The following is a 143385-nucleotide window of genomic DNA, read 5'->3' as shown; positions in this document are numbered from 1 at the left end:
CTATCTTAACAAATCTTTTTTGTGCATCCTCCAAATCAATTCCAAATTCTTTATTCTTAATGTTACTTAGGAGGAAGATCTCTGGATTCTTTGGTATATTGTTTTCTGTTATTTTATTTAATATCTGATTTAGATCTTCCCAAAATTTTTTTACTTTCTCACATGTCCAGATTGCATGAATTGTTGTTCCCATTTCTTTTTTACATCGAAAACATCTATCAGATACTGTTGGGTCCCATTTATTTAACTTTTGAGGTGTAATGTATAGCCTGTGTATCCAGTTATATTGTATCATACGTAACCTCGTATTTATTGTATTTCTCATCGTTCCGGAGCATAACTTCTCCCATTTTTCCTTTTTTATCTTTATATTTAAATCTTGTTCCCATTTTTGTTTAGTTTTACCATTTGTTTCCTCATTCTCCTTTTCTTGCAGTTTAATATACATATTTGTTATAAATCTTTTGATTAACATTGTATCTGTAATCACATATTCAAGGTAACTTCCCTCTGGCAAACTCAAACTGCTTCCTAATTTATCCTTCAAGTAGGATCTCAATTGGTAATATGCCAGCGCTGTATCTTGAGTATATTATACTTATCTTTCATTTGTTCAAAGGATAAGAATCTATTTCCTGAAAAACAATTTTCTATTCTTTTAATCCCTTTTTTTCCCATTCTCTAAAGGAAAGGTTATCTATTGTAAAAGGGAGTAACTTGTTTTGTGTCAATATTAGTTTTGGTAATTGATAATTTGTTTTATTTCTTTCTACATGAATCTTCTTCCAAATATTGAGTAGATGATGTAATACTGGAGAACTCCTACGTTGTACCAATTTTTCATCCCATTTATATAATATGTGTTCAGGTATCTTTTCCCCTATTTTATCTAATTCTAATCTCGTCCAATCTGGCTTTTCCCTTGTTTGATAAAAATCTGATAGGTATCTTAATTGTGCGGCTCTATAATAATTTTTCAAGTTTGGCAGTTGTAAGCCTCCTTGTTTATACCATTCTGTTAATTTATCTAGTGCTATCCTCGGCTTCCCCCCTCTCCATAAAAATTTCCTTATTATTTTCTTTAACTCCTTGAAGAATTTCTCTGTCAGTTGTATTGGCAATGCCTGAAATAAGTATAATATCCTTGGAAAAATGTTCATTTTAATACAGTTTATCCTTCCCATTGGTGTTATTGGTAAATCTTTCCAATGCTCTAAATCGTCCTGTAATTTTTTCATTAGTGGATAATAATTGAGTTTATATAGTTGGGCGAGATTTTTGTTTATTTGTACACCTAGGTATCTTATTGCTTGCATTTGCCATCTAAATGGTGATTCCTTCTTAAATTTTGAGAAATCCGCATTATTCATAGGCATTGCTTCACTTTTATTTACGTTTATCTTGTAACCCGACACTTCTCCATATTCCTTCAATTTCTTATATAATTCTTTTATTGATAGTTCTGGTTCTGTTAAGTACACTATAACATCATCCGCAAATAAACTGATTTTATATTCCTTGTCTTTTATTTTTATTCCTTTTATATTATTATCTGTTCTTATAAATTCTGCTAGTGTTTCTATAGCTAACGCAAACAATAAAGGTGATAGTGGGCATCCCTGTCGTGTTGACCTGCTTAAGTTAAATTGTTTTGATACATGTCCATTTACTGTCACTTTCGCTAATGGTCCCTTATATAACGCTTTAATCCAATTAATATACTTCTCCGGTAAACTGAATTTTTGCAATACTTTGAACAAATAATTCTATTCTACTCTGTCAAAGGCCTTCACCAACTGCTACTGTTGGTGCTTTATTCCCTTCTACTGCATGAATTAAGTTAATAAATTTACAAATATTGTCTGTTGTGCGTCTTTTTTTGATTAATCCAGTTTGGTCTAGATTTTCGGTACATACTCTGCTAATCTGTTTGCTAATAATTTAGCTATTATCTTATAATCTGTGTTAAGTAAAGATATTGGTCCATATGACGCTGGTGTGAGTGGATCTTTCCCTTGCTTTAGTATTACTGTAATTATTGCTGTTTTACATGAATCTGGTAAGCTTTGCGTTTTATCAATCTGGTTGATTACTTCCAGGAGGGGCGGAATTAATAAGTCTTTAAATGTTTTATAGAATTCTATTGGGAATCCATCCTCTCCTGGTGTCTTATTATTTGGTAATTTTTTTATTATCTCTTGTATTTCTACTATTCCAAATGGCTCTGTTAATTTATTTTGTTCCTCTATTTGTAGTTTTGGTAGTTCAATTTTAGTTAGAAATTCATCTATTTTCCCTTCTTTCCCTTCGTTTTCAGTTCGGTATAATTGTTCATAGAATTCTCTAAAGTTTTCCTTAATTTCTTTTGGATTATATGTAATTTGTTTGTCTTTTTTCCTTGATGCCAATACCATTTTCTTAGCTTGTTCTGTCTTAAGCTGCCATGCTAGGATTTTGTGCGTTTTTTCACCCAGTTCATAATATTTCTGTTTTGTCTTCATTATATTTTTCTCCACCTTATATGTTTGTAGTGTTTCATATTTTATTTTTTTATCTGCCAATTTTCTTCTTTTAGTTGTATCTTCCTTCATTGCTAATTCTTTTTCTATATTTACTATTTCCCTTTCCAACTGCTCTGTTTCCTGATTATAGTCCTTCTTCATCTTGGTTACATAACTTATTATTTGCCATCTAATGAACGCTTTCATTGCATCCCATAGTATAAACTTATCTCCACTGATTCCGTATTTATTTCAAAATACATTTTAATTTGTCTTTCAATTAATTCTCTAAAATCCTGCCTTTTAAGTAGCATGGAGTTTAATCAACATCTATACATTCTTGGAGGGATGTCCTCTAACTCTATTGTCAATATCAAGGGTGAATGGTCCGATAATATTCTAGCTTTATATTCTGTTTTTCTTACTCTATCTTGCATACGAGCTGATAACAAAAATAGGTCTATTCTTGAGTATGTTTTATGTCTACCCGAGTAATATGAATATTCCTTTTCATTTGGGTGTTGTTTCCTCCATATATCCAAAAGTTGCATTTCTTCCATCGATTTAATTATAAATTTGGTTACTTTGTTCTTTCTGTTAATTTTTTTCCCGGTTTTGTCCATATTTGAATCCAAATTCAGGTTGAAATCCCCTCCTATTAATATGTTCCCTTGCATATCTGCTATCTTCAAAAAATATCTTGCATAAACTTTTGATCTTCTTCGTTAGGTGAATATACATTGAGTAGATTCCAAAACTCCGAATATATCTGACATTCTATCATTACATATCTCCCTGCTGGATCTATTATTTCCTCTTCTATTTTAATTGGCACATTTTTACTAATTAATATAGCTACTCCTCTTGCTTTTGAATTATACGACGCTGCTGTTACATGTCCTACCCAATCTCTCTTTAATTTCTTCTGCTCCAATTCAGTTAAATGTGTTTCTTGCACAAATGCTATATCAATATTTTCTTTTTTCAGTAAATTTAGCAGTTTCTTCCTTTTAATTTGGTTATGTATTCCGTTAATATTTAATGTCATATAGTTCAACGTAGCCATTTCATACTTTGTTTATCTTCCCTTTCCGTTTCCTCATCATCACCTTTCCTTCTTATCCATTTCTGCTTTCTTGTTTTGAATACTTTATAAGACAACATTTCTAAAACATCTGCACCTTATTCTCCTATTTAAAACTTCTTTAACCCCATTCTCTCCTCCCCCTCCTGAGTTGCCCTTTATCCCTTGTCGGGCAACCACATCTCCCCTCTCCATTTGGATTTGCGAATTCACTCGCAAACGTCAACTGATTTTGTAGTGACCCTAACTCCTCCCCACCCAGCCCCCCCGGAAAAGATTTCAATTTTCATATGTAACAAAGATACATAATTCCCTCCTTATTCCCTCTATTCCCTTTCCCTCCCTTATTAATTCTTGTCTATACTCTATATATTTTCCTCTAAATACGGATACATTCATGTATACACACTATATATATACACACATACACCCCTTTACACACATACATATATTTCGTGGTCATTTTTACTCTCATTATATATTTGTAATGCTTGTTTTGTAGTTGTTCTGCAAATTTCCTTGCTTCCTCTGGATCCGTGAATAGTCTGTTTTGTTGCCCTGGAATAACTATTTTAAGTACCGCTGGGTACTTTAACATAAATTTATATCCTTTTTTCCATAAGATCGTTTTTGCTGTATTGAACTCCTTCCTCTTCTTCAGGAGTTCAAAACTTATGTCTGGATAGAAAAAAAATGTTTGACCTTTATACTCCAGTGGCTCTTTGTCTTCTCTTACTTTCTTCATTGCTTTCTCCAATATATTTCCTCTTGTTGTATATCTTAAGAATTTTATTAAAATGGATCTTGGTTTTTGCTGCGGTTGTGGTTTCGGGGCTAAAGTTCCATGTGCCCTCTCTATTTCTATTTCTTCCTGTAATTCTGGTCTTCCTAGGACCCTGGGGATCCAATCTTTTATAAATTCTCTCATATTCTTGCCTTCTTCATCTTCCTTAAGGCCCACTATCTTTATATTATTTCTTCTATTATAGTTTTCTGTTATACCTATCTTCTGAGCTAACAGCTCATGTGCCTCTTTAACTTTTTTATTAGATTCTTCTAATTTCTCTTTTAATTCCTCTACTTCCATTTCTACAATTATTTCTCGTTCTTCCATATTTTCCACTCTTTTTGCCAATTCTGATATGGTCACTTCCATTTTATTCATTCTTTCTTCTGCATTCTTAATTCTTCTTTTTATCTCATTAAATTCTTGTAATTGCCATTTTTTCACTGATTCCATATATTCTTTAAAAAAAGATACATCCATTGTGTTGCTTTTCTCTTCTTCTTCCACTTCTTTCTGTTCTTCTTCTTCTTCTTCCTCTGGATTGACCATCTGTTGTTTCCTTGTTTTCTTTTTACCCTCTTCTTTCTTGTTGTCGTTATTGTCTGTGTTCTGCACCTGCTGCTGTGCTGCAGGTGTCTCTCTCAGCTGTGGAAATCGACTCCGCAGCTGTTTCCCCCTCCCGTCAGTGTTGTTTTTTTCATGCACGGTTGTGCACTTTTACTCGGCTCTGTGAGCCATTTTTGTAGTCCCGAGCCCGGGACTTCCACTGACCTGAGGGAGCGGGCTTCTCTCTCCGCGACGGGCCTTCTCGGACAGGTAAGGCCTTCACCTTCTTCTTCCGACATTCTTTCTTCCTCTTTTCTTCCCGTTGTTTTCGACTTTTCTCTCTTCGCTGCCATTTTCTTCTCACCTTTATTTTTACTTTATTATAAATTTTAATCTTGTACCTTTGTGCTTTGTGTGTTTTTTTTAAACTTTTCGGGAGAGGGCTGGAATTCCCTGAGCGGCCACTACTCCATCATGTGACTCCTCCTCCCTATGTAGATGTTCTTGAGGTTCTTCACCCTCCACAACTGAGCCCTCAGTGAGGAATAGGTCGTGGTCCCCTTGTGAGAGATGAGTAAAACTAATATGAAAATATGTGTAATGAATAAAGCCAGTATGAATAGGATAAGGGTAGAGAATAGAATGTAGGAAGTAAAGTTAGTCTGAATAAGATAAGAGTCTTCTAGCTTTAGAGAGAGTAGTAAGTTCCACATATGTAATTAGTATAGCAAGTTCTGCATATAGTTAGTAAGCCCTGAGGGTTGGGAAGGTGTGAATAAGGACAAAGGCAGGTGAATAAGGACAATGACATGATGGGATACCGACAGGATACCCCCTGGTCCTCCAAGTTCACAGAAACAGCACCTAGGCAGACAGGATTGCCTAATGCCAAACTTATCCAGGAGGCAGAAGAATGTTAGGGGGGGGAGGGTACCTCTACACTGAAATGAACTGTATAAAAGTTGGGTGAGCCCCAGTATGTGTGTGTATTCCCAGGGTAAGGGGAAGCACCCAACTTCGAATTGTTGTATAATAAATGTTCTTTGTTCTCAATTTTTGTCTCGAGCAAATTCTGTGAAGGTACATCTGTTTCTCACAAATGGGGTCTCCTCCGGGATCGCACTCCCCCCATTGACAGAGTGCCCGACGACGAAGGTAAGTGCACCCTGGCTGATTCAGCTGGACTCACGGACGGCGGGTGACTGGTCAGTGGATGAAGCGAGTGATATCCGAGAAGAAGCATTGAGAACAAACAACAGGAGGACGTTAAGGAAACGCGCTAGGAATAACTATTGGATCCCAGTAAGAGGAATTTTACTTAACTGTTAGTATGGGAGGTGTGAGTAGCAAGGGAAATAGTCCTAAGGAAGTTCAGGACGATCAGATAACTAAGCAAAGACCGTTAGGATTAATGCTATCTGATTGGGGTGTGGGGAGAACCCGCAGGAAAGACAAACAGACCATGGTCAGGTATTGCTGTCTGGAATGGGTTAAAAACCCGATAAAAGGGGATTCAATATATTGGCCAAAGTTCGGATCCGATGAGGACTGGATGTGTCAGGCATTGAACATCTGACTTTATCAAAATCAAAGAGATAATATTGAGAGCAGAGAATATGCAGCCTGCTGGCTCAGTGGATCGGTTGATCAACTGGTTTTAAATGAAAAGGAATGTAAGGACAAGAAGGATGAGGAACCTTTTGTCCCTGAAACACAAGGATGGGATGTGTTACATTCCCTTCCTCCACCTTATGCTCCTCCTATGCCGGCTCCTATCTTTCCCCTTGTCTTGGGTAAACTTATACCTCTCATTTTGTTCATTTAGATTGGTCACAGTGTTTGAGCTACCGAAAGAAAATAGACACACACACCAAGAGCAGTTCAGTTTATACAAATGTTTATTACTAATTCAAAAGCTGATTTCACACTACAATATGCAAGCCCTTCCCAACTATACTTATCAACGCTTGGACTGGTCCCAACTGCCGAAGCGAGGCAACGACTGCACACTTGTAGTAGGTTGTCAGGGCGCTGGTAGCAGCTTCTCCACCTCCCCCGACCGGGACGTTGCTCGGACTCTGGCTGTTCTTCCTTCTTGACAAGGGGTGTTCCCACCCCTCGGAGAGTCTAAACTTCAGCAGCAGGACCACAGGCTTATATACCCCAAAAACAATTAATCATGCGCCTACTCCTTCTAATATTTGTCAGTCAAAATCAAAACTGAACATTACATTCTACAATTTAGAAGATTAATTATTCTGGAACCAGGATGTTATAACTTCCTGGTTTATCTCGTAGATACAAAGACTTATTAAAACTTCTCGAGCAAGACAGGTTGTGACCAATTCGTCAATTTCAGAGTGTTGCATTTGACAACTGCTTTCCCTGGGCCTCACAGTGGAATTCCATTTCAAAGTGTATCTTCAGATAAGTCCCCATGGCTGAGTTTAATTACATCTGCTAGTTCTGAAAGTAAGGTGACCTGCGTGTGGACCCAGTGTCGTCAGTTCCACATAAGCAAAAAGCATCTGGGTACATGGTTTTAATCCTCCATTACATTCCACCCCTTGGTCACAATCTGTCATTTGCGAGGCCTAACCAGTATTTGAGTACAGAGGGAGCGAAAGAAGAGAAATCAAAACAACAATTACAAAGATAAGCAATGATGCGAGCAACCAACGGAGGATAGTGTGGCCCACTCCCCCAAATGTAGCAGTTAGCCATGAGAAAGGATTCCAACCAAGGCTCAAATTATCCTTGTTGGCCACAATACCCAGATACTGGAGCTCACGAACAGATTTTGAAACATGCTGAACAATAACATATTTATATAAGCTGCACTTGAGGCTGGTGACCGAGGACTTCCTTGGTGTAATGCATCGGACCGTGTTTCCCACGGGGAACTCCCTTGGAACGTCCTCGACATTACAAATCCAATTGCTGGCATCAAAGCAGCTGTTAAGCCAGATCACCAGGAGTGTAAAATGGAGAACCTGGAACAAAGAAGCCTGACACATGTCACTCACGATACCATAAGCGTTCAGTGTTTAAACAGACTAAATCATCCTGTCCCTCAATAGCTACCCACCGAGTGTTACCCTGGGCAGGTGTCACTATTTCCCCTTTTACAGGAGGGCCACTACCTGGTGGTGCCACCCATACCTTTTCTCCAACATTCTCTAGTTCGGGGATGGGGGGCAATGACTGTTATTCCTCTGGAATAGGCTGTAATTCAGGAGCGTGAAGAAGTCGGTGGAAAGGTGTACCTTCTTTTAAAGGGCGATGATTCAAATTGTCGACTGCCTGCTGCAGCACATGGCACCATCCCTTCTGGGTCCCCAGTGATGTTAACAAACGAATTTGTTCCTTCAGTAAGCCGTTCATTTGTTCAACTAACCCGGCAGCCTGCGGGTAATAAGGAATATGGTGGACCCATAAAATACCGTTGTCATTTGCCCAATCACAGATTGCTTTCCCGGAGAAGTGCGAGCCATTATCAGAGTGAATCTCCTCTGGAACATCATAACGATAAATCAAATGGTTTAGTCCTTGGATAGTGCTAGCTTGGTCGGCCGTCTTGGTGGGAAAAGTAAAAACCAGGCCCGAAAAGGTGTCAACCATTACTAGGACGTAATATTTACCCATACAGTCTAGCATGGGGCCTATGTAATCAATTTGCCAGACCGCAGCTGAGTGAGCACCCCGTTTTATTTGGCCATGCGGACCAGGTGGAACGGTATGGAACTTCACAAGCCGACATTCTGGGCATGTACGTACGTTCATGCGGACATCATCCTGATGGACGGATAAAGCATGTGTACGGGACCACATAGCTGATCCCTTCTCCCCCAAATGACCACTCTGTTCATGTGCCCATTGAGCCAGGGGGACGGTATCAGCACAGCTGATAGTGGCAAGCTGATCTGCTACTGCATTATGTTGAGCCATGTTAGTCGCCATATTGGTATGAGCATCAACGTGATAAACGGTTATCTCACGATGGTGGGAAGCATCCCACAACAGCTGCCACAACTCTTTGCCCCATACTGGGCGGTCATGTATCATCCAGTTGTTCTTTTGCAAATCAGGCATCCATACCACAAGTCCATTAGCCAAAGCCCAGGAATCAGTAAACAGGCGAAGAGGGTGATCATGGGGATCTAGTGGTAAAGTGACTGCCTTCAACTCATCATACTGACTGGAGCCACCATCCCCCTCCTCCGATAACTGAGTTCCTGACCTGGGATGGTAAGCCACCTGTTCGTGTACGTGGCCCACCCCTTCAGGCCCTCTGGTCGCATGACTCTGAATATACCACTTCCATTTAACAATAGAAGACTGCTGAGCCCGCCCGATCTTTAGATTAGCATCATTAGCCAGGACCCAATTCATTATAGGAAGTGCAGGTCGCAATTGAACATCTGCATCACCTGTCATTCTTTCAGTCTCTAGCAGGGCCCAGTAACAGGCTAGGAACTGTTGTTCAAAACAGAATAACGAGTGGCAGCCTCGGGCATGGTACGTGACCAGAATCCCAGCGGGACTCGGCGACCCTCTTGTTTCTGCCAGAGGCTCCAGGAGGCCACATCATCAATATAATGGTGAATTGAGAGGGAAGGCGATACTGGAAGGTGGGTGAAGGTATACTGGCGCCCCTTCCAGGTAAAGGCGAACTGATCCTGTGAGTCCTCAGCTATAAGAATACTGAAGAAGGCGTTAGCGAGATCAATGACAGCATACCATGTTCCTGAGTTCCCAGTAGCAATGTTTTCAATAAGGGTGACAATGTCCGGAACTGCTGAAGCAAGTGGTGGGGCATGTTTGTTCAAAAATCGATAATCAACTGTCATTCTCCAGGAGCCGTCCGGCTTCTGGACTGGCCAAACAGGGCTATTAAAGGGCGACGTTGCGGGCCTCACTACCCCTTCTTCTTGCAGAGCATCGATGGTGGCAGTAATCTCTTCCTGCCCCCCAGGGAGACGATATTGTGGAATGCACACTGGTTTCATGGGGGCTGGCACCATCACAGGATCCCACTTAGCCTGACCCACTACTAGTTTTTTTGTAATAGTTCGAATTCCAAATTCAAATCCCCCTTGGCTAATATTAAGGGCCATACCGGCCAACATATTAATACCCAGGATACACTCGTCAGTAGCAGCCACCAGGGCATGTAACCAGACAGGGGAAGGGCTATCACCCACCATGGCACAGACTTTTATTTCCTTTGCCAGGGTGACCGCTCCTCCCAACCCCTCTATTCGAAAGGCCGGTCCAGTCCAGAGGTCGGGATTACCAGGAATCACCGAGTGCTCTGCACCGGTGTCGACCAAAGCCAAGTATTGGCGATCATTACCCCCACCCCAGTGGATTGTTAACGGTATGTAGGGCTGCGGATCCCCGTGTGTGCGCCGTGTCTCGATGGGGTAGACACGGGAATCCTGCCCACACCTTCAGGCTTCAGAAGGGTTCGGGGGCTTCCAGGACCACATGCTATTGTTATCTTTAAGAGCCTGTTTAACCCATTGTTTTACCTCATCATGAATAACTGAAGCAGGAGAAGCCAGCTCGATAGAAGCAGCAGTGGGAGCAGAAAGCACAGCTGGGCCAGGAGGACTCAGCAGCTGGGGATGATGTTCCCCTGCTTTTTGCCTAAATCGATCTCCAATGGCAGCCAGCTCTTTTACAGAGAAATCACGGATCATTGACTCCTTCCGACCCCTGTTCCCACTTTGGCTCACAGGGTCCTCCACCCAGTCTAGGGGAGGAGGTGGAGGCCATCCAACAGAGGGAGTAGGCCATAGAGCATAATCAGGGGTTTGGGTATTTTCCCCTGGGTCCACATGGGAAACCGGGGTATCTATCCCTTCCATCTCTACCCTTACATCATCCCCCCTTCTGTCTGTTTGGGAAATCTGCTGCCTTATAGGGCGGGCGTGAACAGCAGATGGAGAGGGTAGTATGTTAGACACATGCTGAGGAGTATCTGCATTATTACCATTGTCATTCCAGATATTCCCATCCCAATCCTCAATTACATCAGGATCGTCACCATTCCTTATCATGGCATGATTACGATATGGATTGGGTTCTACTTCATGCCTTTCCTTATCTGCACAGAGCTGCTGCCGGAGTTTAATATTACGGCAAATCATTTGGACATGCTTATCTTCCCATTCTTTGGCTCTGTCCTGACTGGTGCGAACAATCTCGCTCATCATGGAACAGCATTGTCGCAGGACTTCTAGCTCCTCCTCTAATTGCTTTCTTTTGCACTGAGATTCTACTTCTCTTTGAATTAATTCTGCTTCACGCTGAACGGAGTGGCGTAATGCTGTGGCCAGCAACCAAAAACCATTCGTTAGCGTTCCCTTTTTATCAGGAAATTTACTTTCTCGAAGGAGAGTGGCAACCCGCTCTCCCAGAGGTGCACTTGATGAGTCTAACTTCTCATCCCAACTAATGGGTGGTCCCAACAAAGACAGGGTATTGGCCAACATGCCAAACCCATCGTCTTTGGAAGTCCATCCAGGAATCAAGAACTGCTCAGGGCTCACCTGTTTCTTTCGGCGAAACATCTTGAGACCAATCCTGCTCGCAGCGCCAATTGTCTTGGGTAAACTTATACCTCTCATTTTGTTCATTTAGATTGGTCACAGTGTTTGAGCTACCGAAAGAAAATAGACACACACACCGAGAGCAGTTCAGTTTATACAAATGTTTATTACTAATTCAAAAGCTGATTTCACACTACAATATGCAAGCCCTTCCCAACTATACTTATCAACGCTTGGACTGGTCCCAACTGCCGAAGCGAGGCAACGACTGCACACTTGTAGTAGGTTGTCAGGGCGCTGGTAGCAGCTTCTCCACCTCCCCCGACCGGGACGTTGCTCGGACTCTGGCTGTTCTTCCTTCTTGACAAGGGGTGTTCCCACCCCTCGGAGAGTCTAAACTTCAGCAGCAGGACCACAGGCTTATATACCCCAAAAACAATTAATCATGCGCCTACTCCTTCTAATATTTGTCAGTCAAAATCAAAACTGAACATTACATTCTACAATTTAGAAGATTAATTATTCTGGAACCAGGATGTTATAACTTCCTGGTTTATCTCGTAGATACAAAGACTTATTAAAACTTCTCGAGCAAGACAGGTTGTGACCAATTCGTCAATTTCAGAGTGTTGCATTTGACAACTGCTTTCCCTGGGCCTCACAGTGGAATTCCATTTCAAAGTGTATCTTCAGATAAGTCCCCATGGCTGATTTAATTACATCTGCTAGTTCTGAAAGTAAGGTGACCTGCGTGTGGACCCAGTGTTGTCAGTTCCACATAAGCAAAAAGCATCTGGGTACATGGTTTTAATCCTCCATTACACCCCTCTCTCCTATGCTCTACCCTTCTTCAACTTCCCCTCCTCCCCCACAAAGAAGAAAGTAGGGGTGGTACCCTAACCCTTTCACAAAGTACTAGATTACCACCTCAATTGACAAGAGAGGGAGGAGACTTTGATTCAAAACAGTATGAGACCCTCTGGGAGGGAAGGGCAGAACCCTTTGATTCATTTCCCGGAGAGCAGGAACCTAGACATTATAAAGGAGAGGATAAGCCAGAAATTAACTGGATGAGACCTTTACGGGAAGTTCCCATGGGAGGGGGGTCTCGGTTTCATAAATGTGCCCCTGACTAGTACGGTGCGTAACTTTATGAGAGAAATGACCTCCCTGATAGAGGATCCTCAGGGATGTGCCGAACAATTAGATCAATTTTTGGGACCAAATATATATACATGGGATGAGTTAACATCGATCTTTAGGGCTCTGTTCACTTTGGATGAACGTGGAATTATTCGCCAGGCAGGAATTAAAGTCTTGGATAGGGAACACCAAGGGGGACCAGAGGCGATACCTGGGGAACTTAAATTCCCCCTGGCAAAACCAAATTGGGATAAGAATACTAATGATGGTCGCACATTAATGGGTTAATCTGATAAAAGGAATCAAGGAATCTGTTCCAACGGGACAGAATTTTAAGAAAGCATTTGAGGTTCCCCAAGGACCCGAGGAAACCCCCTCTGCATTTCTGAATAGATTGCTAACGGCCATACAGCAATATGAGGGTCTGGATATAGAATCCCCAGCGGGTGAACAATTAGTATTAACGGGCTTCGTTACAAATTCAGCCCCAGACATTAGAAGGAAATTGGAGAAGACTGAGAATTGGCACGAACAGGGAATAACACAGCTTCGCACAAAGGGCATACGTCCAGAGGTCTGAGGATAAACAAAAAGGAAAGTAAAATTTTGATGCAGGCAGTCAAGGAAGTCGTGGAGGGACAGCAAGGAAAGGGTAGGGGCTGTGTGCCAGCTCCTGGACATTGGGAGGAGCGCCGGGAGTGGTAGAGTAGAGACCAGAGCAGGGGCAAGGGTAGAGGGGAATTCCGGGGATGACGACCATTCCCGGGACCTCGTGGTAATCCCGGTAGGAATTGGGAAACAGGAGCATTAGTTTGCTACCATTGTAAAAAGGAGAGACATTTTAAGAGAGAATACCCAATGCGAGCCAGGGAGACGTGATCTTACGCACTGATGGAAGCAGATTATGAATAGGGGGGGGGTCACGGTTCTCAGTTAATACACACCGTGGGGCTGCACGGAGAACCATTGGTAAATTTAAGCATAAGACCCCACAGTGACAAGATGACCTTTTTAGTAGATTCTGGGGCAGCCCGGTCTAGTATTTTACAACCACCCGAGGGTGTTAAGATAGAGGGGACAGCTAGAGTTTGTTTGTTAGGACGAGATTTACAGGACCAATTGGCTATCGGCACCAGACCACAGGAATCAGGTATCGTGGTTCAATTGTATGTATTAACCGAGGAGGATCGGGAACTAATAAATCCTGGAGTATGGGCAAAAAGAAGCAATAGAGGAGTGTTAGATATTCCTCCCCTGCAAGTTACTTTAAAAGATCCTGAGCAAGTAATTAGACGAAAACAGTATCCAATTCCGATGGCTGGCCGAAAGGGGCTGCAGCCGGTAATTGACCAGTTGGTGAAAGATGGTATACTCGAACCTTGTATGTCACCTTCTAATACCCCTACCCCTGAGGCTAACGACCAGTACCTATCCAAATATTTAAAGGGACTTTCTGACTCTCTATACGAATTAAAACAGAAGGGTTTATTAGCTCAAAACCCACCCCTGGAGCATCCTATTCATTTTATTAAATCAGGTGATTGGGTATATGTAAAAGCATGGCAAGATCACCAACTAAAACCTGTCTGGGACGGCCCCTATTGTGTACTTTTGATTACAGACACTGCAGTGCGAACGAAAGAAAAGGGGTGGACTCACATAGAACGAATTAAACAAGCTGCTGATCCACAGACTAAAGACATTGATAATCTACCCCCCACCTGGTGTGCAGTCCTTCATCCTTCTGATCTGAAAGTTACACTACGCCGGGAAAAAGTGCTGTAATGTTGTTTTTACCATTTGCTGTTTTGTTTACTTGTTGGTTCCCAATTTTTGGGAAATCACCAAATTGCTCACAATGTATTAAGTCCTCCTGGAATAGGGGCAGCAGAGGTGACAATTGTTTACCTTTAGAATGCAGACGGGGCACAGGTATAGAGTATAGTCATAGTGGGGTACCTTATTTAGTATGGGTTAATATAGGATCCCAACATGGACCAGGGGAACAGAACGGCCCTTGGGGAGTAGACTTGGTTTGTATTCCGGCCTCTACAGATATTAAAAAGAGGAGTTTTAAAGAGATAGCACAAAGAAGATGGTGGGACAATGACAGACAGAATGTTAGTCAGGATTGTACATGTAGCAGAGATAGAGTGAATACATATGCTAATGTTCACAGGCAGGCTGCAACTCACAGGTTCAGTGATACTTATGCTAATGTTCGCAGACAAGCTGCAACTCACAGGTTAAGTGACAAGAAACACCCCTCCCCAACTTGGTCTCCTGTAAATCATCCTTTGGGGCACACAGACATTTGGAACGTTAAGAACCACCACTGTAAGGGGAGTTCCAGTTGTAAACGACGTAAGCTGCTCCAGAACACCACAGCTGCTTGGCATTTAAATCATTTAATCAGACTCCAGCCTTGGAGATCATCACCGAACAGACAGTGATGGCCCTGAATTTATGGGCTGAAGAAAGACGACAGATACGAGCCACAGTTCACCAAAACCGCCTGGCTCTCGATTACTCATTGGCTGCTGAAGGCAGCGTTTGTGAAAGACTGGTTAATGACAATGCTCACAACGGTCAGGCGGTTAAAGACACTTCTTCAGGAGTTCGAAAATCTTCCCATGCCCAGGTTCAGACTTGGCAATGGACTAGACTTTTTATTGGTAACTGGAGTCTGATACCCACAGCCCTTATAGCATCTGGACTCGTTATTCTGGCCATTGTGGTGCTCCCCTGCCTAAAGACTTGTGTGCAGTATTTAATTCAACGGACCCCTCGTCAGATCACTATAACCCAAAGGATGTATGTTTCCCAAACTCTGTCTGATGATGCTGAGACTGCAGTTCGTTTACTGACTCGCTGGGAAAAAGACCAAGTTACATTCCAGTTGATAATTCACGAAACTTAGCTAAAAGAAAAGTGAGGATTGTGATAGATGAGTAAAACTAATATGAAAATATGTGTAATGAATAAAGCTAGTATGAATAGGATAAGGGTAGATAATAGAATGTAGGAAGTAAAGTTAGTCTGAATAAGGGTCTTCTAGCCTTAGAGAGAGTCAGCAAGTTCCGCATATGTAATTAGTAAGGTAAGCCTTAGACAGAATTAGCAAGTTCTGCATAGTTAGTAAGCCCTGAGGGTTGGGAAGGTGTGAATAAGGACAAAGGCAGGTGAATAAGACAATGACATGATGGGACACAGACAGGATACCCCCTGGTCCTCCAAGTTCACAGAAACAGCACGTAGGCAGACAGGATTGCCTAATGCCAAACTTATCCAGGAGGCAGAGAATTTTGGGGGGGGGGGGGAGGGTACCTCTACACTGAAATGAACTGTATAAAAGTTGGGTGAGCCCCAGTATGTGTGTGTATTCCCAGGGTAAGGGGAAGCACCCAACTTTGCATTGTTGTATAATAAATGTTCTTTGCTCTCAATTTTTGTCTCGAGCAATTTCTGTGAAGGTACTTCTGTTTCTCACACCCTTGTACTCCCTGATTTGGTGTTCAGGCTGATATACAATAGCTGAAGATTTACTGTAATGAAGACAAAATGAGCCATGTTACATACTTTGGTGTCCTCTGCAGAGAGGAAGATTGTAACTTTCACCTGATAGGTGGAAATGTAGGCTTGGTGCGTGGCGGCATTGGGGCAGAGTACACTCATCCACGGCTGGTCGGTTGATCCTGTGATGGGACCACATTGTTGGGTAGCGATGCTGGACTGTCCCACCCGGCGAGAATGGGTCTGAGTTTGAAGTGAAATCCAGAATTTCAGAGCTGTCAGAACCGGGATCATGAGAAATTCACAAAATTCGGTGTTTTTGCGGCAGCCTCACAGGGCAAACATCCATATTATAACCATCTCATGACATTACTATAAAAATAACAGGACTCGGAAAGTCAGGCTGTGTCCAGAGTCCGCGGATTGTTCAGGAATCTGATGGCAGAGGGGAAGAAGCTGTCCTTGTGCTTGTCTTCAGCCTCCTGGACCTTTTCCCCAATGGTAGCAGAGTGAAGAGGGCGGTGGGAGTCTGAGGATAGAGGCTCTTTTTTTGACATCCCACCTTGTGTCAATGTCCTCGATGGAGTAAAGTCTGTGGTCACATAAAGAAACGTGTTCTTTTATAACAACTAGTCTTTATTAGCTACAGGACTCATGACTTCGTCAAGGCATCCATTTTCAATCTAGCAGCAACAACTTGTCTCCGATTCCCTCTAGTGGTTGGGAGGATCACCAGCACTCTGTCACCACATCCCTTTTCCTTAAGATGTTCAATTTAGCAACGTGACACACTAGAATGGTATTCATTTCAATGTAACATTCAACATCAATACCAGCAGCACAAACTTTTAATGGGTGCAGTTCCTTTTTCTTTCAGAGATTTAGCCCGTCTCAATGTGTTGGGTCTGCTGGTCCACTCCTGTCCAGCACAACTGGTATTTCCTCTGTCGCTGTGCAGGCTGGGTCTTTTGGCATCTGTCTGTACCTGCCGTGTCTCTGGCATTTTCAGCAGGCTCTTGCGATTCCTCCTCAGTATTTGACCCTCCTCTGTTCTGAGAGTGTAGGATTTACATTATCCAGAACAGTGGCCTTCTTGTCCCAAGTGTTGGAATCTCTGAGTCTCATTGTGTCATGTCTTGTCCCAGCGTCATCAGTAAATATCCAATGAGGCTGAGGGTTTCTTAGTCCCACAAAGGAGGGGGGTTCTGAAAAGCACTGGACTTTTGGCTGCCTTCTCAAAAGGGCCTCCTGAGCAAGCGGTGCACCGTCTTTTCAATCAGCTGGTCACATGGTCTCTGCTGCAGAGCTTTCCCCCCTCACCCATGCTGATGTATCAAGGTTCAGTACCTGGTGTCTTTGAAGCCTCAGGACAACTGTTGCTACTGATCTCAAATTGTGCCATCGGCTGGACAATGTTACCACCCCCTTGTTGACCTCCATTGGCCGCACATCGTTGGGCATCTCCCCCATCCCCGGGCTTCAGCTTAATGGGTTAACTGCCACTGCTTCTGTTCATCCGGCCTGCCATCAAGTCCAGTGGCTTGCAGATCCAGCATGAGCTGTTGTTGAACGGCTTCCCCCCACCCCATGGGCGATGTTCCCGGTCCAATTCACAGCAGTGGGAGCCTTCACACTCTCGGGAATGAGGTCTGAGCTGGGCAGGCGCCACCTCACCTTGACCGACTCCATCACTGAGGTAAGTCTCAGCAGCTTGACCACTTTTGCTCTCTGCTAAATTAAAGCCCAAGAACTCTTGCACGGACAAAAAAATAGCCACAGCATGATAATTCCAGTCCTTCCCATGCTCAACACAATAGGTCCTCATCCTGGGTTTGAGAGTCGAATGGAACCTCTGCGAGCCCCCTTGAGGCTCTGGAGGACATTCAGATGACGTGATCTGGTTAGCTTCCACTCGACAAGCTGTAACAATCCTGACATGGAATTGCTCCCCTGATCAGATTGGACCTATTTATGCAAAGCAAAGTGGGTTACTTTGCCTTAATTTCCTCATTAGAGAGAGTACATGGATGGGAGGAGTATAGAGTGATTATGGTCCAGGTGCAGGTCAGTGGGACTGGGCAGGTAGTAGTTTGTTTCAACAAGATAGGCTGAAGGGCCTGTTTTATGTTCTATAATTCCAATGACAGCTTTGATTGGTAGGCTGTGAAGTCTGGACTTGTAGACCGAAAGCCTGGAGTGGTAAGTGATGCACCATCAACGACTCAGAAAACTGAAGTTGAGCAAAATTAGTAGGCTTTTATTAGTAATAGAATGAAGGTCCACCCCTTCAGGTCAACTGTCCCAAACTGAGGAAGGGGGACTGAAGGACAGCCACCTTCACTCAGGAGCCTGTTGGAGGAGCCATAGGTACAGCCGGCCAATGGGTGTGCCCAGACAGATTAATATATATGTATAGTGGTTTACCGCAGTAGGCCTAAAGCCTAGATGGACAGCTCAAAAAACCTGGATTGGTAGAACGCAAGGCCCAGATTGGAAGGTCGAGAAGTTTGCACTGGTAGACCCTGTTTCATTAGGCCGTGAGGCCTTGACTGGTAGGTCAAGAAGCTTGGATTAGTAGGCAAAAAGCCTGAACTGGTAGGCTGTGAACCTGGTAGGTTCTGGACTGGTAGGTCTAAAGCAGTGGTTTTCAAATGTTTTCTTTCCACTCACATACCACCTTAAGAAATCCCTTACTAATCGAAGAGCACCTTTGGGATAGGGGTTACTTAAGATGGCATGTGAGTGGAAAGAAAACGTTTGAAAACCACTGGTCGAAAGCTTGGATTGTAGAAGGCCTAAAGCCTGAGTTGATACTCTGAGAAGCCTGTTTTGGTAGGCTCCAAAGCCGGTTGGGTCACACACTGGCCTCCATGCTTGATGTGGCTGCCCTTTGGCTGCTCCTTCCACTGTTGGGCCCCTCCTCGGCAAAGGCCATGCGCAGCGAGGTGGTGAGCGAGCGGCGCAACACCTGGCGGAAGTCACGGCCGGCAAACACATAGAGCAGTGGGTTGAGGGCACTGTTGAGTGAGGCCAGCGCCACTGTGGCGTGGTCCCAGGCAACAGAGGGAGGCTGGGCAGCAAAGGCCTGTGCCAGGCCACAGACATAGTAGGGCAGCCAGCAGACCACGAAGGCGCCCACCACAATGGCGGCCAGTCGCAGGGGTCGGCCGAAACGGCGCCCCCACAGCCGGAGGCCCACCAGGAGGTAACAGGTGGCCATCACCAGCATGGGCAGGCCAAAGGTGAAGACGGCCCGGCTCACCTCCACCACCGCCTTCGTGCTGTGTCCGAAGAGCGTGCCGGAGTAGTCAATGGAGCAGTAGGTGACCCCGTAGGCGGTAGAGACCATCTTGCGGGTCAGGAGGCTGGGGAGGCACATCAGGCAGGCCAGGAGCCAAGCCAGGCTGCAGGTCCCATGTGCCAGGCACGGCGTCCGGTGATGGAGGGACCAGATTGGGGCAGTGATGGCAGTGCAGCGGTCGGCGCTGACCAGCGCCAGCAGGAAGACGCTGGAAGACATGTTGAGCACGATGGCGCATGGCAGCAGCTTGCAGAGGGCCAGGCTCTGAGGCCAGGCCCCGTGAAGAGCGAGGTTGGCAGCCTGGAAGGGCAGGGTGAGGCAGTAGGCCAAGTCGGCGGCTGCCAGGTGCAGGAATAGCACGGCGCTTGGGCTGGGACGCGGCATCCGGCATGTCACCCACACCACGGCCGCATTGCCTGGCATGCCCACAGCCATCGTCAGGGCATAGACTGCTAGTATCAGCACTGAAGAGGCATCCAGGGGGCTGTGGGAGGGCGACTGGGTCTCCGGGATTTCATTGTAGTCAGAGATGTTCCAGAAATAGCTGAAGTTGGCCAATTCCTCGAAGTCGCCAGAGAAGATCATGGTGAATCTGGTGGGGAAAAGATGGAGGGGGGTAGAGAGAGAGGGGGAGAGGAGGGGAGGAGAGAGGGGAAAGAGGGGGAGAATGGGAGATGGAGAGAGGGGGAGAGAGAGGGGGAGAGAGAGAGGGGGAGAGAAGGGGAGGGAGGAGGGGGAGATAAAGGAGAGATGGGGAGAGAGGAGAGGAGAGAGGAAAGGGGGAGAGGGGTAGGGGAGAAGAGGGGAGAAAGGAGGAGGAAAGGGGAAAGGGGAGAGTGTAGAGAGGAGAGGGGGAGAGAGGGGGAATTAGGGGAGAGCGAGGGGTAAGAGGCAGGAGAGGGGGGAGTGGATGATGAGATAAGAGAGAATAAGGAAGATGCAAGAGAAGAGAAACCCCTCACACTCTGATCATTGAACTTTTGTCCACCTGCCCCTTGGTTCCCAGGATGAAACCCCTGCACCCACCCCGGCCAATGACCCTGCCGAGGTCTTTGGGGGTTGGGGGAGATCTTCTCCCTTCCATTGTAGGGCAGAGAGTTCACCTCATTTCCAACCCCACTCCTTCATTTGGAGACGGGGTTGGTGGGGCTGAGAGAGTTGGTGAAGACTCTTCAAACCCATAGGGGCTGAAGTGAGAGCAAGCCCCCTTCTCCACCATATATGGCCTTTATAAATCAAAGTATCGAGTCCAGAGTTGGGATGTGATGGTAAAGTTGTACAAGACGTTGGAGAGGCCAAATTTGGAGAATTGTGGCACCAAAGGGCAAAGCAAGAAAGATTGTACATTGAGGAGTGTTGTAAACCAGGGGTATCTGGGGGAGTGTTGTGGGGCAGAGGGGTCTGGGGGAGTGTTGTGGGGCAAAGGGATCTGGGGGAGTGTTGTGGAGCAGAGGGGTCTGGGGGAGTGTTGTAGAGCAGAGGGTCGTGGGGCAGGTGGGACCAGGGTGGGTGGGACAGATCCACAGATGGGATGGGTTTAGTGGGTCGTGGGGTAGGTGGGACCAGGGTGAGTGGGACGGATCCACGGATGGGACGGGTTTAGAGGGATGTGGGGCAGGCGGGTTGCGGATAGGATGGGTCCAGGGGGCTGTAAATCTACGACAGTGAACGGATGTTGTTTGTCCCAGCGAAGACAGGATGAACTCCTTCTACATCCCACTCCACGGCTGCTGTTCGACTTGCTGCCCCTCCCCTCCCCCTACCCATTTCCCATCCCAGCACTGTTTCGCTTATCCCAAGATCTGGTGCTCACCATGCCAGGAATCTGCCACTGGTTGGCTGGGGTCCCTTCCCGTCGATCCTGCCCAAGGAGGTCGGGGCCGGTGGGTGGGAGATCTCTAGCGGATCCGCCACAGAGAGACGGAGCCCTGATAAAGTGTTGGTTTGTGTTTAAAGTCACGGGTTTCTTATTTTACATGTCCTGCCACCTCTGGTCACGGACCTCAGAGTCTCTCAGATTTCCAAATGTGATGGGGTCAAGTCACAAACGGGAAACCACTAAACCACTTCCGTGAAGAATAATTGTCTCCCTCTGCACCATTCCGTCACACTCTCCCTGGCGGGGTGGGACACAGAGTGAAGCTCCCTCCACACCAACCTGTCACACTCTCCCCGGGGATCGGACACAGAATGAAGCTCCCTCATCACTGTCCCATTACACACTCCCCGGGGGGATGGGACACAGAGTGAAGCTCCCTCTGCAACATCCCATCACACACTCCCCGGAGATCGGACACAGAATGAAGCTCCCTCCACACTGTCCCGTTACACACTTCCCGGGGCATGGGACACAGAGTGAAGCTCCCTCTGCCCCGTCCCATCACACGCTCCCCGGGGATCAGACACAGAGTGAAGCTCCCTCCGCCCCGTCCCCGGGGATCGGACGCAGAGTGAAGATCCCTCCGCATCATCCCGCCATACACTCCCTGGTGCTGGTTGGACACTGTGATCGAAGCCCCCTTCTCTCCTCCCCCCTCTCACCCCCCTGAGGATCGGTGTGGCTGGAGCTGGGAGATCGGGCCTCCTGTTATTGAGCACCCGAAGGGATCCCCTCGCTGGAGGGTGGGTTGAGATTGTGTACCTCCCCCCACACACAACTGAGAGGTGTGAGAACACCCCTTCTTCCTTGTGGTCAGATTTGTGGTTTTATGAAGAAAGCAACCAGATTTGGTGAATGGTGGAGACAAGAGGAGTGGAATGATCCAGCCCAGACCAGGCCCTTCGGGCCCCCCCCCCATGTTATGCTGACCCACCATCACGTTTTGGAAAAAGGACACTCCTATTCCTTTATTTCCCCACAGGTTTAAATATGTTAAAAACAATTCACCTGTAATTAGTCCACATTCCGGACTTTACTCAAGGTTCATCTGGACATTATGATTCGACCCTGTCGAAAATCACAGCCCCAGCCCGGGGCACCGTAACGTTTTGGGGGCATTCAGCTTCATGCGGTGTTAGCGAGGGACTCGGGGAGGGACGTTTAACAGCCCTGCTGGTGCGGGGAGAAGAGGGCTAGGCTCGTTTCGAACCTGCTGGTCACCTTTGGGGTCCACAGTGATTTGCAGCAGCCTCAAGGGACAAACATCCATATTATAACCATCTTATGACGATAGATAAAAACAACAGGGCTCGGAAAGTCAGGCCGTGTCCAGGGTTCACGGATTGTTCGGGAATCTGACGATGGAGGGGAAGAAGCCATCCTTGTGCTCGTCTTCAGGCTCCTGGACCTTTTCCCTGATGGGAGCAAAGTGAAGAGGGGGGTCCTTGAAGAGAGCGACTGCTTTTTTAAGACCCCGCCTCATGTCGACGTCCTCGATGGAGTGGAGTCTGATGCCCGTGATGTCGCAGGACGAGCAAACAATCCTCTGGAGTTTATTCTCGCCCTGAGAGATGGCGCCTCCATCCCAACTGGCCCGAAAGCTCCCCACCGTCCCCGCTTGTAGATGTTTTGCGGGGGTCTCAGGCTCCTCTGGCCTTCTCCACAATGGCACTGACGTGGCGGCTGCTCAGAGATGTCGACCACTTGGGGATTTGAGGCTCTTGACCTCCCCCCACCACCACTTCCACTGCTAAGCCCTCAATGAGGCTGAAAAGCAAGAATCAAAACATTCAGGGACGTCGCCCAGACCCAAGGATTCCCAAAACCAACTGTTTGGAACATTGTTAAATGTCAGAGTGTCAACCCCATTTTAAAGCACTTGGTTAAAATATTGGGTGAGACCTGTAGAGACTCTGGGTTTGTCACCGAGGGCACCTTTAAGGCAGAATGACTTTGAACTTTAGCAAGCCCCACGGCTCCCCCCCACCGACCTTGCCCGCCCCACGGCCCCCTCTCCCTCAGCCTTCGTTCAATGGAATAAAGTGAACAGGAGGTGACTGATGCAATCAATGTGGTGGCCAGGCCCGGCACCCTCTCCCCACCCCCCATCCTGATGGTGACACACCCCACCCCTGCTCTGTGATCCGCGGCCTCCAGCAGCAGCCGGTGGGTGTGGAGAGATCACGGCTGCGACGGGCCTCCAACTGGGACAAGGAGCCCAGGCCGGTATCGAGGCACTACAGCGCAGAAATCAGGCCATTTGGCCCCTCTAGCCTGCGATGACCATCATCTCCCTCGTCCTACTGACCTGCTCCCATTCCGTAACCCTCACAGCCTCTCCCATCCAATTTATTCTTAAAGCACGCGATTGAGCCAGTGTTAACCATGTCAGCTCATTCTGTGTTCCAACCGCTCTCTGAGTGGAGAAGATCCCCCCTCATGTTACCTCTCAACTTTTGCCCCTTAGCCCATGACCTCATTTCAATCTCTCCTCCCCTCAAGGGAAAGGCCTCTCCACATCAACTCTGTCTGTCTCCCTCATCATCTGAAATACCCCTCCATGGGGTCTATTTTCAGAAGGAGGGACCCACATGTCTTTTCTCTTTCCCTGGGGCCCAGTTTCGCAGGTCGCTGGGACCCATGCATCCTTTCTAGCGCCACTCTCGCCCCCAGCACACCTTCGCCCAGCACCTCGGGGATTCACCTTTGAAACAAGTGTATACAGTTCTATTTCTTGATCCCCTCTTTCAACCCCACTACTTTAATATTGTTCCTTCTGGTCTAGTTTTTGAGGGCATCAAGCTTCCCCCATACCCGGTCCCTTTCCTGCATCGGGGTATCTCTAAAGTCTTTGGTTGCTCCCTCTCTTTCCCCGCCCTCTGACCCCCTTCCCCTTCATCCTGAAAGGACTCCCTGCATTTTCTCCAGTTGCTCGCCAGCTCTGTTTTCCATTGAACAAGAAAGCCCATCATCCATAACTTTCATCACATCGCGCAGGGAGGTTTCAGAGCCCGCCTGTGTGCTTTGCCTTGTTGGGGCTTTTCTCCTGAGCCCTGAGGCTCCCTACTTTGGCTCCATTACTGCCGGGGGCCTCAGCACCATTCCTCACCTCCTCACTCTCCTTCTCTGCCGACACTCCACTGGAATTTGCCTCTGCAGACGACCCCGGAGCTGCCTGGATTGACCCCACCCATTGCTCCACTCGACCTATGGCAGGAGCCACTGCCAGACCTGGTCTCCGTGCCAGGTTCTGACACTGCCTGGCTCCTCTTGATCTGGGGCTGGACCTGCCGCCGAAACCTCAGTCAGCTGCAACGCTTCCCTTTGGTCAGGCCCCTCCCTGCCCTGACCTCCTCATACGCCAGTCCTCATCTGGCTCCGCGGTATTCTGCTCCCCCCGGGTCGCACCTGTCGGGACCATCACTTAGATCTCCCACGCTACAGCGACGCGTGCACCAATGCCCCTGCTGCGGGAGGGTTGGGGTCCAAACCTCTCTCTCCATCCACCGCTGGGTTTGGGACTTCCTGACGACCTGGTGTGACGTCCTCTCTTGGGACTGGGTCCTCCTGCTGGGCAGACTTCAAATAGTCGTTCCTTCAGCGGGCCTCATCGTGGCCCTGCCATTTTCCTCGCCACAACCCTCCTCCACTCTGGCCTTGGATTCAAAGCTGCTGCTTCACCATTTTTTTGACACAGACTTGCCTTTCTTCGGCATTTTTAGATTTTTGACATGTGGATTCTTTTGAAGTTTTTCTTCCATTCGTTTTCTCTCTATCTTGGGAGCTCTGGGACCTGCCTCTGATTCTCTCCTTCTCACCCCATCCTCCAGCAAGAGAGTCCCTTCAGGAGCCCGATAACAGCAGGCCCCATCTCCCAGATCCAGCCACTCTGATCCTGGGGTGGGGGAAGGAGTGGAGGGAGCTTTGCTCTATGTCTGACTCCTGGGCAGTGTGTGACAGGATGGTGTGGAGGGAGCTTCACCCTGTGTCCCACCCACGGGGAGTGTGTGATGGGATGGTGCAGAGAGAGCTTCGCCCTGTGCCCCATCCCCAGGGAGTATGTGACGGGATGGTGCGGAGGGAGATGATTATTCTTCATAGAAGTGGTTTTGTGGTTTCCCATCTGTATCTTGACCAATCACATTTGGAAAGCTGAGAGACTCAGAGAACCATGACCAGATATGGCATGACTTGTAAACGAGGAAGCTCGTGACCTTAAATGTGAACCAGCGCTCTTTTCGTGCCCCGTCTCTCTGCAGCGGCTCCACTAGAGATCTCCCACCCACCGGCCCTGGCCTCCTCGGGTAGGATCGTTGGGTATGGACCCCAGCTAACCAGCAGCAAGGTGAGCACTAGGTCTCAGGATAGGCAGAAAGGTGGTGGGATGGGGAATGGGTAGGGGGAGAGGAGGGTTCGCCGAGTCGAATGGCGGCCATGGAGAGGGATGCAGAACGAGTTTGTTGTGTCCTCGCTAGGAGAAAAAACGTACGTTTGTTGTCGTAGACTCACAGGTCTCTAAACCCGTCCCATCTGCAGATCCGTCCCACCCACCCTGGTCCCACCTGCCCCATGTCGCTCTAAACCTGTTCCATCCGTGGACCCGTACCACCCACAGTGCTTCCACCTGGACTGATCCCTCTTCCCCACAACACTCTCCCAGGCCCCTCCATTCCACAACACTCGCCCAGATCCATCTGCCCCACAACACTCCCCCAGATCCCTCTGCCTCACACTCTCCCAGATCCCTCTGCCCCACAACCCTCCCCCAGACCCCTCTGCTCCATGACACTCCCCCAGATCCCCAACATTCACCTGCGTTAAAGCTCCCAAAATGCCACCCCTCTCATTTGCATAAAACATTCCAGCATGGTCCAGGCCCTTCAGCCCATGATGTTGTGCTGACCCATATAAACCTACTCCACAATCTCCCCTTCCCTCTCTCACACCTGTAACCCTCCATGAGCTTGTCTCAGAGTCTCTTAAATGCCCCCAATGTTCTAGCCTCCCCCACTGTCCCCCCCGGCAAGACATTCCAGGCCCCCACAACCCTCTGTGTAAAATATCTTCCCCCTAAACGTCCCTCCCTTTTCGTACAGTCGCCCTCTGGGGTTTTCCAGTCCTGCCCTGGGAAACAGGCACTGGCCATCCACCCGATCTACGCCTCTCAGAATTTGGCCTCAATCAAGTCTCCTCTCATCCTCATATGCTCCAGAGAAAAGTCCCAACTCTGCTAACTTTGTCTCGTGAGACACGATCTCCAATCCAGGCAATGTCCTGGTGAATCTCCTCTGCCCCCGCTCCACAGCTTCCACATCCTTCCTGTCATGAGACAACCAGAACTGAAAACAATCCTTCAAGTGTGGTCTCCGCAGAGATTTGATTCGTCACCAATCTACAGGAAGGATATATGTCAGACTGAGAGAGTGCAGAGAAGATTTACTAGGATGTTGCCGGAACTTCAGGAACTGAGTTACAGGTTAAACAGGTGAGGACTTTATTGCCTGGAGCATAGAAGAATGAGGGGAGATTTGATCAAGGTGCTTAAAATTATGAGGGGTCCAGACAGAGTAAATGTAGGTCAGCTTTTTTCCCCACTGAAGGCAGGTGAGAGGATGGGGAAAGGTTTCAGGGGAAACCTCTTCACACAGAGAGTGGTGGGCAGGTGGAACGAGTTGAAGAGGGGAACCTGGGTTTAACGTTGAGGAAGAATTTGGCCAGGTACACGGATAGGAGAGGGGGATGGAGGGATGGGAATGGGTGCAGGCCAGTGGGAGAAAATGGTTTGGCACAGTCTAGAAGGGCCTGATTGCGGTGCTGTGTAATACTCTCAGGGAGGTGGGGTCCTCAAGAGGTTGGTCTGCTGGTGCAATGGGCCATTAAAAAGGCAAACGTTTGGCTGAAGAGTGTTCTAACAGGGTAAGGAGATGTTAATCAGGGTCTACGGGACACTGGCCAGACCTCAGATGGAGTAACTGTGTGCAATTTTGGGCCCATGATCTGAGAAGGGATGGACTGATGTTGGGGAGAGTTCAGAGGAGATTCACCAGGACATTGCTTGGATTGGAGAACTTGCCTCATGAGGCAGGGTGAGCAGAGCTGGGGATGTAGAAGAATGGGAGGAGACCTGATTGAGGTTGACAAGATTCTGAGAGGCATCGATTGGGTGGACAGCCAGCGCCTGTTTCCCAGGGCAGGACCTGTAAACCCCAGGGGAAACAATTGGTAAAGGCCAGAATTTGAGATTTGAGATTTGAGTTTAGCTCAGGGTGGAGTGGCAAGACAGACTTGATGGACTGAATGGCCTGCCTCTGTGATCGTGTGATTGGCTTTTCCCCACTGAAGGTGGGGGCCATGGGTTAAGGGTGAAGCTTCTTCAGACAGTGCGGGGAGTGCGGAACGAGCCTAAAGTGGTGGTGGGGAGTTTTGGATGGGACGGGTACGGGCTGTGTGTGGGTCATTGGGACTTGGGCAGAAAAAAGATGTTGCCATAGACAAGAAGGGATGAAGGGCCTATTTTCTGTGCTGTCGTGTTTACTACTCTCCTGCCCTGGGGAGATAGGCGCTGGCCGTCTACCTGATCTACGCTTCTCAGAATTTCGATCGAGTCTCCTCTTGTCCTTCCACGTCCCAGCTCTGTGACCTGCTCTCTAATCCCAGGCACTGTCCTGGGGAACCTCCCCTCTGTCGCCTCCATGCCCTCCTTGTGATGGGGCGACCAGAAATGACGTCTGTCCCACGATTTCTCTGCCTAGATTCTGCCAATCTCTGCTCCCCTTCCCCACACCCACCCTCACCGTCTCCAGCACCGGACACGGTGAAGTCGTCTGCAAACTGGGCTGACGTCAACGACAAGCAGGAGCGAGCACTTCTCCCCATCCTGCAATGCCCCACTTGTTGCTGTCTCCAGTCCAAAGGAATTTGCCCCCCCCCAGATGTAATGAACACAGGATTCCCCCTTGCCCCTCATCCATCACCCCACCAGCCTCTGCATCATAGAACCTAGAATTAGTACTAAACCCACCCCCCCAACTTCAATTTTGTGTCTGTCTGAGTGTCCCTTAAATGCCCCCAGTCACGGCCTCCACCACCATCCCCAGTGAGGCATTCCAGGCCCTCGCAACTCTCAGGGTAAAAAAAAAAGCTTCCCTTTCTTCACTTTGTACAGACATCCTCTGGCCCTGCCCTAGGAAACAGGCGCTGGCCGTCCACCCGATCGACACCTCTCAGAATCTTGTCGATCCAGGCTCTTCTCGTCCTTCTGCGCTCCAGAGAGAAAAGTCCCGGCTCTGCTCACCTGGCTCATTCGTTTCCCAGTCCTTGGTGAATCCTCTCTACACCAGCCACGTCCTTCCAGCGAGAATAAGCCTGGTCGATCTAGCTTTTCTTTCAATGTAAGTCCTGCCATCCCTGGTATCAATCGAGTGAACCTTCTCGGCCCACCCTCTATGGCCAGGATGCCTTTCCTCAGGTCAGGAGAGCAAAACTGTACACAATACTCCAGGTGTGGTCCCACCAGGGCCCTGTACAGTGCAGTCTATCTGCTCTGCTCCTATACTCGAATCCTCGCGCTGTAAATTCCCACTTTCAGCACCATCGCCCCCTCCCCCTCCACATCATGCCCGACCTCCTGTGTGCTTGGGATGTGGCCCTCTCACCTAACCTGGAGCCATCGACGGATTAGAGCCACCTCACTGTGGTGAGGAGGTGGGTAGCGTAGAGAGGGGTGGAGGAGATTCACCAGATCGCGGAGCAGGAGAGAACCCGGAGCGACAGAGGTCGGGGGGGGGGGGTGGTGAACAGTACAACGGGAGGTGCTGATCATGTGGTCGGCTATTCCCCCAGTTCACAATGAGGCAGCAAAGTTTTAAGGTTCGGGGGGGGGGGGTTTAAGGGGAATGGCTTTACGCAGAGAGCAGCAGGAGTGTAGAGTGAGCTGAAGCGGGGTTGTGGGAGGAGGAAGGGGGATACGGGCACTGGTCGTCCACTCGATCAACTCTTATGCTCCAAAGAGAAACGTCGGGGGTCTGAGCACCTTGCTCCTGCCTGGCTCCACACCTGCCTCCGACAGCTCATCTCCCAGAAAAGGTCATTTCCTTCACATCAAACTGACATGTTTGACTTTAAGCCCCACCCTCTGGATGCCTTGCAGCCCCCTTTGACGAGTTGCGTTATTCCTGCATGGATCCCACGTGGGATACGCCATCCATGGACACGTTCTTTCCTCCTCCCCCCCATTTACGACATGCCCCATCATCCTGTGGAACACTTCCGGATCTGGGGAGATTCCAGCGGGCCAGTGCATCGGCCAACTGGAGTATTAAATGCACGACCTTTGGTGCTGGCTTCATGCCAGAAGCCCCGGGCTCTGTCAGCGCAGAGGATGCATCTAATTTTAGTGGAAAAGTGGGGTGCACTCATTAAATGGTCAGGGACTGAGGAGAGTGGAGGGGCAGAGAGACCTGGGGACAGAGACATCGTTCCCCAAAGGAAGTGTCAGAGGTGGACAGGGTTGTAAAGACAGCTTTTGGCATCTTAGCCTTTACAAATCAGGGCATTGAGTCCAGGGGTCGGGATGTTGTGGTGAAGTTGTTTAAGACATTGGTGAGGCCAAATTGGGAGAATTATGTGCAGTTCTGGTCACCGAATGACAGGAAGGATCTCAATAAGATAGAAAGAGTCCAGAGGAGATCTGCTCGGATATTGCCTGGACTTCAGGGAAAGATTAAACAGGTTCTGACTTTATTCCCTGGAGTGTAGAAGAATGAGGGGAGATTTGATCGAGGTTTACGAGGGGTGTAGACAGAGTGGATACATAGAGGCTTTTCCCACTTAGATCAGTGGGGGTATCAATATGAGAGGATACAGTTTTAGGGTGGTCCCCACTTGTAGAGAGTTTTCGGTGACATGCCGAATCTCCCCAGGCACCTTGCGAAGTCATGCCTTCTTTGTGATGACATCGATGGGGAAGCTCCAGGACAGATCCTTGGAGACATTGACCCCCCACCCCCCAGGAATTTGAAGTTCTCGACCCTCTCCATAACTGAGCCCCTCAATGGGGACCAGGTCATGTTCCCCTGATGTTGAGCACAAGGTCATTCGCCGAGCCAATTGATCTCCCTGCCGCGCGCCTCCTCGTCGCTGTCTGGGATTCTGCCGACGACTGTGGTGACATCGGCAAACTACATGGATTGTGCCCATGGCCGTGGGTGCATAATGGGTCAAGCAGTGGCCTGAGCACATGTCCTCAGGGTGCTCCTGTGTGGACGGTCAGTCAGGAATAGGCACATTCGATGAACTTCAGATGTTTGAGAGATGAAAAATTATAACATAACATATTTACTCTTAAATGCATATTTTCCAAAAAAAATTATGGAAATATTTTTAGATTTGAGATTTATTGTCAGGGCGAATACATGAGATCACATACAACCCCGAGATTCTTCTTCCCTGAGGACACAGCAGAATTACCGCTATTTAGCAGTGCAAAAAAACCATCCAGTGAAAACAAATAACGCAGAGAGAGAGAAATCACTAAAGTGCCCAAGAGTCTTTAAATAAGCCCCTGATTGAGTTTGTCATTGAGGAGTCTGATGGTGAGGGGGAGCAGCTGTTCCTGAACCTGGGAGTGTGAAAATTGGGGACCCCTCGACCTCTTTCCTGACAGCAGCAGCGGGAACTGAGCGTGTGCTGGGTGGTGGGGGTCCCTGCTGCTCTCTGACGGCAGGGTTTCCCGTAGACCAGTGGTTCTCCACCTTTCTTTTCCCACTTACATCCCACTGTAAGTAATCCCTCTACCATCGGTGCTCTGTGATCAGTAAGGGATTGCTTATGGTGGGATGTGAGCGGGAAGGGAAGGTTGAGAATCACTGTTCTCGACCCAATTGTGACAAATAATTTGCTTGAGAAAAATTGTCATTGGCCCATTTCCTTTGGAGTTCTGAAACCGTGCACATGAGGGATGATTTAAAAAGTGCTTTTCAAACTTTTTCTTTCCACCTACATCCCACCTTAATCAATCCCTCACTAATCACAGAGGACCAATGGCATTGGGATTACTTAAAAGTGGGATGTGAGTGGAAAGAAAAAGGTTGAGAACCACTCTTGACAGTGGGGGAAGGTTTTGCCTGTGATGTCCGTGACCTTTTGCAGGGCATTATGCTTGGCAGGGAGTTATTGGTGCCCCCCCCCCCCACCCCACCTCCATACCTGGCTGATCAGTAGGTTCCGCCGTGTTTCTGTAGAAATTCGCCGGGGTTTCCGGTATCGAACTGAACCTCTGCAAACTCCTGAGGAAGTCGAGGCGCAGACGAGCTTTCTTCATCGGTGTGTTGGGCCCAGCAAAGATTGTCTGAGGAACTTAAATATGCTGCCCCTCTGATTCCCCAAGGATCATTGGATCATTCACCTCTGTTTTCCCTTCCTGACGTCAACCATCAGCTCCTTGGTTTTGGTGACGTTGAGGGCAAGGTTGTTGCTGGGGCCCCACATTTTCAATCTCCCTACCGTCTACAGACTCATCCCCTCCCTTTATACAACCCACGACTGTGGGATCGACGACAAATTCATGGATGGTGTTATCATCGAACCGAGCTATGTATTTCTTATATGCAATTAAGGTACATAGCAAATATTTTCAAAATCCTGACTGATTTTCTGTGGAAATCTCTGCCCATGGAAGCAGAAAGATATGACCTCATTAAATATCTTCAAGATACTGTAAGATATGTTATGGTGAGGTTGTATAAGACACTGGTGAGGCCAAATTTGGAGAATTGTGTGCAGTTTTGGTCACCAAACTACAGGAAGGAGATCAATAAGAAAAAAGAGGGCAGAAAAGATTTACTGGGATGTTGCCTGGACTTCAGGAACTGAGTTACAGGGACAGGTTAGGACTTTATTCCCTGGAGCGTAGGAGAATGAGGGGAGATTTCATAGAGGTTTACAAGATTATGAGGGATGTAGACACAGTGGATGTGAGGAAGCTTTTCCCACAGATCGGAGGAGATCAATACGAGAGGACATGACTTTAGGGTAAAATGGGAAAGGTTTGGGGGCGGATCTTCACTCAGAGAGCAATGGGAGTGTGGTGAACACAAGCTCGATCATGTGTTTTAAGGATAAATTAGATCGATACGGATGGGAGAGGCCTGGAGGGTGATGGAGTGGGACTAGCGGAATGTTGTTTTGGCACAGACAAGAGGGGCCAAGTGGCCTGCTTCCTGCACTGTAGTGTTCCATCCTAGGGGAAAACCAAGGAGACGATTGTGGAATTCAGGATGGAGTTGGGGGATCATGACCCAGTCCTCATTGAGGGCTCAGTCATGGAGAGGGTCAATAACTTCAAATTCCTGGGTCGACATCGCTGATAACTCCCAATTCTGAATTAAGGGTTCTGGGGGAAAGGTGGAGCTGGGTCCAAGGCCAGATCAACGGTGATCTCACTGAATTTGGGAGCTGGCTCAATTACTCCTCCTGTTTCTGAGGTGTTGGCCGCTGCCACTGGTCTCTGTAATGCCCGCAGATGAGTGCTCAAAGAGGGAGGCGAGCCAGGCAAGGCTGCCTCCAGTGGCAGGGTGAGGCCCTGGGGTGGGGGGGAGCCCCTGCAGTACTGTCCCTCCTTCCCATCCTGCCCTGCTCTCCACTGGAGGGAGCAGAGGCTGGGGTATGGCAACACCCTATCTGGGGCTGTCCCGTGGCCACTGACAGGACCTCTAGCTTGACGCCCAGATGAGGTCTTCATTGGGAACCCCCTCTGGCCTGTGCTCCCCTGTGTCCCCGTCATAGAACATGACATCCCAGTACAGGCTCTTCAATCCTTGATGTTGTGCCGTCCCATATATTCCTTAAAAAAAGTACTAAACCCTCCCTGTCCCATAACCCTCAATTTTCCTTCATCCCTGTGTTTTTCTAAACATCTTTTAAATATTCCAGCCTCCACCAGCCACCCCCCCCCCCCCACCGGGCGAGGTATTCCAGGCCCCCACAACTCTGTAAAAAAAACTCCCCCCCTTCACCTTGTACAGATGTCCTCTGGTCCTGCCTTGGGAAACAGGCACTGGCCGTCCACACGATCAACACTTCTCAGAATCTTGTCAACCTTGATTGAGTCTCCTCTCATCCTTCTCCACTCTAAGACACATTCTTCAGACCAGGCAATCTCCTCTGCCCCCTCTCCACACCGTCTACATCCTTCCTGTGATGAGGTGACCAGAACTGATTACTAAGTGGGGTCTCACCAGAGATTTTTAGAGTTATAACATGACCTCTCAACTCCAGAACTCAATCCCCTGGCTAATGAATCCCAGCGTATCATAGACCTTTTTAATGATCTGTCAACCTGTGCATTGTCCTTGAGGGACGTATGGATTTGGACCCCAAGGTCCCTCTGTTCATCCACATCATTCAGTAACCGACCATTAACCCTGAACTCAGAACACAGTGTGCCCCTACTTGACAGGTGGACACGCCCCTGTCCCTGATTGACAGGTGGGTATGCCCCATCCCTGATACAGTTGGACACACCCCTGCCTCCGACTGATGTGGACGGCCCATCTCTGATTGACAGGTAGAAGTGTCCCTGTCCTTGATTGACAGGTGGACACGCCCCTGCCTCTCCCTGATTGACAGGACATCCCCCATCTGTCTTGCAGTTACAGACAAAACCCATCCTGTGTTGCAGCTTATGTTACGACGAACAGTGATCTCTGTACCTCTCAGCTAAAACTGGGCAACCCTGGTGGTAGCATGGTGTGTGTGCGTGCACGCGAACATGCGCTTGTCCCCACTCACCCAACACAGGACCATGAGACCCCGTCATAAGTCAGGCCTTTATTTCTGGAGGACGTGCCCAGGTACAAGACACAGAGGGGCGGTGTGGAACGCCTGTCATTGATGATCACCAGGCAGAGGAGCATGAGGGGTTGCGTTGGTTAAATTAGCCCCATCTACACACACACACACACACACACACACACAGATCAAACATATCCTGTCTCTAGTGGATTAGTGGATGCAGTGGGGGAGGGCCTTAACAGGGGAAAGGGAGCTGCAGAGTTGTATGTGTTTGTGTGTGTGTGTGTGTGTGTGTCTGTGCTTGTGTGTGAGTGTGTATTTCTGTGTATGCGTTTGTGTGCGTGGGTATGTGCGCGCGTGTGTGTATTTCTTTGTGTGAGTGTATTTCTGTGTGTGAGAGTGTCTCTGTGCATGTGAGTGTGTGAGAGATGAGTAAACTTGACATAAAAATATGAAAGATGGGGAAACTAGTACAGACACATGGAGTGATGGATTAAACCAGTATGAACAGGCTAAGCATGGAAATTAGGATGCAGGAAGCAGATTCAGCCTATGTAAGTTAAGAACCTTCTAGTCCTTTCGACAGGATCAGTGAGCCCACCATATAAATAAGATAAGGAGAGGTAAGGAATAATAGAATGTAGGAAGTTGAGATAGTCTGGATGAGATAAGGGTCTCCTAGCCCTAGACAGAAGTACCAAATTCTACATATATAATTAGTAAGCCATACACAGATTTATCAAGTTATGCATATTTAATTAGTAAACCCTAGACAGGATTAGCAAACTCTGCATATGAAGGGACTGTAGCGCTGAGAGTTGGAAAGGTGTGAATGGGGACAAGGGCAAGGTTGTGAATAAGGACAATGGGGATAATGACATGAGAAGACACCGACAGGATACCCCCTGGTCCTCCAAGTCCACTGAAACTGCACGTAGGCAGGAAGGATTGCCTATGCCAAACCCATCCAGGGGGCAGAAGAATGTAAGGGGGAGGGTATTCTGATATTGAAATTCACTGTATAAAAGTTGGGTGAGCCCCAGTGAATGTGTGTATTCCCAGGGTATGTGTGTATTCCCAGGGTAAGGAGAAGCACCCAACTTTGCATTGTTGTTATAATAAATGTTGTTTGTTCTCAATTTTTGTCTCGAGCAATTTCTGTTAAGGTATTTCTATTTCTAACCCGATAAAAGGGAATTTGGTATATTGGCCAAAGTTCGGATCCAATGAGGACTGGATGTGTCAGGCATTGAACATCTGGCTCTGTGTATTTCTCTGTGTGCGTTTATGTGTGAGTGAGTGTGTGTGTGGGTTTGGAGAGGTGTTGGAAACAGAGGATTGAGTGATGAAGGTGGGAGTTGGGTGGTCAGGGTAGACTGGATGGACTGAAGGGCCTCCCTCTGGGTTGTATATCTGGGGGAGAGAACCGGAGGCGACAGTTCACAGGACTGGTCAAACCCGCGTGGGTGCCCCCTGTTGGAATCTAGAGGTTAAAACATTATGAAAGAAATGATAATTAATAATTTTATATTTACTGCATGGTTCAGGGAAAAAGAGGAATGTGATTAAGTGGCAATCACAGCATGGAGCAAAGTTGGCTGAGCAAAATGGTCTGCTCCCAAATACAGGGAGAGGAAATGCATAAAACGATTTAGGAGGAATGCTCAAACTGAGGAGGTGTTAAAGAGAACAGCAGAAATTGGCCAGACAGGGACAGAATGGTGATTAGAAATATCTGGGGATGAATTAATTTCTGATCCAATCAACAGGATAGTCTGGCTTGGAGGATTAAGATGGGAGTGCTACACCCCAGATATCTGCAAAACAGGAAATGACTTGTGATAACCCTTATGCAAAAAGATCTAGCAAAGGAAGACAACTTTTGTTCTGTATAAGGTTGATCTATATAAACTGAGCCAACTGGACAATAGGGGTCAGTCTTGGGGAATAGCTCACTGTGCAGGTGACCTATGAACTAACGACTGACCCAGAGCTCTGTTAAGTTTTATTCTTGTGCTGTGTAATAAATTGACTGTTGAACCGAATATCTTCTCCTATCACTTCATTCAAAGAACACGCTGGACTCAGACTACACATAGACTAAATTAAGAGTAAGGTAAAGCCAGAGTCCGACAATTTGGTGACCCCGACGTGATGAAGATGGAGAAGTGACGGAAGAAAAAGATACGAAACACCGGTCGATTGTGGTGTGGTGATAACAACAAATGGCCATTCAACAAAGGGAGGTAAGCAGACACCTGTTTAAACGAAGTTCTGCTATTGGCAATGATAAAATTGTGTGTTGTCACTACTCTGCAAAAGTCCTAGTTAAAGCCAAAGAAAAAAAGCTTCAGGGGTTAGAGTCTCCTGCAAGAAACGGGGGTTAGAGTCCCCCGTAAGGAGCGGGGGTTAGAGTCCCCTGCACAAAAAAGGGGGTTGGAGTCCCCCTAGTAGAAAGGGGGTTGGAGTCCTCCTAGTAGAACGGGGTTGGAGTCCCCTGTAGAAAAAAGGGGGTTGGAGTCCCCCTAGTAGAACGGGGTTGGAGTCCCCTCGTAGCGATCTCGAGAGATAGGTTTAGACACTTGGCCAATTAGAATAAGGTGTATTGTGATAGTTATTTGTTTCTATAGTGTGTAATAAGTATTTGATTAAGGATCGTGTACCATAGTAGTGTATAATAAGTATCTGTATAAGGTATCTGTTATAGTTATTTGCTTCTATAGTGTATAAGTATCTGTTTAGGAATCGTATAGTGTATCATAATAGTTTATAATAAGTATTTGTTTAAGGATTGTGTACAGTGTGCCGCTGGTGTTTATAATAATGTGGGAAAGTTCGAAGTAGATTGCAGGGTGTCAAAATCCTACCAGGGGAGAGACCCAGTGAAGTACGGTCTAAAGGGTTGAAAATCGGAACAGAGATGGAAGGAGTAAATAGGGATGTAGGGCAAGAGCTCGGGGAAGACAGAGGAGTTCCCCCATCTGTAAACCGACAGTGGGAAAAAACAAGGAATCAATTACTGGGAGGAGTACCAAAGGGAGAGGAGGTACAGGCTATGGCACGGTACGAACAGATATGGAAAGAGCTGCAGAGTCAGGGGAAGGTACCACGAGGGTTTGAAAAAATCCGGCTGGTACTGTACTTAGGAGAAGCAGAGAGGGAAGCAGCCAAGGAGGTACAGGAACATGAGGCAAAGGGACAAGGATCTATATGGAATAGAAGAAGGCTTAAACAACAGAGAGAAGTGAAGGAACAGAGAAGGGCAGATTTACACAATATGACATTGGCTTACATGGCTGTGGAAGCGAACCTTCAACATGATATTAAAAAGGGATCCCATATCACTAAGGAGAAAACGGGGGAGGTTAAGCCGTCAGCCCCGCTATATCCAAAGTTACCAGAGACGTTGCCACCACCTTATCCGATTCCCCAGATGCCAGTGATGCAGATAAATGAGGGAATAGTGAATGTCACTGAATTAGCAGGTCACGAACTCCAGGAGGCGAAGGAGAGACTTAAGAGAGTTATGCAGGAAAGGGTGGAGGAAATGAAGGAGTTAACAAAGGAAATACAGAATGATGTATGTAAAGTGAGGGAAACTAGTATGCGACTGGAAAAAACAAATGAGAGAGAGCAAGAACAGACACTTGAGAATGCCTTCTCGGTAGGAATGTCAGAGGATCACACTCCTCACAATAGACAAAAGGAGTCAGAGGATGAGGAGATCTCGACTTTTTTGAGTCAGTGTAGGGAGAGTTGGACGGATAAAGCAGGAGTACAACCAGCCACAGATCCCTTGCAGACTACACTCTTTAGGGCTGCAGTAACGAGTGGACTGCCAGCTGTAGTTAGGGAGGCATTAGAGAATAACACTGATATTCCTGGCTGCTCGAGTGAGCAATGGGAAAAACATTTGACCCATCACATGAAACGTTACAGGGCTAAGCAAAAGGAGGACAAACAAACTACGGAGTCGGCACAAGTGCAACTCCTTAAGCTTCAATTAGCAGAGGCTAGGCAAAAGGCGAATGAGGAAAAAAAGATTTCCTCAAAGGGTGCGAACCAGATGATTCAGCAGCCACCGCAGCCACCACAAGGGAATAATATGAGTTGGCACCCGGCCCCATATTGGGCACCGGGTCCCACCTATGTGGGCAGAACGGGAGGTCCAACGGGGGGGATTCCGAGTAGAGGGAGAGGTCGGGGTGCTCCACGAATGCAACCAGCCGAATGTTTTGTATGCGGTCAGCCAGGACACTGGAAGAGAGACTGCCCCCTGGCTTGGGATCCTCGGGACACTGGGGGAAGGGGATATGGACCACCACAAAATGAGCATTGGGTCCAGCCCCAGAGATCGTCTGTGCCACCCCCGGTACATCAGGCACCCTATGCGGCTCTAGCTCCGAAGAGACAATTCCCTTTGCTGACAGAGGAGGAGCAATATTGCCCACAGTGACGGAGCCCGAGCACCCACGAGCAGGCTAGGTTGGCAGACCCTTTCCTGCAGATTAAAGTTATGGACATGGAAGTATCCTTTTTAGTGGATACGGGAGCCAGATTTTCAACACTCACTGGCACTGAATTTCAAGATAAAACATCATCCTCTAGCGTCCAGCTGATAGGGTTCTCGGGTACACCAGAAAATCTGCCGTTTTCTACACCACTAGTCACTTCTGTGGCGGGACAGACTTTTACACATCAATACATTTTGTCAGCCAGGTGCCCTACCAATCTTTTGGGCAGAGACCTACTGGTCAGGTGCGGAGCATCGATCCTTTGTGGACCCAGCGGAATAGAGGTCACCTTTCCAAATGGATATTCTATGAACTGTTCATTAACTACACATCATTCCGGTTCTCAGATGTTGTTGGCGGCAGCTGGAGGACCCGCATCTGATGGACAATGGGCTGACATTTACTGGGGGCTGTTGGAACCAGAGGACCCACAGAAGGGGGGGCTGCTAAAGCTTTATAATCAATGGAAGCCGTGGATCCAGACGTTACACCCGTATACCCCTTCCTCGGACCCTCCCCATATGACCCTCTTTTATGATAGGGATGGGGATGAAATTTATCAGCATGCCTTTTATGAAGAGGTAGAGGGCATGCAATGGGAGATTAATTCGGACTACATAGTGGTAGGAAAAGAGGGAGTGGCCGCTACGGTAGCACTGACATCTGAACAGCTGGAATGGTATGAGATGGCAGGTGAGGCCATTCCTCATGTCACCCTTGCAATTGGCACTACTCACCAGGCAAAAGATTTGGGACCGATGTGTCGGAACTTGATGTCCCTTAGTGACTGGTCTAACACCCAAATACCGACAGCGCAGTTCTCCTCATCTGGTCAGGCATACAGAATTTTGTCTCCGACATATGATCAAGTCCTCCTTGAGCATAGACAGATTGAACGCTTTCATTGTAGAGAGAAGATGGATCACCCCTACTCGGCCCCTATGCTAGATTCTCTCCCTGAGAACCTGTGGTCAGTGGGATCAGCAGATGTGGGTTTTTGTCAGCAGGTTGATCCCATAACCTTCGAACTGTCAGATTACACCCCTATTTGGCAGATGCAGTATCCCCACAAACCTGAAGCTGAGGAAGGTTTGGCAGATACCATTGATGGCCTTATGTACTCAGGGGCCCCCCTCAACACTTCACCAAGGGGCAGGACCGCAGGGAGATATCAACACTAATGGCAGAATGCTGGCCCTGCTTACAGGAAGGGCTATCACAGACAAGACAGCCCACAGTCTCCCCATGCAAAGGAAGGGCTAAGAGACAGGATGGGCAGAATGGTCGTTCTTTCTGGCAACGGGTGAACAGGGGCCGGTCAGACTGAATGAACACCATTTCAGTTGATGGGCTATCATGGGTGTGAGGGATAATAGAATATAGGAAGTAAAGTTAGTATGAATGAAATAAGGAATACTGGACTGGACTAGAGGAAGTTAAGTAAGTGCTGAGTAGGGATGAATTCCGATAAGAGTGTGAGGAAGGGTTACGCAAGTATAATAGAATAAGGGTCTTATAGTGATAGAATTAGCAAGTTCTGCATATAGAATTAGTAAGTCCTGGGGGTTGAGATGTGTGAATAAGGACAAAGCAGATTCATGAATAAGGACAATGACATGATGGGACACAGACAGGATTCCAGACAGGAAGCACCCAACTTTGAATTGTTGTATAATAAATGTTCTTTGTTCTCAATTTTTGTCTCGAGTAATTTCTGTGAAGGTACATCTGTTTCTCACAAATGGGGTCTCGTCCGGGATCCCACTCCCTCCACTGACAGAGTGCCCGTCGACGAGGGTAGGTGCACCCCAGCTGATTCAGCTGGACTCAAGGATGGCGGGTGACTGGTCAGTGGATGAAGTGAGTGATATCCGAGAAGAGGCATTGAGAACAAACGACGGGAGGACGTTAAGGAAGCGCGCTAGGAATAGCTACTGGATCCCGCCAAGAGGAATTTTACTTACCTGTTAGTATGGGAGGCGTGAGTAGCAAAGGAAATAGTCTTAAGGAAGGACGGGACGATCAGATAACTAAGCAAAGTCCGTTAGGATTAATGCTATCTGATTGGGGTGCGGGGAGAACCCGCAGGAAAGACAAACAGACCATGGTCAGGTATTGCTGTCTGGAATGGGTTTAAAAACCCGATAAAAGGGAATTCGGTATATTGGCCAAAGTTCGGATCCAATGAGGACTGGATGTGTCAGGCATTGAACATCTGGCTCTATCAAAATCAAAGAGATAATATTGAGAGCAGAGAATATGCAGCCTGCTGGCTCAGTGGATCGGTTGATCAACTGGTTTTGAATGAAAAGGAATGTAAGGACAAGAAGGAATAGGAACCTTTTGTCCCTGAAACACAAGGATGGGATGTGTTACATTCCCTTCCTCCACCTTATGCTCCTCCTATGCCGGCTCCTATCTTTCCCCTCTCTCCTATGCTCTACCCTTCTTCACCTTCCCCTCCTCCCCCACAGCTAAAGAAAGGAGAAGAAAGTAGGGGTGGTATGATGACCCGTTCACAAAGTACTAGATTACCACCTCAATTGACAAGAGAGGGAGGAGACTTTGATTCAAAACAGTGTGAGACCCTCCGGGAGGGAAGGGCAGAACCCTTTGATTCATTTCCCGGAGAGCAGGAATCTAGACATTATAAAGGAGAGGATAAGCCAGAAATTAACTGGATGAGACCTTTACGGGAAGTTCCCATGGGAGGGGCTCTCGGTTTCATAAATGTGCCCCTGACTAGTATGGAGGTGCGTAATTTTAAGAGAGAATGCCCAATAAACAGAAAGGAAAGGCTAAGATTTTGATGCAGGCAGTCAAGGAAGTCGTGGAGGGACAGTAAGGAAAGGGTAGGGGCTGTGTGCCAGCTCCTGGACATTGGGAGGAGCTCCGCGAGTGGGAGAGTAGAGATCAGAGCAGGGGCAAGGGTAGAGGGGAATACCGGAGACAACGACCGTTCCTGGGACCTCGTGGTAATCCCGGTAGGAATTGGGAAACAGGAGCATTAGTTTGCTACCATTGTAAAAAGGAGGGACATTTTAAGAGAGAATGGCCAATGCGAGCCAGGGAGATGCGATCTTACGCACTGATGGAAGCAGATTATGAATAGGGGGGTCACGGTTCTCAGTCAATATACACCGTGGAGCTTCACGGAGAACCATTGGTAAATTTAAGCATAGGACCCCACAGTGACAAGATGACCTTTTTAGTAGATTCTGGGGCAGCCCTGTCTAGTATTTTACAACCACCCGAGGGTGTTAAGATAGAGGGGACAGTGATGATTTCGGGAGTAGGAGGAAGAGATTTTACGGTCCCTGTATTAAGGGATGTAAGAATACAAATGGGAGAGAAGATAGTAACGGAGGACATTCTACTAGTTCCCCAAGCTGGAGTTTGTTTGTTAGGACGAGATTTACAGGACCAATTGGCTATTGGCACCAGACCACAGGAATCAGGTATCGGGGTTCAATTGTATGTATTAACCGAGGAGGATCGGGAACTAATAAATCCTGGAGTATGGGCAAAAAGAAGCAATAGAGGAGTGTTAGATATTCCTCCCCTACAAGTTACTTTAATAGATCCTGAGCAAGTAATTAGACAAAAGCAGTATCCAATTCCGATGGCTGGCCGAAAAGGGCTGCAGCCGGTAATTGACCAGTTGGTGAAAGATGGCATACTCGAACCTTGTATGTCACCTTTGAATACCCCTACCCCTGAGGCTAACGACCAGTACATATCCAAATATTTAAAGGGACTTTCTGCCTCTCTATATGAATTAAAACGGAAGGGTTTATTAGCTCAAAACCCACCCCTGGAGCATCCTATTCATTTTATTAAATCTGGTGATTGGGTATATGTAAAAGCATGGCAAGATCACCAACTCTCCTTTTGATTACAGGCACTACAGTGCGAACGAAAGAAAAGGGGTGGACTCACATAGAACGAATTAAACAAGCTGCTGATCCACAGACTAAAGACATTGATAATCTACCCTCCACCTGGTGTGCAGTCCTTCATCCTTCTGATCTGAAAGTTACACTACGCCGGGAAAAAGTGCTGTAATGTTGTTTTTACCATTTTCTGTTTTGTTTACTTGTTGGTTCCCAATTTTTGGGAAATCACCAAATTGCTCACAATGTATTAAGTCCTCCTGGAATAGGGGCAGCAGAGGTGACAATTGTTTACCTTTAGAATGCAGACAGGGCGCAGGTATAGAGTATAGTCATAGTGGGGTACCTTATTTAGTATGGGTTAATATAGGATCCCAACATGGACCAGGAGAACAGAACAGCCCTAGGGGACTAGACTTGGTTTGTATTCCGGCCTCTACAGATATTAAAAAGAGGAGTTTTAAAGAGATAGCACAAAGAAGATGGTGGGACAATGACAGACAGAATGTTAGTCAGGATTGTACATGTAGCAGAGATAGAGTGAATACATATGCTAATGTTCACAGACAGGCTGCAACTCACAGGTTAAGTGACAAGAAACACCCCTCCCCAATTTGGTCTCCTGTAAATCATCCTTTGGGTCACACAGACATTCGGAATGTTAAGAACCACCACTGTAAGGGGAGTTCCAGTTGTAAACGACGTAAGCTGCTCCAAAACACCACAGCTGCTTGGCATTTAAATCGTTTAATCAGACTCCAGCCTTGGAGATCATCACCGAACAGACAGTGATGGCCCTGAATTTATGGGCTGAAGAAAGACGACAGATACGAGCCACAGTTCAACAAAACCGCCTGGTTCTCGATTACTCGTTGGCTGCTGAAGGCAGCGTTTGTGAAAGACTGGTTAATGACAATGCTCACAACGGTCAGGCGGTTAAAGACACTTCTTCAGGACTTCGAAAATCTTCCCATGCCCAGGTTCAGACTTGGCAACCTTGGTCCGGTATGGGATGGACTAGACTTTTTATTGGTAACTGGAGTCTGATACCCACAGCCCTTATAGCATCTGGACTCACTATTCTGGCCATTATGGTGCTCCCCTGCCTAAAGACTTGTGTGCAGTATTTAATTCAACTGACCCCTCGTCAGATCACTATAATCCAAAGGATGTATGTTTCCCAAACTCTGTCTGATGATGCTGAGACTGTAGTTCATTTATTGACTCGCTGGGAAAAAGACCAAGTTTACAAGGAATACATTCCAGTTGAGAATTCACGAAACTTAGCTAAAAGAAAAGTGAGGATTGTTAGAGATGAGTAAAACTAATATGAAAATATGTGTAATGAATAAAGCCAGTATGAATAGTATAAGGGTAGATAATAGAATGTAGGAAGTAAAGTTAGTCTGAATAAGATAAGGGTCTTCAAGCCTTAGAGTCAGCAAGTTCCGCATATGTAATTAGTAAGCCTTTAGACAGAATTAGGGTTGGTGCGAGAACACAGCCTTGCTTCACGCCATTGTTAATGGAGAAGGGTTCAGAGAGCTCATTGCTGTATCTGACCCGACCTTGTTGGTTTTCGTGCAGTTGGATAATCATGTTGAGGAACTTTGGGGGACATCCGATGCACTCTAGTATTTGCCAAAGCCCTTTCCTGGTCACGGTGTCGAAGGCTTTGGTGAGGTCAACAAAGGTGATGTAGAGTCCTTTGTTTTGTTCTCTGCACTTTTCTTGGAGCTGTCTGAGGGCAAAGACCATGTCAGTAGTTCCTCTGTTTGCGCGAAAGCCGCACTGTGATTCTGGGAGAATATTCTCGGCGACACTAGGTATTATTCTATTTAGTAGAATCCTAGCGAAGATTTTGCCTGCAATGGAGAGCAACATGATCCCCTGTAGTTTGAGCAGTCTGATTTCTCGCCTTTGTTTTTGTACAGGGTGATGATGGTGGCATCACGAAGATCCTGAGGCAGTTTTCCTTGGTCCCAACAAAGCTTGAAAAACTCATGCAATCTTCTTCAGCATGATGCTGAACCAAGCCATGAAAGACCCCAACAATGAAGACGCTGTTTACATCCGGTACCGCACGGATGGCAGTCTCTTCAATCTGAGGCGCCTGCAAGCTCACACCAAGACACAAGAGAAACTTGTCCGTGAACTACTCTTTGCAGACGATGCCGCTTTAGTTGCCCATTCAGAGCCAGCTCTTCAGCGCTTGACGTCCTGCTTTGCGGAAACTGCCAAAATGTTTGGCCTGGAAGTCAGCCTGAAGAAAACTGAGGTCCTGAGAGGAGTCACGTGATGGAGTAGTGGCCGGACGGAGAACTCCAGCCCTCTCCAGAAAAGTCGGGAAAAACAAGAGAAAATACAAAGGCACAGAAATAAAAGTTAAAGAAAAGTGAGTATAAAGGTGGAAAGAAGATGGAGACAAAAGAAGAAAAATCAAAATCAACGGTAAGAAGAGAGGAAGAGAAGACAACGGAGGAAAAAGGTGAAGGCCTTACCTGTCCGAAGAGGCCCGCTGTGGAGAGAGGAGCCCGCTACCTCAGGTCGGTAGAAAAAGAACTACAACAATGGCTCACAGAGCCGAGTAAAAGTGCGCAACCGCGCATGAAAAAAAACACACCGACGGGAGGGGGGACCAGCTGGGGAGTCGATCTCCACAGCCGGCAACGACAGCTGCAGAACACCTGCAGCAAGAAGAGACCACAGAAGACAATAGAAACAAGAAAGAAGAGAAGGAAAGGGCAACAAAGAAACAACAGATGGCCAACCCAGAGGAAGAAGAAGAGGAAGAATACAGTGAAATAGATGAAGGGAAAGGCAAGGTAAAGGATATACTTGCTCTTGTTAGAGGATACATGGAGTCATTTAGAGAATGGCAAACACAGGAATTCAATGATTTAAGAAGAAGAATAAACAACACAGACGAGAAAGTGAATAAAATAGATATGACCTTAACAGAAATGGGGAAAAAAATGGACAAGATGGAAGAACGGGCAGTAGCAGCAGAAATGGAGGTAGAAGACTTAAAAAAGAAATTGGAGGAATCTAATAAAAAAACTAAAGAGACACAAGAACTACTAGCTCAAAAAATAGATATAATGGAAAATTATAACAGAAGAAATAACATAAAGATAGTGGGCCTTAAGGAAGATGAAGAAGGCAAGAATATGAGGGAGTTTATAAAAGAGTGGATCCCTAAGACCCTAGGATGTCCAGAACTACAGCAAGAAATGGAAATAGAAAGGGCACATAGAGCTTTGGCCTCTAAACCACAACCACAACAAAAACCAAGATCTATTGTAGTAAAATTCCTAAGATATACTACAAGAGAAAAGGTACTGGAGAAGACAATGGAAAAAGTAAGAGAGGGCAACAAACCACTGGAGTATAAAGGGCAAAAAATCTTCATTTATCCAGATATAAGTTTTGAACTCCTAAAGAAGAGAAAAGAGTTCAATACAGCAAAGGCGATTTTATGGAAGAAAGGGTATAAATTTATACTGAAGCATCCTGCGGTAATGAAAATATTTATTCCAGGACAACAAAACAGACTGTTCTCGGATCCAGAAAAAGCACGAAAATTTGCAGAACAATTACAAAAATAGACTGAGGGATGAAGACGGGTAATGAGAGTAAAAATGATCATGATTGATATGTATGTGGGTAAAGACAAAAATAGACTGAGGGATGAAGACGGGTAATGAGGGTAAAAATGACCACGATTGATATGTATGCGGGTAAAGAGGTATAAGAGTGAATAGAGACAATGGGCATACGTGAAAGTATCTGTAATTAGAGGAAAACATAGATAGTATAGACAAGAATTAATAAGGGAAGGTAATGGAATAGAGAGAATAAGGAGGGAATTAAAAGAGTGACCTTTGTGACATATGAAAAGTGAAATCTTTTCTGGGGGGGCTGGGTGGGGGAAAAGAGCGGTCACTGCAAAATCAGTTGACGCTTGCGAGTGGATTCGCAAATCCAAATGGAGAGGGGAGATGTGGTTGTCCGACAAGGGATAAAGGACAACTCAGGAGGGGAAGGGGAGATTGGGGATAAAGAAGATAGAAATAGGAGAATAAGGAAAATGTTGGATGTTGTAGGAATGTTGTCTTGTAAAGAGTTGAAAATAAGAAAACAGAAATGGAAAAGGAGGAAAGGTAATGATGGAAAAACGGAAAGAGAAGATAAACAAAATATAAAATGGCTACGCTGAACTATATGACTTTAAATATTAATGGAATACATAACCAAATTAAAAGGAAGAAACTACTAAATTTACTGAAAAAGGAAAAAATAGATATAGCATTTGTCCAAGAAACACACTTAACTGAATTGGAGCACAAGAAATTAAAGAGAGATTGGGTAGGACATGTAACAGCAGCATCGTATAATTCAAAAGCAAGAGGAGTGGCTATATTAATTAGCAAAAATGTGCCATTTAAAATAGAAGAGGAAATAATAGATCCAGCAGGGAGATATGTTATGATAAAATGTCAGATATATTCGGAGCTTTGGAATCTACTTAATATATATTCACCTAACGAAGAAGATCAAAAGTTTATGCAAGATATCTTTTTGAAGGTAGCTAATACGCAAGGGAACATACTAATAGGAGGGGATTTCAATCTGAATTTGGATCCAAATATGGATAAAACAGGGAAAAAAATTAACAGGAAGAACAAAGTAACCAAATTTATAATTAAATCAATGCAAGAAATGAAACTTGTGGACATATGGAGGAAACAAAACCCAAAAGAAAAGGAATACTCATACTACTCGACTAGACATAAAACATACTATGCAGGATAGAGTAAGAAAAACAGAATATAAAGCGAGAATGCTATCAGACCATTCACCCTTAATACTGACAGTAAAGCTAGAGGACATCCCTCCAAGAATGTATAGATGGAGATTAAACCCCATGCTACTTAAAAGACAGGATTTTAGAGAATTTATTGAAAAACAATTAAAAATGTATTTTGAAGTAAATACGGAATCAGTGGAAGATAAGTTTATACTATGGGACGCAATGAAAGCATTCATTAGAGGGCAAATAATAAGTTATGCAACCAAGATGAAGAAGGACTATAATCAGGAAACAGAGCAGTTGGAAAGGGAAATAGTAAACATACAAAAAAAATTAGCAATAAAGGAAGATACAACCAAAAGAAGAGAATTGGCGGATAAAAAAATAAAATATGAAACATTACAAACATATAAGGTGGAGAAGAATATAATGAAGACAAAACAGAAATATTATGAACTAGGGGAAAAAACACACAAAATCTTAGCATGGCAGCTTAGGACGGAGCAAACTAAGAAAATGGTATTGGCAACAAGGAAAAAAGACAAACAAATTACATATAATCCAAAAGAAATTAAGGAAAACTTCAGAGAATTCTATGAACAATTATACCGAACTGAAAACGAAGGGAAAGAAGGGAAAATAGATGAATTTTTGACTAAAATTGAACTACCAAAACTACAAATAGAGGAACAAAATAAATTAACAGAACGATTTGGAACAGTAGAAATACAAGAGATAATAAAAAAATTACCAAATAATAAGACACCAGGAGAGGATGGACTCCCAATAGAATTCTACAAAACATTTAAAGACCTATTAATACCGCCCCTCCTGGATGTAATCAACCAGATTGATGAGACACAAAACTTACCAAATTCATGTAAAACAGCAATAATTACAGTGATACTAAAACAAGGGAAAGATCCACTCTCACCAGCATCATATAGACCAATATCTTTGCTAAACACAGATTATAAGATAATAGCTAAACTATTAGCAAACAGATTAGCAGAACAGGTACCGAAAATGGTAAATTTAGACCAAACTGGATTTATCAAAAAAAGACGCACAACAGACAATATTTGTAAATTTATTAACTTAATTCATGCAGTAGAAGGAAATAAAGCGCCTGCAGTAGTAGTTGCTTTAGACGCAGAGAAGGCCTTCTACAGAGTAGAATGGAATTATTTGTTCAAAGTATTGCAAAAATTCAGTTTACCGGAGAAGTATATTAATTGGATTAAAGCATTATATAAGGGACCGTTAGCGAAAGTGACAGTAAATGGACATGTATCAAAGCAATTTAACTTAAGCAGGTCAACACGGCAGGGATGCCCACTATCACCATTATTGTTTGCGCTAGCTATAGAACCACTAGCAGAATCGATAAGAATAGATAATAATATAAAAGGAATAAAAATAAAAGACAGGGAATATAAAATCAGTCTATTTGCGGATGATGTGATAGTGTACTTAACAGAACCAGAACTATCAATAAAAGAACTATATAAGAAATTGAAGGAATATGGAGAAGTGTCGGGATACAAGATAAACGTAAATAAAAGTGAAGCAATGCCTATGAATAATGCGGATTTCTCAAAATTTAAGAAGGAATCCCCATTCAGGTGGCAAATGCAGGTAATAAGATACCTAGGTGTACAAATAAACAAAAATCTAGGCCAATTATATAAACTCAATTACAATCCACTAATGAAAAAATTACAGGACGATTTAAAGCATTGGAAAGAGCTACCACTAACACTGATAGGAAGGATAAACTGTATTAAAATGAACATTTTTCCAAGGATACTATACTTATTTCAGGCATTGCCAATACAACTGACAGAAAAATTCTTCAAAGAGTTAAAGAAAATAGTAAGGAAATTTTTATGGAGAGGGGGGAAACCAAGGATAGCACTAGATAAATTAACAGAATGGTATAAACAAGGAGGCTTACAATTGCCAAACTTCAAAAATTATTATAGAGCTGCACAATTAAGGAACCTATCAGATTTTTATCAAACAAGGGAAAAACCAGACTGGACGAGATTAGAATTAGATAAAATAGGGGAAAAGATACCTGAACACATATTATATAAATGGGACGAAAAATTGGTACAACATAGAACTTCTCCAGTATTACACCATCTCCTCAATATATGGAAGAAGATTCATGTAGAAAGAAATAAAACAAATTATCAATTACCAAAACTAATATTGACGCAAAATAAGCTACTCCCTTTTACAATAGACAACCTTTCCTTTAGAAAATGGGAAAAAAAAGGGATTAAAAGAATAGAAAATTGTTTTTCAGGAAGTAGATTCTTATCCTTTGAACAAATGAGAGATAAGTACAATATAACTGGAGATACAGCGCTGGCATATTACCAACTGAGATCCTACTTGAAAGATAAATTAGGAAGCAATTTGAGTTTACCAGAGGGAAGTAACCTTGAATATGTGATTACAGATACAATGTTAATCAAAAGATTTATAACAAATATGTATATTAAACTGCAAGAAAAGGAGAATGAGGAAACAAATGGTAAAACTAAACAAAAATGGGAACAAGATTTAAATATAAAGATAAAAAAGGAAACATGGGAGAAATTATGTTCTGGAACGATGAGAAATACAATAAATACGAGGCTGCGTATGATACAATATAATTGGTTACACAGACTATACATTACACCGCAAAAGTTAAATAAATGGGACCCAACAGTATCTGATAGATGTTTTCGATGTAAAAAAGAAAGGGGAACAACAATTCATGCAATCTGGACATGTGAGAGAGTAGAAAAATTTTGGGATGATCTCAATCAGATATTAAATAAAATAACAGAAAACAATATACCAAAGAATCCAGAGATCTTTCTCCTAAGTAACATAAAAAATAAAGAATTTGGAATTGACTTGGAAGATGCACAAAAAAGATTTGTTAAGATAGCCCTAGCAGTAGCAAAAAAATGTATTATGTCAACCTGGAAATTGGAAGATAATTTGAAAATACAACAATGGTATATAGAAATGAATAAATGTATTCCATTAGAAAAAATAACATATAGTTTAAGAAATAATATTGAAATATTCGAACAAGTATGGGAGCCTTACATTAAATACAATAGCGAAAACCTACCGGGAACAAACATTACCTAAGTTGATGGAAGGAGATGAAAAGAAAAGAATGGACTCAGTAGAATTTTGGGTGTATTTTTGTTGAATGACAACATTGTCTGAGTGGGTTAATGCAACCTAGATTGTATACCTAAAATGGATGAGAGGGGGGGGTGGCTTGGGAGGAGGGAGGGGGGGGGAGAAAAAGTCACTGTATATGTGTGAAAAAGAAAAAGTGTATATCATGGCTAACGTGATTTATGGTGTGAAAAAAAAAATTTAAAAAAAAAGAAAACTGAGGTCCTCCATCAGCCAGCTCCCCACCATGACTACCAGCCCCCCCACATCTCCATCGGGCACACAAAACTCAAAACGGTCAGCCAGTTTACCTATCTCGGCTGCACCATTTCATCAGATGCAAGGATCGACAATGAGATAGACAACAGACTCGCCAAGGTAAATAGCGCCTTTGGAAGACTACACAAAAGAGTCTGGAAAAACAACCAACTGAAAAACCTCACAAAGATAAGCGTATACAGAGCCGTTGTCATACCCACACTCCTGTTCGGCTCCGAATCATGGGTCCTCTACCGGCACCACGTACGGCTCCTAGAACGCTTCCACCACCGTTGTCTCCGCTCCATCCTCAACATCCATTGGAGCGCTTTCATCCCTAACGTCGAAGTACTCGAGATGGCAGAGGTCGACAGCATCGAGTCCACGCTGCTGAAGATCCAGCTGCGCTGGATGGGTCACGTCTCCAGAATGGAGAACCATCGCCTTCCCAAGATCGTGTTATATGGCGAGCTCTCCACTGGCCACCGTGACAGAGGTGCACCAAATAAAAGGTTCAAGGACTGCCTAAAGAAATCTCTTGGTGCCTGCCACATTGACCACCGCCAGTGGGCTGATAACGCCTTAAACCGTGCATCTTGGCGCCTCACAGTTTGGCGGGCAGCAACCTCCTTTGAAGAAGACCGCAGAGCCCACCTCACTGACAAAAGGCAAAGGAGGAAAAACCCAACACCCAACCCCAACCAACCAATTTTCCCCTGCAACCGCTGCAACCGTGTCTGCCTGTCCCGCATCGGACTTGTCAGCCACAAACGAGCCTGCAGCTGACGTGGACTTTTTACCCCCTCCATAAATCTTCGTCCGCGAAGCCAAGCCAAAGAAAAAAAAGACAGAATTAGCAAGTTCTGATATAAGAGTTTTTAGTAAGCCCTGAGGGTCGGGAAGGTGTGAATAAGGACAAAGGCAGGTTTGTGAATAAGGACAATAAGGACAATGACATGATGGGAACAGACAGGATACCCTGGGTCCTCCAAGTTCACAGAAACAGCACCTAGGCAGAAACAGGAAATGCCAAACTCATCCAGGAGGCAGAAGAATGTAAGGGGGAGGGTACTTCTATACTGAAATAAACTGTATAAAAGTATGTGTGTGTATTCCCAGGGTAAGGGGAAGTACCCAACTTTGCATTGTTGTATAATAAATGTTCTTTGTTCTCAATTTTTGTCTCGAGCAAGTTCTGTGAAGGTACTTCTGTTTCTCACAGGATGGGTGAACATTCCCCCTTTAATGAGATCAGGCTCACGGGCAGTGCAAGTGGATCGCTCCCTCCCCCCCACAGAAATAGACTAGTATTAACAGGATGGCCCATTGGTGGATGGGATATCAGTGTGAGGATGGGCTGACCATCACCCTCGGGTGGTGGGTTGTTAGGGGACAGGCTATCAGTGCAGGACAGGCAGAATGTTGACCCACGGAGGTGAGGTATCAGGATAATGGGCTATTAAGGTCAGGATGGGCCAAATGTTTGACCTCAGGGACATGATATCAGAAGGATGGGCTATCAGTGGAAGAATGGGTGTGCGGCATCAAGGCTACGGGTTAGCAGAAAGCAGGATGGGCCAAACATTCTCCCTCCAGGGCCAGGCTGACAGGGGTACAGGCTAGCAGAGGGTAGGATGGGCTGAATATCCACATCTGGGAGGGATAACAGAACAAGGGGCCAGCAGGAAGCAGGACGAGGTTAACGGGGAAGGGGCTAGTAGCGGCAGGATGAGCTAAAAGCTAGTGGGGAGCACTAGCAAGTGGTGACAAAGACCATCTCGTCGCCCAGCTCGTCCTCTGGCGCCCCCCGCGGGCTATCATCATCACTGCAGGCAGCCGGCCAGTCCCTTGGACAGGGCAGCGAGCCAGTGGTGTCTGCCCATGGCCCCTGGGGTCCCCGGTCCAGTAGGTCGCTGGCCGCGCTCTCCATCTCCTCCACCGTCATTCGGCAGGCATCAGCGATCTCCCGCTTTGCAAACGCCACAAAGCGCGGGTCCCTCGCATATAGCTCCAGCCCCTCAGAGATCAGGACCTGCGTGGAGGGGGCAGAGGATATGTGAGAGAGGGGGGGGGGGAGAAAGGGGAGGGTGAGAGAGAGGAGAGAGGGGAAGTGAGGGGGAGAGGAAGGAAGGGGAGGAGGGAGAAAGGGAGAGAGGGGGAAGAGAGCGAGAGAGGAGGAGGGGAGAGAAAGTAGGAAAGGGGAGAGTACGGGAGAGGAGAAAGAGAAAGGGGAAGAAGAGGGAGAGAGGAGAGTGGGGAAGAGAGGAGATAGAGGGGAAGAGAGTAAGGGAGGGACGAGGAAGGGGGATAGTGGGGTAGAGGGGGGAGGGAGGGGAAAGGAGGAGAGAGAGGGGGAGCAGTGTTGTGTGAAAGAGTTGGGAGGGGGAGGGGAAGACAAGGAGAGGTTGCCATCCACTCACCGCCTCCACCAGACAGTCCGCACTCCCCCGACACCCCTCTCTCCGAGCCTCCTCAGGTTCCACCAGGATCAGGGGGGCGTAGAGCAGTCTCCCCCTGTTGTGGCGCGGAGCAGTGGCCCAGGAACAGGCCGATCCCACAAAGCCCCCTCCACGGTGGCCCTATGTGGGGATGGGGGGATTGTCAGCAGGGGTAGGGGTTTGGGCTGGAACACTGATCCCACTGCCCCATTCTGTCCTCACAGCCCCCACACTGATTCCACTGCCCTGCTCTCTCCCCACAGCCCCATTTCAGTCCCCACCCTGATCCCACTGCCCTTTCCACCCTTAGCTCCCAACACTGATCCCACTGCCCCACTCTCCCCACAGCCCCCACACTGACCCCACTGCCCCGCTCTCCCCACAGCCCCCACACTGACCCCACTGCCCCGCTCTCTCCCCACAGCCCCCACACTGATTCCACTGCTCCACTCTCTCCCCACAGCCCCATTTCAGTCCCAACCCTGATCCCATTGACCTGCTCTCTCCCCACAGCCCCATTTCGGTCCCTATCCTGATCCCGTTGCCCTGCTTTTTCCCCCACAGCCCCCACACTGATCCCATGGCCCAGCTCTCTCCCCACAGCCCCATTTCAGTCCCCACCCTGATCCCACTGCCCCGCTCTCTCCCCACAGCCCCATGTCGATCCCGATACTGATCCCACTGCCTCACTCACTCCCCACGGCCCTGTGTCAGTCCCCATACTGATCCCACTTCCTCGCTCTCTCCCCACAACCCTGTATCAGCCCCCACACTGATCCCACTGCCCCGCTCTCTCCCCACAGCCCCGTGTTGATCCCGACACTGATCACACTGCCCCACTCTCTCCCCAGATAAAGTTGTCACACTGAGATTGCTCTGCTACCTGTCGTGACACGGGACAATGTTGATATGTTCCAGGGATTGGGATGTCTTCTTTGCTGTCCTGACGGGACAGACACTGGATTCTCAAGTGTGGCTTTCGACCTGTGAGACAGTGAGCAAGGAAGTTAGTTTTTGAAAGGACAAACCAAGAAAAGACGTACAAGGTGAACGGACAGGAACTGAGGAGTGCGGTAGAACAGAGGGATCCAGGAATACAGAGACGTGATTCCCTGAAAGTGGCATCACAGGTGGACGGGGTCGTAAAGAGAGCTTTTAGCACATTGGCCTTCAGAAATCAAAGTATTGAGTCCAGGAGTTGGGATGTGATGGAAAAGTTGTACAAGACATTGGTAAGGCCAAATTTGAAGAATTGTGTGCAGTTTTGGTCATCGAACAACAGGAAAGATACCAATAAGATAGAAAGAGGGCAGAGAAGATTTACTAGGATGTTGCCCAGACTTCAGGAACTGAGTTACAGGGAAAGGTTAAACAGGTTCAGACTTTATTCCCTGGAGATTTGATCGAGGTGTTTAAAAATTATGAGGGGGATAGACAGTCAATGTAGGTCGGATTTTCCCCACTGAGGGTCGGTGAGATCCAAACCAGATGTGAAGAGGAAAGATTTAGGGGGGAGGTCTTCCCACAGAGAGTGGTTGGGGGGGTGGGGGTGGTGTGGAATAAGCTGGAAGTAGGGAGCTGGGCACAGGCCAGTGGGACTAGACAGAAAGAAAATGGTTCGGCACTGACTTGAAGGGCCAAAGGGACCCGCTTCACTGCTGTAGGGCCCTGTGGCTTCTGGCCTCCCTTCAAGGAGCAGGTAGGCCCATCATCTGCCCCTGCCGATCTGATCCATCCTCCTGCTCAGCCCCCACTCCCCGGATTTCTCCCCGTCACCCTTGATGCCCTGACTGATTGTTCCTCCATATGTTAACCCTTTCATTCCTGGTCACAATCTAGTCAATCTCTGAAGCCTCTCCAAGTCCAGCATGTCTTTCCTCAGACAAGGCGCCCAGAACCGTACAGTGCTCCATGTGAGGTCTCACCAGGACACCCCTGCTCGTCTGCTGTTCTCCGGAAATTAAAGCCGACATAGCATTCGCCTTCAGGGCAGGCAGATGCCCACAGGAGATCCTCACCACCCCAAATGGTTCCTTCCAAATGAAGCCCCACTGCCAGGGGTCATCACCTGCATCTGGCGTTCCCGCTGTGGCCTCCCCTCCATCGGGGAGAGAGTGGGCCATTTCAGTCCACCACACCCCCACCATTCTCTTAACTGAGATGTCTGTCCGCAATATCGTGCGGACACCACCCGCAAATTAGAGGAACAGCCCCCGACTGGGGCCCCCTCCTCATCAAGGGGCTCAGTCAAGGAGAGGGAAATTCCTGGGGGGGGGTCAACGTCTCCAAGGATCCATCCTGGAGCCTCCACGTCGAAACCATCACAAAGCAGACGCAACTTTGCGAGGGGCCTGGGGGAGATTCGACACATCACCGTAAACTCTCTACAGGTGAGGTCCGCAGGGAGCGTGTCCGGCCGGTTCAAATGGAGGCACCAACTCTCAGGGCGAGAATAAACTCCACGGGTTGTTTGCTCGCCCTGCGACATCACGGGCCCCAGACTCCACTCCATCGAGGATGTCGACACGAGGTGGGGTCTTAAAAAAGCAGCCTCTATCCTCAAAGATTCCCCCCCCCCACCCCAACTCCCTCTTCACACTCTGCTCCCATCGGGGAAAAAGTCCAGGAGCCTGAAGACGAGCACAAGGATGGTTTCTTCCCCTCCGCGTCAGATTCCTGAACGATCCGTGAACCCCAGACACAGCCTGACTTTCCAAGCCCTGTTGTTTTTACAGTAATGTCGTAAGATGGCTATAATATGGATGTTGTTGGAATCTAGGGGTTAAAACATTATGAAATAAATGATTAATTAATAAGTGTATATTTACTGCATGGTTCAGGGGAAAAGAGGAATGTGATTAAGTGGCAATCACAGCATGGAGCAAAGTTGGCTGAGCAAAATTGTCTGCTCCCAAATACAGGGAGAGGAAATGCATAAAACAATTTAGGAGGAATGCTCAACTGAAGGAGGTGGTGAGTAGCACAGGAGACACAGGCCAGACCAGAACAAAGAATGGCCTGCAAGAAACAAAGGGAATGGAAAACCAGTCTAGGAGGAAGATTAAGGCATGAGGAGGTGTTAAAGAGAAGAGCAGAAATTGGCCAGACTGGAACAGAATGGTGATTAGAAATATCTGGGGATGAATTAATTTCTGATCAAAACAACAGGATAGTCTGGCCTGGAGGATCAAGATGGGAGCGCTACACCCCAGATATCTGCAAAACAGGAGATGACTTGTGATAACCCTTATGCAAAAAGATCTAGCAAAGGAAGACAACTTTTGTTCTGTATGATAAGGTTGATCTATATAAACTGAGCCAACTGGACAATAGGGGTCAGTCTTGGGGAGTAGCTCACTGTGCAGGTGACCTATGAACTAACGATTGACCGAGAGCTCTGTTAAGTTTTATTCTTGTGCTGTGTAATAAATTGACTGTTGAACCGAATACCTTCTCCGATCACTTCATTCAAAGAACACGCTGGACTACACATAGACTAAATTAAGAGTAAGGTAAAGCCAGAGTCCGACAATTTGGTGACCCCGACGTGATGAAGATGGAGAAGTGACGGAAGAAAAAGATATGAAACACCGGTCGATTGTGGTGTGGTGATAACAACAAGTAACCATTCTACAAAGGGAGGTAAGCAGACGCCTGTTTAAACGAAGTTCTGCTATTGGCAACGATAAAATTGTGTGTTGTCACTACTCTGCAAAAGCCCTAGTTAAAGCCAAAGAATAAAACAAAAGGGGGTTGGAGTCCCCCTAGTAGAACGGGGTTGGAGTCCCCTGTAGAAAAAAGGGGGTTGGAGTCCCCCTAGTAGAACGGGGTTGGAGTCCCCTGTAGAAAAAAAGGGGGTGAGAGTCCCCCTAGTAGAACGGGGTTGGAGTCCCCTCGTAGCGATCTCGAGAGATAGGTTTAGACACTTGGCCAATTAGAATAAGGTGTATTGTGATAGTTATTTGTTTCTACAGTGTATAAGTATCTGTTTAAGAATCGTGTAGTGTATCATAATAGTTTATAATAAGTATTTGTTTAAGGATTGTGTACAGTGTGCCGCTGGTGTTTATAATAACGTGGGAAGGATCGAAGTAGACCCAGTGAAGTACGAAGTCTAAAGGGTTAAAAATCAGAACAGAGATGGAAGAAGTAAATAGGGATGTAGGGCAAGAGCTCGGGGAAGACAGAGGAGTTCCCCCATCTGTAAACCGACAGTGGGAAAAAACAAGGAATCAATTACTGGGAGGATTACCGAAGGGAGAGGAGGTACAGGCTATGGCACGGTACAAACAGATATGGAAAGAGCTGCAGAGTCAGGGGAAGGTACCGCGAGGGTTTGAAAAATTCCAGCTGGTACTGTACTTAGGAGAAGCAGAGAGGGAAGCAGCCAAGGAGGTACAGGAACATGAGGCAAAGGGACAAGGATCTATATGGAATAGAAGAAGGCTTAAACAACAGAAAGAAGGAGGGGAGTCACGTGATGGAGTAGTGGCTGGACGGTGAACTCCAGCCCTCTCCAGAAAAGTCGGAAAAAACAAAGGAAAACACAAAGGCACAGAAATAAAGTTAAAGAAAAATGAGTATAAAGGTGGAAAGAAGATGGCGACAAAAAAAGAAAAATCGAAATCAACGATAAGAAGAGAGGAAGAGAAGACAACGGAGGAAGAAGGAGAAGGCCTTACCTGTTCAAAGAGGCCCGCGGTGGAGAGAGAAACCCGCTCCCTCAGGTCGGTAGAAATTTTTTATGATATATTTTTATTCTGTAATATTATTGTTTAATATCTCTGTATTAATTCATTACTTACTATGTATTTTTTTAATATCTCTTTGAACTGTATGCGTTTATAAATTATAATAATAATAAAAAGATTGAAAAAGAAAGAAATTGGACTACAAAAATGGCTCGCTGAGCCGAGTAAAAGTGCGCGGTGCGCATGAAAAAAAACACACCGACGGGAGGGGTGAGCAGCTGGGGAGTCGATCTCCACAGCCGGCAACGACAGCTGCAGAACACCTGCAGCAAGAAGAGAACACAGAAGACAATGAAAACAAGAAAGAAGAGAAGAAAAGGGCAACAAAGAAACAACAGATGGCCAACCCAGAGGAAGAAGAAGAGGAAGAGTACAGTGAAATAGAAGAAGGGAAAGGCAAGATAAAGGGTATACTTCCTCTTATTAAAGAATACATGGAGTCATTTAAAGAATGGCAAACACAGGAATTTAATGATTTAAGAAGAAGAATAAACAACACAGAAGAGAAAATGAATAAAATAGATATGACCTTAACAGAAATGGGAAAGAAAATGGACAAGATGGAAGAGCGGGCAGTAGCAGTAGAAATGGAGGTAGAGGACTTCAAAAAGAAATTAGAGGAATCTAATAAAAAAGTTATAGAGACACAAGAACTGTTAGCTCAGAAAATAGATATAATGGAAAATTATAACAGAAGAAATAACATAAAGATAGTGGGCCTTAAGGAAGATGAAGAAGGCAAGAATATGAGAGAGTTTATAAAAGATTGGATCCCTAGGATCCTAGGATGTCCAGAACTACAGCAAGAAATGGAAATAGAAAGGGCACATAGAGCATTGGCCTTTAAACCACAACCACAACAAAAACCAAGATCTATTTTAGTAAAATTCCTAAGATATACTACAAGAGAAAAGGTACTGGAGAAGACAATGGAAAAAGTAAGAGAGGGCAACAAGCCACTGGAGTACAAAGGGCAAAAAATCTTCATTTATCCAGATATAAGTTTTGAACTCCTAAAGAAGAGAAAAGAGTTCAATACAGCAAAGGCGATTTTATGGAAGAAAGGGTATAAATTTATACTAAAGCATCCAGCGGTATTGAAAATATTTATTCCAGGACCACAAAACAGACTATTCTCGGATCCAGAAGAAGCACGAAAATTTGCAGAACAATTACAAAATAGACTGAGGGATGAAGACGTGTAATGAGAGTAAAAATGATCATGATTGATATGTATGTGGGTAAAGAGGTATAAGAGTGTATATGTATAATGTGCATACGTGAATGTATCTGTATTTAGAGGAAAATATAGATAGTATAGACAAGAATTAATAAGGGAAGGTAATGGAATAGAGGGAATAAGGAGGGAATTAAAAGAGTGACCTTTGTTACATATGAAAAGTGAAATCTTTTCTGGGGGGGGCTGGGTGGGGAGGAGTTGCGGTCACTGCAAAATCAGCTGACGCTTGCGAGTGAATTCGCAAACCCAAATGGAGAGGGGAGATGTGGTTGTCCGACAAGGGATAAAGGACAACTCAGGAGGGGAAGGGGAGATTGGGGATAAAGAAGATAGAAATAGGAGAATAAGGAAAATGTTGGATGTTGTAGGAATGTTGTCTTGTAAAGAGTTGAAAATAAGAAAACAGAAATGGAAAAGGAGGAAAGGTAATGATGGAAAATCGGAAATGGAAGATAAACAAAGTATAAAATGGCTACGTTGAACGATATGACTTTAAATATTAATGGAATACATAACCAAATTAAAAAGAAGAAACTGCTAAATTTACTGAAAAAAGAAAAAATTGATATAGCATTTGTCCAAGAAACACACTTAACTGAATTGGAGCACAAGAAATTAAAGAGAGATTGGGTAGGACATGTAACAGCAGCATCGTATAATTCAAAAGCAAGAGGAGTGGCTATATTAATTAGCAAAAATGTGCCATTTAAAATAGAAGAGGAAATAATAGATCCAGCAGGGAGATATGTAATGATAAAATGTCAGATATATTCGGAGTTTTGGAATCTACTCAATGTATATTCACCTAACGAAGAAGATCAAAAGTTTATGCAAGATATCTTTTTGAAGGTAGCTAATACGCAAGGGAACATATTAATAGGAGGGGATTTCAACCTGAATTTGGATTCAAATATGGATAAAACTGGGAAAAAAATTAACAGAAAGAACAAAGTAACCAAATTTATAATTAAATCAATGGAAGAAATGCAACTTTTGGATATATGGAGGAAACAACACCCAAAAGAAAAGGAATATTCATATTACTCGGCTAGACATAAAACATACTCAAGAATAGACCTATTTTTGTTATCAGCTAGTATGCAAGATAGAGTAAGAAAAACAGAATATAAAGCTAGAATACTATCAGACCATTCACCTTAATATTGACAGTAAAGCTAGAGAACATCCCTCCAAGAATGTATAGATGGAGATTAAACCCCATGTTACTTAAAAGGCAGGATTTTAGAGAATTTATTGAAAAACAAATTAAAATGTATTTTGAAATAAATACGGAATCAGTGGAAGATAAGTTTATACTATGGGATGCAATGAAAGCATTCATTAGAGGGCAAATAATAAGTTATGTAACCAAGATGAAGAAGGACTATAATCAGGAAACAGAGCAGTTGGAAAGGGAAATAGTAAATATAGAAAAAAAATTAGCAATGAAGGAAGATACAACTAAAAGAAGAGAATTGGCAGATAAAAAAATAAAATATGAAACACTACAAACATATAAGGTGGAGAAGAATATAATGAAGACAAAACAGAAATATTATGAACTGGGTGAAAAAATGCACAAAATCCTAGCATGGCAGCTTAAGACAGAACAATCTAAGAAAATGGTATTGGCATCAAGGAAAAAAGACAAACAAATTACATATAATCCAAAAGAAATTAAGGAAAACTTTAGAGAATTCTATGAACAATTATACTGAACTGAAAACGAAGGGAAAGAAGGGAAAATAGATGAATTTATGACTAAAATTGAACTACCAAAACTACAAATAGAGGAACAAAATAAATTAACAGAACCATTTGGAATAGTAGAAATACAAGAGATAATAAAAAAATTACCAAATAATAAGACACCAGGAGAGGATGGATTCCCAATAGAATTCTACAAAACATTTAAAGACTTATTAATTCCGCCCCTCCTGGATGTAATCAACCAGATTGATGAAACACAAAGCTTACCAGATTCATGTAAAACAGCAATAATTACAGTAATACTAAAGCAAGGGAAAGATCCACTCTCACCAGCGTCATATAGACCAATATCTTTACTAAACACAGATTATAAGATAATAGCTAAACTATTAGCAAACAGATTAGCAGAGCATGTACCGAAAATGGTAAACTTAGACCAAACTGGATTTATCAAAAAAAGACGCACAACAGACAATATTTGTAAATTTATTAACTTAATTCATGCAGTAGAAGGAAATAAAGCACCTACAGTAGCAGAGAAGGCCTTTGACAGAGTAGAATAGAATTATTTGTTCAAAGTATTGCAAAAATTCAGTTTACCGGAGAAGTATATTAATTGGATTAAAGCATTATATAAGGGACCGTTAGCGAAAGTGACAGTAAATGGACATGTATCAAAGCAATTTAACTTAAGCAGGTCAACGCGGCAGGGATGCCCACTATCACCTTTATTGTTTGCGTTAGCTATAGAACCACTAGCAGAATTGATAAGAATAGATAATAATATAAAAGGAATAAAAATAAAAGACAAGGAATATAAAATCAGTCTATTTGCTGATGATGTTATAGTGTACTTAACAGAACCAGAACTATCAATAAAAGAATTATATAAGAAATTGAAGGAATATGGAGAAGTGTCGGGTTACAAGATAAACGTAAATAAAAGTGAAGCAATGCCTATGAATAATGCGGATTTCTCAAAATTTAAGAAGGAATCTCCATTTAGATGGCAAATGCAGGCAATAAGATACCTAGGTGTACAAATAAACAAAAATCTCAGCCAACTATATAAACTCAATTATTATCCACTAATGAAAAAATTACAGGACGATTTAGAGCATTGGAAAGATTTACCACTAACACTAATAGGAAGGATAAACTGTATTAAAATGAACATTTTTCCAAGGATATTATACTTATTTCAGGCATTGCCAATACAACTGACAGAAAAATTCTTCAAGAAGTTAAAGAAAATAATAAGGAAATTTCTACGGAGAGGGGGGAAACCGAGGATAGCACTAGATAAATTAACAGAATGGTATTAACAAGGAGGCTTACAACTGCCAAACTTTAAAAATTATTATAGAGCCGCACAATTAAGATACCTATCAGATTTTTATCAAACAAGGGAAAAACCAGACTGGACGAGATTAGAATTAGATAAAATAGGGGAAAAGATACCTGAACACATATTATATAAATGGGATGAAAAATTGGTACAACATAGAAGTTCTCCAGTATTACATCATCTCCTCAATATTTGGAAGAAGATTCATGTAGAAAGAAATAAAACAAATTATCAATTACCAAAACTAATATTGACGCAAAATAAGTTACTCCCTTTTACAATAGATAACCTTTCCTTTAGAGAATGGGAAAAAAAAGGGATTAAAAGAATAGAAAATTGTTTTTCAGGAAGTAGATTCTTATCCTTTGAACAAATGAGAGTTAAGTACAATATAACTGGAGATACAGCGCTGGCATATTACCAATTGAGATCCTACTTGAAGGATAAATTAGGAAGCAGTTTGAGTTTGCCAGAGGGAAGTAACCTTGAATATGTGATTATAGATACAATGTTAATCAAAAGATTTATAACAAATATGTATATTAAACTGCAAGAAAAGGAGATTGAGGAAAAAAAAGGTAAAACTAAACAAAAATGGGAACAAGATTTAAATATAAAGATAAAAAAGGAAACATGGGAGAAATTATGTTCTGGAACGATGAGAAATACAATAAATACGAGGCTACGTATGATACAATATAACTGGATACACAGACTATACATTACACCTCAAAAGTTAAATAAATGGGACCCAACAGTATCTGATAGATGTTTTCGATGTAAAAAAGAAATGGGAACAACAATTCATGCAATCTGGACATGTGAGAAAGTAGAAAAATTTTGGGAAGATCTCAATCAGATATTAAATAAAATAACAGAAAACAATATACCAAAGAATCCAGAGATCTTTCTCCTAAGTGTTAGGTCTGCTTTGTTCATGAATGAGTGAGACAAACACCAGACTGAGTCGAAATCAGGGTTCTTTGTTCTTTATTACCGGATTGTAACACTTGCGACTAACCATGTTAGTCGGAGAATGCATTCTGCCGTTATCAGCAAAATGGTGATTTTTTATACCCTTGGATATGTGCTTAGAACATCATCATATCATTACTTGTCCAATGACTAAAACTGTTGCTATCCTTTCCCTGCTAGCTTCCTGCCTCTCAATCCATCAATGTCTCTCTTATCTTGTAAGTACAAGGATGCATTCACATCTTGTTACAGCCCTGCACATTCCCATCTCATGATGTTTTACCTTACATAAGTAACATAAAAAACAAAGAATTTGGAATTGATTTGGAGGATGCACAAAAAAGATTTGTTAAGATAGCTCTAGCCGTAGCAAAAAAATGTATTATGTCAACCTGGAAATTGGAAGATAATCTGAAAATACAACAATGGTATATAGAAATGAATAAATGTATTCCATTAGAAAAAATTACATATAGTTTAAGAAATAATATTGAAATATTCGAACAAATATGGGAGCCTTACATTAAATACAATAGCGAAAACCTACTGGGGACAATCATTACTTAAGTTGATGGAAGGAGAAGGAAAGAAAAGAATGGACTCAGTAGAATTTCTGGTGTATTTTTGTTGAGTGACAACATTGCCTGACTGGTTTAATGTAACCTAGATTGTATACCTTAAATGGATGGGAGGGGTGGGTGGGTTGGGAGGAGGGGGGGGGGGGAGAAAATGTCACTGTATATGTGTGAAAAAGAAAAAGTGTGTATCATGGCTAATGTGATTTATGGTGTGAAAAATAAAATATTTTAAAAAATTTAAAAAAAAACAACAGAAAGAAGTGAAGGAACAGAGAAGGGCAGATTTACACATTATGACATTGGCTTGCATGGCTGTGGAAGCGAACCTTCAACATGATATTAAAAAGGGATCCCATATCACTAAGGAGAATACGGGGGAGGTTAAGCCGTCAGCCCCGTTATATCCAGTTACCGGAGACATTGCCACCACCTTATCCCATTCCCCAAATGCCAGCGATGCAGATAAGTGAGGGAATAGTGAATGTCACTGAGTTAACAGGTCCAGAACTACATGAGGCGAAGGAGAGACTGAAGAGAGTTTTGCAGGAGAGAGTGGAGGAAACAAAAGAGTGGGTGCACGAAGTACAGAACGATATATGTGCAGTAAGGAAAAATAGTAGGGGCTTGGGAAATACAGATGAGAGAGAGCTGGGACAAGAGGAGAAAAGGAAGGGAAATGACCCAGCGAGTGTCAGATGGGAACAGGAGAGAGAGCAGAACGAGGATACTGATCTAGCTAGTGTGAGTGTTGAGAATGAACAGCCAGTCACAATCAGGGGAAGCATGATCACACACAGAAGACAGAGTCAGGATAACCCTCGCTCCCCTTTGGGATATGCGTTGCGGGACAGGGAGGAAGTACAGCTTCCAGAAAGGTATAGACAGATGCCGCTAATTTATGAGGGTCCGCAAATTGGGGAAAGGTATCAACCCTTCTCATTCACCGACATGAATTGTATTTTGGACAAAATGCCACCTCCGACTGAGGGAGGTGGAGCGTGGATGGGAAAGTTCTGCCAATATACGATGGGACATAAGATAGCCATAGGGGATTGGAGAGCATTATTGGGTAAACAGCTTGGGCTATGGGAGATACAGCAGGTAGAAATGATCGCAGGAATCACAAGGTGCCTCGATGCCGAGCCATTTGCCAACCATGCTACGGCAGTAGGAGGGGCAATGAGAGATAAGTTCCCCGTTCCCACCTGGTGTCATGCAGTCCCTGACCTTTTCCATAAAGGAGGATGAGGAGATCTCGACTTTTTTGAGTCAGTGTAAGGAGAGTTGGATGGATAAAGCAGGAGTACACCCAGCCACAGATCCCTTGCAGACTACACTCTTTAGGGCTGCAGTAATGAGTGGACTGCCAGCTGTAGTTAGGGAGGCATTAGAGAATAACCCTGATATTCCTGGCTGCTCGAGTGAGCAATGGGAAAAACATTTGACCCATCACATGAAACGTTACAGGGCTAAGCAAAAGGAGGACAAACAAACTACGGAGTCGGCACAAGTGCAACTCCTTAAGCTTCAATTGGAAGAGGCTAGGAAAAAGGCGAATGAGGCAAAAAAGATTTCCTCAAAGGGTGCGAACCAGATGATTCAGCAGCCACCGCAGCCACCACAAGGGAATAATATGAGTTGGCACCCGGCCCCATATTGGGCACCGGGTCCCACCTATGTGGGCAGAACGGGAGGTCCAATTGGGGGATTCCGAGTAAGAGGGAGAGGTCGGGGTGCTCCACGAATGCAGCCAGCCGTATGTTTTGTATGCGGTCAGCCAGGACACTGGAAGAGAGACTGCCCCCTAGTTCGGGGTCCTCAGGACACTGGGACACTGGGACCACCACAAAATGAGCATTGGGTCCAGCCCCAGAGATCGTCAGTGCCACCCCCGGTACATAAGGCACCCTATGCGGCTCTAGCTCCGAAGAGACAATTCCCTTTGCTGACAGAGGAGGAGCAATATTGCCCACAGTGATGGAGCCCGAGCACCCACGAGCAGGCTAGGTTGGCAGACCCTTTCCTGCAGATTAAAGTAATGGACATGGAAGTATCCTTTTTAGTGGATACGGGAGCCAGATTTTCAACACTCACTGGCGCTGAGTTTCAAGATAAAACATCATACTCTTGCGTCCAGCTGATAGGGTTCTCGGGTACACCAGAAAATCTGCCGTTTTCTACACCACTAGTCACTTCTGTGGCGGGACAGACTTTTACTCATCAATACATTTTGTCAGCCAGGTGCCCTACCAATCTCTTGGGCAGAGACCTGTTGGTCAGGTGCGGAGCATCGATCCTTTGTGGACCCAGCGGAATAGAGGTCACCTTTCCAAATGGATATTCTATGAACTGTTCAGTAACTACACTTCATTCCGGTTCTCAGATGTTGTTGGCGGCAGCTGGAGGATCCGCGTCTGAGGGACAATGGGCTGACATTTACTGGGGGCTGTTGCAACCAGAGGACCCATAGAAGGGAGGGCTGCTAAAGCTTTATAATCAATGGAAGCCGTGGATCCAGACGTTACACCCGTATACCCCTCCCTCGGACCCCCCCCATATGACCCTCTTTTACGATAGGGATGGGGATGAAATGTATCAGCATGCCTTTTATGAAGAGGTAGAGGGCATGCTATGGGAAATTAATTCGGACTACATAGTGGTAGGAAAGGAGGGAGTGGTCGCTACGGTGGCACTGACATCTGAACAGCTGGAATGGTATGAGATGGCAGATGAGGCCATTCCTCATGTCACCCTTGCAATTGGCACTACTCACCAGGCAAAAGATTTGGGACTGATGTGTCGGAACTTGATGTCCCTTAGTGACTGGTCTGACACCCAAATACCGACAGTGCAGTTCTCCTCATCTGGTCAGGCATACAGAATTTTGTCTCCAACATATGATCAAGTCCTCCTTGAGCATAGACAGATTGAACGCTTTCATGGTAGAGAGAAGATGGATCACCCCGACTCGGCCCCTATGCTAGATTCTCTCCCTGAGAACCTGTGGTCAGTGGGATTAGCAGATATGGGTTTTTGTCAGCAGGTTGATCCCATAACCTTCGAACTGTCAGATTACACCCCAATTTGGCAGATGCAGTATCCCCACAAACCTGAAGCTTAGTAAGGTTTGGCAGATACCATTGATGGCCTTATGTATTCAGGGGTGTTGGAACATTCGTGTTCTAGTTGGAATACACCCTTCTTACCTGTTCCTAAACAAGACACGGGCAAATATCGGATGGCCCATGACTTAAGGCGCATCAATGGTATTGTGAGAACACCCACAGTTCCAGTACCAAACCCATATACTGCCATGACTGCTTTAACCCCTAACCACAAGTGGTTCTCTTGCATAGATTTAGCGAATGCTTTCTTTTGCTTGCCGCTGGCAGAACCATTAAGAGATGTGTTTTCGTTCACGTATAGAGGTAGAAAGTTGCGGTATACTAGGCTTCTGCAGGGCTTTATCTTATCTCCAGGGATTTTCAATCAGGTGTTGAAAGAACAGTTGGGGGGGGCTAGCACTGCCAGGTGGGGTAGTTCTGATCCAGTATGTAGATGACATCCTATTAGCAGCACCTGATCATACTTCCTGTTTGGAGGCCACCTGTCTCCTGCTAGTGCAGCTGTTCAAGGCAGGCTTTAAAGTCTCTAGCTCAAAGCTGCAATGCTGCAGACAGGTGGTCACCTTTTTAGGGAGAATGGTCTCAGCGAAAGGCACAGGGATTTCCCCTGCACATCGAACAGCGATACTACATCATCCAAAACTAAAGACAGTTAAGGAAATGCTTTCGTTTTTGGGTTTGTCAGGTTATAGTAGGCAGTTTATCCCATTGTATGGTGAGTTGACACATCCACTGCGAACTTTGGTGAATGAGCAGGGGATGAGGAATCTGGGAGCTACACTTGATTGGACTGCACAGGCTGAGATGAGTTTTATTCTATTGAAGCAAGCGCTTACAACAGCTATAGATTTGGCGATTCCAAATTATAAACTACCTTTCTTTTTGGATGTTTCTGAAAAAGCACACACAATTGATGGTGTTCTTTTTCAGAAAAAAGGGGGTGGAAGATGTGTGCTCATGTATGTGAGTATCACACTAGACCCGACGGAAGACAGACACCCACCATGTACGAGACATGCAGCGGGAGTAGCAAAGATTTTACAAAAGGTGGCACACATAGTAATGGGACATGGCCTGACGGTATTAACAACACATAGTATTGTAGCATTTGTGAGCTCGACTGCATTTACAATGACTTCGCTAAGGCAGACGAGACTAGAAAAGATCCTGAATGCTCCAAATGTTACGTTTACCCATGAAGGCATTAACATGGCAGACAATATGGGAGAGGGAGAACCACACTGTTGTGAGAAGAGGGTAGTAAATGATATTAAAATAAGACCTGACTTACAGGCTACACCCTTAAGAGAACCAGATGAAACCTTGTTTACAGATGGGTGTTGTTACAGACACCCCATAGATGGATTGAAAGCTGCCTATGCGGTGGTACGAAAAACTACAGGAGGATTTGAAGAAATCATTACAGGGACAGTGAGGAAAGGAGTCAGCACAACTCGCAGAACTACAGGGAATGATAGCAGCATTAGAATGGGCAGAAGGGAAGGAGGTCAATATATATACAGACGGCATATGTGGTAGGGACAATACAGGTTGAACTTAGTCAATGGATTAGAAGTGGGTTTTTAACAGCAGCAATGACCCCAATTAAACACGAGAAGGACGTTAGGAAACTGGCGGAGGCCCTCCTGAAACCAAGGGCATTAGCAGTTCTTAAATGTAAAGGACATGATAGAACAGATACGATGGTGGCTCGGGGAAATCAGGAAGCGGACATGGCCGCTAAAAGGGCAGCAGGATACAGCCCTCAGTTTATTATGATACAGGCAGACAGAACAGCACATGACTTATTACCACCGTGTAGGGTAGAAGTAATAGTACAGGAACAAGCAAAGGCATCACCTCAAGAAAGGATGATATGGGAGGAAAGGGGGACAACCGAGGATCAAGGATTATGGAGATCGATAGACGGGAGGCCAGTTTTACCATCTGGACTCATGAAACCCCTCCTCGAGGAGGCGCATGGGCTAACACACTGTGGAAAGAAGCAGATGATAAGGTACTCGATACATTGGTGGCACCCCTTCCTGCCGGCGATGGTGGAGAACCATATTAGAGAGTGTGAGGTATGTATAACTTTCAATGTAAAGGCATCTGTAAAGCTACATGAAGGTCAGTTCCCGCTACCTAAGTTCCAGGGCAGGAAATCGTACTTGATTATACGGACATGATTGAGAGGGTAAGTGGCTATCGATACCTCTTAGTAGCAGTAGATGTGTTCACAGGGTGGCCGGAGGCAATCCCTGCCAAAAGAGAAGATGCAAGGACGGTATGTAAATTCCTGATCAACCAGTATATTCCGAGACACGGATTTCCTAGAAAAATTAGGTCCGATAATGGAAGTCATTTTAAAAATAACGATCTACAGGAGGTAGAAGCAATGTTGGGATTGAAACATGCCTTTGGAACGGTGTACCATCCGCAATCCCAAGGGAAAGTGGAGAGGATGAACCAAACAATAAAAGGTAAGATCGGGAAAGTACAGGCACGGACCAAACTAAATAGGGTGGATGCGTTGCCCCTGGCATTAATGTCAATAAGGAGTTTGGTAAGTTCTGTGACAGGATTTACTCCATATGAACTACAAACAGGGCACCAGTTTCCAGGACCAGGAGCCGGAATTCAGACTACGAAGAATGAGGTAAGTTCAATGGGATGCAAGCTTTATTATGATAAACTAACGGCTCTGGTGTCAGATTTTTCACAACAGGTCACAAGTCACAACAGAGAAGGGGAAACACCGATACCTTCAGTCGCGGAGTGGGTTCTGCTAAAGGTCATCAAAAGAAAGTGGTCGGAGCCCAGGTGGACAGGACCCTACAGAGTGGTGGAGAGGACGTCCCACGCGGTTCGACTACAAGGAAAAGGCGAGACGTGGTATCATTGGAGTCAGTGTGCAGCAACGGACCCACCAACACGGACACTGGAACAGATTCGAACGGAGGTGACTGAGAACCTGTGAAGCAACCACGGACTAAGAACACTTAACGTCCCTTTTTAAAGAGACTATTGGGCTACGGTGACTGTGTATCAGTGGTTGACGGCATAATCAATTTATTGGCATCAAAACAATGAAAGGAGCTGGGATGAATACTATGTGGGGACTATGGGTACTGGTATTCCGAGCCCTTGAAGGGGCTGCAGTAGAAAACCACTGTACAAAGTGTGTGCACTCGGCCTGGGGGTCGCACAACGAAAAAGAACAGTACTTTGCTGATTGGACTAACTTTCCTGAACACTGTGTGGGGACTCACACGGGACGTAAGTGTGTGCATAATGGACAAGTGTATGATGTTAAATTCAATAAGGGATCTTTACAGTTCACGCCAAATCGAGACCGCTGTCCCCAAGGAGTAACATGGTTTTGTGCCCCGGAGGGAGACCAAGATAAGGAGAAAGGGGGCTCAATTCCCATTCAGAGGATACAGTGGGAACCCATGTGGCAAAAGGGAAAACAACCATACGTATGGGACAGAGATAAGGGGGATATCTATGCCAATGCTAAACGCCAGGCTGCCACTCACAGAGTAGGTGACAATAGATGGGTAGACCTTTGCCAAACTACGGCAGAACTCTTGGGGGTTAAAAACTGTTGGGTATGTGGCGGACCCACAAGAGATGGATTATGGCCATGGAGCGGGGAGCCCCTGGAAGTGTGGGAGTTGATGAGTTTTCACGGATCGGCAGATGAGACGCGCCCCCGCCAGACATGGCATCTAGCTAATCACCCATTAGGAGAGGAATGTATCAGGAAGGAGCAAGGCAAGCATTTTTAAGGAGATTCGAGGTGCACAAGGGTTAAAATCTTGGGGAAGTTCCCTCGATGGCATCCTCAGCGACCCTGGTGGTTCCTGTCCCCACAGAAGGTAACACATTGCAGACCTATAACAGATAACTCCCGTGGGAAAGTGGTATGGAATTGCACGGGCGTTAATCCATATGAAGGGGTTCCCTCACTCAGACAATTTTGGGCTCATACCTATCCACACGGATTTGCCCCAGAGGGTTTATATTGGATTTGTGGGAATACGGCTTACACTTTTTTGGAGCCAGACTGGAGGGGAACGTGCTGTATAGGTATCATTCAACCACAATTTGTGCTGTTACCACAGAATGACTCCCATCAGTTAGCAGCGCGTGTATATCAGGGGCTCCGCCAGAAGAGGGATTTAAAGATCGGTGAGTGGGGAGAGGACTGGCCTCCAGAGCGCATTATTTCTTATTATGGACCTGCCACTTGGGCCCAGGATGGGTCCTGGGGATATCGAACCCCAATTTACATGTTAAACCGTCTGATTCGTTTACAAGCTATTTTCGAAATTATCACCAATGACACCGCCACAGCCCTTGATCTGTTGGCAGAAGAGCAACAACAGATTAGGGCCACGGTGTTTCAGAACCGCTTAGCTTTAGACTACTTGTTAGCCACGGAAGGGGGAGTGTGTGGGAAATTGAATCTCACTAATTATTGTTTAAAAATCGATGACAATGGGCAATCAGTAAAGGATATTTCATCTGGCATTCGCAAATTAGCTCATATCCCGGTTCTGACCTGGCGACCCAGGGGCAGCTCATGGCTGGGAAATTTGTTCTCTGGAGCCTGGGGATGGATACAGACTGCAGTGCTAGTTGCTGGAGTTGTGGTGTTGGCGTTGGTCCTGATCCCGTGCATCTTTCCCTGCCTCCAGTGCCTGATTCAACGAGCGTTGTCACAGAAAGACAACCCCAGACCCCAAGGCATGTATTTGTCCCAAGAGTATAGTATGCCGCTTTAGTTGCCCATTCAGAGCCAGCTCTTCAGCGCTTGACGTCCTGCTTTGCGGAAACTGCCAAAATGTTTGGCCTGGAAGTCAGCCTGAAGAAAACTGAGGTCCTCCATCAGCCAGCTCCCCACCATGACTACCAGCCCCCCCACATCTCCATCGGGCACACAAAACTCAAAACGGTCAACCAGTTTACCTATCTCGGCTGCACCATTTCATCAGATGCAAGGATCGACAATGAGATAGACAACAGACTCGCCAAGGCAAATAGCGCCTTTGGAAGACTACACAAAAGAGTCTGGAAAAACAACCAACTGAAAAACCTCACAAAGATAAGCATATACAGAGCCGTTGTCATACCCACACTCCTGTTCGGCTCCGAATCATGGGTCCTCTACCGGCATCACTTACGGCTCCTAGAACGCTTACACCAGCGTTGTCTCCGCTCCATCCTCAACATCCATTAGAGCGCTTTCATCCCTAACGTCGAAGTACTCGAGATGGCAGAGGTCGACAGCATCGAGTCCACGCTGCTGAAGATCCAGCTGCGCTGGGTGGGTCACGTCTCCAGAATGGAGGACCATCGCCTTCCCAAGATCGTGTTATATGGCGAGCTCTCCACTGGCCACCGTGACAGAGGTGCACCAAAGAAAAGGTACAAGGACTGCCTAAAGAAATCTCTTTGACCAGTGGGCTGATATCGCCTCAAACCGTGCATCTTGGCGCCTCACAATTTGGCGGGCAGCAACCTCCTTTGAAGAAGACCTCAGAGCCCACCTCACTGACAAAAGGCAAAGGAGGAAAAACCCAACACCCAACCCCAACCAACCAATCTTCCCCTGCAGCCGCTGCAACCGTGTCTGCCTGTCCCGCATCGGACTGGTCAGCCACAAACGAGCCTGCAGCTGACGTGGACTGTTACCCCCTCCATAAATCTTCGTCCGCGAAGCCAAGCCAAAGTTAATAGTGACTACAAGAGGTCAGAGATGCCATGCCGGCCCTTGCAATAACTCCTGAGGTCTCGGTCTAATAAGGTAACAGGTGGTTGGTCTCATTTTCATGAGACCAAAAGGGGGACTGTTGGAATCTAGGGGTTAAAACATTATGAAAGAAATGATTAATTAATAAGTGTATATTTACTGCATGGTTCAGGGGAAAAGAGGAATGTGATTAAGTGGCAATCACAGCATGGAACAAAGTTGGCTGAGCAAAATTGTCTGCTTCCAAAATACAGGGAGAGGAAATGCATAAAACGATTTAGGAGGAATGCACTGAAGGAGGTGGTGAGTAGCACAGGAGACACAGGCCAGACCAGAACAAAGAATGGCCTGCAAGAAACAAAGGGAATGAAAAACCAGTCTAGGAGGAAGATTAAGGCATGAGGAGGTGTTAAAGAGAAGAGCAGAAATTGGCCAGACAGGAACAGAATGGTGATTAGAAATATCTGGGGATGAATTAATTTCTGATCAAAACAACAGGATAGTCTGGCCTGGAGGATTAAGATGGGAGTGCTACACCCCAGATATCTGCAAAACAGGAAATGACTTGTGATAACACTTATGCAAAAAGATCTAGCAAAGGAAGCCAACTTTTGTTCTGTATGATAAGGTTGATCTATATAAACTGAGCCAACTGGACAATAGGGGTCAGTCTTGGGGAGTAGCTCACTGTGCAGGTGACCTATGAACTAACGACTGACCCAGAGCTCTGTAAAGTTTTATTCTTGTGCTGTGTAATAAATTGACTGTTGAACCGAATACTTTCTCCTATCACTTCATTCAAAGAACACGCTGGACTCAGACCACACATAGACTAAATTAAGAGTAAGGTAAAGCCAGAGACCAACAATGTTTGCCCTGTGAAGCTGCCGCAAAAACAGCGACTTCTTCAGGACAGTAAATCCTGATTCTTTCTCTCCCGTGAGACCGGCTGAGACTCTCCAGCATTTCTGTCTATTGATGTCTGCAGGAACAGGTAGGGAGTCCACGGAGGAAGCAAGGTCCCTGGCAGGGACCACCAAACCTACCTGCCGGGGTCGGAGGGAGCAGTCGCCTCCGGGGAGATTGTCGGCTTTCTGCCTGCGTCCTGGGTGCCTCCTGCCGGCGGCCGTTAGCTCTGGCCCCCATCTCCCGCTCTCCTGGATCAGCCGGTCTGAGGGAGTGTGTGTGGAGAGTCTCGATCAGTTGCGGGATCTTCCCCGGCATTCACCCACTCCCCTGTCTACGGAGTTCTCAACTTCCCCCCACCCAAGTCATGGGCGGGTTTAGCTTTGGTGGCGCTAGTCAATTTCAGCGGACGCCGGTCCCTGGCCTGTCAGTGACAGATCCCACTGTGGCGGCTCGGGCTAGGACGGTGAAATTGGGCTGAATGGAGAGAGGGACGAGGAGGAGGGAGAGGACGATGAGGGCATAGGGGATGGTGATGTGGGAGGGGACTGAGGAGGGAGGGAGGTGATTGTGAGGAGGGAGGGAGGTGATTGTGAGGAGGGAGGGACAGGACAGTGAGGAGGGAGGGAGGGGATTGTGAGGAGGGAGGGAGGGGACGGTGATGAGGGAGAGGATGGTGAGGATGGATGGAGGGGACGGTAAGAAGGGAGGGGGCGGAGGGATATGCTGACAACAGAATTGTGCTCTGACCTCCCTCCCGACGCCTCGCTCTCATTGTCCTCCTCCCGGCTGTAGTATCCTTGCTCGCCCGACAAGTGGTCCTCGAGGAACTCCTCTGCCGGTGGAGACGACAGTGCCTTCGGCAGGACCTCGATGCCTCCCCTGGACCCAGGAAAAGGGGGTATGGTGAATGTCAAGAGCCACTGCTCTCCAACCTTCCCCTCCACCCCGAGCCAGACGCCCATCCCCAAAGATCGAGGGGTCGGGACTGACCTGCCGGGGCTCGCTAGACCCTCCTCCCACCGGCAGCCAGGTTCCGGGAGGGCTGAGCCATCTGCGATGGATCCGGAGGCAGAATCCCTGCCGCTGGTGACTGAACGGACAGAGACGGCTGAGGTCCAGGAACACCGTCTCTCCAAGCCCTGGAGAAGGAGAGAGTGTCAGCGTCACTACCCACAGGCAGTTGGGCACTTTCCCCACACCGTCCCGACACACACTCTCCTTGGTGGGGGGGGGGGGGGTGGGACACAGAGTGAAGCTCCCTCCGCACCGTCCAGTCACACTCCCTGAGGTGGGACTGACCAGTGAGGGAATATCTTCCACACGAATCTCCTCTCCCATTTCTTCCTGCAGGAGGTCACACGATATTGCCCGTCGGATCTCTGGTCCAATGTCTTGAAGGGTCCGAAGACCTGCCTGATGATCAACAATGAAGGGGATTTAATGGGATCTTACTGTGCCTGTCCCTTCTGTCCAATGGTAGGGTATAGGAGCATCTCTGAAACACCTCTCCCCTCTCTTTCTCCCCCTGCTCTCCCCCTCTCTCCTCCCCTCCTCCCTTCCCCCTCTCTCCCTCCTCTCTCTTCCTCCCTCACTCCCTGTCCCTCCACCCCTCATCCCCTCCCCTCTCTCTGTCTCCCCCTCACTCTCCTTCCTCTCTCTCTTCCTCCCTCCTCTCTCTCCCCCTCCCTCCTCTCTCTCCCCCTCCTCGCTCTCCCTCTCACTCTCTTCCCCCTCCCCTTCACTCTCTCCCCTTTCACTCCCCATTTTCTAGGCAGGGATCCACCAATCCCTGTGCAGGCTTGGCGTGGGTATCCACGAATCCCTAGGCAGGCTGGGTGGGGGGATTCACGAATCCCTGGGCAGGCTGGGTGGGGGTATCCACCAATCCCTGGGCAGGCTGGGCGGGGGATCCACCAATCCCTGGGCAGGCTGGGCGGGGGATCCACCAATCCCTGGGCAGGCTGGGCGGGGGATCCACCAATCCCTGGGCAGGCTGGGCGGGGGATCCACCAATCCCTGGGCAGGCTGGGCGGGGGATCCACCAATCCCTGGGCAGGCTGGGCGGGGGATCCACCAATCCCTGGGCAGGCTGGGCGGGGGATCCACCAATCCCTGGGCAGGCTGGGCGGGGGATCCACCAATCCCTGGGCAGGCTGGGCGGGGGATCCACCAATCCCTGGGCAGGCTGGGCGGGGGATCCACCAATCCCTGGGCAGGCTGGGCGGGGGATCCACCAATCCCTGGGCAGACTGGGCAGGGGATCCACCAATCCCTGGGCAGACTGGGCGGGAGATCTACCAATTTCTGGGCAGGCTGGGCGCAGGGATCCACCAATCCCTGGGCAGGCTGGGCGGGGGAACTACCAATCCCTGGGCAGGCTTGGCATGGGGATCCACCAATCCCTGGGCAGGCTGGGTGCGGGAATCCACCAATCCCTGTACAGACTGGACGGGGGGGGGTATCTACCAAAACTTGTGCAGGCTGGGGAAGGGGATCCACCAATCCCTGGGCAGACTGGACGGGTGGGTATCTACCAAAACGTGCAGGCTGGGGAAGGGGATCCACCAATCCCTGGGCAGGCTGGGTGCGGGAATCCACCAATCCCTGGGCAGACTGGACGGTGGGGGGGGGGGGGATATCTACCAAAACTTGTGCAGGCTGGGGAAGGGGATCCACCAATCCCTGGGCAGGCTGTGTGGGGGCCCACCAACCCCTGGGGATACATCACCTGCAGGGTGCTGGAGTTGCAGATCTCCGGTTGGCCAAAGATGCCCTTCTCCTTCCTCTTCCTGAACTTCCGAAAGTAATCCTGGATGAGGAAGGTGGCGTAGAACTTCCCAACAGTCACTTCCTCATCTGTGGTGGGTGGTGGAAGTGGGGCGGGGTGGGGGGGGGGGGGGAGAGAGAGAGAGAGAGACAGATCAGTGGTCGAGGAGGGAGAGGGAGAGAGATAGAGAGGAGGGATGACTTCAAACAATCCAGCTCAGCCCAGGTGCTTCAGCCCACGATGTTGTGCCGATATGTGTAAACCTACCCCACAATCTCCCCCTTCAAACCCATGAACCCCCTATTTTTCCTGTAGGCCCATCATCTGCCCCTGCCGATCTGATCCATCCTCCTGCTCAGCCCCCACTCCCCGGATTTCTCCCCGTCACCCTTGATGCCCTGACTGATTGTTCCTCCATATGTTAACCCTTTCATTCCTGGTCACAATCTAGTCAATCTCTGAAGCCTCTCCAAGTCCAGCATGTCTTTCCTCAGACAAGGTGCCCAGAACCGTACAGTGCTCCATGTGAGGTCTCACCAGGACACCCCTGCTCGTCTGCTGTTCTCCGGAAATTAATGGGATTGGTGGATCCCCATGCCGCCACGGGGCAAGGAGGTGTTCGGACTCTTTTGTTAGGAATATATGGGTCGGCACAACATCGTGGGCTGAAGGGCATGAACTGGGCTGCAGTGTTGCATGTTCTGGAGAGAGAAGGAGTGTCATTGGAGAGAGAACGGTGGAGAGGGGAGAAGGAGAGAGAGAATGGGAGGGGCAGAGTGGGGAGAGAGACAGAAGGGGAAAGAGAGAAGTGGGGTAGGGATGGAGAGAGGAGCAGGGTAGAGAGAGAGAGTGGGGTAGAGAGAGAGGAGCGGGGTAGAGAGAGAGAAGTGGGTAGAGAGAGGGCAGGAGTGATGGAGTGGTAGAGGTAGAAGAGAGAGAGAGGGATAGAATGGGGTAGAGGTAGAGAGAGGGACAGACAGGGGTAGAGAGAAAGTGAGGGAGAGAAAGAGTGATGGGGAGAGAGAAGGGGCTTGTCAGACGAAGACCCCCAAATCCACTCCACCCCCACTCTGCCCAGGGATTATTGGTTCTGCAAGGTTGTCGCTGAGTAACTAACCTTCTGGGGGTGGAATGATCTCATCCAGAATCTTGGGCTTAGTCCGCTTCCAGATTTTCCGGATCACCGCTCTCAGCTCTATGTTGGCCTGTTCCAGATGACCTACCTCGTGGGGTGGGGTAGAGACAGTATGAAAACCCTCATCCCAGGTCACAGGGTAATCATACAAACACTGGCACAGGAAGGGGTGTGGGGGACCGGAGGGGGTGACAGAGACGGAGGGGTGCAGGGGACCGATGGGGGTTACAGAGACAGGGAGAGGTGTAGGGGACCAGAGGGGGTTGCAGAGACAGAGGGGTGTAGGGGATCGGAGGGGGTTACAGAGATGGGGAAGGGTGTAAGGGATCGGAGGGGGTTACAGAGACGGGGAGGAGTGTGGGGGATTAGAGGGTGTTACAGAGATGGGGGGTGGGGGGAGGGGTAACCAAATCATGGCCCACCTTCCGTTTTGATCTTCAGTGCCGTCCTCACCAGCGCGAAGAGGGTCGCGTTGAATGAGACAGTGCCATCCGCATTGAGGGGCATGTTCATAGCCACCAGCCGCTGGGGTGGAGTCACATCAGTCAGCCTCAGAGGGGATGTGCTCGGGGCTCCACTCCCACTCCACCCCCCCCCCCCACCCTGCCATCTCCGGGAAAGCATAGAATCGACCCATGACAGGCCATCAAACGTTCTCCTGCCACCACCCTTCCTGCGTTTCCCCCCACCACCCTTCCTGCGTTTCCCCCCACCGTTCTGCAAGTAAGTCAGGGAGGACACCATGCCAGGTGTCTGGGGCGGAGTTTGCACGATCTTCACCCCCCCCCCCCCCCCCGTCTCTGTCTGGGTTTGTAAGTGAGCAGCACCAGTTTGTGGGCAGAAGGGCCTGTTACCGTGGTGTCTGTCTTAATTAAAATTTTAAATTTAAATTGTGCTCTTATCGAGAGGAACTTCCGAGCTGAGAATGTGACGTTCAGGCCCGACAAGTCCATCCCACTGATCTGCATCCACCACGAACGTGCTTTAGAATATCGAACACTACAGTACAGCAAAAAAACAAGCCCTTCAGCCCTCGATGTGTCAACCCATAGAATCCTTAAAAAATGTACTAAACTCTCCCTACCCCGTAACCCTCTATTTTCCTTCCATCTATGTATCTAAGTGTGAGAGATTATGTTATATCTAATATTGTATATAGATATGTTTGAAAGGAGATAAATTGTGGGGGGGGGGGAGGGGAGGGAGTTTAGTGTCAGTCACACACCAACACAGATCTCATTTAAAATGTCAGAGCTCTGCTCAAACCAGACAGTCCAGGCACTGGGTGCCTTTGCAAAAAGTTTGAAGGATGCCTATAAGGACTTCACAAGTTAATGTTAAATGGACATGTTGTGGGGTAATGGATTATTGTTTTGGAAAGCAACAGATGAACGAACTCGGAAGATTAGGTCTGGAGCTGCAGTCTGTCTGAGGGCAGTTGGCTGTTCTAAGAGGTTCATGTGGTTTTCTCTGAGAGAGAGAGAGATAGAGAGTTCAGTTCTACAGTTCAGCAGCAGCAGCTGGGACTGGAACAGGACAAGCCGGCAAACTTGTGGAAAACCCCCATTTTGAAGATGGGTTGTGAGTTCTTAGTTCAGCCTGGTCAAAGCCCTTGTGGTCCATACAAGAGATTTCACTTGAAATAAGAGAAACAAAAAGGAACTCTGTGATGACCTGAAAGAAAGAGGTCATCATCTGGAAAACCTTGATGGGGCAAGTTTCTTCGGCAAGACACTGAAGTGGTTGATCAGAAGGAATCAGTTTGTGTCCAACGAGCCACAAGTCTCTCTCTGAAAACCGATAAGAACCTTCCTGAGTGGTAACCATTTACCTTTCAATCACCAAAGCCTGGTGAACTTCATAAATGTTAAATTCTGTGCACAGTATAAGAATTGCCTGATACTGGTGAACTTGGAAGAATGAGAAGTGAGATTGGACTGTGAATCAAAGAATTTTTCTGAACATTACATACACGTGCACTTAGAATTAGAAGGGGGTTAAGTTAATAGTAATAAGTTAAAGTTTGAACTCCTCAGACTTGACATCGACATAGCCGCTCTCAGTGAAGTCCGCCTGGCAGATGTAGGCAGCCTCCAAGAACGCGGCGCGGGCTACACACTCTACTGGTCTGGCAAGCCTTCGGATGAACGACGCCTATCTGGTGTAGGCTTCATGGTCAAGAGCTTCATTGCCTCCAAACTCGAAAACCTTCCGACAGGCCTCTCGGACCGAATCATGTCCATGCGACTCCCACTTCAAAACAAGCGTCACATCACCCTCATCAGTGTCTATGCTCCAACCCTCCAGGCGGAACCAGCAGAAAAGAACAAGTTCTACACCGACCTGCGCAACCTCATCCAACGTACCCCTACAGCCGACAAGGTTGTCATCCTGGGCGACTTCAACGCTCGTGTCGGCAAAGACTCAGAAACCTGGCCAGGAATCCTGGGCAAGCATGGCGTCGGCAAGTGCAACGACAATGGGCGCCTCCTGTTGGAGCTCTGCGCAGAACAGCGGCTTGTCATTACAAACACCCTTTTTCAGCCGAGGGACAGCCTTAAGACCACCTGGATGCATCCCCGATCCAAACACTGGCACCTCCTGGACTACATCCTGGTGCGAGAAAGTGACAAACAAGATGTGCTCCACACCAGGGTCATGCCCAGCGCGGAATGCCACACTGACCACCGGCTGGTTCGCTGCAAGCTCAACCTTCACTTCAAGCCAAAGCCCAGGAACAATAAAGCCCCCAGAAAGAGGTTCAATGTTGGAAAACTGCAGTCAGACGAAGCGAGAGGAAACTTCCAGGCAAACCTCAAAGCAAAGCTCGACGTTGCAACCCGCCTCACGGACCCGTCCCCTGAAACCCTCTGGGATCAGTTGAAGGCTACCATACTGCAATCCACTGAAGAGGTACTGGGCTTCTCCTCCAGGAAAAACAAGGACTGGTTTGACGAAAACAGCCAGGAAATCCAGGAGCTGCTGGCAAAGAAGCGAGCTGCCCACCAGGCTCACCTTACAAAGCCGTCCTGTCCAGAGAAGAAACAAGCCTTCCGTCGCGCATGCAGCCATCTTCAGCGCAAACTCCGGGAGATCCAAAATGAGTGGTGGACTAGCCTCGCCAAACGAACACAGCTCAGCGCGGACATTGGCGACTTCAGGTGTTTCTACGAGGCTCTAAAGGCTGTGTACGGCCCCTCACCCCAAGTCCAAAGCCCGCTGCGCAGCTCAGACGGCAAAGTCCTCCTCAGCGACAAGATCTCCATCCTCAACCGATGGTCAGAACACTTCCAATCTCTTTTCAGTACCAACCGCTCAGTCCAAGATTCCGCCCTGCTCCAGCTCCCTCAACAGCCCCTAAGGCTAGAGCTGGATGAGGTTCCCACCCTGGATGAGACATATAAGGCAATCGAACAACTGAAAAGTGGCAAAGCAGCAGGTATTGATGGAATCCCCCCAGAAGTCTGGAAGGCTGGCGGCAAAACTCTGCATGCCAAACTGCATGAGTTTTTCAAGCTTTGTTGGGACCAAGGTAAACTGCCTCAGGATCTTCGTGATGCCACCATCATCACCCTGTACAAAAACAAAGGCGAGAAATCAGACTGCTCAAACTACAGGGGAATCACGTTGCTCTCCATTGCAGGCAAAATCTTCGCTAGGATTCTACTAAATAGAATAATACCTAGTGTCGCTGAGAATATTCTCCCAGAATCACAGTGCGGCTTTCGCGCAAACAGAGGAACCACTGACATGGTCTTTGCCCTCAGACAGCTCCAAGAAAAGTGCAGAGAACAAAACAAAGGACTCTACATCACCTTTGTTGACCTCACCAAAGCCTTCGACACCGTGAGCAGGAAAGGGCTTTGGCAAATACTAGAGCGCATCGGATGTCCCCCAAAGTTCCTCAACATGATTATCCAACTGCACGAAAACCAACAAGGTCGGGTCAGATACAGCAATGAGCTCTCTGAACCCTTCTCCATTAACAATGGCGTGAAGCAAGGCTGTGTTCTCGCACCAACCCTCTTTTCAATCTTCTTCAGCATGATGCTGAACCAAGCCATGAAAGACCCCAACAATGAAGACGCTGTTTACATCCGGTACCGCACGGATGGCAGTCTCTTCAATCTGAGGCGCCTGCAAGCTCACACCAAGACACAAGAGAAACTTGTCCGTGAACTACTCTTTGCAGATGATGCCGCTTTAGTTGCCCATTCAGAGCCAGCTCTTCAGCGCTTGACGTCCTGCTTTGCGGAAACTGCCAAAATGTTTGGCCTGGAAGTCAGCCTGAAGAAAACTGAGGTCCTCCATCAGCCAGCTCCCCACCATGACTACCAGCCCCCCCACATCTCCATCGGGCACACAAAACTCAAAACGGTCAACCAGTTTACCTATCTCGGCTGCACCATTTCATCAGATGCAAGGATCGACAATGAGATAGACAACAGACTCGCCAAGGCAAATAGCGCCTTTGGAAGACTACACAAAAGAGTCTGGAAAAACAACCAACTGAAAAACCTCACAAAGATAAGCGTATACAGAGCCGTTGTCATACCCACACTCCTGTTCGGCTCCGAATCATGGGTCCTCTACCGGCACCACCTACGGCTCCTAGAACGCTTCCACCAGCGTTGTCTCCGCTCCATCCTCAACATCCATTGGAGCGCTCACACCCCTAACGTCGAGGTACTCGAGATGGCAGAGGTCGACAGCATCGAGTCCACGCTGCTGAAGATCCAGCTGCGCTGGATGGGCCACGTCTCCAGAATGGAGGACCATCGCCTTCCCAAGATCGTATTATATGGCGAGCTCTCCACTGGTCACCGTGACAGAGGTGCACCAAAGAAAAGGTACAAGGACTGCCTAAAGAAATCTCTTGGTGCCTGCCACATTGACCACCGCCAGTGGGCTGATAACGCCTCAAACCGTGCATCTTGGCGCCTCACAGTTTGGCGGGCAGCAGCCTCCTTTGAAGAAGACCGCAGAGCCCACCTCACTGACAAAAGGCAAAGGAGGAAAAACCCAACACCCAACCCCAACCAACCAATTTTCCCTTGCAACCGCTGCAATCGTGTCTGCCTGTCCCGCATCGGACTGGTCAGCCACAAACGAGCCTGCAGCTGACGTGGACTTTTTACCCCCTCCATAAATCTTCGTCAGCGAAGCCAAGCCAAAGAAAGAAGAATAAGTTAAAGTTTGAACCTGTTTTCATGTTTAAAGAAAATTAAGTTACTTTTGTTTCAGTAACTTGTCTTGTCTTGATGAATTACTATTGCTGCTGAGTTTTGGGGTCCTCCAATGTTCCAACCTCTGTCACCATACCCCGGTGAGGCATTCCAGGCCCCCACAACTTCCTGTGTGAAAAATCCTTCCCCCTAAACTTCCCTCCCTTCACTTTGTACAGGCATTCTCTGATCCCACCCTAGGAAACAGGTGCTGGCTGTCCACCCTATCTCTGCCTCTCAGAATCTTGTCAACCTCGGTCAAGTCTCCTCTCGTCATTTTATGCTCCAGAGAAAAAAGTCCCCAGCTCTGCTAACCTTGCCTCATAAAGACTTGTTTCCCAGTCCTGGTGAATCTCCCCTGCTCCTTCTCCACACCATCCACATCCTTCCTGTAATGAAGTGGCCAGAACTAAACACTGTGGGGTCTCACCAGAGATTTGTAAAGTTGAAACATGACCTCTTGACTCCTGAATTCAGGCCCAGCGTCCCATAGGCCTTCTTAACCACCTGTACAGTGACCTTGAGGAGCATATGGATTTGGACCCCAAGGTCCCTCTGATCATCCACACCATTCAGTAACCGACCATTAACCCTGGACTCAGCCTCTTGGTTTGTCACCTCACACTAATCTGGATCGAACTCCTTCTGTCTCTTCTCCGCCCGACTCTGCATCCGGTCTAGATCCTGATCTAACCTTTACATACAACATAAGAGCATGGATATGACGTTGAAGGTTTATGAGGCCCTGGTGAGGCCTCACATGGAACATCGTGAGCAGTTTTGGGCTTAGACAATAGACAATAGGAGCTGGAGTAGGCCCTTTGGCCCGTCGAGCCAGCACCGCCATTTTACAGATCATGGCTGATCACTACCATCAGTACCCCTTTCCAGCCTTATCCCCATAACCCTTAACTCCTTTGCCCACTAGTCTTATCTAACTCTCTTTTGAACATAATCAGTGAATCTGCCTCTACCACCCTCTGTGGCAGAGCATTCCACAGATTCACACTTCTCTTGGTAAAAAAATGTTTTCTCATCTCCGTCCTAAAGGGCCTACCCTGTATTCTTAAACTATGCCCTCTAGTCCTCGTCTCCCCCATCATTGGGAACAAGTAATCTGACTTCACCCTGTCTATCCCCCTGATAATTTTGTATACCTCAATCATGTCCCCCCTCATCCATCGGATACGTCCAGTTTTTCTAGCCTTTCAGCATATGTCAACCCCGCCATCCCTGGAACTAACCTTGTAAATCTGCGCTGCACACCCTCTATAGCTAGTATGTCCTTCCTCAAAATTGGAGACCAGAACTGGACACAATACTCCAGGTGGGGTCTCACCAAGGCCCTGTACAACTGCAGAAGGGCTTCTCGTTGAAGAGAGGATGTGCTGACGTTGGAGAGGGTTCAGAGGAGTTTCACTCCGGGAATGAAAGGGTCATTGTTCGAGGAGCATTTGACGGCTCTTGGTCTGAACTCATTGGAATTTAATGGAATTGTGGGGGGGGGGGGATATCATTGAAACATCTTGAGCATTGAAAGGTGAGGAGAGAGTCGATGTAGAAAGGTTGTTTCCCCATGGTAGAGAGTCCGGGACAATTTCAGGATTGAAGGGAACAGAAACGCAGAGGTATTTCTTCAGCCAGAGAGTGGTGAATCTGTGGAGGCCGGGTCATTGGGGTACATTTAAAGCAGAGGTTCTTGATCAGCCGGGGGCATCAAAGGTTCTGGGGAGAAGGCCGGGCAGTGGGGCTGAGTGGGGAGAACAGATCAGCTTGCGATTGAATGGTGGGTTAGACTCAATGGGCTGTATGGCTTCCTTCTGCTCCTATGTTACCTGGAAGGAGAATTCCCCAGATTCCCCCTTCCCTGGGAGAAGGAGCCCCCTCCTTGTCTCTTCCCACCACACTCCCTCCCTCCACTTTTGGATCTTGAGGGCATGTCCTCGAGTGGAGGGTTCAGAGGGGGGATTCTCAAGTGGGACATGAAGGCGAGCCCTCTTGGCCCGTCGAGATCTGTGCAGACCCAACCTCTCCCACCTCCCCCATCCTCCGGGAGTGGAGCTGTCTCCGATTCACCGGGGAGTCAACAGTGGGGAGGGTCTCCATTTCCCACCACTCACCCTCCTGGGTGACCTCCTCACCCATTCCCTTCCTCTCCCACCCTCCCATCTCCTTCTCTCTCCCACCCTTTCTTCCCCCCTCTCTCTTTCCCACACTTTCTCTCCATCAACTATCCTTTTCCTCACTGAACACAGCACAGTGCAGGCCCTTCGGCCCTCGATCTTGTGCTGACCCATATATTCCTTAAAAGTGGTACTCACCCTTCCCTACCCAGTAACCCGCTATTTTACTTCCATCTATGTGCCCATCTTAGAGTCTCTTAAATGCCTCCAATGTTCCAGCCTCCATCACCATCACCCAACACCCCTAAACTTCCCTCCCTTCACTTTGTACAGATGTCCTCTGGTGTTTGCTGACCCTGCCCTGAGAAACTGGAGCTGACCATTCACCCTAACTACGCCTCTCAGAATCTTGTCGACCTCGAACAAGGCTCCACATCCTTACTGTAATGAGGTGACCAGAACTGATCACTAAGTAGGGACTCACCAGAGATTTGTAGAGTTGGAACATGACCTCTCGACTCCTGAATTCAATCCCCCCCCCCACTCACCACGCCGACTAATGAAGCCCAGTGTCCCATAGACCTTGTTAACGATCCTATCAACCTGTGCAGTGACCTTGAGGGACGTCTGGATTTGGACCTCAAGGTCCCTCTGTTCATCCACACCATTCAGTAACCGACCATTGACCCTGGACTCAGCCTCCTGGTTTGTCCTCCCAAAATGCTCCCTCCCCCTTACAGACATCTCCCCCTCTCCACTTCTGCTCATAGGCCCTGTCCACTTCTCCCTCTCACCTTCCCCCTCCCTCTCTCTCTCTCCCCAGCTCTTCCGTCTCTCTGTCCGTCCATCTCTCTCCCTCATTCTCTCCTCCCATTCTCCCGCACTTTCCCCCTTTCTCCCCCTCTCCCCTCCCAACAGTTCTCTCCATCCTCCTCTCTCGTCCTCTCTCCTTTCCCCTCTGCCTACTCCCTCTCCCTGCCTCCCCCTCTCTCTCTCTTCCATTCCACTCCTCCCCCAAGGTCCCTCCATCGTTCCCACTCTCCCTATCTCCCTCACAACTCTATAATTCAACCTTCTTCCTCCTTCCCCACCCCTTTCTCATCACGCCCCCCCAACTTCCCCTCTCTCCCTCTTTCTCCCCTCCCTCTCTCCCCTTTCCTCCTCTCCCCTCTCTTTCCTCCTCTCCCCTCCCTCCTCTCCCCTCCCTCTTTCCTCCTGCTCTCCCCTCCCTCTTTCCTCCTCTCCCCACCCTCTCTTTCCTCCTCTCCCCACCCTCTCTTTCCTCCTCTCCCCTCCCTCTCTCTCCCCTCTCTCCATCTCTCCCCCCGCCTTACCTTGCAGGCGACCCTATGAGGACAGAGCTTCCCAAATCCGAGTGGGGGTTGTATTCGTCGGAGAAGAGTCACCACATCCAGATGTTTGATCCGACCCCTGAGGTTGAGGGGGGCGGGAAGAGAGGGGGGAGGTGGTCAAGTGATGGGATGGGCTATTAGGAGTCAAGGCGGCCCATGGTGGGGGTCAAATCCTCTTGTCTGCTCCCATTTGTCACCCGTTCCCTCATTACCGTCCCCTCCTCCTCTCTTCACTGCCCCCTCCCTCCCGCCTCACTGTCCCCTCCCTCCCACCTCACCATCCCTTCCCTCCATCGCGAGCCAGCCTCCCACCCTCTGACCCCACAAACCCCCCTGAGCCCACGGGATCATACTTTGCCTCAGGGTCATACTCCGACCAGATCCTCTTGAACTCGTCGAGGTGGTGGGGGCCGAGGATCGACCAGTCCCGGGTCAGGTAGTCAAAATTGTCCATGATGACCGCCACAAAGAGGTTGATAATCTGGGGAGAGAGGCACAGCATAATCCCATGGATCCAGCCTGACCCAGTGTGTCCCCAACCCAGCCTCACGTGCCCCACCCCTACGAACACTGTCCAAACCATCCCTGTCCCCACTGGATGAGACCATTCTCAGCTCTGGATCACCTCGACTGCAGCTCAGCCTTCAACACCAACGAACTCCAGCCCGTGGGCCTCTGCATCCCTTCTCCCACTGGACCCTTCCTCATTGGGAGAGACCACTGTCCATACGAATGAGAAACAATGTCTCCTCCTCACTCACCATCCATCCAGGCACGCCCCGAGGATGGGTGCTCGGCCCACTGTTTGACCTGTTACACACCACGGTCGTGTGGCCGGGCACAATCCATAGAGTTTGCCGGTGTCACCGCAGAATCCCAATGGCCACGAGGAGGTGTGCAGGAGGGAGATCGATCAGCTCGGTGAACGACAACCACCTTGCGGGAGGGGTGGTCACGGGGGTGGGGGAAACGCGACCCGGTTGATCATCATCAAGGGACTCAATCGAGGAGAGGGAAATTCCTGGGGGGGGGGGGTCGACGTCTCCATGGATATCCGTCCTGGAGCCTCCACGTTGATGCCACCATGAAGCAGGCGCGACTTTGCGGGAAATTCCTGGGGGGGGGGGTCGACGTCTCCATGGATATCCGTCCTGGAGCCTCCACGTTGATGCCACCATGAAGCAGGCGCGACTTTGCGGGGGGCCTGGGGAGATTCGGCACATCACCGAAAACTCCAAGAGGGGACGGTGGGGAGCATGTCTGGCCGGTTGGAACAGAGGCGCCAACTCTCAGGACGGGAATAAACTCCAGAGTGTTGTGGGCTCGTCCTGCAACATCACGGGCCCCAGACTCCATTCCATCGAGGACGTCAACACGAGGTGGGGTCTTAAAAATGCTGCCTCTCTCCTTGAAGATCCCATCTCTCCCCTCTTCACTGCTCCCATCGGGGAAAAGGTCCAGGAGCCTGAAGACGAGCACAAGGACGACTTCTTCACCTCTGCCGTCAGATTCCCGAATGATCCACGAGCCCCATACATGGCCTGACTGTCCGAGCCCTGTTATTTTTACAGTAACGTCATAATGGTTACTCCGTTTGCCCCGTGAGGCCTCCGCAAAACACTGAGAATAAATCCGGATTGTGAATTTGTACGTTCGATGATGTGACCTGCGACTGGTGTCCAAACTCACTTCTCTGTGAACCCACTGACAATTTCCCCAAACCCTCACTCACCAGGAAGGCGCACAGCATGAAGAAACTGATGAAGTAAACGATGGCAAAGTTGCTCCCGCAGGTATTCTCCTCTCCTGGGGGGTAGTCAGATTCGGAATCACACAGCTTGCCCGGCAAGCTGGCCAACATGATCTCCTGCCATGCCTCCCCCCGTGGCACACCTGAACACCGGTGGGTGGGGGAAATGGAGGCGAATTGGTTCAGATTTATTGTCCAAGTGCAACCACAGTCACATATCCTATGGTTCCTTTCCTGGAACCTTGGAGCAATCACACTGCAGAAACCAGCCCCTCTAGTCAGAGCTGAACTATGCCTGGTCCCACTGACCTGCACCCGGTCCATCCCATTCCCGTCACGAACCCATCAATATTCCTCCCAAATATTCAAATTGAGCCCACATTCCCCACTCCAGCTCATTCCAACTCTGTGTGAAGAAATTCCCCCTCAACTTTTCCTCTTTCACCCTTAACTTCTGGTTTTGGATCTCACCGACACTCAGTGGGGAAAAGCCGACCTACATTGACTCTGTCTATCCCCTCATAATTTTAAACACCTCAATCAAATCTCCCCTCATTCTTCTATGCTCCAGGGAATAAAGTCCAAACCTGTTTAACCTGAGAGAGGTTCCTGAAGTCTGGGCAACATCCTAGTAAATCTTCTCTGCACTCTTTCTATCTTAACTTCCCTCCAATCACACCACCCCAACAACTTTCCATCAATCACGCCACCCTCCACCTTCCATCAATCATACCACCCGCCTCCTTCCCACCAGTCACACCACCCAGCCTTCTTCCCGCCAATCACACCACCCGCTCCTTCCCGCCAATCACACCACCCGCTCCTTCCCGCCAATCACATCACCCTGTCTCCTTTAAGCCAATCACATCACCCTATCCTCCTTGCAGCCAATCACACCAACCGATCTGGGCCACAGTACCTGAAGAGAAGGAGAACGGCCTGCGGGAAACTTTGGAAGTTGTTGTTCATGTTGATGGGCGTGTTCTCCTGCAGAGCAATCTCCCAAATGTCTGGCAGGACGGGACAGGGAGGGATGGGACGAGATGGGGCGAGATGTTCAGTGGGGGTATGTACGAATGTTTCTTCCTCACCTGCCCCTCCCTCCTTCCTCACTAATCACCTCCCTTCCTCCTCACTGCCCCCCCTCCTCACTGCCCCCTCCCTCCTCACTGTCTCCTCCCTCTCCCTCCTTCCTCACCTCCCCCTCCCTCACCTCCCCCTCCCTCCTCACTAGCCCTACCTCTCCTCATGGCCCCCTCCCTCCTCACCATCCCCTCCCTCCTCACCGTCCCCTCCCTCCCTCCTCACCGTCCCCTCCCTCCCTCCTCACCGTCCCCTCCCTCCCTCCTCACCGTCCCTTGCTTCCTCCTCACCGTCCCCTCCCTCCCTCCTCACCGTCCCCTCCCTCCCCTTCACCGTCCCCTCCCTCCCCCCTCACCATCCCCCTCCCTCCCCCTCTCACCGTCCCCTCCCTCCCCCTCACCGTCCCCTCCCTCCCCCTCACCGTCCCCATCCTCACTCTTCATCGTCCCTTCCTCCTTCACCGTCCCCTCCTTCCTCACTGTCCCCTCCTTCCTCACCGTCCCCTCCCTCCCTCCTCACCGTCTCCTCCCTCCCTCCTCTCCATCCCCTCCCTCCTCACCGTCCCCTCCCTCCTCACCGTCCCATCCCTCCCTCACCGTCCCCTCCTCCCTCACCGTCCCCTCCTCCCTCACCGTCCCCTCCCTCCTCACCGTCCCCTCCTCTCTGCCCCCTCCCTCCTCTGCCCCCTCCCTCCTCTTTGCCCACTCCCTCCCTCCTCACCATCCCCTCCCTCCTTACCATCCCTCCCTCCTTACCATCCCCTCCCTCCTTACCATCCTCTCCCTCCTTACCATCCCCTCCCTCCTTACCATCCCTTCCCTCTTACCATCCCTTCCCTCCTTGCCATCCCCTCCCTCCTTACCATTCCCTCCCTCCTTACCATCCCCTCCCCTCCCTCCTCACCTTCCCCCCCCTCCTCCTCACCTTCCCCTCCCACCTCCCTTGCTTCCCCTTCCCAGGGGAGGAACGGGTTGTGGGGGAGGTGTCATTTACCTGCATCCCGATGACGGCATAGATGAAGAAAATCATGGCGATCAGCAGAGCCACGTAGGGTAGGGCCTGGAGGGGGAAAGGGTGGAACCGGGAGAGTGCAAGGGAAGGGGAAAGTGGAAGAGGGAGGGGAGGGGAGGGAGGGAGGAAGGGAGGAGCACAAGTTGGGGAGGGACGTAAGGAGGAAATAGGAGGGGAGGTGGGAGAGGAAGGTGAGATGGGGGAAGGGGAGAGAGGGGAAGGGGAGAGAGAGGGGGGAAGGGAGGAGAGGGGGAAAGGGAGGAGGGGGGAAGGGAGGAGAGGGGGAAGGGAGGAGAGGGGGGAAGGGAGGAGAGGGGGGGAAGGGAGGAGAGGGGGAAGGAGGAGAGGCGGGAAGGGAGGAGAGGGGAGATAAGGGCAGAGGAAGGAAGAGATGAAGGGAGAGAGGAGGGGAGAGATGATGGGAGGGGAGAGGCAGGAGTGGGAGAGAGGAGGGGAGGGTAGCAGGAGGGAATATGAAGAAGGGAGGGGAGGCAGGAGGGAGGAAGGGTTCAAGGTAGAGCCAAGAGAGGAGGAGAGAGGGAGAGAACAAGTAGAAGGTTAGAGAGGGAGTGATAAGGGGAGTGAGAGAGTGGTATGGAGAGAGGGGTAAAAAGACAGAGGGGGGTGGGGAAGAGAGAGAATGAGAGAGATTATCCAGCTCAGAGTCAGTCTCTTCGCCCCTTCATGTGCAGCCTGGCCGTTTCCACAGATTTATCTGAACTGTCATATTCCCACTCCCTCCGCACCGTCCCGTCACACACTCCCCGGGGGGTGGGAACACGGAGTTGCTCCCCCAGCACCGTCCCGTCACACACTCCCCGTGGGGGGTGGGACACAGAGTGACGCTCCCCCAGCACCGTCCCGTCACACACTCCCCGGGGGGTGGGACACAGAGTGACGCTCCCCCAGCACCGTCCCGTCACACACTCCCCGGGGTTGGGACACAGAGTGACGCTCCCCCAGCACCGTCCCGTCACACACTCCCCGGGGGGTGGGACACAGAGTGACGCTCCCCCAGCACCGTCCCGTCACACACTCCCCGGGGGGTGGGACACAGAGTGAAGCTCCTTCCATACCGTCCTGTCACACACTCCCTCCGCCACGTCCTGTCACACATTCTGGGGATGAGGGGCCCACAGCTGACACTGGAAGGATTTGATGAATGTCCACAGTAGGGTGCGAATTCCTTCACCTTTACTCAGGAGCTTTACCAACCGCATGACCCGAAAAAGCCGGAAGAAGGTGATGGATATCCGGGAGCTGTCCTCCGAACTCTGGAAGAGAACGAGATCTTAGGGCAGTGCCGCTGGCACGTCAGACAGTGCAACAGCTCTACGGCGCCAGCTATCTGGCCCCACGCTGTAGGCGAGGAGTTTGTATGTTCTCCCCGTGGGGGCTCCGGTTTCCTCCCACTGTTCGAAATGTACCAGGGGTTGGAGGATCATTGGCGGTACAGGCTCATGGGAGAAATGGCCTATTACCGTGCTGTAGGTCTACATTTAAAGATGTTGGTGAGGCCAAATTGGGAGAATTGTGTGCAGTTTTAGTCACCGAATGACAAGAAAGATATCAGTAAGATAGAAAGAGGATGGAGAAGATTTACTAGGATGTTGTCTGTACTGAGATACAGGGATCCTCAAGAGGTGTGAGGCGTGACCTCCTGGAGAGGGGGTGGAGGGAGCTTCAGTGGGGGGGAAAGAGCTCTGGGAGGGGGGCAGGGAGCTGCGGGAGGGGGGAAGGGAGCTGCGGGAGGGGGGGGCAGGGAGCTGCGGGAGGGGGGAAGGAGCTCCGGGAGGGGGAAGGAGCTCCGGGGGGGGGGAAGGAGCTCTGGGAGGGGGGAAGGAGCTCCTGGGAAGGAGCTCCGGGAGGGGGGAAGGAGCTCCGGGAGGGGTGGAAGGAGCTCCGGGAGGGGGAAGGAGCTCCGGGAGGCAGGGGGGGAGGGAACTCTGAGAGGGGGAATGGGGGACGGAGCTCTGGAAAGGGAGAGGGAGCTCTGGGAGGGGGGGGGAGTGAGCTATGGGAGGGAACTATGGGAGGGAGCTGGATCTCCGTGAAACGTTGAGAAGGGGGAGAGTCTCCCCACAAGGTGCTGAGGCCAACACAATCCCAGGTTCCATGTTTAAATGTGTGACAAGTTCCTCTATAGTTTCACCACACCACCTCTTCACCCCACCCCCTCCATGTGAGGGATACAGCTGTGCCGAAATCCCCTTCCAACCTACCGCAGACAGCTCGTCCCAACAAGCCCCTGATCAAGTGGAAGGGAAGTGAAGACCGACCACACTCAGGAAGAACCCAGAGCTAGGAATTTGGGATTTTTACCTCACCCAGGTGTCCGCCGTTCTGGATAGGTTGGAGTGAAGGTCCACAAGTAGAGAGATGAAGGTCACGATGGATGTGAAACAACAGACAGATATCAGGGCAGAACACAAGACAAGTCAATGTCAACACCATGAGACATAGCGAGGTAGGCTGAGGTCAGATCAAAGGGCTGGGATCTGATCCAGGGGTTCGGGGTGGGGTTTATATATAGAATAACAGATCCCCAGGAGTGGGTTTACAGGCTGGGGTCTGATCAGGGGTTCCGGGGGGATTATATATAGAATAACAGATCCCCGGGAGTGGATTACAGTCTAGGATCTGATCCGGGGGGGCAAAGGGGGTTATATATAGAATAACAGATGCTCGGGAATGTGTTACAGGCTGGATCTGATCAGGGGTTCGGTGGGGTTATATTTAGAATAACAGATCCCCAGGAGTGGGGTCACAGGCTGGGATCTGATGCAGTGGTTTGGGGGGGTGGGGGGTTATATATAGAAATACAGATCTCCGGGAGTGGGTTATGGGCTGGGATCTGATCCAGGGGTTTGGGGTGAGGTATGACGTGGGTTGTATGTAGCCCATACGGACTGTTGTTAGAAATACCGGGAAACTCACATTTATCTCTGTGACCGACAATATCAGCCACACTCCCTACCACAATGAGAGCATCGAATGTGTTCCAGGCATCACGGAAATAATGCTGGGATTCACAGGATGGGGAAATGAGGTGGGGTACACAGCAGGGGAGAAAGAGAGGGCGAAGGAGGAGGGAGGGGGAGAGATAGAAGGATAGAGAGGTGGTGAGAAGGGTGGAGAGAGATGGGGAGAGAGCCAGTGAGAGTGGGAGGGGAAGGGAGGAATGAAAGAAAGAGAATGAAGATGGAAAGGCATAGAGAGAGGATAAAGGGGGAGAGAGAGGGGGAGAAAGGGGAGAGAGAGGGAGAAAGGGGGAAAGAGAGGGCAAGGAGAAAGATGTGGAGAGAGAGGGGAGTAGGATTGGGGTGAATCATGAGGTGGGAGTGAATGGGGAAGGAGGTTGGAGGATGAGGGTGAGTGAGAGAGGGGAGAGAAAGAGGGAGACAGTCATCGATCAGAGTGGGGACAAAATAATGTAAAAGAGGAAAAGGAGAGAATTACAAAATATTCCCATCTTGGTAAACCCCCTCCTGTCCTCTACACCCCTCCATGTCCCTGTAACCTCTTCCGGTCCCCTACATCCCTCTCCGTCTCTGTAAACCACTCCGGACCCCCTACACCCCTCCCTGACTCTGTAAACCCTTCCAGACCCCTACACCCCTCCCTGTCTCTGTCACCCCCCTCTGGTCCCCTACACCCCTCCCTGTCTCTGTCACCCCCTCCAGTCGCCTACATCCTACCTGTCTCTGTAACCCCCTCGGTCCCCTACATCCCTCCCTGTCTCTGTAATCCCTCTGGTCCCCTACACCCCTCCCGTCTCTGTAACCCCCTCCGTGAATGCACAGTCTCACCCTGGGGCTTGAAGGCGATGATTTTGAGGATCATTTCGACAGTGAAGAGGCCGGTGAAAACCCATGTTCAGGACATCCATTGAGTAGCTGAAGGCATCTGACTGTTCATAGTGCTGGAGAGGTGGGATGTGGGGAGAGAGAAGGGGGTGAGAGGGAGGGAGAGAGGGAATGAGGGAGGGGTGAGAGAGAGAGAGAGAGAGAGAGAGAGAGGGGGGGGGTGGGAGACAGAGGGGGTGGGAAAGAGAGGACAGGTTAACTCTTTCCAGGCCTCGCAAGACTCTCTCCACAGGGTCCTTGTGCCCAGGGGTAGGTGAAAGTTTCAGAGGATGATCCCCATCCCCTCAACCCCCTTCGACATGGTGGGGATTGAGTAGGTTCCTCACCCCTCCCCTTCATTCTAAGGAGGGGAGGAGATTTTGGAGGGAGCAGAAAGGAGGGGAGGGGAGTGGGGAGGAGACCAGGGGGAGCCCTGGGCGGACGAGCGGACAAAAGGGCCCTGCCTCACCTGCATGGCCAAGGTGATGGTGTTGAGCAGAATGAGGACAAACATGACGTACTCGAAGGCGGTTGCTGTTCACCATGTACCACACCCGGTGCTGGCAGCGGTTCTTGGGTATGTACAGGCGCAGGGGCCGGGCCTTCATGGCGTATTCCACACACTGCCTCTGTGGGGAGAGGGTGGGGGGATGGACTCAGTAACCAGACACTGCCCGGTCTACCTGTCCCCACTGTCAGGGAACCTTTGTTAAACAAGGGGACTACATTTGTTCTTCCCCTCTCCGCCTTCCCTCTAACCCTAATGATAGCACTGAAACAGGCCAATTCGGCCCTTCAAACACCTCGTCCCCTTGACCCCACCAAGCCAATTTTTACTTCACGAGCCCGCATCGGCCACCCAATCCACACTCCCGCTGAGTGAAGAAATTCCCTCTCATGTGCCCCCCCCAACCTGATCTAATCCCATAACTGAAATACATGATATCATAACTGCATAATAATCGATTTGGATGATTCAAGGAACCCAAATAACATATGATTCATTCAGGGAAAACATTACTGGACAGGGGAATTCAAAAACTTTAAATAAATTATAATTTTAGTCTCGTACTTCGAGCGTACGGGCTCCAAATGTGCAGGAATAAGAATATTTTCCCTCAAATTGTAAGTGGAATACAGCTTTGAATCCCTGCAGCCACCTGTCTAATGTTAATGAAACCGGATTTCCACGCTATCAATAAAGCACCACAGGCTTTATTCCAGTAAGAGTCTGAATACAAATTCATGACTTGGTGGCTCCCTGTGTGACTTGGTGACTGGCTCAGGAGGGCCCGGCTCAAGTCTATAATTCGAGTCGGCTGATTGACTGCCGGCCCAGGTGGAGTCAGCCCCTTAAAAAGGTGATCTTCCTGCAGGTACAGAGATCGCCCGCTGCAATCAGCTGGTGGTCAGACCTTCACAACAAGATTAACCTTCGAACAAGACCAAGTGGAATGAACGAAAGTACCATTTCTGTTCCATGTCTCAAATATTGGTTCAATAAATTCGATATCCATCTATTCAGTTTCTGAGGTATATATCCTGCTGGTCGTGTCTAAATCGTGTTCCCACCTTTCCTTTGAATTAAACAGACCTACTGTAATAAAATATACACAATTGAAATAAATCTTTTAGTCAGTCCCATCAACTATAATTTGCTCCAATTTGGAAAGAACTTTCAAAACCATTTCTGACCCTGATTTCTGAAAATAACAGGATAGCGTATTACGAGTATTATTGTATTTAATTATTAACTGATCTAAAGACATCAATCTACCATTATCACAGCAATCTCCCAGTTTTGAAATTCCTTTATTATTCCATATATTTTTTTAAAAAGTGATCTCTTAAAAAAGTGAATAAAGGATTCATTAAAAGGCATTTTTAACAAAAGAAGTTTTCATCAATTTCTAGTTGAACTTTATTCCAAACACTAAGCAAATGTTTTAAAATCAGGGCATCTTTGATAGATTTTGATTCCCATTTATAAACAGCACCTCTGGTATAATTTCTCCGACCTTACCTTAATTCTATGTCCACCAAGATGATTTAGTTTTAACAAACATAGAAATTAAGAATGGTAATTGTGCTGCCTTGTCTTCTCTTTTTTCTCTTTGGCTTGGCTTCGCAGACGAAGATTTATGGAGGGGTAATGTCCACGTCAGCTGCAGGCTTGTTTGTGGCTGACAAGTCTGATGCGGGACAGGCAGACACGGTTGCAGCGGTTGCAGGGGAAAATTGGTTGGTTGGGTTGGGTGTTGGGTTTTTCCTCCTTTGCCTTTTGTCAGTGAGGTGGGCTCTGCGGTCTTCTTCAAAGGAGGTTGCTGCCCGCCGAACTGTGAGGCGCCAAGATGGACGGTTTGAGGCGATATCAGCCCACTGACAGTGGTCAATGTGGCAGGCACCAAGAGATTTCTTTAGGCAGTCCTTGTACCTCTTCTTTGGTGCACCTCTGTCACGGTGGCCAGTGGAGAGCTCGCCATATAACACGATCTTGGGAAGGCGATGGTCCTCCATTCTGGAGACGTGACCTACCCAGCACAGTTGGATCTTCAGGAGTGTGGATTCGATGCTGTCAGCCTCTGCCATCTCGAGTACTTCGATGTTAGGGATGAAGTCGCTCCAATGAATGTTGAGGATGGAGCGGAGACAACGCTGGTGGAAGCGTTCTAGGATCCGTAGGTGATGCCAGTAGAGGACCCATGATTCGGAGCCGAACAGGAGTGTGGGTATGACAACGGGCTCTGTATACGCTTATCTTTGTGAGGTTTTTCAGTGGTTGTTTTTCCAGACTCTTTTGTGTAGACTTCCAAAGGCGCTATTTGGCTTGGTGAGTCTGTTGTCTATCTCGTTGTCGATCCTTGCATCCCTCTTGTTCACATTTCCATGTAAACTTTTCTAATGATTTCCTTACATTTTCCCTTCCAGAGAAATTCCTAACTTGCTTATTTAAATCTTGAAAAAACTTTTGAGGTATAGAAAAAGGTAAAGTCTGAAATAGATATTGAATTCTTGGAAAAATATTAAACTCTCCCAATTAACATAATAGGTAAATTTACCTATCTCTTTAAATCTTCGTCTATCTTTTAAAATATTGGAATGTAGTTTAATTTATATAAATTTTTCAAATTATTATCAATACACATACCTAAATATTTAATCTTGCCTCTCTTTTTCAATTGAGCTTCTTGTCGATGTTGTGAGTAATCTCCTTTCACTAATTCCATTACTTCACTTTTATCCCAATTTATTTTTATACCCTGAGATTTTCCCCACATTCTAACAACTGACCATAAAGTCTTGACGATGATAAAGACCTTTTTCTTCCCACTCACATCCCACTTTTTTTTAAAATATTTTATTTTTCATACCATAAACCACATTAATCAAGATACATACATTTTCCTTTTCAAATATATACAGTGTCGTTTTCTCCCCCCCTCCTCTCCCATCCCACCCTCCTTACCTCCCCTCCCATTCATTTAAAGTACAGAATCTAAGATACTAGATAAACCAGTCAAACAATGTTGTCACTCAATAAAAATAAACAAGAAATTCCACTGAGTCAATTCTTTTCATTTCCTTCTCCTTCTGTCATTTTAGGTGGTAGATGTCCCCGGTAGGTTTTCTCTATTGTGTTTCATGTATGGCTAATATATTTGTTCAAATATTGCAAATATTATTTCTTAAATTATATGTTATTTTTTCTAATGGAATACATTTATTCATTTCTATATACCATTGTTGTATTCTCAAGTTATCTTCTAATTTCCAGGCTGACATAATACATTTTTTTTGCTATGGCTAGGGCTATCATAACAAATCTTTTTTGTGCACCATCCAAATCAAGTCCAAATTCTTTGTTTTTTATGTTACATAGGAGGAAGATCTCTGGGTTTTTTGGTATATTGCTTTCTGTAATTTTATTTAATATCTGGTTTAGATCTTCCCAAAATCTTTTCACTTTCTCACACGTCCAGATTGCATGAATTGTTGTTTCCATTTCTTTTTACAACGAAAGCATCTGTCAGATACTGTTGGGTCCCATTTATTTAACTTTTGAGGTGTAATGTATAGCCTGTGTATCCAGTTATATTGTATCATACGTAACCTCGATGTTTATTGTATTTCTCATAGTTCCAGAGCATAACTTCTCCCATGTTTCCTTCTTTATCTTTATGTTTAAATCTTGTTCCCATTTTTGTTTAGTTTTACCATTTGTTTCCTCATTCTCCTTTTCTTGCAGTTTAATATACATATTTGTAATAAATTTTTTGATTATCATTGTGTTTTGTAATCACATATTCAAAATTACTTCCCTCTGGTAACCTCAGACTGCTTCCCAATTTGTCCTTCAAGTAGGATTTCAGTTGGTAGTATGCCAACTGAATGCCAAGTTATATTATATTTATCCTTCATTTGTTCAAAGAATAGTAATTTATTTCCTGAAAAACAATTTTCTATTCTTTTGATCCCTTTTTTCTCCCATTCTCTAAAGGAAAGGTTATCTATTGTAAAAGGGATTATCTGATTTTGCGTCAGTATTAGTTTTGGTAATTGGTAATTTGTTTTATTCCTTTCTACATGAATCTTCTTCCAAATATTGAGGCAGATGATGTAATACTGGAGAATTCCTACGTTGTACCAATTTTTCATCCCATTTATACATGTTCAGGTATCTTCTCCCCTATTTTATCTAGTTCTAATCTAGTCCAATCTGGCTTTTCCCTTGTTTGATAAAAATCTGATAGGTAATCTTAATTGTGCGGCTCTATAATAATTTTAAAAGTTTGGCCTCCTTGTTTATACCATTCTGTTAATTTATCTAGTGCTATCCTTGGTTTCCCCCCCCTTTCCATAAAAATTTCCTTATTATTTTCTTTAACTCCTTGAAGAATTTTCTCCGTCAAGTGTATTGGCAATGCCTGAAATAGGTATTGTATCCTTGGGAAAATGTTCATTTTAATACAGTTTATCCTTCCCATTAGTGTTAGTGGTAAATCTTTCCAATGCTCTAAATCGTCCTGTAATTTTCCCTGACTGGCCTCTTCTCCATCACGTGACTCCCACTCACATCCCACTTGAAGAAATCCCTCAGCCATTGATGCTCTGTGATTAGTAAGGGATTGCTTAAGGTGGGATATAGTGGGAAGGGAAGGTTCAGAATCACTGTTCTCGACCCAATTGTTACTGAAGTATTTTGCTTGAGAAAAATTTTCCTTTGGAGTTATCCAACCAAGCACATAATGAGTCAATGAGGGACGATGAAAACAGTGGTTTCCCTTCCTAATCCCTTCCTAATCACAGAGCCCCGATGGCATCGGGATTACTTCAGGTGGGATGTGGGTGGAAAGAGAAAGGTTGAGAACTGCTGTATCCAGCCTGTTTATCATTTTCCCTGCAACTCCAACCCTGAAATCCAGGCGACATCCTTGTAAATCTTTTCTCTCTCTGTTCTCTTGACATCCTTCCTATAATTCAGCAACCGAAATGGCACACAATATTCCAATTTTGGCCCTTTACAACTTCAACGTGACGTCTCATCTCCTGTACCCAAGGCTCTGATTGATGCAGGCCAGAATACCAAAAAGGTTTTGTCACCACCCTATCTACATGTTACTCCACTTTTTAGGGAATTATTCCTAAATCTCCTACTGCACTCCTCCATTATCTACCATTTAACGAACATGATCTTTGCTGATTAGTCCGACCATAACATAGCACCTCAGTATTAAACTCCGTCTGCTGCTCTTCGAACTGGCCTAGACCCCACTGCAAGCTTTGAGGGAGTGGTGCTGCAGGGACCGTTCCTTCAGACCCACCTCTGAGCCCTCCCCCCCACCGACCTGGTTCTTGTCCAGCTCGCAGTTCTGGTACTCCTTCTCGCCCTGCTCGCGGAAGGTGATGATAACGAACCCCACGAAGATGTTCATCATGAAGAAGGCAATGACGATGATGTAGATGATGAAGAAGATGGCGACCTCCACCCGATTGTTGTAGATGGGGCCCAGGTCCTCAGCGTGGGCATCGATGGCCCGGTACAGGAGGCTGTGGGGTTAAAGGGGAGCGCGGCGAGGCTGAGTGCATGGACTAACCCCTGGACAGGCAAGTTGGGAGCGCTTCCTTGCTCTCCTGAGTAGTAGGTGGGGGGAGAGAGTCGTGTGGCAGATGGTGAGTGCGTGGACTAACTCAACCTGGGAAAGTGAGGAGTGTTCCCTCCATCCCCTGACTAGTAGATAGGGAAGAAGGTCATGTGGCGGATGCTGAGTACGTGGACTAACTCAACCCGGGAAAGTGGGAGTGTTCCCTCATTCCCCTGACTAATAGGTAGGGGAGAGGGTCATGTGGCAGATGGTGAGCACATGGACTAACTTAATTTGGGCAAGTGGAGCGTGTTCTCTCAGACCCTGACTGGTAGATTAGGGAGAGAGTTGTGCAGTGCATGGCGAATGTATAGACTAACTCAACCTGCGAAAGTAGATATGTGTTCCCTCGTTCCGCTGACTCGTAGATAGGGGAGAGGGTAGTGCGGTGGATGGTGAGTGAATGGACTAAACCTACCCAGAAAAGTGGGGAGTGCTCCCTCACACCCCTGACTGACAGATTTAGGAAAGGGCTGTGTGGCAGATGGTGAATATATGGACTAACTTCATCTGGGCAAGTGTGACTTGTTCACTGATGCTCTGCCTGGTGGATTAGGGAGGGTAGTGCAGCGGATGGTGAGTGCACAGATGAACTCCATCTGGGCAAGTGCGCCATCCTCGAAGGTGGAGACAGTGATGAGGAAGGGGAGAGGGAAAGGGGAAGTGAAAGTTGAGGGCCAAAGGAAGAAGGGAGAGGAAGAGATGGGGAGTGAGGGGAAGGAACTGGAGGGAGGGGAGGTGGGGGTTGAGTGGGAGAAACAGGGAGGTGCGGACTCACGTGGGCCACCCCTCGAACGTGGAGACAGTGAAGAGGGCCATCATGCCTGCTGGCACATTGTCGAAGGTGAAGTCGTTGTTGTGCCAGACCCGGTGACGAACCATTGGCCGGGTTACGTCCCCGTCTTTAAACACAATGAATGTCCCTCTGCAGGCACAGCAAGATCCCATGAGGAACATGCCGGGGGAGTGGGAGCTTCGTGGGAGGGGGCAGAGGGAGCTCCAGGAGGGGGAGAGGAAAGTGAGCTCTGGTGGGGGGGGAAGGAGAGTGGGAGCTCCAGCATGGGAAGAGAGGAGAGAGAGCTCTGGAAGGAAGAAGGGGGGAGAAAGAGTTACAGAAGGAAGAGGGGAGAGGGGAGCTCTGGGGGTGGGGGGGTGAGGATATTGATTCAGGACACTCACTTGCACTCTTCTGCAGTGTGTTTGGCCTCATCGGTGCAACAATAGAACTTCCCTGAAAACAAGGAATCCTGACACAGAGTGAACCTCTCCCACCCCCACCATCCCACACTCCCCTCCTCCACCGTCCTGTCACACTCTCCCACCCCCCCAACGTCCCGTCACACTCTCCCCCCCCCCACCGTCCCGTCACACTCTCCCCCCACCGTCCCGTCACACTCTCCCCCCCACCACCGTCCCGTCACACTCTCCCCCCCCACCGTCCCGTCACACACTCCCCCGCACGATCCCGTCACACTCCCCCCGCACGATCCCGTCACACTCCCCCCGCACGATCCCGTCACACTCCCCCCACACGATCCCATCACACATTCCCCCCCCACCGTCAAACACTCTCCCTGCTCCGTCCCATCACACACTCCACCCCACCTCCCCACTGTCCCGTCAGACACACCCCCCCCGCATCGTCCTGTCACACTCTCCCCTGGGTGGGGGGGGGGGGGTGATCAGATACAGAGTGATGTTCCCTCCACACCGTCCTGTCACACACCCACCATCTTCTCTGTGGGATTGTTCCCCATGCACACCCCCCTTCCACTCTCACCTTGAACCTCTGTCCTTTTGGTTTTCACTCCCATACTCTAGGTAGGGGGTCGGGGGTGAGGTGGGGATGAAAGACCCATCACACCGCCCTCGGACATGGGGTGAAACAGAAAGGAAGTTTTCCAAGACCCTCACACTAACCTTAAAGAGCTGTACACCGATGCAGGCAAACATGAACTGCAGGAGGGTGGTCACAATCATGATGTTTCCGATAGTTTTCACGGCCACAAATACACACTGGACAACGTGCTGGAGAGGGAAGGGGTGGGGGGAGAAGGTGATAGGGGTAGAGAGGGGGAGGGAGGGGTAGAGAGGGGAGGGAGGGAAGGAGGGAGAGAGGGAGGGAGACAGGAATAGAGGGAGGGGGAGAGATGGAGAGAGAGAGGGAGGGCCAGAGATGGAGAAGGAGGGAGGGAGAAAAGGATGGAAAGGAAAGAGGGAGAGGGGGAGAGAGGGAAACAGGAAGAGAAGGAGGGAGTGGGTTGAGTGGTAAAAGAGAGAGGGAGGGAGGGAGGGGGATAAAAGGGAACGGGGAAGAGAAGGAGTGGAAGGAGGAAGGGGAAGCGAGAGAGATGGGGTGAGAAGAGAGCACAGAGAAAAAGAGGGAGGGGGCGGGGGTGATAGAGAGGTGAGGGGAGACAGGGAGTGGGAGGAGGGAGAGGGGAGAGGCCGAGGGGGCCAGAGAGAGAGATGAGTTGATATAATGTGGACCCCAGCATCTCCCATCCCACCCATCCCCTCCCCTCATCCGAACCCCCACCCCTCAACCCCCTACCTTTAGCCCCTTGGCCCTGTTTATGGCCCGCAGTGGGCGAAGCACTCTCAGTACCCGGAGAATCTTCACAACCGAGATGGCGCTCGACCTGTTGGGTGAGAGGGTGTGAGAGATGGGAAGAGAGAGGGGGGGAGAGAGAGAAAGAGAGGGGGGGAGGGGAGGGGAGGGAGGGGGAGGGGAGGGAGAGAGAGGGGTAGGGGAGAGAGGGGTAGGGGAGAGAGAGGGAGGGGAGAGCGGGAGGGGGGAGAGCGGGAGGGGGGAGAGCGGGAGGGGGGAGAGCGGGAGGGGGAGAATGGGAGGGGGAAAGTGGAAGGGGGAGAGAGGGAGGGGAAATCACTCACTGAAGCCAGAAGGAGATGAGAGAGACGGAGACGACGAGGAGATCGAGGAGGTTGAATGCATTACGGCAGAACGAGCCCTGGTGCATGAATGCACCGAATGTCACCATCTGCCCAGGGTGAGAGGGTGGATGTTACTTTTACACGTACAAACATTATGAAGTTTTGTGTTCAACTTTACATTGAAACAAATCCTGCATTCGTATGTTATGTTGTTCAATCAAATATCTCAAGGAAAGGGGATGTAGTGATACAGTGCCAGTGATCCTCCCGACCACCAGAGGGAGTTGGGAATGAGTTTGTTGCAGTTCAGGTTGGATTCAAGATGGATGCCTCATCCCCTACAGCCTCCTAGAATCCCCTCGCATATATTACACTCACTGCCACTCACTCTCTCTCTCTCACCACTCCCCCTCACTCTCACTCCCACTCACTCTTCCGTGTCCAGAGACCATCGAGATGACCTGCTCATTCGATACCTTTAAGAGGATCTCCACAGTGAAGATGGAAGTAAAGGCGTAGTCGAAGTATCCCAGGATCTGGAGAAGGAACAATGCCACCCATCAGGACTGGAGATAATAACTTGAATGTACCCCAATGAGACGGAGTAGTGTGTAGGGGGGAGAGAGAGGGGGAGAGAGAGGGGGGGGAGAGAGAGAGGGGGGGAGAGAGAGAGAGAGGGGGAGAGAGAGAGAGAGGGGGGGAGAGAGAGGGGGGAGAGGGAGAGGGGGAGAGAGAGAGGGGGAGAGAGAGGGGGAGAGAGAGAGGAGGGGAGAGAGAGGGTGGAGAGAGAGAGGGTGGAGAGAGGGAGGGGGAGAGAGAGAGGGGAGAAAGAGGGGGAGAGAGGGGGGGAGAGAGAGGGGGAGAGAAGGGGAGAGAGAGAGAGGGGGAGAGAGAGAGGGGGGGAGAGAGAGAGAGGGGGACAGGGGAGAGACCCCCTCTGGAACAGGGAAAGGGATTATGTCAGGAGGTGAGAGGCTTATGGAATTGACAGGAGAGTTTAAGGAAGACCCTTGGTGAAGAGGAGACCTTCAGGACCAAGGGGAAAGGGTAAGGAGGGGGGAGAGGGTAAGGCAGGGGGGTGAAGGTAAGGAGGGGAGGGAGACCCTCAGGACAGGTGAGAGGGAAAGGGGAGGGGACCCTCAGGACCAATGGGAGAATGAAAGGAGGGGAGGGAGACCCTCAGGATTGAGGGGAGAGACCCTCATTGATGAGGGAAGTGGAGTGAGGAATACCTCCTTTGATCGGGATCCCATCGGTTGAGGGGAATTTCTGCTCTTCTGACCTGCACCTCTTCCCCTCACCTCACCTGCTCCCCCTCTTCCCCTTCCCCCCATGTTGAGGTGACTCACGTGGTTGCGAAAGGAGTGGACCCTCACCGGGTCCTCGGCGGCCAGCGAGACGCTGCTGAAGATGATGAAGACCAGGATAAGGTTGGTGAAGACATGATGGTGGATGAGCTGGTGACAGCCCACTCGGATCCTGGCTTGGGGGTGGGGGGGGGGGTTAGGAGAGAGAAGAGGGGCGTTGTCAGCTGCACCTGGCCCTTTAAGAGAAGGGGGTTGTGGGAATTGGCATCTCCCCCACTTCCCCTCCCCCCACCCTTCATCCAACTATTATTCCACCCATCAAGGTTATCCTGCAGACAGGAGAAGTCCATTCCTCCACTCTAGGTTACCTTAAGAATAAGAGGAGTCCATTCTGTCCATCTAGGCTACCCTGGTGGAAATGGGAAGGCCATTCTGCCCATCAATGTTACCCTGAAGCATTGGAAAAGGCCATTCCTCCCATCTAGGTTACCCTAGGATGATAGGAAAAGGCCATTCCACCCTTTAGTTAATCTGTGGATAGGAGGGGCCATTCTTCCCCTCTATGCAACATTGAAGAGAGGAGGAGGCCATTCCACCCCTCTAGGATACCCTGGCACTAGAGGAGGCCTTTCTCCCACTCTACATTACCTTGGGACTAGGAGGAGGCCATTCTTCCCATCTAGGCAACATTTAGAAAGAGGCCATTCTTTCCCTTCTCCTCGTTAACCCAATGAGTGGAGGCTGTTCTGCCCAACTCACCCTGTTACCCCTATAGGAGCCCATCCAACGGCTCTACCTCTGATACCAAGGGGAATACAAGACCATTCTGCCCCTCTCCCCATGCTAGCCTTGGATGTAAGATTGCTCCAGCCCCATTCTCCACACCCATAGCACTGCTATATCCCTAGTTGGTGGGTGAGGGAGGGGGTATCAGGGTCCATGTACAGCGCATTCCCACCACAGTGGTACGTACGGGTTGGTGGAGCGGAGGACAAAGAAGGCGCTGCCGACTGGGATGGGAACCACCTTCTCCTTCGGGGGAACAAAGCTGGAGAGCTGGTCGGCTGCAGAGCCAGTCAAGCTGGTGGACCGTTCCCCCTCCCCCATCTCTTCCTCCTCTTCGTCCTCGTCCAGGCCTTGGGATGGGGCAGGGAGCAGAGAGATGGAGTGGGAGAGATGGGTGGGGGGAAGAGAGGGGTGAAGGAGGAGAAGTGGAGAGTGGGAAGAGGTGGGGGGAGGGGAGGGGGGAGGGGAGAGGGGAGAGGGGGAGGGGAGAGGGGGAGGGGAGAGGGGGAGGGGAGAGGAAAGAGGGAGAGGAGAGAGAGAGGGGAGGAGAAGGGAGGGAGGAAGGGGGAAGGGTGAGAGAGGAGGGGGAGGGGTGAGAGAGGGGAGAGATAGTGGGGTGCAGAGGAGAGGGAAGAGAGCGGGAGGGAGTGGGAAGACAGGGGAGAAGGGGGAAAGAGAGCAGAGAAGGGGGAGAGAGGGGGAGAAGGGGGACGGGGAGAAGGGGGGAGATGGGGAAGAGAGGGGGACGGGGTGAGGGGGAGTGGGTGATGGGTGAGACAGCGGGAGAGATAATGGGGGAGAGGAAAAGAGAGGGGGGAGGGAGTGGGGAGAGGGGGAGGGAGTGGGGAGAGGGGGAGGGAGTGGGGAGAGGGGGAGGGAGTGGGGAGAGGGGGAGGGAGTGGGGAGAGGGGGAGGGAGTGGGGAGAGGGGGAGGGAGTGGGGAGAGGGGGAGGGAGTGGGGAGAGGGGAGGGGAGAAAGGTGGAGGAGGTGAGTGAGGAGAGGGGGAGAGGTGAGAGAGGTGAGAGATAGTGGGGTGGAGAGGAGAGGGAAGAAAGGGGGAAGGAGTGGGGAGAGAGGGGGGTGAGGGAGAGAAGAGAGCACAGAACAATTAGTGGATGCCCTCCCTCACTGTCACCTCCCTCCTCACCATCCGCTCCCTCCTCACCATATCTTCATTCCTCACCGTCAGTTCCCTCCCTCTTCACTGCCCCTCCCTCCCACCTCACCATTTCCTCCCTCCTCACCGACCACTCTCTCCCTCCTCACCATCCGTTCCCTTCACTGCCCACTCCCACTCTCCCTCCACACTGTCCCCTGCCTCCTCAAACCCCTCCCTCCCTCCATCAGCCCTTCACTTTTCACTGTCCCCTCCCTCCCTCCTCATCATCCCCTCCCTCCTCACTGGGGTGAATTGCTGGACTTTTCATGGGACAGAGGGGAGGGTGAAGAGGGTGATGGTTGTCAGTCACCATCTGGAACACCCAACATCAACAGGCCTTGATACCTACCAGCCTCACCGGAATTCTCCCTCACGTCTCGATCTCCAATGGGAATCTGGAGTAGGAATACAGCATTCATTAGAAAGGAATCCCAGAGTCAAGAGGGGGTTACAGAGACAGGGAGGGGTGTAGGGGACAGGAGGGGGTTACAGAGGGAGGGAAGGGTGTAATGGACCGGAGGGGGATATAGAGATAGGGAGGGGTATAGGAGATCAGAGGGGGTAACAGAGATGGGAAGGGGTGAAGGAGACCGGATGGGGTTACAGAGAAGGGGAGGGTTGGTGGGGACCGATGAGAGTTACAGAGACAGGGAGGGGTGGAGGGAAAGGATGAGAGTTACAGAGACAGGGAGGGGTATGGGGACCAAAGCGGGTCACAGAGACTGGGAGGGGTGGAGGGGAGCGGAGGGAGTTATAGAGACAGGGAGGGGTATTGAGGATGAGGATGGTGGAGGGTACAGGAGGGAGTTACAGAGATGGGGAGGGGTGGAGGGGACCAGAGAGAGTTACAGAGACGGGGAGGAGTGCAGGAGATTGGAGGGGGTTATAGAGACAGGGAGGAGTGGAGGGGACCGGAGGGGGTTACAGAGACATGGAAGGGTGGAGGGGATCGGAGGGGGTTACAGAGACATGGAAGGGTGGAGGGGACCGGAGGGGGTTACAGAGATATGGAGAGGTGAAGGGGACTGGAGAGGGTAACAGAGATCAGGGAGGGGTATAGGGGAATGGAGGGAGTTACAGAGACAGGGAGGGGTGGAGGTGAGCTGAGAGGGTCACAGAGACGGGAGGAGTGGAGGGGACCAGAGAGAGTTATAAAGAAGGGAAGAGGTGGAAGGGACTGGAGGGGGTTACAGAGATGGGGAGGGGTGGAGGGAACCAGAAAGAGTTACAAAGACGAGGAGGGATCGAGGGGATCGGAGTGGGTAACAGAGATGGGGAGGGGTGAAGGAGACTGGAGGGATTTATAGAGAGAGGGAGGGGTATAGGGGACCGTAGTAGGTTACGGAGAAGGGGAGGGGTCAAGGCCAGTGGAGGGAGTTACAGAGACGGAGGGGTGGAGGGGACCAGAGGGGTTACCGAGACTGGGAGGGGTATTTGGGACAAGAGGGGGATACAGAAGTGGGAGGGGTGGAGGGGAGCCGAGAGAGTTACAGAGACGGGGAGGGGTGGGAGGACCAGAGTGAGATACAGAGACAGGGAAGCGTGGAGGAGACCAGAGAGAGTTACAGAGGCAGGGAGGGGTGGAGTCTACAGGAGAGAGTTTCAGAGACGGGGAGGGGTATTGGGGACTGGGGTTACAGAGACAGGAAGGAATATAGGGTACCAGAGAGTGTTACAGAAACAGGGAGGGGGGCAAGGGAGCAGAGGGAGTCACGGAGACAGGGAGGGTTGGACGGGACAGGAGGGAGTTACAGATACAGGGAGGGGTGGAGAAGACCGGATATAGTTACAGAGATGAGAAGGGGACCGGAGAGATTTACAGGACAGAGAGGGATATAGCGCACGGAGTTATTGAGTCAGGGAGGGGTATTGGGAACAAGGGGAGATTTCAGAAGACAGGGAGGGGTGTAAGGGAGTGGAGAGAGGTACAGAGACGGGGAGTATTGGAGGAAACCAGGGAGAGTTACATGGACAAGGAGGGGTGGAGTGGACCGGTGGTGGTTACAGATACAGGGAGAAATGAAGTGGACCAGACACAGTTACAGAGACAGGGAGGGATATAGGATACCAGAGGGATTTACAGAGACAGGGAGGGCTGGAGGGGAACGGATATAGTTACAAAGATGGGGAGGGGTGGAGGGGACCAGAGAGGGTTACAGAGACAGGGAGGGGTATAGGGGACAAGAGGGGGATACAGAGGAGGGGAGGGGTGGAGGGGACCGGAGAGAATTACAGAGACGGAGAGGGGTAGAATGGACAGGAGAGAGTTACAGAGATGGGGAGAGGTGGATAGGACCAGAGGGAGTTACAGAGACAGGGAAGGGTGGAGGCGACCAGAGGGGGTTACAGAGTTATGGTGAGGTGGAAGGGACTTGAGAGGGTTACAATGACAGCGAGGGGTATAGGGGAATGGAGGGGGTTACAGAGACAGGGAAGAATATAGGGTACCAGAGGGGGTTCCAGAGACAGGGAGGGGGGCAGGGGACCGGAGAGGGTTACAGAGACAGGGAGGGATATAGGGTACCAGAGCAGTTTACAGAGACGCGGAGGGGTGTAAGAGAGCAGAGAGAGTTACAGAGACGGGGAGGAGTGGAGTGGACAGGAGAGAGTTACAGTGACGGGGAGGGGTGGAGCGGAGCGGATTGAGTTACAGAGATGGGGAGGAGTGGAGAGGAGCGGAGAGAGTTATAGAGACGGAGAGGGGTGGAGGGGACCGGAGGGGGTTAGAGAGACAGGAAGAGATGGACATTACCAGAGGGAGTTACAGAGAGAGGGAGCGGTAGATGGATCGGAGGGGGTTGAAGAGACGGGGAGTGGTAGAGGGGAGTGGAGGAAGTTACAGAGACGGGAAGGGCTGGAGGGGACCGGAGAGAGTTACAGAGACAGGAAGGGATATAGGGTATCAGAGGGGGTTACAGAAACAGGGAGAGGTGCAGGGGAGTGGAGGGAGTTACAGAGAAGAGGACGGGTGGAGGGGACCGGAGAGAGTTACAGAGAAAGCGAGAGGTGGAGGGGACTAGAGCGGGGTTACAGAGACATGGAGGGATGGAGACTAGAGGGAGTTACAGAGACAGGGAAGGTTTGAGGTTTCAGTAGGGGGTTACAGGTACGGGGTGGGGTGTAGGAGACCGGATCGGGTTACAGAGAGGAGAGGTATAGGGGACCGGAGGGGGTTTCAGAGACTGGGATGGGTGGAGGGGAGCAGAGGAAATTCTCGAGACAGGGAGGGGTATTGGAGACAAGGGGAGATTACAGAGACAGGGAGTGGTGGAAGGAAATGGACGGAGTTACAGAAATGTGGAGGGGTCCGGAGGGGGTTAAGGAGATAGGGAGGAGTGGAGAAGAACGGAGATAGTTACAGAGATACGGAGGGGTGGAAGTGACCGGAGGGGGTTACAGGTACTGGGAGGGGTGGGGAGGTGGAGAAGACCGGATATAGTTACAGAGACGGGGATGGGTGGAGGGGACCGGAGAGGGTTACAGAGACAGGGAGGGGGAGAGGGTTACAGAGACAGGGAGGGACATAGGGTACCAGAGGGTGTTACAGAGAGGGAAGGGTATAGGGGACCGGAGTAGGTTATGGAGAAGGGGAGGGGTTGAGTGGACTGGAGAGAGTTACAGAGACGGGGAGTGGTGGAGGGGACTGGAGGGGGTTACAGAGACCGGGAGTGGTGGAGGGGACCAGAGGGGATTACAGAAATGGGGAGGGGTGGTGGGGAGCAGAGGGAGTTACAGAGACGGGAAGAGTTGGAGGGGTGGAGGGGAGCAGAGGGAGTTACAGATTTGGGAAGGGTTGGAGGGGTGGAGGGGAGCAGAGGGAGTTACAGAGATGGGAAGGGTTGGAGGGGTGGAGGGGAGCAGAGGGAGTTACAGAGATGGGGATGGTTGGAGGGGACCAGAGAGATTTACAGAGACGGGGAGGGTTGGAGGGGACCAGAGAGATTTACAGAAACAGGGAGGGCTGGAGGGGATTTGATGGGGTTTATAGAGACAGGGAGGGGTGGGGGGGTCCGAAGGGGGTTTTTGAGACAGGGAGGGGCCCCTCTCCCTACCTTGTGGTCTGTCCTCTTTCCCATGTCGACACTCACAGTGCTGCAGGGAGACACAGCAAATATGAGCCAACAGGCATGGCCCCTCACCCTCCACCTCACACCCTCTCATCTGGAGTTCGCCCAATCCCACCCCCACCCAGAGTTCCATGTCTCCACCCCCACGCACTAGGCGACCGTTTGTGGGATCAGCTATGAACTCTGACCCAGGGGAACCCTGTTCCTACCTCCCATTTCGGCTCTTGTTGTGCTTCTGTTCAACTCCAGTTTCTGCATCTGCCAGATTGTCCACAGCGATGGCCAGGAAAACATTTAACAGGATGTCTAGGTGCTCAAAGTCAGAGAAAACTCCAGCAAAACCTTCCGTCCCACCACCCACTCCCCAGGGGTCGGACACAGAGTGAAGTTCCCCCCGCACTGTCCAGTCACTCACTCCCCGGGGATGGGAGGCAGTGAAGCTTCCTCCACACCGTCCCGTCACACACTCTCCTGGGGGGATTGGACACAGAGTGCAGCTTCCTCCACACCGTCCCGTCACACACTCTCCTGGGGGGATTGGACACAGAGTGCAGCTTCCTCCACACCGTCCCGTCACACACTCTCCTGGGGGGATTGGACACAGAGTGCAGCTCCCTCCACACCATCCCATCACACACTCTCAGGGGGGGATCAGACACAGAGTGAAGCTTCCTTGGCACCGTCCCGTCACACACTCCCCCAGGGGTCAGACACAGTGAAGCTCCCTCCGCACCATTCCGTCACACACTCCCTGTGGGCAGGGTGGGAGGGGTACAGTTGCCACAGATGAAGAGGATGATGAAGTATATGGAGACCAGCATCGCGGGGAAGTGGGGCCCACCAAAGGCCATAATGCCATCGTACATCACCACATTCCAGTCCTCACCCGTCAGAATCTGTGGAAGGGGAGGGGGTGGGGACGATTGATGGAGGGAGGCGTCAGCTGGGGTGTGAGCACAAATCACACAATGTTCCTTCACCCCCTCATACTAACAGAGCAGAGATGGGCAGGATGGCCTCCTGCTCCCCGGTCTGAGAGGGGGCAGAATGGTGTTCTCCTGTTTCCTAGTACAGCAGGGCCTAGAGGGACTGAACAGCAGGCCCTGGGTAACAGACTGAGGGTCTCCTCCTGTTAGCCTTAGATAGCAGATGGGGGAGGAGTTGGAAGGCTTCTTGGCCCTGGAGTAAAAGACCAGAGACCCTTCCTCCTGATCTCTGGGGGGAGTGGAAGCCCAAAGAGAGGCTGAACAGCCTCTGTTTCCTAACATAACAGTCTTGGAAATACCTCCTCCCTCTGTCCCCATGGGATAACAGTATAGAAAGGGACTGAATAGCCTCCTGTATCCTCGTGTAACAGGTACGAAAAGCACCCCTCTCCCCCTGGGTAAGCGACTGGAGATGGGCTCAATGGCCTCATTCCCCTGGGCCATGCTGGAGTTGCCTCCTCCTGCCTTCCTGGGATATCAGCCTGGAGAGGGGTTGAACAGCCTCCTGAGCCCTGGGGTAACCGACTGGAGAGACATCCTGTTCTCCTGGGGTAGCAGGCTGGAGAGCAGCTGAAAGGCCTGTTCTATGGGATAGCAGACCAGTCAGGGGCTGAATGCCCCCATCCCCTGGGATTACTGGCCAGAGCGGCCTCCCCCTGCCTTCCGGAGCAGCAGTTCAGAGAGGGACTGAACGGGCTGGAGGGGCTGAGCCAGCTGGTGAAGCCTCCTGGGGTAGCAGGCCGGAGAGGGACCTACCTGGAAGACGGTGAGCAGGGCCTGGGGGAAGGTGTCAAAGGTGCTCCGCTTGGTCTGCGTGGCGTCGAAGTTGAACTTGCCGCCAAAGACCTGCATCCCAAGCAGGGAGAAGATGACGATGAAGAGGAAGAGGAGGAGTAGCAGCGACGCGATGGACTTCATAGAGTTCAGCAGTGAGGCCACCAGGTTGCTGAGGGCAGTCCAATGCCTGTAGTGGGGAGGGGAGGGGAGGGGAGGGGAAAGGGTCAGGTCCATCTTCTCCTTGATTACGGCTTTGTTCTCAAACAAGTTATTGATCTCGGTTCAAAAATACTCACGACCCCAACATTGCCAGCTGAAGGTTTGAGCAGCGACTGTTACCTCCCAGACCAGCAGCCGAGACCAGGGTATTCTTCACACAATAACTTTTAATAATAGTCTAAAATCTTACTTAACCCCAACTATGCGCAAATGTGCCTGTGTGTGTGTGTGTGGGTGTGTTTCTGTGTGTGTGAGGGTGTGAGTGTTTCTGCATGTGTATCTGTGTGGGTGTGTGTGAGGGTGTGAGTGTTTCTGTGTGTGTATCTGTGTGGGTATGTTTCTGTGTGTGTGTGTGGGAGGGGGTGTGCACACATGTTGGTGTTTGTGTGTGTATCTGTGTGTGTGCAAGTGTGTGAGGGTGTGAGTGTGTGTGGGTATTTCTTTGTATGTTTCTGTGTGTGTGTGTGTGTGTGTGTGTGTGCAAGTGTGTGAGGGTGTGAGTGTGAGTGTGAGTGTGTGTGTGAGTGTGAGTGTGTGTGTGTGTGTCTGTGTGTGTGTGGGGCAAATCTCAAACCTTTGCACCTCAGACATGATACCGAAAAGTTCATTTCAAAGTTCAGTCCTATCAATCTTTTTTGTTGAAATTCAAGATTCTTCAAAAGGTGTTATGCAGGAGAAGAGGTGCCAAATCAGCAGATTTCTCAAAACTCACGAATTCTTGTTGAGTTGTTTTCAGAGGACTATTTCTTCATACAAATGGGATTTCCCCCTCTTCTCCCGCCCCTCCCCCATACACACAATTCCCCTCTCTTGCGTGGAGGTCACAGAACCCGTGGCTTCCACGGTGATATCACAAACCCGGGCGAGGGGGTCTGAGATAAAATGACTATTGCAAATGGTCAGTGCACTGCCAAGAGTCAGCTTGTCCCGCAGCCACTTTGCTCCTGTGTTTCTCCCATGTGTTGAGGAGAGGGAGATCACGGTCCTTTCTCGTCAAATGGTGCTCCACTCGCCACCTCAGGCGAGTCTGAGGTGTCACTCCCGCAGGACAAGACCCCAGCTTGAAATTTCATTTCTCCGTCTTCCAAAAGCAGGCGAGTGAGTAAAGAGCTGCTTGTTTGAGCAGGCGCCTTTTCCAAGCAGAGTCTTCGATAGAACGGTCGCTCTGTCCGCAGCTGCACAGACTAGGCTCAGCGCCTCTCTGCGGGCAAATGTCTTTTCACCTGTTTCCAGGCTACATGTTATCTCTCCAAACCCACAGTGAAGATTAATAATTGTAAAACATACCAGCAGCAACAAAAACAACAGCGCTTGCTGACAAAGGCACATCCTTGTCACTAAGTCATGCTGACAGCTTAGAGCCAGAGCTCAGTGGAAGGCTCCAAACGTTGTGTGCTAAAGAATGTCTTCGCTGTTATAACAAGTATTTTTATAAAAATTAATTGACTTCTGCTGAAGCACCGGGCAATTTTTTTTTTCTTTTTAAACGGACCATCATTTTGGGGTGACCCAAAAATCCACACGCGGTCACCCCAAAATGATGGTCTGTTTAAAAAGAAAAAAAACCTGCTGGAGGCTGTGGTCAAGGGACTTGCACTGGGGTATCAGGATGCAAGGTGGGGGGGGGGAATGCCGAGGGCTTTCTGATCTGCGCTGGTTCAGGCCTGGAGCTTGGGCTGTGGGAGGGGAGTCCTCGGTGACTCTTTTGGGGGGGGGGGTGGGGTGTGGTGGGCCAACTCCCTTTCTCTCCGACTATAAGAGGCACCTCAGGCAAACTCGGCTGACGGCGAATCGGTCTGCCTTACGCCAGACGAAAGTTCCGAGTTGATGAGACACGATAAATTGAATCTTGGATCTTCAGATTTCATTGTCATCCGATTGTACAAGTCCAACCCGACAAAATTGCACTCTCCGATGTAAAACACGCAGACCCACAGTCAGACGTAACGCACATACAGACACGCGCAGGACAAGAATTCATCTCTACAGATAAATATTGTTCCGTGAATATGAGAGTCTCGGAGGGTCAGTACAAGCCGTTTCTTTGGTCGTTCAACCCATGGGGAGAAGCTGTTCCTCAGCCTGGTGGTGCCGGCTCTGATCCTCCTGGATCTCTTCCCCGATGGGAGCAACTGGAAAATGTGTCTGTGATGGGGGAGGGGAAGGGGGAAGGGGTCGACGGTTTTGCATGTCCTCTTCGGACAACGATCCTGTCTAAGGGGCGGGAGCGGGGGACACCTCTCTGCCGCTCTTACGGTCCCTTCAGATTGACCTCCGATCCATTTCTCTGCCCGGTGACACAACCGGCCAGGACACTCCTGTAGCAGGTTGACAGGAAAGCGGCCAGTGGCCTTGCCTGCCTCAGTCGCTGTCGCACCTTCCTGACCAGCAAGGAGACGCTGAGTGTCCACAATGATTAAGTGGACTCCAAGGGACTTGATTCTCTCTTCACCGCAAAGTTGTTTTTTTTAAATTTTTTTTAAAAATTTTTATTTTTCACACCATAAACCACATTGACCAAGATACATACGTTTTCCTTTTCAAATATATACAGTGTCATTTTCTCCCACCCTTCCTCCCATCCCGCCCTCCCTACCTCCCCCCCTTTAAAGTACAAAATCTAAGATACATTAAACCAGTCAAACAATGTTGTCACTCAATAAAAATAAACAAGAAATTCCACTGAGTCAATTCTTTTCATTTCCTTCTCCTTTCGTTAATTTAGGTAGTGAATGTCCCCGGTAGGTTTTCTCTATTGTGTTTCATGTATGGCTCCCATATTTGTTCAAATATTTCAATATTATTTCTTAAATTATATGTTATTTTTTCTAATGGAATACATTTATTCATTTCTATATACCATTGTTGTATTCTCCAATTATCTTCTAATTTCCAGGTTGACATAATACATTTTTTTGCTACAGCTAGAGCTATCTTAACAAATCTTTTTTGTGCACCATCCAAATCAAGTCCAAATTCTTTGTTTTTTATGTTACTTAGGAGGAAGATCTCTGGGTTTTTTGGTATATTGTTTTCTGTAATTTTATTTAATATCTGGTTTAGATCTTCCCAAAATGTTTCTACATTCTCACAAGTCCAAATTGCATGAATTGTTGTTCCCATTTCTTTTTTACAACGAAAACATCTGTCAGATACTGTTGGGTCCCATTTATTTAACTTTTGAGGTGTAATGTATAGCCTGTGTATCCAGTTATATTGTATCATACGTAACCTCGTGTTTATTGTATTTCTCATAGTTCCAGAGCATAACTTCTCCCATGTTTCCTTCTTTATCTTTATATTTAAATCTTATTCCCATTTTTGTTTAGTTTTACCATTTGTTTCCTCATTCTCATTTTCTTTCAGTTTAATATACATATTTGTTATAAATTTTTTGATTATCATTGTATCTGTAATCACATAATCAAAGTTACTTCCCTCTGGTAACCTCAGACTGCTTCCTAATTTGTCCTTCAAGTAGGATCTCAGCTGGTAATATGCCAACACTGTATCTTGAGTTATATTGTATTTATCCTTCATTTGTTCAAAGGATAATAATCTATTTCCTGAAAAGCAATTTTCTATTCTTTTGATCCCTTTTTTCTCCCATTCTCTAAAGGAAAGGTTATCTATTGTAAAAAGGATTAACTGATTTTGCGTCAGTATTAGTTTTGGTAATTGGTCATTTGTTTTATTCCTTTCTACATGAATCTTCTTCCAAATATTGAGCGGATGATGTAATACTGGAGAACTCTTACGTTGTACCAATTTTTCATCCCATTTATATAATATATGTTCAGGTATCTTCTCTCCTATTTTATCTAGTTCTAATCTAGTCCAATCTGGCTTTTCCCTTGTTTGATAAAAATCTGATAGGTATCTTAATTGTGCGGCTCTATAATAATTTTTAAAGTTTGGCAGTTGTAAGCCTCCTTGTTTATACCATTCTGTTAATTTATTTAGTGCTATCCTCGGTTTCCCCCCTTTCCATAAAAATTTCCTTACTATTTTCTTTAACTCCTTGAAGAATTTCTCTGTCAGTTGTATTGGCAATGCCTGAAATAGGTATAATATCCTTGGAAAAATGTTCATTTTAATGCAGTTTATCCTTCCTATTAGTGTTAGTGGTAAATCTTTCCAATGCTCTAAATCGTCCTGTAATTTTTTCATTAGTGGATAATAATTGAGTTTATATAGTTGGCCGAGATTTTTGTTTATTTGTACACCTAGGTATCTTATTGCTTGCATTTGCCATCTAAATGGTGATTCCTTCTTAAATTTTGAGAAATCCGCATTATTCATAGGCATTGCTTCACTTTTATTTACATTGATCTTGTAACCCGACACTTCTCCATATTCCTTCAATTTCTTATATAATTCTTTTATTGATAGTTCTGGTTCTGTTAAGTATACTATAACATCATCCGCAAATAAACTGATTTTATATTCCTTGTCTTTTATTTTTATCCCTTTTATATTATTTTCTGTTCTTATCAATTCTGCTAGTGGTTCTATAGCTAACGCAAACAATAAGGGTGATAGTGGGCATCCCTGCCTTGTTGATCTGCTTAAATTAAATTGCTTTGATATATATCCATTTACTGTCACTTTCGCCAATGGCCCCTTATATAATGCTTTAATCCAATTAATATACTTCTCTGGTAAACTGAATTTTTGCAATACTTTGAATAAATAATGCTATTCTACTCTGTCAAAGGCCTTCTCTGCATCTAAAGCAACTGCTACTGTTGGCGCTTTACTCCCTTCTACTGCATGAATTAAGTTAATAAATTTACAAATATTGTCTGTTGTCCGTCTTTTTTTAATAAATCCAGTTTGGTCTAGATTTACCATTTTAGGTACATAATCTGCTAATCTGTTTGCTAATAGTTTAGCTATTATCTTATAATCTGTGTTAAGTAATGATATTGGTCTATATGACGCTGGTGCGAGTGGATCTTTCCCTTGCTTTGGTATTACTGTAATTATTGCTGTTTTACATGAATCTGGTAAGCTTTGTGTTTTGTCAATCTGGTTAATTACTTCCAGGAGGGGAGGAATTAATAAATCTTTAAATGTTTTATAGAATTCTATTGGGAATCCATCCTCTCCTGGTGTTTTATTATTTGGTAGTTTTTTTTATTATCTCTTGTATTTCTACTATTTCAAATGATACTGTTAATTTATTTTGTTCCTCTATTTGTAATTTTGGTAGTTCAATTTTAGTTAAAAATTCATCTATTTCGTCTTCTTTCTCGTCATTTTCAGTTTGATATAATTGTTCATAGAATTCTCTAAAGTTTTCATTAATCTCCGTTGGATTATATGTGATTTGTTTGTCTTTTTTTCTTGATGCCAATACCATTTTCTTAGCTTGTTCTGTCTTAAGCTGCCATGCTAGAATTTTGTGCGTTTTTTCTCCTAGTTCATAATATTTCTGTTTTGTCTTCATTATGTTCTTCTCCACCTTATATGTTTGTAGTGTTTCATATTTTTTTTTATCTGCCAATTCTCTTCTTTTAGTTGTGTCTTCCTTCATTGCTACTTCTTTTTCTATATTTACTATTTCCCTTTCCAACTGCTCTGTTTCCTGATTATAGTCCTTCTTCATCTTGGTTACATAACTTATTATTTGCCCTCTGATGAACGCTTTCATTGCGTCCCATAGTATAAATTTATCTTTCACTGATTCCGTAATTATTTCAAAGTACATTTTAATTTGTCTTTCAATGAATTCTCTAAAATCCTGCCTTTTAAGTAGCATGGAGTTTAATTTCCATCTATACATTCTTGGAGGGATGTCCTCTAACTCTATTGTCAATATCAGGGGTGAGTGGTCCGATAATATTCTAGCTTTATATTCTGTTTTTCTTACTCTGTCTTGCATACGAGCTGATAACAGGAATAGGTCTATTCTTGAGTATGTTTTATGTCTACCTGAATAATATGAAAATTCCTTTTCCTTTGGGTGTTGTTTCCTCCATATATCCAAAAGTTGCATTTCTTGCATTGATTTAATTATAAATTTGGTTACTTTGTCCTTTCTGTTAATTTTTTTCCCAGTTTTATCCATATTTGAATCCAAATTAAGGTTGAAATCCCCTCCTATTAATATGTTCCCTTGCGTGTCTGCTATCTTCAAAAAAATATCTTGCATAACCTTTTGATCTTCTTTGTTAGGTGAATATACATTGAGTAGATTCCAAAACTCCGAATATATCTGACATTTTATCATTACATATCTCCCTGCTGGATCTATTATTTCCTCTTCTATTTTAATTGGTACATTTTTACTGATTAATATAGCTACTCCTCTTGCTTTTGAATTATATGACGCTGCTGTTACATGTCCTACCCAATCTCTCTTTAATTTCTTATGCTCCATTTCAGTTAAATGTGTTTCTTGCACGAATGCTATATCAATTTTTTCTTTTTTCAGTAAATTTAGCAGTTTCTTCCTTTTGATTTGGTTATGTATTCCGTTAATATTTAAAGTCATATAGTTCAACGTAGCCATTTCATACTTTGTTTATCTTCCCTTTCCGTTTCTTCATCATCACCTTTCCTTCTTATCCATTTCTGCTTTCTTGTTTTGAACACTTTATAAGACAACATTTCTAAAACATCAAACATTTTCCTTATTCTGCTATTTAAAACTTCTTTAACCCCATTCTTCCCTCCCCCTCCTGAGTTGCCCTTTATCCCTTGTCGGGCAACCACATCTCCCATCTCCATTTGGATTTGCGAATTCACTCGCAAGCGTCAACTGATTTTGCAGTGACCGTAACTCCTCCCCACCCAGCCCCCCCAGAAAAGATTTCAATTTTCATATATAACAAAGATCACTCTTTTAATTCCCTCCTTATTTCCTCTATTCCCTTTCATTTCCTTATTAATTTTTATCTATACACTATATATTTTCCTCTAAATACGGATACACTCATGTACACACATATATACATACACATCTATATATATATATATATGTATATTTTTACCCATATACACACATACATATAGTTCGTGGTCATTTTTACTCTCATTACATGTCTTCATCTCTCTGCTTGTTTTGTAGTTCTTTTGCAAATTTTCGTGCTTCCTCTGGATCCGAGAATAGTCTGTTTTGTTGCCCTGGAATTACTATTTTAAGTACCGCTGGGTACTTTAACATAAATCAGCCAGCTCCCCACCATGACTACCAGCCCCCCCACATCTCCATCGGGCACACAAAACTCAAAACGGTCAACCAGTTTACCTATCTCGGCTGCACCATTTCATCAGATGCAAGGATCGACAATGAGATAGACAACAGACTCGCCAAGGCAAATAGCGCCTTTGGAAGACTACACAAAAGAGTCTGGAAAAACAACCAACTGAAAAACCTCACAAAGATAAGCGTATACAGAGCCGTTGTCATACCCACACTCCTGTTCGGCTCCGAATCATGGGTCCTCTACCGGCACCACCTACGGCTCCTAGAACGCTTCCACCACCGTTGTCTCCGCTCCATCCTCAACATCCATTGGAGCGCTTACATCCCTAACGTCGAAGTACTCGAGATGGCAGAGGTCGACAGCATCGAGTCCACGCTGCTGAAGATCCAGCTGCGCTGGATGGGTCACGTCTCCAGAATGGAGGACCATCGCCTTCCCAAGATCGTGTTATATGGAGAGCTCTCCACTGGCCACCGTGACAGAGGTGCACCAAAGAAAAGGTACAAGGACTGCCTAAAGAAATCTCTTGGTGCCTGCCACATTGACCACCGCCAGTGGGCTGATAACGCCTCAAACCGTGCATCTTGGCGCCTCACAGTTTGGCGGGCAGCAACCTCCTTTGAAGAAGACCGCAGAGCCCACCTCACTGACAAAAGGCAAAGGAGGAAAAACCCAACACCCAACCCCAACCAACCAATTTTCCCCTGCAACCGCTGCAATCGTGTCTGCCTGTCCCGCATCGGACTTGTCAGCCACAAACGAGCCTGCAGCTGACGTGGACTTTTTACCCCCTCCATAAATCTTCGTCCGCGAAGCCAAGCCAAAGAAAGATATCCTTTTTTCCATAGGATCGTTTTTGCTGTATTGAACTCCTTCCTCTTCTTCAGGAGTTCAAAACTTATGTCTGGATAGAGAAAAAATTTTTTGACCTTTATATTCCAGTGGCTTTTTGTTTTCTCTTATTTTCTTCATTGCTTTCTCCAATATATTTTCTCTTGTTGTATATCTTAAGAATTTTACTAAAATGGATCTTGGTTTTTGCTGCGGTTGTGGTTTCGAGGCTAATGTTCCATGTGCCCTCTCTATTTCCATTTCTTCCTGTAATTCTGGTCTTCCTAGGACCCTGGGGATCCAATCTTTTATAAATTCTCTCATATTCTTGCCTTCTTCATCTTCCTTAAGGCCCACTATCTTTATATTATTTCTTCTATTATAGTTTTCCATTATATCTATCTTCTGAGCTAACAGCTCATGTGCCGCTTTTTATTAGATTCTTCTAATTTCTCTTTTAATTCCTCTACTTCCATTTCTACAATTATTTCTCGTTCTTCCACATTATCCACTCTTTTTCCTATCTCTGATATGACCAATTCTATTTTATTCATTTTTTCTTCTGCACTCTTAATTCTTCTTTTTATCTCATTAAATTCTTGTAATTGCCATTCTTTCACTGATTCCATATATTCTTTAAAAGAATATATGTCCATAGTCCTGCCTTTCCCTTCTTCTTCCATTTCTCTATGTTCTTCTTCTTCTTCCTCTGGGTTGGCCATCTGTTGTTTCCTTGTTTTCTTTTTGCTCTCTTCTTTCTTGTTCTCGTTATTTTCTATGTTCTCTTCCCGTTGCTATGTTGTAGCTGTCACTCTCAGCTGTAGAGATCGACTCCTCAGCTGTTCCCCCCTCCCGTCAGTGTGTTTTTTTTTCATGTGCGGTTGCGCACTTTTACTCGGCTCCGCGAGCCATTTTTGTAGCCCCGAACTCGGGACTTCCACCGACCTTAGGGAGTGGGCTTCTCTCTCCGCGGCGGGCCTCCTCGGACAGGTAGGCCTTCACCTTCTTCTTCCGACATTCTTTCATCTTCTCTTCTTCCCGTTGCTTTTGACTTTTCTCTCTTCGCTGCCATTTTCTTCTCACCTTTACTTTTACTTTGTTTTAATTTTTATTCTTGTACCTTCGTGTTTTGTGCATTTTTTTCCAACTTTTCCAGAGAGGGCTGGAATTCCCTGACCGGCCACTACTCCAACAAGTGACTCCTCCGCCACCGCAGAGTTGTTGATGTGTAGTGGAGGGAGGGGGTGGGTCATTCCTGGTCCCCCTGAAGACCACGATCATCTCCTTGTCCGTGTTGAGACTCCGGTTATCACTCTCACACCACGTACGAGGTTTTCCGCCTCTTCTCTGGAACCACAACTCCTAGTTGTTGATGAGGCCGACGACCGGCGTGTCACTGTTGGGTCTGGATCTGGTGACGCAGTCATGGGGCAGAAGTGTGAACAGGAGCAGATTTACTGTCAGAGCACATACACGGCATCACATACAACGCTGAGATTCCCTTTCTCCTGCTGGCGAGGCAGAATTACTATGAATTGGTAGGCAAAAAATAAACGGTCCTCAACATCAATAGATAACAAAATGGGAACTAATTGCGCAATACAGAGAGAGAAAAATCACTAAAGTGACTAATTTGAGTCCCTGATTGAGTTTTTCGTTGAGGAGTCTGATGGTGGAGCAGCTGTTCCTGGACCTGGGGGTGTGAGTCTTGTAGCCCCTGAACCTCTTTCCTGACAGTAACAGAGAGAACAGAGTGTGCGCTGGGTGGTGGGGATCCCCGCTGCTCTCCAACAGCAGGGCTCCCCCATAGATGTTCCCAACGGTGGGGGAGGGTTTTGCCTGTGACATTCGTGACATTTTGGTGCCCCCTCCCCCCCACTGTACCAGGCCGGCCAGCAGTTTCCGCTGCGCCTCTGTAGAAATTCGCCGGAGTTTGCGGTGTCGAACAGAACCTCCGCAAACTCCTGAGAAGATGAGGCGTGGACAGGCTTTCTTCATCGGTGTGTTGGGTCCAGGAAGATCCTCCGAGAGAGTGACTCACAGGAACCTTAAATGTGCTCATCCTCTCCTTCCTCCAATCCCCCAACGATCATTGGATCATTCACCTCTAGTTTTCTCTACCTGACGTCAACCATCAGCTCCTTGATTTTGGTAACATTGAGGACAAGGTTGTTATTCTGCCCCAAGTTTTCAATCTCCCTCATTCTGCAGGGAAAATTTCAAGGGGCTGGGGTCGAGGGTCAGGGGGCAGGAAGGAGGTGGAAAGTAGTAGGAGGGATGGAGCGGAGGAGAGAGGGGGAATAGAGGGCAAGAGGGGGAGTGGGGGAGCGAGAGTGGGTGAGTGAGGAGGGGGAGCAAGAGAAGGGGAGAGTGAGGGGTGGGAGAGGGGGAGCAAGGGGGAGGGAGAGGGGGTGGCAAGGGGCAGTGAGGGGAGAGAGAGGATGAGGGGGAGGAAGAGGGGGTGGGTGAGGGGGAGTTAGGGGAACAGGCGGACTGGGGTGTATGAGGGGTGGGAGGTCGGGGGGAGGTGGGGCAAGGAGGTTAGCACCCACCGGGTGACCTTGAAGACCCTGAGCAGCCTCACACAGCGCAGTACGGAGATCCCCAGCGGCGGCAGGATTTGGAACTCGACCAGCACCGTCTCCGCGATGCCCCCACACACCACGAAACAGTCAAAGCGGTTGAAGAAGGAGACAAAATATGCCGTGAGGCCCAGGCTGTACATCTTCAACAGCATCTCCATGGTGAATAGGGCCAGCAATACCTTGTTGGCAATGTCTGTTGAGGAAAGAAGAAGGTCAGAGCGACTGGGAGAGTGGGGGGGAGAGGAGAGAGGGGGGAAAAGTGGGTAGGGGGGGAGCTGGGGTTGGGGGGGAGAGCAGGGGTTGGGGGGAGAGCGGGGGTGGGGGAGAGCGGGGTGGGGGAGAGCGGGGGTGGGGGAGAGCGGGGGTGGGGGAGAGCGGGGGTGGGGGAGAGCGGGGGTGGGGGAGAGCGGGGGTGGGGGAGAGCGGGGTGGGGGAGAGCGGGGGTGGGGGAAGCGGGGGTGGGGAGAGCGGGGGTGGGGAGAGCGGGGGTTGGGGAGAGAGGGGAGACAGAGGGGGAAAGGGAGGGGGTGAGAGGAGGAGGGAGAGAGGGGAGAAGGAGAGAGAGGGGGATGTAAGGGGAGAGAGAGGGGGATGTAAGGGGAGAGAGAAGGGGAAGGGAGGTGAGAAGAGGGGAGGGGAGTGAAGGAAGGGATGAAGGGCTGAGGAGGGGAGGGAGGGAGACCACTCACCGTGGACCTGTGTGAGCCATTCGGGCTGTTGATGGTGCTCGGAGGCGATGGTGGCCGTGTTGAGGAACACCAGCAGCAGCACCACCCAGTAGCACGTCACCGACTTCACCCCGGTCCGGCACCTCGCCCGGATCCGCCGGTTCCACCGCCGTAGGCACTTGCTGAGGGAATGGGGAAGGAGAGGCTGAGTGAACCTGGTCCACGAAACCCCCACCCCCCTCCCTCACCTCTGTAAACCTGCAAAAGCCCTCTGGGCTAATAAAAATATCCGGACCCTGGGGGAGCTGAGAGTGGAGACACGGGGCTGCTATGCTGGGTCCTACTGCTCAGATCTGCCAATGTGCTGGCTGTTAAATGAGCCCACAATGTATTTTTTTTAAAGTACCTCAACCCTGTGGTGATATGTAATTACGCCACTCGGTCACCAAGCGTCATCCCGGTGACCTTATATATAAAGCAGTCCAGAGCTACAGTCCAGCCTTCCAGGTTCATCTTGCAGAGAAACAAGACCTCTTAATGAACATATTAGTTTATTTAAGCTGTCTTATACTCGCACTGCTGGTGCGGTTATTGTCAATACAGACCCCACGGGACCCAAGATGGCGACACCTATGCTCGACAGCGGATACGGGGTGGGTGAGGGGGGGTGCAGACCCTGGGGTAGTAGTGGATCCGACGTGGGTCACCAGAAACGGAGAGAACACACCCCCCCCCACTCCGTTGACACAACGGGTCGGCGATCAGCGCAGCAGCCAAGGGCGACTTGCGGGCGGGAACAGGGACAGAGTACCACTGCTGGGGTCGAGGGGGCGCTTACTGTGTGGGAGGTTCGGGTCTGGGGCTCGGGCGCGAGTCGTGGCAACTCTTTGACTTACGGCAAAGAGAAGGGAATTTGGTGTAATATTACGTTCGGAGCTATTTATGTCACAATGAACAGGATCTGATCTGACAAATTTAAACATTAAACTTCGATGGTCTTTCCAGGCATGTGTACAAGAGTCTCTTAAATGACCACAATGTTCCAGCCTCCTTCACAGACACACGGCAAAGCATCACAGGTCCCTCCAACCATTTGCGTTTAAAAAAAACTTCCCCCTACACTTCCCTCCCTTCACTTCGTACAAACGTTCTCTGGTGTTTGCTGATCCTGCCCTGGGAAACAGGCGATGGTCGCCCACCCGATCTCCGACTCTTATGAATACAACACTCCCCCAGATCCCTCTGCCCCACAGCACTCCTCCAGATCCCTCTGACCCACAACAATCCCCCAGACCCCTCTTCCACAACACTTTGCCAGACCCCTCTGCCCCACAACACTCCCCAGACCCCATCTGCTCCACAACATTCCCACTAATTTAAACCTCCCAAAATGCCATTTAAATTGAACAGATTGTGTTAGAACAGGCCATTTGGCTCATGATGCTGTGCCGGCCCATATAATCCTACTCCACCTACTCCTTCACACCTATAACCCTCAACTGCAAAGGTTTGCGAAGCTTGCAGAGGGATCTGGACCAGCTGGCAAAATGGGCTGCAAAATGGCAGATGGAGTTTGCATTTTGGAAGGACAAACCAAGAAAGGACGTACACGGTGAATGGTCGGGCACTGAGGAATGCGGTAGAACAGAGTGATCTGTCACAGGTGGCGTCACAGGTGGACAGGGTCGTACAGAGAACACTTGGCATATTGGCCTTCATAAATCAACGTATTGAGTCCAGGATTTGGGATGTGATGGTAAAGTTGTATAAGACATTGGTGAGTCCAAATTTGGAGAATTGTGAGCAGTTTTGGTCACCGAACTACAGGAAGGAGATCAATAAGATAGAAAGAGGGCAGAGAAGATGTACTGGGATATAACTGAGTTACAGGGAAAGATTAAACAGGTTTGGACTTTATTCCCTGGAGCGTAGAAGAATGAGAGAGATTTGATCGAGGTGTTTAAAATTATGAGGGGGATAGACAGAATAAACGTAGGTCGTCTTTTTCCCACTGAGGGTCAGTGAGATTCAAACCAAAGGTTAAGGGTGAAAGGAGAAAAGTTTAGGGGGAATTTCTTCCCATAGAGAGTGCGGAACGAGCTGAAGTGGTGACTGAAGATTGGATTTTAACATTTAAGAAGAATTTGGACTGATACATGGATAGGAGGGGGATGGACTGGGTGTAGGTCAGCGGGACAAGACAGAATGATAGTTTGATAGAAACTAGAAGGGCCAAAAGGCCTGTTCAGAGAGTGAAGGGAGAAATAGAGGAGGGAGGAATAGAGAGGAGTAGAGAGAGGGATCAAGGGAGGGAAAGGAGGAGAGGGAGAGCAGGGTCCACATTGTGAACACTGTTAATATTCACAGATGCCAACATGTGGGAATTACATCTCTTCGACTTACCACAGGCTGGACTTAGAGAGTTTCATTCTGTGAAGGGACAAGAAGATGATTAGGTGTGTGTGACGGGATGGTGGGGGGGAGTGTGTGACGGGATGGTGGGGGGGAGTGTGTGACAGGACAATGCGGGGGGAGTGTGTGACGTTATGGTGGAGGGGGAGTGTGTGACGTGACAGTGGGGGAGGAGTGTATGACGTGATGGTGCGGAGAGAGTGGGGGGAATGTGTGATGAGACAGTGGGGGGGTAGTGTGTGATGGGTAGTGTGTGACGGGACGGTGTGAGGAAGTGTATGGTGGGATGGTGTGGGAGGAGTGCTTGACATGATGGTGCGGAGAGAGTGTGACGGGACAGTAGGGGGGAGTGTGTGATGGGACAGTGGGGGGGGAGTGTGTGACAGGATGGTGTGAGGAAGAGTATGGCAGGACAGTGCAGGAGGAATGTTTGACGTGACGGTGCGGGGGGAGTGTGTGATGGAACAGTGGGGGGGGGGAGTGTGTGATGGGACAGTGGGGGGGGGAGTGTGTGACGGGATGGTGTGAGGAAATGTATGGTGGAACAGTGCAGGAGGAGTGTTTGACGTGACGGTGCGGGGGGAGTGTGTGACAGGACGGTGCGGGGAGACCCCCCACTCACAGTATAATGGTACAACATCCTGCTTCTTCCTCCTCGACCCCAGGCTCTGTGTTACTGGAGCCGGTTTCACTGGCGGGAAAGCTGGCTGTGGGACGAAGGGTGGTACATTAGAGGCGGTCGGTCTCCCTGTCCCACCCTACTCCCCTCCCCACCTCCCCCCCACCCCCGTTCAGGCACCCCTCGACCTACCGTGCGTCTCGCTGGAGGCTGTAAACCATCCAAGCTTTCCTCTCTTCTTGTTGGCCAGGTCGGCCATGGTAACACCTTGGTACCCGGGGCCGAGGGGGTGGGGAGGGAGGGGGGTACAAAGGGAAGGAGGGAGGGATGGAGGGATGGAGAGTGAGTGAGGGAGGAAGAGAAGGATGGAGGGAGGGATTTAGTGATGGAGGGAGAGTAGGGAAGGAGGGATGGTGAGAGAGTGGATGGAGGGAGGGATTGAGGGATGGAGAGGGAGGGATAGAGGTAGTGATAGATGGAGTGATGGAGGGAGGGGCAGAGGGAGTGGAGTGGTGACCAAGGGAGGCAGAGGAATGGAGGGAGGGAGGGGGAGAGGGTTGAAGGGAAGGGGAGGGGGATGGAGGGATGGAGGGGTGTTGTGAGTGAGGATGGAGGGGAGGTGAGAGTAAGGGAGGGATGAAGTGGGGGCAGAGATAAGGGAGAGGGGGAGTGAGGCAGCAAAGGAGGATGTTGGATGGAGGGATATTGTCAAAGAGCAGAGGGAATGGAGGGAGGGAGGGGATCAAAGGAGAGGAAGGGCGTGAGCAATGGAGGTAAGGATATAATGCAAGAGTGTGAGGGAGGGAACAGAGTGGATGTGGGGAAGAATGAGGGCAGGAGTGGGGGGGGTGTGGGAGAACAGAAAGAGAGGAAGAGTTTAGAGAGAATGTCACCAGTTTCCTCCACACGCCCGATAACTTATCCCTGGTGCAAACCTGCCCTCACCCTTTCCAGAGTGGATGGATGGAGCAGTGGAGTGGGTTGGGGGTTGGTTACGCCTGGAGAGAGGGTTGGGGGGGGGGTTCAAGCACCCTTCTTCCCTCACTCCCTCCCTCTACCCCTCCCATCCCACACACTCCATCCATCCCTCATTCACTCCATACCTCACTCTCTACATACCTCTCCTCTCAACCACCCCCTCTCTCCCTCTTGCCCCCTCACACTCCCCTCTCCTAACCCACACTCCCCTCTCTCTCCCCACTCCTCTCTTCCCCCTTGGTCTTTCCCTCTCTCCATCCTCTCCCCCTCCCTGTCTCCCCAACTCTCCCCATCTCCCCTCCCTCTCTCTCTCCCCTGTCGCCACCCTCCTAGCCCTGACCACCCTTCTCTCCCCATCCCCCTCTCCCTCTCTCTCCCCATCCCCCTCTCCCCTTCTCTCCCCATCCCCCTCTCCCTCTCTCCCCATTCCACTCTCCCTCTCCACACCCCCTCTCCCTCTCTCTCTCTCTCCACCCCCTCTCTCCACCCCCTCTCTCCCCCCTCACCCTCTGCGCCTCTTTCCTCCCCACTCTGCCCCCCACCCTCTCCCCTCTCCCTGCCAGCTCACGTCGGCTGCACTCCTCCTCCTCCTCGGGGTCAATGTCCTCGGCCTGCATGATCCAGTCCAAATATCCCCTCAGGTCATCTTCCATCTGCTGCTTCTCCCTCAACCTCTGGAAGTCGCCCCGAGCTTTCGCCTTCTCTCGCTCCTTGGAGAACTCCCTTTGGTGGGTGGGGGGGGGTGGAATGGAGACAGGGGAGAGAGAGGGGGTGAGGGAAGGGGGGAAGAGGGGGTAGAGAGGGAGAGAGGGGGTAGAGAGGGAGAGAGGGGGAGAGAGAGAGAGAGGAAGAGGAGATGGGGAGGAGAGAGTGGGGGAGAGGGGGAGGGGGAGAGAGGGGAGAAAAAGGAGAAAGAGAGCGGGGGGAGAGTGGGGCAGGGAGTCAGGATAGGGAGGAGTAAAGGATGAGGAGGGGATGGAGGGGGAGAGAGGAGGGTGGGTGGGAGGGGGGAGTTAGACCAAGGGGAGACAGAGAGGTATGGAGAGAGTGTATGAGAGAGAAGGGAGAGAGGGAGGTGAATGGAGAAAGGAAAAAGAGGGACAGAGAATGACCCACTGTGACCCTCACTGCTGGGTGGTCGAGCAGGTGAGAGTCGGATCCTCCCCCCATACACACACCCTCACCTACCACCCCCCACCCCATTATGCAGAGAGCCCCATCCCCTACCCTGTGTCTGCAAACCTCCCTGTCTCCTGCTTTTGCCGGATTGTAGAATATAAGAGGCAAAGGGGAAGTGCAGGGGGGAGGGTGAGGGGAAGGGGGGGGGTGAGAGGGAGAAGGGGAGGGGAGGTGGGCTGCTCACCCACTCAGCACACCCAGGACCAGGTTGAGGACGAAGAACGATCCAAAGATGACGAGGCTGACAAAATAAACCCAGGGTAGTTCATAACCCATTGCGTCCTGCATCTGTGGAGTGGGGGAAGGGGGAAGGGGGAAAGAGAGGGGAGAGATGGGGAGAGAGAGGGAGAGGGGGGAGAGAGAGAGGGGTGAGAAGGGGAGAGAGAGAGGGGAGAGAAGGGGAGAGAGAGGAGAGAGAAGGGGACATGGGGAGAAGACGGACAAGGGGGGGGAGAGAGGGGGAGAATGAGGGGAGAGGGGTGAGACAGGAGAGAGGGGAGAGAGAGTAGAGGGGGAGTGAGAGGGGAGGGGGAGAAGGAGAGAGAAGGGGAGAAGGGGTGAAGGGTTGAAAGGGGGAGAGAGGAGGAGAGAGGTTAGAAAGAGGGGAGAAAAGGGGAGAGAGATGGGATAGAAAGGGGAGTGAGAAGGGAGAGAGGGGTGAGTAGGAGTGGGAGAGTGAGGTGCAGAGAGGGGAGAGAAGGGGATAAGGGGAGAGAGGGGAGAGAGAGGGGAAAGAGAAGACAGAGGGGGAAAGAAGGGAAGGGGGAGTGAAAAGAGAGGGGGAGAAAGAGAGGGGAGGGGGAGGAGAGAGCGGGGGTAAAGGGTTGCAAGGGGGAGAGAGATGGGAGAGGGGAGAGAGGGGGGAGGTGGAGAGGTGGGGGAGAGAGAGGGGAGAGAGGGGGAGAGAGAGGAGGGGAAGAGAGGGAGAGAGGGGAAGAAGGGGACAGAGGGGGAGAGAGAGGGGAGAGAGAGGGGGAGAGAGAGGGGGAGAGGGGGAGAGAGAGGGGGAGACAGAGACAGAGGGGGAGACAGAGGGGAAGAGAGAAGGGGAGAGAGAGGGGGAGAGGGGGAAAGAGAGAGGAGAGAAAGGGAGGAAAGGAGGGGGGAGAGGGTGGAAAGGAGAGGGGGAGGAAAGGAAAGGGGGAGAGAGAGAGAGGGGAGAAGGCGAGAGAGAGGGGGAGAGGGGAAGAGAGGGGGAGAGAGGGGGGATTGTGGGTGGAGAGGGTGTAGAGATGCGAGAGAGGGGGAGAGAAGGATAGAGGTGGAGAGGGGAGAGAGGGGGTGAAAAGGGGAGAGAGAGAGGTGTAGAAGGGAGGGAAAGGGAGAGGGGGAAGATTAACAGGGGATCGAGAAAGGAGAGAGAGCGGGGAGATAGAGCAGGGAGTGGGGAGATAGAGTGGTGAGTAGGAGGGGAGTGTGAGGTGGAGAGAGGAGAGAGAAGGGAGATAGAGGTGGATAGAGGGGGAGAGAGGGGAGTGAGGGGTGCGAGGCGATAGAGGGGAGAGTGAGGGGGAGAGAGGGGAGAAGGAGAAAGATTGGGGAGAGAGAGGAGAGGGAGAGAAGGGTGGAGAGAGGAGAGAGTGAGAGAGACAGAGAGAGGGGAGAGAGGGAAAGATGGGGGAGAGAGAAGAGTGGGAGAGAAAATGGGGAAAGAGAGGAGGGAGCGAGAAGTGAGAGAGATGGGGAAGATTAACAGGGCATCGAGAAGGGAGAGAGAGACCGGGGAGATAGTGCAGGAAGAGAGGGGAAGAGAGGGGAAGAGGGGAGAGAATGAGAGAGAGGGGAGAGAAAGGGAAAGGGGGAGAGAGGAGAGAGGGGACAGAGAGGAGATGGGGAGTGAGAGGTCAGGGGAGAAGGAGAGAGAAGGGGAGAGAGGGGGTGAAGGGTTGAAAGGGGGAGAGAGGTTAGAGAGAGGGGAGAAAAGGGAGAGAGATGGGATAGAAGGGGGGAGAGAGGGGGAAAGAGAGGTAGAGTGGGAGAAGGGGAGAATGGGGAAAAGGAGGAGAGAGATAGGGGAGAGAGAGGGGAGGAAGGGGAGGGAGAGGGGAGAGAAGGGGAGAGAGAGGGGAGGAAGGGGTGGGAGAGGGGAGAGAAGGGGAGAGAAGGGGAGAGAGGGGAGAAAGGGGAGAGGGAGGTGAGAGAGGAGGGAGAATGAAGGGGAGAGAGGGGAGAGATGTGGGAGAGAAGGGGAGGTAAGGGGAGAGAGGGGGTGAAGGGTTGAAAGGGGGGAGAGAGGTTAGAGAGAGGGGAGAAAATGGAGAGAGATGGGATAGAAGGGGGAGAGAGAGGGGAAAGAGAGGGAGAGAGAGTGGGAGAAGGGGAGAATGGGGAAAAGGAGGAGAGAGATAGGGGAGAGAAAGGGGAGGAAGGGGAGGGAGAGGGGAGAGATGGGGAGAAAGGGGAGAAAGGGGAGAAAGGGGGAGAGAGGAGAGAAAGGGGAGAGGGAGGTGAGAGAGGAGGGAGAATGAAGGGGAGAGAGGGGAGAGATGTGGGAGAGAAGGGGAGGTAAGGGGAGAGAGAGGGAAGAAATGGGGAGAGAGACAGGGAGGTGAGAGAGAGGGGAAAGAAGGGGAAATATGGAGAGGTTGTGAAGGGGAGAGAGGGTGAGAGAGGTGAGTGAGTGGAGGAAAGAGAGGAGAGAAGGGAGAGAGGGGAGAAGGGAGAGAGGGGGAGAGAGAGAGGGGGAGAGATGGGGAGACAGAAGGTGGAGACAGAGGGGGAGACAGAGGGGGAGAGGGTGGGGAGAGAGAGGGGAGATGGAGGGGGAGAGAGGGGGAGAGGAGGGAAAAGGGGAAAAGAGTAGGAGTAAGATGGAGAGAAAGGGGAGATAGGCAGAGACAGAGGGAAAAGAGGGGGAGAGAGAGGGGAGAGAATGGGGGAGAGAAGGAGAGAATGGTGGAGAGAGGGGGGGTGAGGGAGAAATGAGAGAGAGGGGAAGATTAACAGGGGATCAAGAAAGGAGAGAGAGCGGGGAGATAGAGCAGTTAGGGGGGGAAATAGAGTGGTGAGTAGGAGTGGAGTGTAAGGTGGAGAGAGGGGAGAGAAGGGGATAGAGGGGGAGAGAGAGGGGAAAGAGAGGTGAGGGGAAAGAGGGGGTAAAGAGGGGGTAGAGTGGGGGGAGAGAGGAGGGAGAATGAAGGGGAGAGAGGGGAGAGGTGGGAGAGAAGGGGAGGGAAGGGGAGAGAAGGGGAGAGGGAAGAAATGGGGAGAGAGACAGGGAGGTGAGAGAGAGGGGGGCAAAGAAGGGGAAATATGGAGTGAAGGGAGAGAGAGGAGAGGGTGAGAGAGGTGAGTGAGTGGAGGAGAGAGGAAAGAGGGGGAATGGTGGAGAGAAGGGAGAGAGAAGGGAGAGAGGGGGAGAGAGATGGGGAGAGAGAAGGGGAGAGAGAGGGGGAGAGAGAGGGGAAGAGAGAAAGGGGAGGGAGAGAGAGGAGGAGAAAGGGAGAGAGGGGTAGAGAGAGTAGGAGAAGGGAGAAATGAGGGGGAAAGGAGAGAGATAAGGGGAGAGAGAGGAGAGGAAGAGGAGGGAGAGGGGAGAGAAGGGGAGAGAGAGGAGAGAGGGGGAGAGATGGGGGAGCGAGAAGTGAGAGAGAGGGGGAGATTAACAGGGGATCGAGAAAGGAGAGAGAGCGGGGAGATAGAGCAGGGAGGGGGGAGATAGAGTGGTGAGTAGGAGGGAGTGTGAGGTGGAGAGAGGGGAGAGAAGGGGATAGAGGTGGATAGAGGGGGAAAGAGAGGAGTGAGGGGAAAGAGGGGGTAAAGAGGGGGTAGAGTGGGGGGAGAGAGGAGGGAGTGAGAGAGGGGATAGAGGGGATAGAGGGGACAGAGGGGATAGAGGAGCAGAGAAGGGGAGGGAGGGGGAGAGAGGGGGAGAGAGGGAGAGAGGGAGAGAGAGGGAGAGGGAGATGAGGGGAAGAGAGGAGGGAGAATGAAGAGGAGAGAGGGGAGAGATGTGGGAGAGAAGGGGAGAGAGAGGGAAGAAATGGGGAGAGAGACAGGGAGGTGAGAGAGAGAGGGGAAAGAAGGGGAAATATGGGGAGGGAGTGAAGGGGAGAGAGAGAAGAGAGTTTGAGAGAGGTAAGTGAGTGGAGGAGAGAGGAAAGAGGGGGAGTGAAGATAGAGAGAGAGGAGAGAGAGGGGAGAGAGAAGGGGGAGAGAGAGGGGGAGAGAGAGGGGGAGGGGGTGAGAGGAGAAGGAGAGAAGGGGAGAGGGGGGTAGAGAGTGGAAGGGGAGAATGAGGGGCAAAAAGGAGGAGAGAGAAGGGGAGAGAGAGGGGAAAGAGAGGGGAGAAGGGGAGAGATGGGAGAGACAGAAGGGGGAGACAGAGGGGGAGGGTGGGGAGAGAGAGGGGAGGGGGGAAAAAGGGGAAGAGAGTGGGAGTAAGGTGGAGAGAAAGGGGAGAGAGGGCAGAGACAGAGGGAAAAGAGGGGGAGAGAGGAGAGAGGGGAGTGAGTGGAGGAGAGAGGAAAGAGGGGGAGTGAAGGTGGAGAGAGAGGGGACAGAGCGGAGAGAGAAGGGAGAGAGGGGGGGAGAGGGGGAGAGAGAGTGGAGAGAGGAGGAGAGAGAGGGTGAGAGAGAGATGGAGAGAGGGGGGGAGAGGGAGTTAAAGGGGAGAATGAGGGGGAAAAGGAGGAGAGAGAAGGGGAGAGAGAGGGGAAAGAGAGGGGAGAAGGGGAGAGATGGGGAGACAGAAGGGGAGACAGAGGGGGAGGGTGGGGAGAGAGAGGGGGAGGGGGGAAAAAGGGGAAGAGAGTGGGAGTAAGGTGGAGAGAAAGGGGAGAGAGGGCAGAGACAGAGGGAAAAGAGGGGGAGAGAGAGGGGAAAGAGAGGGGAGAGAATGGTGGAGAGAGGGGAGAGAATGGGGGAGAGCGGGGGGAGCGAGATGTGAGAGAAGGGGGGAGATTAAAAGGGGATCGAGAAAGGAGAGAGAGCGGGGAGATAGAGCAGGGAGTGGGGAGATAGAGTGGTGAGTAGGAGTGGAGTGTTAGGTGGAGTGAGGGGAGAGAAGGCGATAGAGGTGGATAGAGGGGGAGAGAGAGGGGAAAGAGGAGTGAGGGGAAAGGGGGTTAAAGAGGGGGTAGAGTGGGGGGAGAGAGGAGGGAGTGAGAGAGGGGTCAGAGGGATAGATGGACAGAGGAGCAGAGAGGGAGAGGGAGGGGGAGAGAGGGGAGTGAGGGGAGAGAGGCGATAGAGGTGAGAGTGAGGGGGAGAGAGGGGAGAAGTGGAAAGATTGGGGAGAGTGAGGAGAGGGAGAGAAGGGTGTAGAGAGGAGAGTAAGAGAGAGGGAGAGAAAAGGGAGAAGGGAAAAGATGGGGGAGAGAGGAGTGGGAGAGAAGGAGGAGAAAATGGGAGAGAGAGAGGAGGGAGCGAGAAGTGAGAGAGAGGGGGAAGATTAACACGGGATCGAGAAGGGAGAGAGAGACCGGGAGATAGAGCAGGGAGGGAGGAAATAGTGGTGAGTAGGAGGGCGAGAGAGGGGAGAGAAGGGTGATAGAGGTGGATAGAGGGGGAGAGAGAGAGGGGAAAGAGAGGAGAGTGGGGGAGAGAAGGGGAGAGAGGGGGAGAGGGGGGAGAGACACGAAAGTGAGGGAGTAAAGGGGAGAGAGGGGAGAGTGGGGGGAAAGGGGGAAGAGAGGTGGAGAAAGGGGAGGGGTGGAGAGTGGGGAGAGAGAGAGAGGGGAGAGAGAGGAAGAGAAGGAGAGAGAAAGGTGGGAGAAGGGGGAGTGAGAGGGTAAGAGAGAGGGGGAGAAAGGGGAGAGGGGGTAAGTGGGAGAGAGAGGGGGAGAGAGGGGGGAGTGAGGATGGAGAGTGTGTAGAGATGTGAGTGGTGAGTAGGAGGGGTGTGTGGGGTGGAGTGAGGGCGAGAGGGGGAGAGAAAGGAGATAGGTGGATAGAGGGGAGAGAGTGGGGAAAGTGAGGAGTGAGGGGGATAGAGGGGGGTCAAGAGAGGTAGGGAGGGGGGAAAGAGGGGAGTGAGGGGAGATAGGCGATAGAGGGGAGAGTGAGGGGGAGAGGGGAGAAGGGGGAAGATTGGGGAGAGTGAGGAGAGGGAGAGAACGGTGTAGAGAGAAGAGAGTAAGAGAGAGGGAGAGAAAAGGGAGAAGGGGAAGATGGGGAGAGAGGATGGGAGAGAAGGGGAGAAAATGGGGAGAGAGAGGAGGGAGCAACAAGTGAGAGAGAGGGGGAAGATTAACAGGGGATCGAGAAGAGAGAGAGAGACCGGGGGAGATAGAGCAGAGAGGGGGGGGAAATAGTGGTGAGTAGGAGGGCGAGAGAGGGGAGAGAAGGGGGATAGAGGTGGATAGAGGTGCAGAGAGAGAGGGGAAAGAGAGGAGAGTGGGGGAAAGAAGGGGAGAGAGGGGGAGAGGGGGGAGAGACACGAAAGTGGGAGAGTAAAGGGGAGAGAGGGGAGAGTCGGGGAAGGGGGAAGAGAGGTGGAGAAAGGGGGAGGACGGGTGGAATGTGGGGGGAGAGAGAGAGAGGGGAGAGAGAGGGAGTGAGGGTTAGAGAGGCGATAGAGGGGAGAGTGAGGGGGAGAGGGGAGAAGGGGGAAGATTGGGGAGAGTGAGGAGAGGGAGAGAACGGTGTAGAGAGAAGAGAGTAAGAGAGAGGGAGAGAAAAGGGAGAAGGGGAAAGATGGGGGAGAGAGGATGGGAGAGAAGGGGGAGAAAATGGGGAGAGAGAGGAGGGCGCGACAAGTGAGAGAGAGGGGAAGATTAACAGGGGATCGAGAAGGGAGAGAGAGACCGGGGAGATAGAGCAGGGAGGGGGTGGGAAATAGTGGTGAGTAGGAGGGCGAGAGAGGGGAGAGAAGGGGGATAGAGGTGGATAGAGGGGCAGAGAGGGAGGGGAAAGAGAGGAGAGTGGGGGAAAGAAGGGGAGAGAGGGGAGAGGGGGGAGAGACACGAAAGTGGGAGAGTAAAGGGAGAGAGGGGAGAGTCGGGGAAGGGGGAAGAGAGGTTGAGAAAGGGGGAGGAGGGGTGGAAAGTGGGGGGAGAGAGAGAGGGGAGAGAGAGGGAGAGAAAGGGGAGAGGGGGGGAGAGAGGGGGAGTGAGGGTGGAGTGTGTGTAGAGATGTGAGTGGTGAGTAGGAGGGGTGTGTGAGGTGGAGTGAGGGGGAGAGGGGGAGAGAAGGGAGATAGGTGGATAGAGGGGAGAGAGTGGGGAAAGAGAGGAGTGAGGGGGATAGAGGGGGGTCAAGAGAGGGTAGAGAGGGGGGAAAGAGGGAAGAGAGGGGAGGGAGGCGATAGAGGGGAGAGTGAGGGGGAGAGAGGGGAGAAGGGGAAAGATTGGGGAGAGAGGAGTGGGAGAGAAGGGGGGAGAAAATGGGGAGAGAAGGGGAGGGGGAGAGACAAAAGAGGGGCAGTAAAGGGGAGATAGGGGAGAGAGGGGGAAGGGGAAAAGAGGGGGAGAAAGGGGGAGAAAGGGGGAGGTGGAGAGTGGGGAGAGAGGGGAGAGAGAGGGAGAGAAGGGAGAGAGAAAGGGGGAGAAGGGTGAGTAAGGGGAGAGGGCATAAGCGGGAGGGAGAGGGGGCGAGAGGGGAGAGAGAGTGAGAGAGAGGGGGAGTGAGAGTGGAGAGGGTGTAGAGATGCAAGAGAGGGGGAGAGAAGGATAGAGGTGGAGAGGGGAGAGAGAGGGGTGAAAAGGAGAGAGAAAGGTGTAGAGAGAGGGGGTATAAGGGAGGGGAAGGGAGAGGGGGGAAGATTAACAGGGGATCGAGAAAGGAGAGAGAGATCGGGGAGATAGAGCAGGGAAGGGGGGAAATAGTGGTGAGTAGGCGGGCGAGAGTGGAGAGAAGGGGGATAGAGGTGGATAGAGGGGGGAGAGAGGGGATAGAGAGGAGAGGGGGAAAGAAGGGGAGAGAGGGGAAGAGGGGGGAGAGACGAAAGAGGGGGAGTAAAGGGGAGAGAGGGGGAAAAGGGGAAGAGAGGGGGAGAAAGGGGGAGGAGGGGTGGAGAGTGGGGGGAGAGAGAGGAAGAGAAGGGAGAGAGAAAGGGTGGAGAAGGGGGAGTGAGAGGGTAAGAGAGAGTGAGAGAAAGGGGAGAGGGGGTAAGCAGGAGAGAGAGGGGGAGAGAGAGGGAGAGAGGGGGAGTGAGGGTGGTTAGTGTGTAGAGATGCGAGTGGTGAGTAGGAGGGGTGTGTGAGGTGGAGTGAGGGCGAGAGGGGGGAGAGAAGGGAGATAGGTGGATAGAGGGGAGAGAGAGGGGAAAGAGAGGAGTGAGGGGGAGAGAGGGGTCAAGAGAGGGTAGAGAGGGGGAAAGAGGGGAGTGAGAGGTGAGAGGCGATAGAGGGGAGAGTGAGGGGGAGAGAGGGGAAAGATTGGGGAGAGAGAGGAGAGGGAGAGAAGGTGTAGAGAGGAGAGAGTGAGGGAGATGGAGAGAGAGGGGAGAAGGGGAAAGATGGGGAGAGGGAAGAGTGGGAGAGAAGGGGGAGAAAATGGGGAGAGAGGGGAAAAGGGGGAGAGACACAAAAGAGGGGGAGTAAAGGGGAGAGAGGGGAGAGGGGGAAAGGGGGAAGAGAGGGGGAGAAAGGGGGAAAGAGGGGGAAGAGGGGGGGAGAAAGGTGAGAAAGGGTGAAGAGGGGTCGAGAGTGGGGAGGAGAGAGGGGAGAGAGAGGGAGAGGAGAGAGAAAGGGGGGAGGGGAGAGGGGGTAAGCGGGAGAGAGAGGGGGAGAGAGGGGAGAGAGAGTGAGAGAGAGGGGGAGTGAGGGTGGAGAGGGTGTAGAGATGCAAGAGAGGGGGAGAGAAGGATAGAGGTGGAGAGGGGAGAGAGAGGGGTGAAAAGGAGAGAGAGAGGTGTAGAGAGAGGAGGTATAAGGGAGGGGAAGGCAGAGGCGGAAGATTAACGGGATCGAAAAATGAGAGAGAGCGGGGAGATAGAGCAGGGAGGGGGAGAGATAGAGTGGTGAGTAGAAGGGGAGTGTGAGGTGGAGAGAGGGGCAAGAGAGGGGAGAGAAGTGAGAGAGGTGGATAGAGGGGAGAGAGAGGGGAAAGGGAGGAGAGATGGGGAAAGAAGGGAGAGAGGGGGAGAGGGGAAGAGACACAAAAGAGGGGGAGTGAAGGGGAGAGAGGGGAGAGAGTGGGAGAGAGAGGGGAGAGAGAGGGGGAGAGAGAGGGGGAGAGGGGGAGGGGGAGAGAGGAGAAAAAGGGAGAGAGGGGGAGGGGGGTAGATAGAGTGGAAGGGGAGAATGAGTGGGGAAAGGAGGAGAGAGATAGGGGAGAGAGAGGGGAGGAAGGGGAGAGAGAGGGGAGGAAAGGGAGGGAGAGGGGAGAGAAAGGGAGAGAGAGGGGAGAGAATTGGGGAGAGAATTGGGGAGAGAATGGGGAGAGCGAGGTGAGAGAGAGGGGGGAGATTAACAGGTAATCGAGAAAGGAGAGAGAGCGGGGAGATAGAGCAGGGAGGGGGGAGATAGAGTGGTGAGTAGGAGTGGAGTGTGCAGGTGGGGAGAGGGGAGAGCAAGGGGATAGAGGGGGAGAGAAGGGGATAGAGGGGGAGAGAGAGGGGAAAGAGAGGAAAGAGGAGGAAAGAAGGGGAGAGAGGGGGAGAGGGGGAGAGACACGAAAGAGGGGGAGTGAAGGGGAGAGTGAGGGGGAAAGGGGAGAGAGAGAGGGGGAGGGAGAAGGGGAAGGGAGAGGGGGAAGAAGGGGTGAGTGATGGGGAGGAGGAGAGTGAGAGGCGAAAAGTGAGGGAGAGAGAGGGGGAGAGAGAAGGGGTGGGAGAGAGGGGAGAAAGGGGGAGACAGGGGGAGAAAGGGGGAGAGAAAGAGGGCGGAGACAGAGGAAAAAGAGGGGGAGAGAGGAGAGGGGGAAAGAAGGGGAGTGTGAGGGGCGAAAAGGGAGGAGAAGAGAGGGGGTGAGAGAAGGGAGAGAAGGGGAGGGAGAGGGGAGAGAAGGGGAGGGAGATGGGGAGAGGAAGGGGAGAGATGGGGAGTGATAGGGGCGAGACAGAGGGGCGAGACAGAGGGGCGAGACAGAGGGGCGAGACAGAGGGGCGAGACAGAGGGGCGAGACAGAGGGGCGAGACAGAGGGGCGAGACAGAGGGGCGAGACAGGGAGAGAGGGTGGGAGAGAGTGGGGGAGAGAGTGGGGGAGAGAGAGGGGGAGAGAGGGGGGAGAGAGAGGGGGAGAGGGGAGAGAGGGGGAGAGAGGGGCAGAGAGGGGGAGAGAGGGGGAGAGAGGGGAGAGAGGGGGAGAAGGAGAAAAGGGGAGAGAAAGGGGAGAGAGGACGGAGGGAAACGAGGGGGAGTGAGGAGAGAGTGGGAGAGAAGGAGAGAAAAGCTGAACGAGAGGGGGGAGTGAGGGTGGAGAGGGTGTAGAGAGGCGAGAGAGAAGGATAGGGAGAGAGATGGAAAGAAGGGGAGAGAGGGGGAGCAGGAGAGATGGGGAGAAAGAGAGAGCAATGAGATGGGAGAGAAGGGAGAGAGAGGGGGAGAGAAGTGGATAGAGGGGGGGAGAGAAGGGGAGAGGTGGATAGAGGGGGAGAGAAGTGGATAGAGGGGGGAGATAAGGGGAGAGATAGGGAGAGGGAGGAGAGAGGAGAGATATATGAGAAAGGGGTGGAAGAGAAGTGGTGAGAGTGGGAGAGAAGGGGAGAGAGAGGGAAGAGTGGGGGAGAGAAAGGAAAGAGAGGGGGAGAGAGGGGAGACGGGGAGAGGAGAAATGAGAGAGGGGGAGAGAGGGGGGAGAGATGGGGGGAGCGAGAGAGCGATGAGAATGGGAGAGAAGTGGAGAGAAGGGGGAGAGAGGGGGGAGAGAAGTGGATAGAGGGGGGAGAGAAGGGGATAGAGGTGGATAGAGGGGGAAAGAGAGGAGTGAGGGGAAAGAGGGGGTAAAGAGGGGGTAGAGTGGGGGGAGAGAGGAGGGAGTGAGAGAGGGGATAGAGGGGACAGAGGGGATAGAGGAGCAGAGAAGGTGAGGGAGGGGGAGAGAGGGGGAGAGAGGGAGAGGGAGATGAGAGGGGAAGAGAGGAGGGAGAATGAGAGGAGGGGAGAGATGTGGGAGAGAAGGGGAGAGAGAGGGAAGAAATGGGGAGAGAGACAGGGAGGTGAGAGAGAGAGGGGAAAGAAGGGGAAATATGGGGAGGGAGTGAAGGGGAGAGAGAGAAGAGAGTTTGAGAGAGGTAAGTGAGTGGAGGAGAGAGGAAAGAGGGGGAGTGAAGGTAGAGAGAGAGGAGAGAGAGGGGAGAGAGAAGGGGGAGAGAGAGGGGGAGAGAGGGGGGAGAGAGAGGGGGAGGGGGTGAGAGGAGAAGGAGAGAAGGGGAGAGGGGGGTAGAGAGTGGAAGGGGAGAATGAGGGGCAAAAAGGAGGAGAGAGAAGGGGAGAGAGGGGAAAGAGAGGGGAGAAGGGGAGAGATGGGAGACAGAAGGGGGAGACAGAGGGGAGGGTGGGGAGAGAGAGGGGGAGGGGGGAAAAAGGGGAAGAGTGGGAGTAAGGTGGAGAGAAAGGGGAGAGAGGGCAGAGACAGAGGAAAATAGGGGGAGAGAGAGGGGAAAGAGAGGGGAGAGAGTGGTGGAGAGAGGGGAGAGAATGGGGGGAGAGCGGGGGGAGCGAGATGTGAGAGAAGGGGGGAGATTAAAAAGGGGATCGAGAAAGGAGAGAGAGCGGGGAGATAGAGCAGGGAGTGGGGGAGATAGAGTGGTGAGTAGGAGTGGAGTGTGAGGTGGAGTGAGGGGAGAGAAGGCGATAGAGGTGGATAGAGGGGGAGAGAGAGGGGAAAGAGGAGTGAGGGAAAGAGGGGGTAAAGAGGGGGTAGAGTGGGGGGAGAGAGGAGGGAGTGAGAGAGGGGTCAGAGGGGATAGAGGGGACAGAGGAGCAGAGAGGGAGAGGGAGGGGGAGAGAGGGGAGTGAGGGGAGAGAGGCGATAGAGGTGAGAGTGAGGGGGAGAGAGGGAAGAAGTGGAAAGATTGGGGAGAGTGAGGAGAGGGAGAGAAGGGTATAGAGAGGAGAGTAAGAGAGAGGGAGAGAAAAGGGAGAAGGGAAAAGATGGGGGAGAGAGGAGTGGGAGAGAAGGAGGAAAAATGGGAGAGAGAGAGGAGGGAGCGAGAAGTGAGAGAGAGGGGGAAGATTAACACGGGATCGAGAAGGGAGAGAGAGACCGGGGAGATAGAGCAGGGAGGGAGGAAATAGTGGTGAGTAGGAGGGCGAGAGAGGGGAGAGAAGGGTGATAGAGGTGGATAGAGGGGGAGAGAGAGAGGGGAAAGAGAGGAGAGTGGGGGAGAGAAGGGGAGAGAGGGGGAGTGGGGGGAGAGACATGAAAGTGAGGGAGTAAAGGGGAGAGAGGGGAGAGTGGGGGAAAGGGGGAAGAGAGGTGGAGAAAGGGGAGGAGGGGTGGAGAGTGGGGAGAGAGAGAGGGGAGAGAGAGGAAGAGAAGGGAGAGAGGAAGGGGGGAGAAGGGGGAGTGAGAGGTAAGAGAGAGGGGGAGAAAGGGGTAAGTGGGAGAGAGAGGGGGAGAGAGAGGGAGAGAGGGGGGAGAGAGGGGAGTGAGGGGAGAGAGGCGATAGAGGTGAGAGTGAGGGGGAGAGAGGGAAGAAGTGGAAAGATTGGGGAGAGTGAGGAGAGGGAGAGAAGGAGGAGAAAATGGGGAGAGAGAGAGGAGGGAGCGAGAAGTGAGAGAGAGGGGGAAGATTAACACGGGATCGAGAAGGGAGAGAGAGACCGGGGAGATAGAGCAGGGAGGGAGGAAATAGTGGTGAGTAGGAGGGCGAGAGAGGGGAGAGAAGGGTGATAGAGGTGGATAGAGGGGGAGAGAGAGAGGGGAAAGAGAAGGATGGAGAGTGTGTAGAGATGCGAGTGGTGAGTAGGAGGGGTGTGTGGGGTGGAGTTAGGGCGAGAGGGGGAGAGAAGGGAGATAGGTGGATAGAGGGGGAGAGAGTGGGGAAAGAGAGGAGTGAGGGGAATAGAGGGGGGTCAAGAGAGGGTAGGGAGGGGGGAAAGAGGGGAGTGAGGGGAGATAGGCGATAGAGGGGAGAGTGAGGGGGAGCGAGGGGAGAAGGAGAAAGATTGGGAAGAGAGAGAAGAGGAGAGAAGGGTGTAGAGAGGAGAGTGAGGGAGACGGAGAGAGAGGGGAGAAGGGGAAAGATGGGGGAGAGAGGAGAGAAGGGGGGAGAAAATGGGGAGAGAGGGGTAGAGGGGGGAGAGACGAAAGAGGGGCAGTAAAGGGGAGATAGGGGAGAGAGGGGGAAAGGGGGAAGAGAGGAGAAAGGGGGAGAGAAAGGGGGAGAGAAAGGGGGAGAGAAAGGGGGAGAGAAAGGTGGAGAGTGGGGAGATAGAGGAGAGAGGAGAGAGAAGGGAGAGAGAAAGGGGGGAGAAGGGGGAGTAAGGGGAGAGGGCGTAAGCGGGAGGGAGAGGGGGAGAGAGGGGAGAGAGAGTGAGAGAGAAGGGGAGTGAGGGTGGAGAGGGTGTAGAGATGCAAGAGAGGGGGAGAGAAGGATAGAGGTGGAGAGGGGAGAGAGAGGGGTGAAAAGGAGAGAGAGAGGTGTAGAGAGAGGGGGTATAAGGGAGGGGAAGGGAGAGGGGGAAGATTAACAGGGGATCGAGAAAGGAGAGAGAGCGGGGAGATAGGGCAGGGAGGGGGGAGATAGAGTGGTGAGTAGGAGGGGAGTGTGAGGTGGAGAGAGGGCAGAGCAGGGATAGAGGGGGAGAGAGAGGGGAAAGTGAGTAGTTTGGGGAAAGAGGGGGTAAAGAGGGTGTAGAGTGGGGGGGAGAGAGGAGGGAGTGAGAGAGGGGACAGAGGGGATAGAGGGGACAGAGGGGACAGAGGAGCAGAGAGGGGGAGGGAGGGGAGAGAGGGGGAAGAGGGGGAGAGAGGGGGAGAGAGGGAAGAGAGGGAAGAGAGGGGAGGGAGGGGAGGGAGGCGATTGAGGGTGAGAGTGAGGGGGAGAGAGGGGAGAAGGGGAAAGATTGGGGAGAGAGAGGAGTGGGAGAGAAGGGGGGAGAAAATGTGGAGAGAAGGGGAGGGGGAGAGACAAAAGAGGGGCAGTAAAGGGGAGAGAGGGGGAAGGGGAAAAGAGGGGGATAAAGGGGGAGAAAGGGGGAGGTGGAGAGTGGGGAGAGAGGGGAGTGAGAGGGAGAGAAGGGAGAGAGAAAGGGGGAGAAGGGTGAGTAAGGGGAGAGGGCATAAGCGGGAGGGAGAGGGGGCGAGAGGGGAGAGAGAGTGAGAGAGAGGGGGAGTGAGAGTGGAGAGGGTGTAGAGATGCAAGAGAGGGGGAGAGAAGGATAGAGGTGGAGAGGGGAGAGAGAGGGGTGAAAAGGAGAGAGAGAGGTGTAGAGAGAGGGGGTATAAGGGAGGGGAAGGGAGAGGGGGGAAGATTAACAGGGGATCGAAAAGGAGAGAGAGCGGGGAGATAGAGCAGGGAGGGGGGAGATAGAGTGGTGAGTAGGAGGGGAGTGTGAGGTGGAGAGAGGGCAGAGCAGGGGATAGAGGGGGAGAGAGAGGGGAAGTGAGTAGTTTGGGGAAAGGGGTAAAGAGGGTGTAGAGTGGGGGGGAGAGAGGAGGGAGTGAGAGTGGGGACAGAGGGGATAAAGGGGACAGAGGGGACAGAGGAGCAGAGAGGGGGAGGGAGGGGGAGAGAGAGGGGAGAAAGGGGGAGAGAGGGGGAGAGAGGGGTAGAGAGGGGGAGTGAGGGTTAGAGAGGCGATAGAGGGGAGAGTGAGGGGGGAGAG

At 49.4% G+C, this 143385-nt stretch overlaps 1 protein-coding gene, 1 long non-coding RNA gene and 1 pseudogene across 2 annotated transcripts; 2 read left to right on the top strand and 1 right to left on the bottom strand.

Moving 5' to 3' along the window:
* The first annotated feature begins 25565 nt into the window (after positions 1-25565).
* LOC138750612 (uncharacterized) lies at positions 25566-44252 on the top strand. The gene is made up of 3 exons (XR_011349418.1): positions 25566-25656; positions 36176-36349; positions 42519-44252. It is a non-coding gene; the product is annotated as an uncharacterized lncRNA (long non-coding RNA).
* A 7385-nt stretch (positions 44253-51637) lies between these two features.
* On the bottom strand, positions 51638-129016 carry LOC138750613 (voltage-dependent L-type calcium channel subunit alpha-1F-like). The gene is given in 45 exon segments (XM_069912723.1): positions 51638-52808; positions 53197-53355; positions 54098-54198; positions 73749-73873; positions 74359-74750; positions 74911-75024; positions 76340-76467; positions 77496-77597; positions 77936-78038; positions 86196-86292; positions 86567-86694; positions 87946-88095; positions 88097-88106; positions 88883-88964; positions 88967-88973; positions 90040-90105; positions 91191-91331; positions 92380-92400; positions 92995-93012; positions 93014-93079; positions 93859-93927; positions 93929-93979; positions 94372-94434; positions 94436-94531; positions 99749-99950; positions 100824-100970; positions 101225-101271; positions 101960-102073; positions 102600-102687; positions 102941-103047; positions 103417-103476; positions 104290-104419; positions 105221-105383; positions 106543-106588; positions 110246-110285; positions 110470-110566; positions 111036-111156; positions 112003-112210; positions 122840-123065; positions 123562-123722; positions 125944-125970; positions 126575-126659; positions 126764-126838; positions 128118-128272; positions 128913-129016. Coding segments are annotated over 45 exon segments (4971 nt in total). The 3' UTR covers positions 51638-52529.
* Positions 129017-134037: 5021 nt separating this feature from the next.
* LOC138750611 (octapeptide-repeat protein T2-like) overlaps positions 134038-143385 on the top strand; it is a 9393-nt pseudogene continuing 45 nt past the window's right edge.

Source organism: Narcine bancroftii, unplaced genomic scaffold (assembly GCF_036971445.1).
Source record: "Narcine bancroftii isolate sNarBan1 unplaced genomic scaffold, sNarBan1.hap1 Scaffold_193, whole genome shotgun sequence".
Taxonomy (NCBI): Eukaryota; Metazoa; Chordata; class Chondrichthyes; order Torpediniformes; family Narcinidae; genus Narcine; species Narcine bancroftii.
The sequence above is the reverse complement of the archived record's forward strand: the minus strand, read 5'-3'. Positions and strand labels throughout refer to the sequence as shown.